Source organism: Anomalospiza imberbis, chromosome 11, assembly GCF_031753505.1.
Source record: "Anomalospiza imberbis isolate Cuckoo-Finch-1a 21T00152 chromosome 11, ASM3175350v1, whole genome shotgun sequence".
In the NCBI taxonomy this organism is placed as follows: Eukaryota; Metazoa; Chordata; class Aves; order Passeriformes; family Viduidae; genus Anomalospiza; species Anomalospiza imberbis.
In genome coordinates, this window is record NC_089691.1 from 8,003,785 (window position 1) to 8,146,995 (window position 143,211).

The window sequence follows — 143,211 nt, forward strand, 5'->3', positions numbered from 1 at the left end:
CTACAAAACCCCAATTCCCCATTCTTTTGTAAGCAAACAACTTAGGAGAGCCAGGGGGTGCTGGAAGCTTTGTCTCCAGGCAGCCGGCGGGGAGGCAGGGGTTGGCATAACGCCACTCGCCTGGGCCTCCTTCCCCGGGAGGAACATCACCTCCCTCCGCTGCCAGATGGGATTTCATCCTTTCCTCTGCGCTCAGCTCTGTTTTGTAAGTCTCTGCCTGCGTCAGATGTTCGCAGAAGTGCAGCTTTCCCATGCCAGTGTGTAGGGTGGCAGCGGCCCAGATTTCCCCTCTCTAAGCACACAGAGACCCTTCCTCCACATCCCAGCCTGAATTTCACCCCAGCTCTCTCCAGCAGACCTTCTAAAGGCAATGTTGGAGCCGCCCCTCCTGCACTACATTGACCCGAAATATATTCTGACACATCCCCGGGGCTGTTTTCAGGGTGACTCAGAGCCATCACTTCCCAGGATGGAGGGACAGGGCCAGGCGTGATTCCTCAGCCCCTGCCCTGGTGCCTGCTAGTGCCCAGAGCTGGCACCTGCCACCCCACTGTCCCTGCAGTGAATCCCAAGGCCAGAGAAGCAGTCGGGGGCTGGGGCTTGCCTCGGGGCAGCAATTCATTGGGAAGGTCTCTCTGGGGTTGCCCAGGAGGTTCTGGGTCGTTGTTTGGTTCTCCCATCCCAGCCTGTGCCCTCACCTAAGGACAGGCTCCAGTGCCCTTTAACAAAACAACTTCCTTCCCTCTGCTGCTTTTTCTGACTTTTGTGTGTTAAAGGCAACCAAAATATTAAATACATTCAACTTAGGAAGACTAACTGCTTCAAAAATCAATTCCTTAAATGTAACAATTTTCCTTTTTATTCCATCTGCTACCCCTATGCTGAGCAGAGGCAGGGCTGGGCTGAAGCCTGGGAAAATCAAGGCCAGCGGGTGCCCACAAGACCACAGTTCCTATCAGGCTCTGCAATTATTTAATCTTTCAGGACTCAAAACCTGGGAGGATGTGATGTGGGGATGGCTTTGTGCTCACCTGCATCTCCACTTTGTGCTGACACCACCTGGCTCTCTGGTTAATGCTGCTATGGCTTGGGCATTCCACAGGGACTGCGGGTTTTTCCATGCAGCATGATTCTTCTTAAAGGTGGATTTGTAGTAAAGATGAAAACTAACAGTTGCATTAATTGTATTTTTATGTTTTCAAACTAATTTTGACTTGAGCCTGCTGGAGGTGAGACCTCGCCACCCTGTGGTGCCAGAGCCATCTGTAGCCCCTCTGGACACAAGAGGGAGTCCTGAATCGTTAAAAAGAGAGGTTTGTTTGCTGTGGATTAAAACACTTTTCACTGCACTGAGAAAACCGCTCATCACTTGGAGGCCTTTGGTGTGTTTTGCTCTCCACCGTGGCAGGGTAAATCCGTGGTAAATTCACAGTAAATCCACGAGTGTGGATTTAAGCTGTTTGCGGTAGGGACAGGTCAGCAAGCTGGCTGGGTAAAGTGAGTCATGATTTCCCAAAGGACTGGCAATTATCCCTGGAATCAAACATTTTGATAGCTGATCCCCACATTTTGCAGCCCTAGCTGAAAACAAGACTGGAGCAAAGCTCCATGCGTCTCCACACTTCTGTCCGTGGCACTGGGACCGCACGTTCCCCCCGTGCTCCCTGCCTGCCCGCACACATTCCCCCCACGCTCCTCCGAGGGCACCGGCCCCAGCTGCAGGTCCCCCATGGATTTGGGGACACGCAGCAGAGGCGACGAGGGGCCCTGACACCCCCTGTTCCCACTGCCCCGGGGGACATTTGCTACTGGACAGGGATATTTTGGGACATGTGCCTTTCCTGTAATGCCCAATCCTATTTGGCACAGTATAATCTTTCTAACGCAGCTCCCAGGGGGAACACTCTGGAGGTGGAGGTGACATGATGGCACGGCTCCAGTCAGGACAGCCAAGAGCCGCAATATATCAGCAATTTCGGCAGGTCTTGCTGAAAAGTGGTGGCTTGATCCCACAACAAAGTCACGAGGAAACCTCCAGCTGCCGCGGAGCGGGGCTGGGGCTGGCGCTGGGGCTGGCCCCGGACGTGCCAGCGCCGGGCTCGGTGGTGTCCCCATCCCAAGGCACGCAGGGCAGGCATTCCTGGGGGGCCGGGCATGCGGGGCTGCCGTGGGCTGGTCCCAGCCCCCTATATCAGCCGTGCCCGCGGGGCAGCGCCGCCAGAGTGACCGTGACAGCCCCCGGCCCCTCGCCCAGCCATGGATGACATTTATAAGGCAGCGGTGAGTGTCTCCCCTTGGGGCTGTGGGCTGGGGAGAGGGGGGGTCTGAAATGGATCTCAGGATTTTTGGTCTAGGTTCCCCAAAGCTGCGCTAGCAATAATTCAGTGGAGAAATGAAAATGAGAAATAATTACAGGACAGCAACTCTTAGTCAACATCCTCATCCAGGACACAGACCCTTCCCTCTCATGGCTCTGGAAGTTTCACACTCCTCTTACAAGTGTGAAAACTCTCAACCTGCTGTTAAATTATTTACAATGACCCCCTGGCTCCCCACAGAAAAGCAGGGAGATGGCTCCTAGGTGAAGCTATAAATCTCAGTAAAACCTGCAGGGCATTAAGAGATGACTCTTGGTTTTAGCCCAGACAAAGCAGAGTAGGATTTCCCAGAAAATAAACATTATTTTTATGGGTTAAAACTCACCTTCTTCTTTCTGGTGCTTTACAACTCTGCCATTGCTATGATCGCCCCCCCCCCCCCCCCCCACCTTAGCTGAATATTTTTCAGGGGGATTTTAAAAAACCCTCGTTTTTTCTCAGTTATTTCCAAACCTCCTCCTCTGCTTTGCTGCTCCTGCTCTGTGCTGTGCAGAATCCAGAATGTGAGCTATGCCCTGGGGAACGTGGAGCATCCTTAGGCTATTTTAACTTCCACAGCTGCACGCTGTGCTCACTGTGTAAACCCAGACTATTTGGTCTGTAATAAGAACACTGCATTATTCTGTAATGTAGACAGACAGAGATGTGCGAGTGGACTAAGGATGAAAATAGATTCTGGATTGTGTGGATTGCTATTGCATCCATAAGTGGATTTACAGTAAGAGCTTTTTGGTGCTTTTTCCCCCTTAAATATGCAGTGACCAAGTTTGATTTTCAGCAAGAGCACAAAAAAAATGCATCATACCAGTCTTATTATTATGGCAAGGTTTTTAGAGGGAAGGAATATAGTCCTTGGTAGGCAACTGAATAAAAAAACCCAATGCTCACCCATCCCCTGTACCTTGGTCAGCTTGAACCTTGGAAATGGAACCCCTGTAGTGATCCTGATAGTGTGAAAATGTTCGGGAAAGGCTGAGTCCCCCAGCCAACACCTTCAAAATGGAGAAAAATGGAACCTGTAAAATCAAAGGAAATCCAGGCCTTTCCAATGTAGTTTTTTAATTAAATAAGTTCTCTGTGACTCAAGGCACAGGCTCTTTCCTCATTGTATAGGGACCATGTGGCCATTAATTAGGTAAATGTAGGGTTTGAGTCCTGGGCATTAACTCCCAACACCTTTACAGAGGCAAAACAAGTCCAAGCCAGGTACAGCTGAGACAAACAGCTCTTTTATGGAGCTGTTTTGTATTTCCCACAATTTAGACTGTAAAGAAAACATTTACCTGTGGAAAAAAAAAAAAAAATTAAGAACTTCAGTTTCCCCTGACTTCAGACAGAACCCTGGGATGGAGAGAAGAGCTTTTAAAAGCAAAATACAGCAGATTTAGCATTACCACAGCTGCTGCAGTGCTGTGAGCTTAGAGCTTGCCTTCCCACACTGCAGTCAGAAAAACCTGTTCCTGGAATGATGTGGAGGGAAAAGAGGAATAAGGCAGCAAACAGCACCCATGTCCAGAGTGAACTATGAACAGCTCAAGAGACATTTCTGTGACAAAAATGTCACTCTATAGCAACAATGCATTTAATTTCTATACACCACATCTATCACTTCAGTACTCAAGGAGGCTTCAAAATGGAATAGTTGTATATTTTCTGCATGTTGATAGCATATATTAATATTACATTTATGCCAAATCCCCTATGTGCAGCCAGAGAACCCAATGGATTTTCATCTTACCCACTCATGCCTAGATAAGGGTGTGCAAACACAAAGCTATTTTGGGAATATTTTTAGGCTCTGTTAAGCGGTGCCTAGAACAGTGCCAGGGACAAGTGTCCAGATAAAGGGCTGCAAGGATAAATACCAAAGCCTGGGAACAATCGGGGAGCTCATCTTTATCTCCAGCACCGCTCTCACCCAGGCTTATAAATAGCGACTGCGCCAGGAGTGTCGCGTTACAGAGCAGGACGTGGCTGTGGCCATCGTGGTGGTGGCTGCCCTTGCTCTGCCCAAAAAATGTCTACAGAGGGCCAGCAGCTGCCTGCTTGCCTTCAGCAGCACCAGAAACACACTGGGCTTGGGTTTCCTCCAGCAGTGAAGAAAAATCTTGCCACCGTCCTTAGTGCTTTCTGCCAAGCCCTCACCTCCTGGAGCATGGGGAGTGGGATAAAATGCTCTGCCTGCTCCCACAGGCTCTCACCTGCTAAGGAAAAGTACTTTCTCTGCTTCTTGCTGCAAGCAGGAAGAACCAGCTGGCTTTTGCAAAACCATTGCCCTTTGGGGCAAAAGAATCAGTTTTCACTCAAAGACACATCCCTGGGTTGTGGGGTCCTGCCCCAAACACAGCATGGCAGGGATGGGTGTTGGGGGCCACTTGCATGGGGGTGGCAGCAAGGAGACTTCAGTGGGGTCAGACAGGGCAGGCATGGGGTCCTTCCTGGCTGGATCTAGAGAGGCTGTTGACCAGCATAGGAAGGAAAAGTTGATGTTTTCATGGATGCTTCCAAAGGGGCAGTTGGACATGGTGGTGAGGGCAGCAAGTTCAGCTAAGCAGTACCTGGAATGAAGCCAAAGAGAGAAAGGCACTTAAACAGGTATGACACAGAGCTGATTGATTTCCCTTTGCTCTCCTTATTGATTACTTTCATTAATTCATGCTAATAAACTCCCACTGATGGTCTGTGGGGATTGAATTAGGGCAGAGTTTGGGAACAATCTGCCATCCCATGTCAGCTAATGCCTGTTGGCTCCACAGGACATTTCTTCAGAGATTCCCAAAACAGACTAAAGGGAATAGCAGCTCCCTTCACAGCCAGACACCTTTGTGATAACCCTGGCTGAGATGGAAGCAGAGCAGTTAAGCTCTGGATAGGGCAGCAATTTCCTGAATCTAGGCCTGAAAAACAACTACCAGGGATAGTCTTGTCTACCTCTCCCTCCCCAGGGAACTCTCAAGCACATCTCATCTCTGATCTGGCATTGGCCCACATGTGAGCAGCCCTCAGCAGTGCAGCCATTCTGCAGTGAAACCTGCCAGCAACAAGAAATCCCCAAATGGATGAAAGAGGCATATTCTTTTCCCAGTGGACTTTCCCTGCTTGTACAAAGGCTATTTCTGCCATGTATTAGCACCTACTACTCTAGAGAAGTTATGTTTGCTTCAAAGGAGATGTGAATAATTTTTTTAAAGGGAAGAATCTCTTTGACTGCAAAAACTTGCTGTGTCAAAACCCCTCTGGCTGTACATTTCCTAGTCCACGAGGCTGCTTCTTGTGAGGTTTCATTGACCCTGGCAAAGGCTGTTGAACAAACAACATGTCCTTTTAGCAATTAGTGATGCTGACAAAATTAAAATGACTTGATGTCCGTGTTTTCCTTACAGGTTGAGCAGCTGACAGAAGAACAAAAAAATGGTAGGTGCATCCTCAATCTGACACCACAGCCTGAAGTGGAGCTCCCCAGCCAGCAGCCCTGCCTGCCTCAGCAATAATACTCTGGAAAATGCTTTGGCCACACTGGCCAAGGCAGGGCACGACCCAGGGATTTTGATCCACCAACATTCCTAGCAAGGCAGTTTCTGTGGTGTGCCTGGTGTCCCACAACACCGTGCCTGGGCACTGCTGGGGTGCAGAGTCAGGGGAGGCTGTGCCTGGGATGAGCCCCCTGCCTGCAGGCTGCAGCTGCGGGGCAGGACCCCTCACATCTCCTCTCTCCTCTCTCTCCAGAGTTCAAGGCTGCCTTTGACATCTTCGTGCTGGGGGCAGAGGATGGCTGCATCAGCACCAAGGAGCTGGGGAAGGTGATGAGGATGCTGGGGCAGAACCCCACCCCCGAGGAGCTGCAGGAGATGATAGATGAGGTGGATGAAGATGGTGAGAAGTTTGGGTTTCTTCCACTCTCCCAAGGACCATCCCCACATCTGGGGGTGTGGGGGCCATCTGTGCAGTGCTGGCAGGATCTATGCTGGGGACAGTCACAGCTGTGGGGTGCAACCTGCTGTGAATTCAAAGGACACTAAACACCCACCAAACCTCTGCATGGTTCCTTTATGGAATTTCCAGGCAAAGAGAAACTATCGAAATTTTTATTCCTACAACAATCAGACTACTTGAACTGATTTTGAGTGGAGGTACTGTGAAATTGTACAGATCCATTTAAAAAACAAAATACAGGCTGAATGTAGGAACTGCCATTTCAGAAATGCCACTTAGAGGATTCTATCATCAGGAAAGTCTCTCACTGCTCAATTGTACACACCCCCACATAACTAACTGTCAATACTGATTAAATCAGTGTACTGATGATCACACATAACAAAATCCACTGTGGGCACTTGGGCAGAAATACCACACTAAGTAACTGGAAAATAAAAAAAGCAGATAAAAATCAGGCAAAAAAGGAAAGCATCTGAGTCATTGAAAACAACACTACTATAGTGCCAGTGCAAAACCACACTGCATGAATCCCTGCCTTCTGGAGCTTTCAATATTAATACCTACATGAGATGGACAGGTATCTCCATAGCAGGAATTTCCATTATTTGGTGCTTCCAGAAGGACTTTTGCCAAGGCAAAATGACTGTGAAAGGTAGAAGTTCATTTACAAGGTCAGAGAAAGGCCTCAGTCACTTATTGCAGCATCCTGAGAGCTGATTCTTGCTGCAGGGGCTGCTCTCTTGAGTTTTAGCCCCTGGTTGCTGAAGGGAAGGGTGATCCCTCATTGGCATTGCCCGTCCACCCCTTGTAGCTCCAACTGATGGCTCCAGCTGGACTCCCCTTTCCTGCATTCCTCAAGCCCAGTATGAGAAGAGACTGAGGCAGCAGACCTTGCATATTCTTCCAGTTTGACTTGTAGAGACACTGTCTGATGGCAGTCTTTGTTTTTAACTTTAACAATAGTGGGTTTAACATCACCACTTAAGGTTTTGGGGTTCTGAATTCATGTGGCTGTGCAGGGAAGCTGGGTGGGCCAGTCTGGTAGAGTTGCTCATGGAGAAGTGTGGAGCTCAGCCAGGGTCCCAGCTGGCCCCAGAAAGTCCGTTCTTCCCTCAGGCAGTGGCACTGTGGACTTCGATGAGTTCCTGGTTATGATGGTCCGGTGTATGAAAGACGACAGCAAAGGAAAAACCGAAGAGGAACTCTCAGATCTTTTCAGGATGTTTGATAAGTAAGAGCCATGAGCACAGCAAGATGGGGGGGTGGGAGGGGTGCAGCCAGCCTGGCCCCCTCCCCAGCAGCTCTGTCTGGTCCTGAGCTCTTCTGTCCTGGCACAGAAACGCTGATGGCTACATCGACCTCGAGGAGCTGAAGATCATGCTGCAGGCGACAGGAGAGACCATCACCGAGGATGACATAGAAGAACTGATGAAAGATGGGGATAAAAACAACGATGGCAGGATTGACTATGATGGTAGGACTCTTTCTTGCATGTGGTTTGGTCACAAGCCCTTGGTCATGCCCCTGGGTAGCTCCCATGGTCTTGGTTGAGCAGGAGCTCATGCAGGCAGTGCAGGGCAATACAGCTGACAGGAGCATGTGTGCACAGGGATGAAGGGGCTCTCACACTTGTGACATGGGAGCAAGGGCCTGGGGCTGCCTTACCTGTCCCTTGCTGCACTGAAACACCGCCACTTTTCACCAGTCCCCTCCTGCCCCCTTAACACAAGCACCATTTCTGAGGGGCTGTATCTTTGATTGTGCTGCTGACAAAATGATGTTCAGACCATGTGGTGGCAGCTGAGGGTGAGGCTGGGCTTCAGTGACATTTCCAGCAGGAGTCACAAGGAGTCCTCACCACAGTCAGAGGAACAGTAGCCATCCCCCCCTTGGCCTCTCGCATATTGTGAGGGTGGAAAAGGAGACAGGGGTGGGAAAAGCTGCCAAGCTTTTGGCAGCTGTAAGGGCACTTGGGTCTCACCCCAAACCTCTTGTCTCCAATGTCTTCCCCTTGGCAGAGTTCCTGGAGTTTATGAAGGGGGTTGAATAAATCTGAGGCCAGATGGACAGCTTGACTCTCCTAAACCCTCCAGCTCTGCATCTCATCTCCTTGACTAAGTCCCCTGGCTACCAGCATGAAGACTGAGTGCTGAGAAGGGTGGCCAGGGGGAAATAAAACCTGTTAATACCCAGTGCCTCAGCTGGTCATTCCTTGGAGATTCAGTGACAACTTCACCCCTGTTGTGTACTCATGATTAATGAAACCACTGCTGAGGACTGCTTCTGGCAAGGTGACATCACAGCTGGAGCTTTAAGCCCCCAAGGAGGTATTCTGCTGCCAGCCCAATGGCAAAGTCCATCCAACAGGGCCATGGGTGCTCGGTGGGGAGCTGCCATGTTCCATCTCCTCACTCTGCCATGAGACTCAGGAGCTGGCACTGGTGCCTGCTGGTTTAACTGGAGCATTGGCAGCATTTTAGCAACGAAATATGAATTAATGATGGCCCTTCAGCCATCGCTGAAATCCACTGTGACAGGGACAGTCCCTCTCCTCCCTATTCTCACCCTGGCTATCCTGAGGGTACACCCCTCCTCCTGCCTGCCAGCCTGATTGGCACCTTGTAATGCCAAAAGAAGACCTCCATTTGCTTTGGAAACATGAATAAAAGCCATTCCTGAGCTGGACTGGATGCTCCTTCCTGCCTCTCTCAGCCTGGTGGGAGGCAGGTACTGGCCCCCCATAGTCCTCCTGCAGCCCTGGGTGGGAGCCTCACTACAAAAAATGAGACACCCAATTTTCCCTGGCAAATCACATCGATTTGGGCCACTGAGAAACACACAACTCCACTCTGGGTCTCAGCCTGCAGGCACAGGGTGACAGCAGGGCCAAGGAGCTGCACTGTCCCCAGCACCGTCTCCTCTCATCCCAAGGAAGCACAGCATTCCTGTGGCATTAGCAGCTCTCCGTGCACATAGCTGCCTCCTCCCATCGAATTACAGCCCCAGCACAACTCACACATTGCAGTCGTGTTGCTAAAGTCAATCGTTTACCCAAGCAAAATAAACATTGGCAGGGCAAGTACGGGGCTGTGCTGGTGCAAGCCCCAGCGATGCTGCCCTCAGCCCTGGGTGGCCACGCTGCTGGGCCAGTGCCTCAGGTCTGCTGGGTTGTCCTTCTGCCTTTCTTGACCAAACTAGATTTTTTTTCCCCACTTCTGTGGAAACAACACCCTAAAACAGCTGTGACACAATCTCATTTATAGCAATAATGAAATATTGCAGTTCAGAGAAAACAGGGATTAGAGAGGTGGTTGATTGTGTGCAAGGACATGGCTGTGTCTTTCCTCTGGACAAGCAGCACTAAATATTTTGCTCAATCAAGGCTTATAACAACAGAAAAACTAAGAAAATGAACCTGTCAACTAGAAACCTAGGGTATTTTGGAAACAGCTCTAACATAAACATCTGTTTGACCCACTCAAAGGGGTCTCCCCAAGGGTTCCAAGCCCTTAATGCCATAGCTACTGCAGATTCAGCAGGACTACAGGTGCACCAGAAGGCAATGGAAATTTGGGTCTAAGAACCCTGGGGCAGGAAATACTCCCAGGTGTTATCAGATTCTGTTTCCAGCTAATCTGCAGCCTAGAGATGAAAAAGAAACATTTTCCGTCTCCGCAGTGTAGCAGCAGCAGTTGTTTCCCACTGAAGCCTGTGAGGACACAGCATGTCCTCCTGTTTTACCCCAGGCCTGGAACCTCCAGAGTGGCCAATAGCTGGGATTCAGACAGGAGCTGAAGTGATGCCAGCTGTCCCCACACCCATGGCCACCCAGCCCACGGGCAACCCACACCTGCACTCACATCACATCAGGCATCACTGACAGACCCCTTATCCTCCTCTGTCCTGGCCAAATCCCAGCATCCAAAAAGGAATTCTCCAAGATATTCTCCACTGCTTACTGATAGGCGTTGGCTCCCTGGAGGGTGAACAAGAGAAAAAATAAGGTTAACCCCTTTCCTTCAGTCAGCTTGGTGGCTTGGACTGTGCTGTGACCCAGGGAAAAGGATGGCTGGGAAGAAGCCACTTGGCCCAGTGTCTTGGCTCTTCCCCCTTGGCTCAATGGCACTGGCAGCAGAAAGCCACAGCCACACCTGCTGCCCACCCTTTTCCAAGAGTAAAGCAGGGAAGGTGGTGGCTGGAGAGAGAAGACAAAGGTCTTGTAGCAGCCAAAACTTGTCACTAGAAGAGCAGATACACTGGGACTATTAGTCCTTAGAACAGGAGTTTGGGAAGCCAGGAAAACTGCTGCCAGGCTGGACTGCCTTAACACACAGCCTGTCCTCCCAGTCAGATGGCAAATGCTGCAGGGTGAGGAGCTGTGGGTGGATTTCACAGTTGGCTAAAACACAGGAACAACTGCACAAGGAATGTAACACGACATGACAGGCCAGCGAGTGGGTGAGCAGGCTGAAAAAACAGTCCCCCCTGGAGGATCAGCCTGGCTCAACCCCCACACAGGGGATGTGCTAACAATGAATGAAAACCACCCCGAGGAATCCATGGATCTGTGCAACTCCAAATCAGTTTGCAGTTTTCAGTGCACGTGTAGTGAACCTCTGGTGCCCAAAAGCATTTGAGTAATGTGACACAAGTCCACATTGTCTGGGAAGAAAAAGCAACTAACTTTTTTTTTTTTTTTAATCAGGCAAAAAGTAATTTCCCAGTCTCTAAAACAGTCCCTAGATCTGTGTGCTCTTAACTCCCCAGCAGAGACAGGAGCTGTGCAGGCAGGTTACAGCAGCCCATGCCACCAGACATTGCCACAGTTCTCAGGCCATTTATCTGCTTGCCTTTACTGTAGATTTAAACTCCTGCCTTGGTTTACAGCTTTATCAGTGTATTTGAGGCCTCTCCTCAGCCCTCAATAAAACTTTGCTGTGTGAACCAAGTGACTGCAGGAAGCTTAGATGAAATTTCGTACTCACTGCCCTAATAAAACCTCTGCCTAAATCTGCCAGCAGGGCAGTGGCAGTGTAACGTCAGCTAAGGTACATCAGATAAACACTTCACCAAGCCTAAGCCCCTGTGGTGTAGAAACACCTGCAACAGCCCTGAAACCTGGGCGAAGCAGAGCTCATGTTCTGTTGCTGCTGCCTCTTTTTGACCACGCTACTGAAAGGCAGTAAAGGGGGACGCAGCAACACCTGTCCAGCCCTACTTTTTATCCTCGCTGTGAACATCCACGTCCCCAGTTAACACCTTGCCCCATCAGAGCATTTTGCAGGGCTTTGATTTCCCACCCCCCACCAGTTCTGTGCTCTTGGCTTTCAGAGCAATGGCTCACCTTTGCCAAATGAGATTATTTGGTATTTGGTTACACGCCCTTTGCCTTTTTTCTTTTTTAAGTCAAAGCAGAGAAAGGAGCCAAACTGGAACTTGATAGTGAGTACTCTTAATTGCAAAGGGGAGAAGTAATCTGCAGCAAGTATGACGTACAGCAGCAGCAAGCATGAGATGGATAAGCTGATGTACAGCAGTTGTTAAGCATTGAGATGCTTTCGAGCTCTTTGTCTTTCTGCAGGATGCCAAACACTTCATCACAAGAGTTTTGAAGTTTTCAAATATCAAAGACGAGAGAGCTCTGCATAATAGGAATAGTTTCAAGTGGGCCACAGGTGCTGGCTCCCCCTCCTGGGCTCTGTATACGTAATGTCCCCAAAAAGGATCTCCAACCTCACTTCACCAATAGAACTTAAATAATTTCACAAGGCCAGAGAAAGAGGATGGAGACCCACCCGGAGGCAGAGTCAGCACAAATTCCCCTCCACAGCTTCCCCTTCAGGGGCTGGGACAGCTGTACAAAGAGGAAAGCTGTGAACACAGGTGTCATAGGGTTAGCAAATGCAATAGGTGGTCACTGATGTCCCAGCAGTGCCCTGCAGAACCACCACGTGTGCAGGGAGCACACAACAACAAACCTGACACCGACCTGCTGTGGAAGCTCACAAAATTCCTGTCTCTTGCTACACAATGATGCCTGGATTAAGGTTACGTTCCTCTGTGCTGCATTTTGTCACGCAGCCGCTATTTTGGTCAGAAAGTCAGCAAGCCCTTATTTGGGAAGCCATCCCACTGAAGGGCAAGCATGAAGGGCAGCGAGATGAAAAGGCTGCTTCTGAAGGCAGGCCTGGGGGAGCTGCCTGGAGCCACAGGAAGCCCACGTCTTGCCCTCTGCTTCTTGTTAACATTCCAACATCCTCTTCTCAGCCTGACCCTTGCCCCTCTCTTCCCTCAGACTGCATCTTGTGGGTGAGCTACTCTCACAACACAGGCACTCTGGGGAAGACATTAAGGGGGTTGAAATGAAAACTCCCTTCTTACCTTTTTCTTATGGAAAAGTTGTAGTGCTAGAGATTTAAAATGCAGAACTTACACTGGGTAGAAAATCTGCAGACACACAGGTAAAGGTGTAAACTGACAAACACCAGTGCTCTGTTCAGAGGTTTTTTCCTTTCGCTCTTTTAACACACATCTACACCAGACTGATCACACTGACCCTCACTGGACCAGCCACTCCCATCTCCTTCAATACCAGCAACAACTCCACTGTGTGCCTTAATCATCTGCAAGCAGTGAACCTTGCCGACGAACTCTGTCATGCTGCTGCTTAATATTAAATCTGGTTTTTACTGATACCTTTGCTGGTGATCCTTTAAGCTCCTCAAACACTTGTTTGTAACAGGCTGACAAACACCAACCTCCACAAAAGCCCAAGAGATGCACACAGCAGGAATCAGACAGCTGAGGGCTACAGACAACCCTGACTTTACAACCCCCTTGACTTGTGAGTTTCAAATTAGTAAATCTCTTTATATTGCTTTGTTTAGGGGTGGGTGGGTTTTCCTAATCAGTCAAAACCAATTAAAAAGTTGGAACTGGGAAAATATTTTTGAATTTAAGCCAGAAATTGTTCAAGCTAACACATAATTTTGGTAATTGGTTAAACTTCAAAAACTAAACTACATGAATTGGATGTTCTAGTTAAAATTGTTTTTCATCCTGCAAGTGTTTTTCTGCTGTATGCAGTCAGGAGGTCCGCGTGTGTTCCAGCCCTCGTGCGCTCCGCCGATTTACCCCACCGGGTGGACGAGCGCAGGAACTGCAGCTCCAGAGCAGCCGGCTGCATTCCAACAGGTGCCTCCAGCGGCAGGCACGGCCTGAGGCAGATTTGAGGGGGCTCTGGAGAGCGAAGCCCTCTCCCGATGTACAAAACAGGAGCAAAACCCAGCTCTTCCCAGGATTTCACACGTTATTCCCCTCATCTACCCAAGCCAGCACGTTTCATCACAGTACTTTTGTTACTGGAGTGAAAGGCACTCCCTAAAATCAGTCACTATTAAAAAACGTGCATTTTGTATATTCCTAAACCTTTACATATTCCCATGGGTAGCTCCATTAATGCTTTAAACTCCACAAATATTTCAGGCTACAACACACACCAACTCCAGCACAAACTCCTGTGGTCTCCAACACCACACCACAGCCAGCACTCCTTCCCCTCCTATTTCCCTGGATTCCAAACCTGTACAGAACCACACAGCAGAGCAGGAGACATGTAACAGCCCCTGGACATTTCACTTTGCTGTAACAACACCAGGAATTATCACTAAAGTCATGGTACATGAGAAAGAAAATGTCACCCCAGTTCTCAAAAACAAGGAGGATCCAGGGAACCACAAGCCAGTCAGGCTCCCCTGGATCACAACTCACAGGCTTGAGGCACAGCTGGCAGCTAAAGTACAACCCAAACAAGGCCTCTGGAGGGCTCTCCTCAAATTCAGGAGGTGAAGGCTTGGTTACATACAATTTTATTTAAAAAAAATGCTGTAACACACATGCCAGTAAGAAAACTGGGTCTTCTGTTAAAGCACATCAGTCCTTTTTCTGCAGAGCAGCCTGCTGAGCTGCCTGCTTGGCATTGTTGGCCTGCATCTTCTTCAGCCCCTTCTTGTTGTGTTTCTTTGCAAATCTCATGTTCCTCAGAAACTTGGGATCAACCTATAAAAATAAAGGAACAATAAGCCATGTTGCAGAAGAGATATCTATAAAAACATTTATAGCTCCATACTGTTCCAATTACTTCCAAATGTAGGCTGTGACTAGTTCAGACTTCTTTTCTGATTTTTCAACAAGATTATTTCAGTCATAACAGCTGTTTTCCTTAACCACCATCAACAATCAAAAAATCCCAAACCCCAGCAATAAACATAAAGAAAGGACAGGCAAAGCTGCAGGAGAGGCAGGACTGAACCCTCACTGAGCTTTGTGGAAGACAAATTTGTACATCACTTCCAAAAAGCTTTGCAGACTGTGAAATATACAAAGCAAATAAAATCACAAGCCTCCCCTAACACAAAATGTACTGTTTTCACTTTCAAGTGTGGAAAAAGATCCTATTGTACCATTTGGATAATCTCAGAAACAGCAATATACTGTCACTTTCGTGTGTTTTGCTCAGAAATGAAACTTCCTCTTATTTTTTTTTTTAATTTCCTGTAAGTGAAATTATCTGGATTATTCTAGACAGTAAAACAATATTGAAGGAGAGAGCAGAGCAAAGGAGGAGGAGACACAGCAGGACCCAAAAGGGAAAGGAACCATTTAAGTGGCAAGTGTTTGTTTTCCTGGAAACAGCACTTGGTGACAGCCACCAGAACAGGACAGGGACAAAACTGGCCACTGACTAAAATGCAGTTTTACAGACATACAAGGGCAGATGTCATGTGGGTGAGAGAGACCCCAGCTGCACGTCAGGTAAGTAAAAGATCTGAACCCCACAGTGGTTCCGAGCCCCTGGAACACAGGCCTCTGTCTGCAAAAAATGTGTCAGTCAAAATAATACAAGTTCTGGCGTTTTTTCACAGTTAAGCCTCAGTGACTCAAGGGCCTGGGAATACCAGCAGAAATACTCACCCCTTTGAGAGATTCGTATCTATGGGTTTTGGGCTTCTTGATGCCATTTCTGTGCCACTTACGGGCTATGTGGAAAACAAGACAATTACTTAAATTACAGTTTCTGCTATTATTTAGCAGCTACATTCGTTTCTAAGTGTACCTGACTATCAAAAGGATGTGGAATAGACAATTTTCAGACCCTTCCTATCCAAACTACATTTGAATTAAGAACACATCTCTATGCTCATGCCTTTGCATGGGCTTCCAATCCAAAGATTTCAGGCAGCTCATTAACCAATGACACCCTGACAGCAGCACCAGCAGAGTAAAAGGCCTCACTCGTTAATAAATGGAAGCCCTTGTGGTCAGTGTCACAGGGCACTGTCACTCACCGTGCAGGACCAAGCAGAACCTATTGGTGACCTCTGCTAAGTCACAGCACTGATGAGAAGACCCCACCCATGAACTATTTCATCACTGTGGCCATCTCTGGATTGCACAGGTCCCCAGGGACGAAGCTTTTCAGGAACATCACAAAATGACAGGATGGTTTGGGCTGGAAATAACTTTAAAGACCATCCTATTCCACCCCCTGCCAAGGGCAAGGACATCTCTCACCAGACCAGCTTTCTCCAAGCCCTGTCCAACATGGCCTTGGACACTTCCAGGGATGGAGCAGCCACAGCTTCTCTGGACAACCTGTGTCATCCTCACAGGGAAGCATTTCTTCCTAATATCCAACCTAAGCCTGCTCTCTGTCAGTGTGAAGCCATTCCCCTGTGTCACTGCCTGCTCTTGTAAAAAATGTCCCGCTGCCTGCTTAGCTGGTGATGACCACCATGGAATCTCTCAGGCTGGAAAAGCCCTCCGAGATCTTCGAGTCCACCACCACCCAGCCAACCAGACCATGGCACATTCAGCCTTTCCTTGAGCACCTCCAGATGGAGCGACACCACCACCTCTCCAGGCAGCCCATTCCAACGTCTGAGCACCCTCCTTGCAAAGAAATTCTTCCTAATGACCAACCCAAACCTCCCCTGGCACAGCTTGAGTCTGCAACCCGCCATCCTATTGCTGGTTACCTGGGAGGAGAGGCCGACCCCCGGTTTTCCAACCTAAAAGCTCCTATTTTTCTACCTACGTATTAACTCTACGTTGAGCCCAAACAGGTCGCGGCTCTTATCACACTCCTTCGACCCTCCCATGCGATCTCTGTGCAGCACCACCTTATCTCGCCACCAACCCCCGGGCAGGCCGTGCTGCCACCACCGCGCCGGCCCCAGCCCGGTTAAAGCCGCCTGGATCCCCGCCCCGCTCACACTGGTTGTGCGTGGTGTGGTTCTTGGACTTGGCCATGGTCGCACCTGCGGGAGAAACACACACGGCTCAGCCGGGCCGGGCTGCCGAGGGGCGCCCGGCTCCCGCACAGAGCCCGCCCGGCCCCGAGCCCCGCCTATGGCCCCGCTCCGACAGCCCCGGCCCGGCCCGGCCCGCGGACGGTGCCGGATGGGCGCGGACGGTGCCGGATGGTGCCGGATGGGCGCGGACGGTGCCGGACGGTGCCGGATGGACGCGGATGGTGCCGGGGCCGCCCTTACCGGAGCCGCGCTCGCCGCCGCCGCCGGACCGGAAGAGAGGGAGCACCACGGGGGCTGCCGGGAATCAGGGCCGGGCCGGAACCCCGTGCCCCGTAGTTCCGCCCGGCAGGGTCCCCGTTGCTTTCCCGAACCGCTGCTCTTTGCCCGCACCGCCCTGGCTCCCGCGGCCGGCGCTCCCGCTCCGTGAGGGACCTGAGGCCGGTCCCGTCCCGGGAAGGCCCCGCCGCGGCAGGACCGCAACACCCAGCGACGTGGCGGACCCAGTCCCTCGGGTGCCCGGTTCCCCCAGCAACGCGGTTGCCAGCAACACGGTCCCCCCACTAACGTGCCCCCGCCATGGCCTCTGCCGGCCGGCGGAGCGAGCCGGGAGCCGAGGCCGCCCTGCGCAGGGCCCTGCCCGCCCCCCGCGGGAGCCTGAGGCCCTCGGCCCCGTCGGAATCCGGGCTCGGTTTGTCTGCGCGTTCCGCCGCAGTATAGTCACGCACGGGCAACGCTGCTCAGGGCGGGTTCATTCAATGCCGTTCATCTCTATTGGTATGAAGCACCAGAGGCTCCGACAGCCCTGTCTGCTTTCAGACAGAAAGCTGTGCCACCTCGGCGACCCCCAAACCCCCCCATGCCCAGCAAAGAGGTGGCACAGTGCAGGGGTTTATGCTGCGAGGTTAAAGTTTCACTCCTGCAAAAGACACGGACTGCGAGTTTGGTATTTCAGTCTGTGAAAGGCACTCAAATGATGCCTGTGATGGGAAAATTTCCTCTTGGAAAGGGTGGACATTGCAATGGTTTGCCCAGCGTGGTGGTGGAGCCACTGTGCCTGGAGGTGTCCAAGGAAAGACTGGACTTGTCATGGATTGAGGCATCTCCCATGGGGAAGTGGCACAGGAATAAGGGGAACCGAAGGCCAAGCTTGCCCGAGCCCCTGGGGTTGTATCTCATGACCAATTGCAGCATTTCTGGCCAAGGCTGCTGTGATTTCAAATGGGAACCTCTGAAAAATGAGCAGAAAAGGCCCAGGCTCTTCTGCATTGTGGGAACACACTGCCACCTTTTCATGGCATTGCCTTTATGTTACAACGAGAGGCACAAGTGAATTGCTTAAAGTAAGCCAGACTGAAAAAACAGCCCAGAGACCAAACGCCCCATGGCCAGTACAGAGACATGGCCACTACTGGACATTTTTTCAGTGGCTGATTGCTTGGAGAGCAATTGCTATTCTGCCTCAAGTTCAGATAGCTATAAAGAATTCTGGTCTTTCTGTTACAAAACCAGGGGAAACTAGGTTGTCCTTGGTAGTTGGGTAACGCTGATGAGAGTGAAATGAAAGTAGGCAGGGAAAAGAAAGCTACTGCAATTCAATTTCAGTATTTCTCTTATTTTGAGCAAGACCTAAGATGCAAAGTGTATTTGGCTTCATTTCCCAGCCCCACCCCCATTCTGGGCAGCTGTTGTGTAAAAATAGATGAAAATAATAATATTCTTTTACTGGCATTTTGCAGCTGGAATATGAAGGTCTGCTCAAAATCCTTGATATGCAAACATCTGACTTTTTAAACTGTTGTTTTTTTTAAATTCCTTCCACTGTAGAGAGCTCCAGTCTTAAAATATTTGTACATCACTGTGGCCAGCTAATTGCAGCCAACGGTAGAGAGAAACCCTGACTTTCCTGATAACACAGAGAGCCAAGCTCAGTGGAAGACAGAACTGAATCCCAGAGGTGTGTTTGCCTCCATTGCATTGCAAAAGGCAGAAAGGCTGCCAGCCCCCTGAGCTTGGCCATTAGATTATGAAAACTAATTTCTCTCTTTTTAACTAATTTCTGAACCTTCCTCCATAGGAAGAAACAGAAGGGTTTACTTTAGGGTTCTATCCACCTTTTCCAAGTTTTTTCAGGGTCTTGCTGCAGTTATTGCTGTTGGACCTCCCTGGGAGTCTTTCCCAGCTGCTGCTGGGGCCACTCAGATGAGCAGTCATACAGGTGGGGATTAGAGAAGCTGTGCTTAATGCCCAGGTGGTTACAAGATCCATAAGCCAAATTAATAAAATGAAACTGTGGAAGAACATTCAGTCCATGGGGCTGAGCGTAACATATTCAGGGCAGTTTATAAATCACTGCAAACCAACGCAGAGAACGAGGTGAAAAGGATGATCCAAGGCAGGACCAGGACCTGTGTACACCACTGGGTGATCAAGCCCCCTTGAATTTCTCCCGTGCCCTGATGAGCTGCTGTGCCTCTAATTATGGTGTTACTGAGAACAACTGGCCAGTTCAAAACCTTTAGTCATGCTTCTAGTGATTACAGACTTAATCAGTGCATGTTAGCCCAAGTGTCCTCTATTAAAGGAGCTGTGCTCGTTAAATAGGACGGTAATTACTCCAGCTGCAAAACAATTATGAAAAAATCATAACATAAAAATCCCACAGTGCCTTTGACAACTGTATCTTGGCCACTGTCCTTGCATCATGCACACTGATGCTGTTTGAGCTCTGTCTGTCCTGTCATGGTGTTCATGCTGACACTGCATTTCAGCAGCCTCCCCTAGCTTGCCTCCTCCCTCCCTGTGAGGTGACCTTGACTTGGGGTGAAGAGTTACTGGGGCTGCCCCCATTCATAATGCCAGGGACTGTGCATGGTCCAGCATGGTGCCAGTGCCAGTGTGACTTTGGGGACCCCAAGTTGGGCAGCTCCCTGGGGGCTCCCCTGGCAGGGGAGACCCTCCTGGAGCAGTTCTGTGTCAGGAACGAGAGACACATTGGACTTTTTCGGTCTTCAGCTTCTGGTTATTGTTATCTTATCAAAACTTCAGCACACTGTCTGCAGCAGACTCTGCGTGCAGGAAAAGGAGCACAAAAATGTCTAACAACCTCGTGTTGCAAGGTCTTTTTAAGTCTAATCAAAAACTAAACTACCCAATTAAGAAGTGGCACCTAGATTATTTCCCTTTCTACCTCAATAACTGACCCCCTAAGATCCGCAATGCGGATTTTTCTACCCAATTACAAGATACCACCCAAACCCAAGAAGAAGGAAGAAGAAGAAAGAAGGAAACTCAAGACAACACCCTATATCCTCCATCTTGAATCCATCTAGAACATACTAAAAATCCTAAAATCTAAATTTCTCACCCATGTGACATACTATACTACTCTCTACAATCTCTACAATCTATTTCACACTCTTGTGGTTTCTAGTTTACCTCGAGGCTTTGGAAGTTTTCTCCATGAATGAGGGTCAAAGCCAGTGTTTTCCTGGGAGTCAGAGGACCCCAGGGCAGATGGGGATATTCCCCTTGCCCTGGGTTCCCACATGCCAGAGCTGAGCCAGGCTGAGTTTTACAGGGGCTTGAACAGAGGTTGGGTCTGGTCATTTCCCAAAACATGAAGCAATTTCCTCCCCATTTCCCCCAGAAGAAGACAAGGAAAGGCCATGTTCAGGTAGGACGCTGGACACAGTGTGACAGCACAGCTCCCCAGCGAACGCAAAACCAGTGGTAAGCACTTCCAGGTGTTGGTCAGGAGTCCAGCTGGCTTTGCTTGGCACAGACCCTACAAACTGCTCCCTCGTGGGGAGGTATTGAGCAGTGGGGAGAGTGCTGGGATGCTTCTGGCTATTCCTGATGGCTCACACGAAGATTCCCACCCTGGGCTGCTCCCAGGGCAGCTCGGGCACTTCACCCATCCCCGCTCCTTCCCAGTCGCTCTGCAGACACCACCAAGTGCAGCTGCAGCGTGCAGGGCTGTGCCTTGTCAGGTGGAGCACCCTGTGGGATCCTTCACACCCTCCTTCACCCCAGCAAGCAGAGCCAGGACTGGGCTGTCTGGCAGCTCCCCAAGAGGTCCCTGCCCTGGCAGGTGCCCGTGGCTTTGGGGCGATTTTAGGGCTGTTCCCAGCCTGGGAACAGGGCAAACAGGGCTTGGCTGTGCTGTGAAGCCGAGCGATGCTGGAGGGGAGTGAGGGCGATGGACAGATGGCCGATACACCTCCAGAGAAGGCAGGAATAACGGGACATGGAGGCACTAGAGGGAGCTTGAGCATAACAGATCCTGCTCTGGCTCCAAGTGGGAGAATTAGTCCCACTCAGGGGAAGGGGCATCACCAGCGAGTAGCAGCAAGTTTCACACAGCAGTTTCTCCCTTGACCTGGCATCCTCCCTGGCTGTGCCTTTTTTTCCCCCTGACAGCTGTTATAATTTCCTTGAAGGCATAAAGAAATGATTTAATTGATGGAAAGTGCCAGTCTACCAGCAGAGAGACAGCTGGCTCTGAGCACTTGGGATAGGAGGTGAGAAAAATCACTGGCAACTGGTAGCAATTGTCAGATGGGAGGGTTCAGGAGAAAAGGAATTCTTGCAAGGCAATGGAGAGCAGAAGTGCTGATCCACAGCTGCAGATATGCCTGTGGGAAGGGGAGGTGTCACAGCACAGCCTTGACAAGTGTTCCTGGACTGATGGCAGGGACAAGGGAACAGTAGCTGAGGTTTGTGTCTCCCACTGGTGCATTCCAGTTAGCTCCAGTTAGCACCAGTTAGGAGAGCTGAGGCACCAGAAGAGGCTGGACACCTGCATTCTTTTAATTTTGGATGTATCTGTTCCCAGTACATCTGAAAAGTGCATCTTCTTTTACAATGTTTGCAAGGGGCCAAAATTTGCTTTTTACAGGGTACTCAGGTTCAGCTCAGTAGAAATCAGAGGAGATGAGTGAGCAGGGACCAGAAACAAATCCTCCATCAACCCTGGCTGCTGTTGGAGGCTTTCATTCTCCCCTCAGATCAGCCCAGACCCTCCATACATACTGCACAAGTGTGTTCCTGTAAGCAGCTTCCTAGCATGAAGGCAGGAGGAAAAATCAGGCAGCAGCCTGCAATGCAGCCCTGACCTTTCTCTCCAGGACTGCCACCTCCTCCCACTCTCCCTGGAGCTGGCACTACTAACAACTGGTTTCCTCTTGTTATTTTTCCACCTCCACTCCTTCCTCCAGAGGGGAGGCCATGCTGGTGGCCCACGTACCGGTGACTCACAGGCTGGGACCTGCGAGGAGCCAGCTAAGCCCAGCCAAACTTAGAAACATCTCATTTTCCATTGCCTACACCCTGGATGCTGCTTCTGGCTGGGTTCATGGCTGGAGACCTTCTCCTGCGGGGTTTGGGAGGACCAGCAGGAGTTGGGCTGAGATGGAGCAGCCCTTGATGTAGATACTTCCATCTTGGTCAGTGTTTATCCAGCTTGCTTATAGCTGAAACCCACAAAATGTTCTGGACATCAAAGAGGGCTTTTCATGCTTGGGAAACACGTAAAGAAGGACATATATACGGGACTGCGTGGTTGTTCCATTTTTCTGGAAGCATTTGAATGATTTGAGGGGAGCTTAGGGGTTTAAAAGCTGATTCTCCATCTGTGTCAATCAGCCTGGTCCATCTGGTTGGATGTCCCCAAATCAACAGATGACAACTGCAATCACATAACCGAGCCTGGGGCACCTGCAAGGTGGGGCACGATGGCCTGCAAAGGTGGAAGTGCTGCCGTGGTTGGGAGCTGGGAATGGGAAATAGCTGGGTGATGACCAGGCTGGCAGCAGCGGAGCAGGCAGTAAGGGAGGCGCAGCTCCTGGGCAGCTGCACGGCGAGGAGCAGGAGCCGCAGCTCCGTGCGGGGCGGCGAGCGGGGACAGCGCCGGGAAGGGAGCAGCCATGTGCGCGCAGCCCACGCCTGGTGCTTTAACGGGATTTTCCAGAACATTTTTTGCCCCAGTAACGGAAAAGGAAGCTCGCCTGCCGCTTCCGAAGGCTGGGGTGAACGTGTGCAGGCGACGTGACACCTGCTCAAGCCGCACTTCCCGAGAGGCCGGCTGTTCCCAGGCAGGGAGCGGACCCGCAGGCACAGCGTGCGCCGAGCAGCTGATCGCTGCGGGGAGGAGGCACACGGAGGCGGCTGGGAGAAACGGAGAGGGCTGACCTAAATAGATGCTCAGCTAATTTATTCATTTCTCTGCTTTATTATTTAACACAACTTCGAAACAGCTCAGGACTTCTGGTTCCTCTCGGCTCTGCTGCTGACGTTAGGGATGGGGTTATTTTTTACCTGATTTTGCTGTCTTGCTCAGCACCCCTCTCTCCCGGCAGGCAGGCCTGGCACACTATGGGAAAGCTCCAAAACAACCACTTTCTAGCCCGGAGGACAGAAAGAACTTATTTTAAGTTATTTTGAGCTTTTGATTCACCTCCTGCTTAAGAAGCTGTTCGAATTTTGGCCTGCTTTATGCATTGCTAATAGGGAGTTTTATCTCCAACTTAGCCGGCCGAGGAGGGGATTGGTGGGTTCATACAGCACGAGGCAGCCTTCAGCCTCCACTGACATCTTCCTCCAGGCAGGCTGCCAAAGGCAGCCCCAGGCTCTGCAGCGCAGGGGCTTTCAAGGATAAACCTGGAGCCTGTCTCACTTCCAGACAGCCTCCTCTCTCCTCAAATCCTAGCAATCCCCTGAAACACTGTCCAGGAGGAATTTATTACTAGAAGGACACAGAGCCCCAGCTGCTGGGAGAGCTGTTCAGATTGCAGTTCACTCCACGGGCTGCACGTGTCCTCTGCGAGCCCATGTCACGTTTTAGCACTGCTGAGCTTGAACAGCCACAAGCTGGGGGAAAAAAAATTGATGCCTGTGCAGGTTGTCTGAACCCCTGCACCATTTCTGCGCAGGCACGAGGGACACGGGCAGAGCTGCTCCATATGAAGCTTCCTGGGATTCAAATCATCCAGCACCCACTTGTGCCAAGCAGGGCCCTTTAATTTTTCATTACAGTTTGTCACTTGATGTATGAATTTAGGCCAGTGTTGTATACAGTTACCCAGCCCCTCTGTTATGATTTTTAAACTGGATTATTTGTCGACTTGCTTGATTCCTTTCAGATTTCTAAGCAGTAAAACGAGCCCTGATGCTGTTTAGCTTGGCAGCAGGGGCATCTCAGCTCACCCGCCTTCACACTGCTGGAGAGTTTGGTGATGTTGCTGGGAGTGGGATAGTGCAAAATAGCAGAAATGAAGCAGTTAAGGAGGCTGCAAGTTAAAGTCTTCCAAACCAGCAGGCACCAAAGGGGAACAGTTGGGCGTGGGGCTGGGAAAGTAGGTGCTACTTCCCTGGCACAGTCAGCTCCTTCTCCTGCCTTCACTGGTTAAACTGGGGCAGTGTGAATGCTGGGCAGGGTCCTGTGCTGGCAACCCACAGGGTGTGCAGCCTGGCCCACGTCAGGCTTTGATCTGGAGGGCTTTGTGGTTGCTGTTTTTAATACAAAGTGAGACTTTGGTCCGAGAGCCTTTCAAGGCCAAAAAGAATGAACGTGGAAAGGATAGAGGCAGCCCAAGTGATTTGAAGTTTCTCTTTCCCTCCCTATACCCTGGACTGGATTTTGTTGGATGATGCCCCAGATTGCCTGATGAGGGCAGAAGGGCCCTACATCCCACACCCTCTAGGGCCTGGGGTTTCGTTCCCTGTCACCTTAATTGCACAGGGCTGAACGAGATGGAGTTAAGGGTAGCTGAGTGTCACTGGGATTTAGGATCCTTCACATGGGCACAGCTTCTGCCCTTCAAGAGGAGGAAAGATCCCTTAATGAACCAGAGTGGGCAGCAGGCTTGAGGTGAGGGCTTGGGTGTGGCTGCCAGCTCGCCTTTATCTGCATGGAGAGGATTATTGGGAAGCCATGTTGACAAATGCTGTGGTTTAAAAGGAAAATGAACTTCCTTACAGAGATGGTTTGCTTGTGCAAAGTGGAGAGAGAATAAAGAAGCTGCCAAAAAAGCTGACATTAAACCCGCTGCTTACCTGCAGCTCATCCGATACCATGACTGAAACCTCTCATTTGCAGCAACGTAATCCAAGATGTTCTTTCTGCAAAGCAAAAAAAGTAGGTTATTGCTCAAGCAGAGCTGGGGAGGGATAAAGAGACAAGCAGGGCCTGATCCTGCCAGGTTCTGTGTGTTCTGCCCTCTGAGCAGGGTTAAACCCCTGGCTAGCAGCCTGATTTGGGGGTTTTGGGAAGAACTTGCACACAATCCCTTTCCAAACCTTTAGGGAAAGGCTTGCTGTGCTGCAGAGGCAGGGCTGGAGGCAGAGCATGGGGCTCCCAGCCCTGCCTTCAGTTCCTGCCTCTATAACCCAGGGACCTGGTGGCAAGAGACACGAACCAGTAATCCTCAGCACTCTTGCAGCACATCTCAAAGTGCTTCGTTGGGAGAGAATTAATGACCCTCCACAAAACTAGGGCTGCCCTTTCCCAGCCCTCCCCGATTTCTTTTGGATGCATTACCTGCTCCAGCCACTGGGTCATCCCACCTTTCCCGAGATGCAGAGATGCTGCACACAAGCTTTGCTCAGCAGCAGTAAAATCCTCCTCTCTGCAGCACTGCGAGGATCTTGTGCTATTTCTTTTCCTGCCTTTAGATGTGCAGGAATCCACTTGGCTTTGTCTGCTGATTGATTTTAGCCGTGGTTCTGTACCAGGATCTTTTCAGAAGGTCTTGCTAATTAAGAAATCCTGTTCCCATTGAAACCACTAATGCAAACACCTGTTGGTGTGCTCCCTGCAACTTTTTGGGTCCCAGTGCAGCCACCCTGTCTCTCCTGGAAGGCTAATTCTCATCCTGGGTGGCAGAAACAGAAGGTTCCACAAACGCTGTCCTTGGATATTAAAGCCATAAATTACTGAGCTGTCCTTCCACAAAATCAATGCAGAGAAGTGACTGACACCATCCTTTTTACATAATTCAAATGAAAACCTAATTGCACCACGGCTGCAGGGGAAGGGACTGGGATTGGCAAACAGGTTTGGTGCAGAGTTCCCAGTTCCCACCAAGGAACAGTGAGGTGCAGGCCACCTCAGGGGCTGTGCTGGGACACCTGACTGCTTTAAACAGTGCTTGTGCCCAACTTGTTCTGGAAATGGTGCTCGGGGGCACTGATTTCAGCCTGATACCAGCTGCATCCCTATGACAAAATGGGCTTTATTAGGAAAATAATATGGGTTGTGGCAACACTTCCATTAGCCCTGCTGCCATCCCACCCCCTGACAGCTGAGTACCAGAATAACTGAGCTGGTCCACACAGGAGTGATGCACTGGGACACAGGACTGTCAGTGAAGGAGAAGCACAGCCCTCCCCTCTCATATCAGCCTCATCTCACTTGTGTTAGGGATGGCCTGAATTATTATTTGGCTTGCATTAAAACACATTTCCTTCCACAGCACTTTTACTCAGGCTTTTCAAACACTTCATGAACCCAAATAAATCCTTAGGAAGTCTCTGGCAGGTGGACACCTTCAAATATCCTTGGCACTCAGCAAATCTGACACATCCAGAGGGGATGGGGAGGTGTGCCCAGCTAAGATCTGGAGGCAGGTGAACTTCAAGTATTTTTCACTAGAGCTCCAAAACCGTAGCCTTGTTCAAGTGTTTTAGGATAAGACATCAAACCACGCTGACATGTAGTCAGGAAGGGGGTGCAGGACAGACCTCAGGAGTCCTTAGTCTCTCCAGACACGTAGAAGATCTCTCTTTTCCCCCCTAGTCTGCGTCATCATGCTGCCACCCCTTCAATTGCTGCAGAATCCTGAAAAATTAAGAGCTAAAGGTTTTTCTTGCCTGCTCTAGCCACCTGAAACAACCTTCTGTTCAGATGGCAGCACTGTTTCTTAAAACAGCTCTTCCTCCTGTCATTAAATATTTAAGAGAGCAGCACCAGGGGAAACCATGAGCTTTTATGAAGGCAGGATGGCACAGTGCTGGGAACCACACAGAGCCCGATTTAAATAGTAATGAGATGGCAGCAGAGCTCGGTTTTATCCTCCCATTGCTCCCCCTCGCTGCCGCGCTCCCCGCAGCATCCCCGGCATCGCATCCCCGTCCCGCTGCATGCGGTGCGTGGGGTGGGCTGGCTGGGCTGAGATCGTGCTCTGCCAGCGCAGAGTCCCGGGCTGCAGATGTGCTGAATGGAATCTCGATGACCTGGAAACCAAGTGCTTGTCAGGACCGATGGGAGCACAGCGGTGTCCGAGCGCCGGCCCTGGCGGGCTGGGAGCAGAGCGCGGAGCAGCCGTGGCTGCCGAGGGTCGTCCCTGACAGTTCCTTTGCCTCCCCACCATCACTTTCCCTGCCCTGCCTTATTTTGGGGGAGTGGAGGGTGGCAGAGGGAGGGTGTCTCCTGGCTCTTCAGTTGCTGTAGCAACTGCGGTGTCTCTGGCGGCAGAGCACACGTTTCTTGCAGCCAGCCCGAGTGTGAGCTGCTGAACTGAAAACAGATTGATTTTTTATCCCTGCTAGAAAAAAGCCTCCCTCTGCCCTCCCCACCCCCAACAGCCAGAGCCCAGGAAGGCTAAAGACAGCACCTGGGCACCAGCCCAGTGCCGACCCGCAGGGATGCTGCTGCGTCTGGCTGCTCCCGGGAAATCTTCTGCACACGAATCAAAGCCTCAGCACCTTCTTGAAACCCTTCTCCGACCCCCCTCGGCTCCTTGGCAAGGACAAGCTGCCTTTCCCTAATCCAGGCTCCAAGGCAGGGTGGGTTGCTGCAGCCATCCAGGCTCATCCCTGGGGCAACTCAGACCTGAATTCATTTCCACATGAAACAGAGAATCTGCTTTGGTAGGGAGGGACCAGTCGTGATCAAAACATTCTCAGAAGAGAAGGATCAGCATAAGCTTTACAAAGTTACTTTCCTGGGTAATGATTTTTAAATAGTAGAGCCTTTATCACGGGCTGGATTCATTTGGTGCCCATTTCCTGCCACCTGATAAGACTTCGCCTCCTAAATCCTGTTACTCCCCCATTTCCATCACCTTTGCACATCACAAGCCCTGACCTGCCCTCCCTTCCTTTTCTGAGAAACCAGAGAAACAGAGTTCCTTGAGCCAGCTCTGAGAATGTGCTGGTGCCTCTTCTCTGAGCCTCAGCTCCTTGGCCATTGCACTGGTTTTTATCCCAAGGCACGTTGCTCTGGTGTCCCACCACTGTGTCAGGACCATCCCGTGGCCACTGCAGGAACCCATTTAGAGCCCATCAGCCTGGTTTGGGCTCCACTCTCTATATGTGACATCTCTTTTTTCCTTCATCACTGACTTTATCTTTGTTTCGAATAAAGCATATCTTGCTGGCCAACGCATCCACCAGTTCCCATCAGCAGGTAGCTACACAGGAGGACAGAGCAAGCAAAGCATGGTGCTAAGGGTTCTGTGTTGCTCATCACCCATGGCCCTGTCTGCATCTCCTTTGGTTTCATTTGCAGAGTTCAGCCCTGGCCTTGCACAGATGCAGAGACCTGCCCTGATTTTCCAGAATGCCATGAGCTCTGATCCAGCCTTTTTACCACCTATCTTTGGGATAGCTGCCAGGGAGGGCAGGAATTTCAAGGAGGGCTGTTCTTCATGAGAGGGGGAAGGAAAAAGGGAGTGAGTTAAGTTTCCCATGATCAGAGTCCACCCTCTAAGTGTTTCCTGGTGGGAACCAAATCTTCCTTCTGCAGGTGATCACCTGCACCACAAGATAAGAGATGAGGAATGCTCAGGCAGGGGCTGTAAAAATAAAAAAACCTAAAATAGGTTTTTTCCACTGTAATCATTACTTAAGGTGCCATTTCTTAGCCAGTGTTTTTGGGGCGGCAGCTGGAGCTTTATGTTCCCTGGGAAGTTTCTTTAAGAACAGGTTGGCCAGTTGGGGAATGTTTCACTGCTATTTTCAGCCTGGGACATTTTCCTTTTCCTTTTTTTTTTTTTTTCAAAGTACAACAAAAAACCTGTCAACAAGTCACAAAAGAGTGATCTCAGTCTAAAATACGAGCCCTGGCACGGGAGGGCATTTGACTCAGAAGCCACTTCCCATCTTTGGAGACGAAGTATGTTCCACTTCGTCATCCTGAAGGTCTTTGGGTACTTACAAAAACAGAGTTTATTTATCCACAGTCAGAACAGCCTATCTATTATCTTGAAGGCTGAATTCAGAAAGTTTCTTCAGAAATTTATTGGTTTCATTCCTACCAGTCTGAAGTTTTCCACAAAGTCTGTCAAAATACAAATGTCTCAATTCCAATTTCCCTCGGTCTTTAGCAGGACATCACATTAATTGTGTTAAAAAGCACTTTTATTAGTTACTGAGAAAGCAGGAGTCTGGCAGCTCTTCTTGACCATGAGCTATTCACTTTTGTGAAGTCTCCTTTAACAGTGCTTTGATCCAAAACAGTGGTTTTCTCCACCAGCAAATTCAGCAGTGCCTGGAGCCAAAGGGACCAGCTCCAGGCAACGATTATTGGCTGCAGGTTTGAAGGGCTCCTACTGCTGCCTGGGAAAAGCCTTTCTGTTCCTCTGGAGGCTTCTCACATCCCCATTGTGAGAGCAAACCGAGTGGGGGAGGCACATGGTCAGCCCGAGGCCAGGGAGACCCAGGAGCACAGGCAGAAATGCAGACAGGATGGGTGAGTTTCATCCCCACCTGTGACACTTTTGGGAGGGCTCAGTGAACCATCAAACAGCTCATAGGAGTTTTGCTTTAGTCTAATTGTGCCAAAACAGCCCAGCCTGGTGACAATGTGGCATCTACTTTGCAAGGGAAAGGTGGCAATGAAAAAACCCAGCAATTCCCAGTCCTCCAAGGGCCAAGGAAATTATATTTCCCATCTGATCTCCATGGGATGCTCTGGGATTGCTCCTGCAAGCATTCAGTCATTCTGGAGCTGTGTGAGCAGCCAGAAACCCAAACTTCCCACCTGCTGCCTTGCATCAGCCCTCCTGACTTCCCTGAGCCCACAGCAGAGCAGGAGGAGTAGGATGGGCACTCAGCACACGAGCCAGCTGCAGGATCCATGCAGTTCCTGGGATATAAGCACCACGGTGAGATACAGATGGGCCATTAGCATTAAAGGAAAAACTCAGCTCTGCTGTATATTTGCTATTGACTCTCCCATTCTAAACAAGGTGACAGACATTAAGGGACATCAAATGAGGTTGGACTTTACCTCACAGCACTTTCCTGAGCACCTCCAATGCCACTCCAAACTGAGTCCCTGCTTACACTTCAGCTCTGAAAATACTTCAAGGAGTTCCAACACACACACATTCAATCCCTGTGTGGAAGAAGGCAGTGCTCTGGCAATTGAGACATTAATGCTGAAAGACTGAGCAGGATTCCCTTGGCTGTCACAGCTTGGCTGCTGGGAGCTTATGAAAGGAAAATAAATAAATTGGGACTCAGTTGAAATAGCCAATGGATTGAAACCTGGAGATTCCTGGAAGCAGCTGTGCTGTAAAGGAGCACGTGTAGAGGGTTGGAGGATCCCTCCCATGGTTGTGTAAATACCTCAGCACTGACATTGCAAGTTGCAAATGTTGTCAGGGCTGGCAGAATTGCACCCACCTGACTGCACCAGGACCTCCATAAATGCTCTCACACTGTCATCTTCCAGCCAGGCATGTGCAGATGCCCCCTGCAGAAGGATGGCCAGGACAGGCACAGGTGAGAGCCCAAGATCTGTTGGGAGCAGAGAAGTCCCTGCAGAAATAGTTTGTTGGATGCTCAGGTATCTGTGGAGGGATCAGTCGGTTAGCAGAAACCCAGAGAGGGAGATTTCAGACAGGAGGAAAAGTTGTGCCACCCAAAAATTGCAGCCCAGCTCTTGTCACAACCCTCTGTGATCCACCACTAGTTTAACACAAAATCACTGGGGAAAATAAATGCTCTTAGGTTCGAGGGTGGGTATCTGATATATAAATCTTACAGCTCCTGCCCCTGTAGAGCAGCTGAAGACATTTTGATCAGAAAAATGCCTTCTCAGCCTCCCTTGCTGTCCCTGGAGGGCCTGGCGGCCTCTTACCTACAAGAGTGCAAAGGATCCAACATCAAGAATGGCCTTCATTCAGCACAGACCCATAATATTTCCTTTTTATTTTAGTTCTCCACCCAGAATTTTAAACCACAGATGTGGCAATTAAGGGCTGAGCACGGTCTGGTCACAGCTTCTGCATGGGACATAGCTCCTGCACCAGAGACCAAGTACCAGTGCAAACATGTGCTGGAGGGACCTCATTGCCTATAATTTAGTCCAGATTTTCTTTCAAGCACTGGCTCAATCATGATTTCTAGAGGCCAGAAATCACGGTGCCAGAAAAAACGGTGTAATTCATTGAGTGTCTGATGTTCTGACACGTGCTGGTTTTACACCTGTATGATCCAACGGCCTCATCAGAACTAGCCCTGACTTGTCCTGGCTCGATGGAGAGGAGAATCTGGCATTTCCATTATTTAGCCCATGGACACCGCCCCATCCAGCCTGACAAACAGCCCTGTCACATGCCCTTTGCACAGCAGGGGAGAGCCTCAATTACACGGGGTGGCCACGCATGGGCCACCAGCTCCACTGTTTACAGGAAGCACCAGCACAGAGCATGGAATTACAAAGACCACAAGGAAGTGAGGGGTTATTTACTGGAGATTAAAGGACATGGAAAAACCACAGGACAAATCAGTGGGGCCTAAGCAATGGTAGCTGCTATTTCAGTCTTCCAGCTGCTGGCATTCATACTGGTCATGCTGTGATGGGAGAACTGGGGAGGAATTAAGGACAGGAGGCTGCTCTGCTTTTGGACCAGTAAAACACACCAAAGAATAGGCCCCCAACTTGCTGAAAGGATAGGAGAGATTTCTTATTCATTCCTCAATCATTCCTGTGTGTCTTCCTCCTCCCCAGGTGTGATTCCTGCTTGTGGACTGCCCCTCCAGGCCAAGCAGCTCTGGCCAGACCTGGCTGTCAGCAAAGCAACTGGGCTGTGCCCATGAGTTAAGTCCAGATGAGTCAAGATAAAATATCTCCTCAGACCTGGAAAGTCCCCCTGCCCATAGGTTCATCTAATTTTTGCTGAGATCTGCTTTTCAGCTATGTCTGGCCACCAGGATTTCAGTGTTGCTAATGGGCTCTGACATTTGGACTGTAACTGGACCCGATCCCATGTCAGTGTGTGCCCACCTCTTCCTGCAGCTGTAGATACACAACTGCTGTCCCTGGGGCTCTCCAGGATGGCCACACACTCAACCACATTTTCCCTGAAAATCCTGCAAGGTTTTCCCAATGCTTGGCTATACTTCCTAAAGCATTTTGCTCCTGGCAGGTAAAGCTGTTTGCAGTGCTGCTGTCCTTGTCCCACAGCCATGCTGGCAATATTGCCATCACTGGTCTTCTGTCACCAGTTTTGGGATAGCATCCAAACTCCTCCACCAAGCCCCCTCTCAGGGAGTCAGGTGAATCTTCGGCTGCCTCTCTTTTCAAAGACACAAATGTCACTTTATCATCTCCTCTCCAGTTTCTGCTGTACCTCAATGCCACACCACAACAGGCCACCACTATGTGCCAAGTGACATCCCCCATCCATCCCCACACTGATACAGACTGAGCTTCCACCACCACCAAAGCAGCATCTCCAGCAGCCCTGGTGCCCCTTGTGCTCAGTGTGGGGCAGTGATTCAGCTCTGACTCAGTGGGAAGGTGGCCACTACTCCCTGCACTGTCCGTGGTGGAAACTACGGAGCTACAGCAAAGGCAGCAGGAAGGGAGGGAGGGAGGCTCCTCTTGGTGAGGAGGAGCCCACAGAAGGCTCCCACTGACATTTCTCTTTCTCTGCATCCATGTGGCTGAGGGAACACAAATGGCATTGCCCTCATGTTTGACCAGAGCAGTGCTTGGCTGCTGGTGCCATGCCACGGACTCCACCACAAAAGCTAAGAGAAGCTCAGTAGATTTTTCTTACAACAGAGAGAGAGGAAAGCATGAATGAGCTTATTTTACAACCTCAGAGGAATACCCGACCATTGTTAGCTTGACATAAGCTGCAAAAAGTGATGGCTAGGAAAATAAAGCCTTATTCTTTCCTGTATGTGTTGGCTGAAAAATAAAACTCTTCCACGGGCCAGCAGCAGCGTTTCCATCAGCTACCTGGCTGATCCACAACGCAGTGACTTCCAGAGCAGGACCTGCCCTGCTGCACATAACAAAAGGAAATTGAAGAACTGGGTTTACATAATTTTTGAAGAGTCTTGAGGCACATTGTGCACTGAGCCTCCCCTATCCCACACAGATGCCCTCAGCACCATGTCCCATCCTGGGCTTGCAGCAGTTGGAGGGAAGGTAGTGCCATTTCTCAGTGAACATTAGCAGAGAAACTCTCCTGAATATTTCCTTCTCCCTGTTCTCTGCATATAGAAAACCTTGCCACAAGGTCAAGCAGTGCCCAGTCCCAGGTGAGGCTCAGGCACCTGCAATGAGCATCTCAGAGCCTCTGGGACACTGAGGGTGACAATCTCTGCCTCTGAGAACCAGCACTGCCAATAAATTGGTTCAATGGCACTTTCTCCCCTCAGAAATGAGGACTAAGAGCTAGGACACACAGAGAAAATAACCATGCTACAGATGCTCAATTAATTAACTCAATTTTTACCAGGGCCTCTTGGGTCATTCATTGTAGCTGTCTGTGCTGGGAGAGCCGGGCGCCGTCGCCTGCTGCAGCCGTGTCTGAAGCAGTATCGTGGCTCTGGAGATGTATTCCTCTCCACTCACCATGTAACTCTTCTGCCACCAATCCACATAATTTTCCCTTATTATTGAAGTGGTAAAATCAACTTCAGGAGCTCAGAGTCTGGTAGTAGGGATTCACAGTTTGGAGTCTGCAACTGTCTTGTGCAGTTCAGTGACATATGAAGGGAAAGAAAAAAAAAAACATTAATAATTCCAATTCCCTCGTCAATAATTTCACCCAAACAAACTTCCCACCCAAACCAGTGCTTTTAGACTGCTTTTTAGTGACTGGTTTAGAAGGCAGGAAGTGCTAGTAAATACACTCCTTCCCTGTCACAGCTGCAATTCCACTTTCAAACACATCTGACTTCAGAGACTGGGTTGGATTTTTGTGGCTCATGCTATGTTTCCTCCTTTATTCAGCGTTCAAAATGGCTGCAAGTAGGAGTTAAACCAGAGCCCAGTGATGCCAAGGCATTGCTCCCCTCCATCCTTCTGCCCTGTGTTCCAGGGTTCCCAGAGCAGCCGTGGGCTGGGATTTGGCTGGGGACTGTTTCCTCCGTATCCTTGTGTGCATCGCTGGGTGTGCCACGTTAGGGAACAAACGGTGGCTTTCTTTTGAGGTCTATAAAATCAGGAGAGCAGCTCCCTCACTGGCACCAGCAGAGAGCAGAACGGGTCCCAGGCAGTGTTATCAGCTGTGGCTGCAGCCCACGGCCTGCTGGAGAAGCGATGCCCGTGGAGAGGGTGGGATCTCATCCTTCGCCGCCGCACAGCCACCCGTGGCTGGGCACTGCCCTTCCCAGCAAAACCACCAGCAGCCTCTTCAGGGGATGAACGGCCCAACAAATTACAGGGAGGGACAAAAAGGGGATTTCGCTTTAACTTGCGACCATATTTTTTAATTTTTTTTTTTCTTGTGGACCTATGAAATGGCCAAAGTTTTTCAGGTGTGTTCCACAACCCAGCAAGAGCCTCTTCCCATGCTGGTCCATCCTTCATCAGCAGGGGAGAGGAGAGGGCCGGTGCAGGAGATGTTTCCTGATCCAGGATTTCGTGGATTCCCCTGCCCCAAGCAGCAGCTGCCGCAGGAGCCTCATTATGTGGAGGCACAGGCAGGGGACTGGCTTGGTGACAGCAAGTCTGCTCAGTCACAGCTCAAATGGCTTAATAGAAACTGGATCCAACGGGTCCAGCCTTGTGGGTTTTGATTTAAACTGCAGTTATAAGGTGTGATTAGAGGCGGGGGACACTGTGCCAAGAGCTAAGACGTGAAGCAAAAAACATATATTAAGAAAAGAAAGTCCTTCATCCTTCCCCTAAACCTGTATGTGTTTTTCCATCATTAACCCTTTGTCTACCACTGCCAGATACCCAAGGAAATCCTGGGCTGTCCGAGGACACCTTTGGCTCTGCTGCTTAAATCTGCAGAGGTCTGTTAGCACTGCAGAGGAGTTTGACCACTGAAGTTCTGACACGGATGGGTTTGCTATTAATAATAACCACAGCAGGGACCGACTGAGTCTTTCCTGCCACTGTGCCCGAGAGCCAAGGAAGTCCGTGCTCTCCCTGCATCCCTCACACTGCCCAGACAGGGCTGGAGCAGGGGCTGTGTTTGGTTGCCTTCTTTTTGGGTAAGTCCTATACAGTGTAAAAGGGAGCAGTGCCTTTCTGGACAGTCTTTTAACTGTCTGGAAACAGTTAAATCACATTTTTTTTTTTTCTGTCTCAAACTAGTTGCCCAAAACCTCAATAGTTAATTTGGCAACTGGAGACCTGTGGAAACGATAACACAGTTCAAACCATCAGCTCATATGGATAAAATCTTAATTCAATACAATTGCTGGTTCTTTATCTTCGTGTGGCATCATCACAAGGTTAATTTCAAGCTTTCCAGTAAGTTGTAATGTATCTTTTAACCTAAGAGCTCTTTTGCATGACACTGAAATAGGTCCTAGTCTATATAGATCTGCTGCCAATACAAATGTATGGTTCAGCAACAGTAAAGAGGATATAAAAGACTCCCACGTTACAAGTGTAGGAGGCAGAGGATATTTTAGCATGGCAGTGGTTACACTTTTGGCAGCTTTGCTATAAGAAACTTTGTTTTCAGAGCCTTAAAATATTCCCTGTGCAGTGCAGACTGACATATTTGCTTTCAGCAGAGCTGTCTCAGGGGCCAGGGCTGGTGAACGGAGCTCAAGGATGTGGGGGAACGCAAAGAAGATGGAATTAATACCAACCTATGTTTAAACAGGGTATTTCCTTACAAAATGCAAATATTTACAAATGCCATCAGATCCTGATAGGATTATTTCCATGAATACAGATGGGCACTCAGGAGGTACCTGCAGGCAGTGTGCCCAGCCCTGGAGCTGCTTCAGGAGCTGGGGGCAAGGCAAGGAAGCTGAGCAGGCAGGCCAGGAGCCAAAAATATGAGGACAAAGAGATGTAAGACAACAACCTTATGTAAAAAAATGTCTCTGGAGACTTCCACTATCTTCCATCTGCTGGAGATCTCAAGTTCACTGCCTAGATGCCACTGCTGGGTGCTGGTCTGGACCTGAGATGTTAGGGCCTCAAAGCAGAGGGAGCCCATCCACAGCTGGCAGGTGGATGCTGGCTTCCATGTGTCTCCCAAGTCATCCTGGAATCTCATGATCCACTGAGGCACCATGTTACCTGCGGAGAAAATCAGTCCTGCCTTGGTGCACTCTGGAATGGTCAGAGTAGCTGTGAAACCTTGATCCAGGCAGTGTTTTGAGCAGAAAAGGGGAACTTGTCTCACATGGCTGATGGGGACAGAGGCAGCAGGGACAGCAGCAGAGCCACAGTCCTGCCTGCTCCCTGCCCCACGAGGCAAGGCTGAGCTATCCTCCAGACCCCAAATGCTGAGGGCCACATACCATGTCCCTTGGCTCTGGGAACTCAGACCAGTAAGGGAGAACACCAGGAAGATTGTTTTGAAACTTCAGGATGGATTTCCAGACCCTTAGAGACTACTGAACCAGAGGCAGAGCAGAGGAGCAGGAGGGAGGTGGCTTTCTCCTGGGTCCTGACTCTCAAATGACATTTGCCAGGGTCCAACCTGTGGCAGGACAGAAGCAGAATCTTTGTGTCCTTTCTGATCACTTTGAGCCATCAATTTCTTGCAGAAGGGATATCTGAGAACTCATATGGGCCAGGATTGAATAGCAAAGCAAGTGTGAAGCCATGTTCTGCTCAAGAAAATACTGGGAAATGGGCAAATGTTGGCCTGGCCCAGAGTGTGAGCTGAGCATCAAACCCGAGAGAGCTCTGGTGAGAGGATCCAGCAGGACTGCTCTGTGTCAGGTGCAGGCCAGACAAGCTTAAGAGTGGAGTAAATAACTGAACAATGTCCTCTCAAAATGTTCTCTGCACACATACAACTCTAGAATTTAACCCTGTTTGTTAGAGTTTCTATGCCAGCAAGAAAAAGTACTTCTTATCATCAAGCCTCCTTTGAAAAGCTCATTGCTGCTTGTGCTGAACCTGGATGGGGTCTTGGCACAGAGGGTTTGGAGACCATGTGATGGCATTATAGTTTCATGCTAATCTGTCCTCATGGTGTGCTATTAAAAATAAATAAAAACCATGGCTTCCTAATCCACAGGTTACCAACTGTGGGAAAAATGTATTTGTCACTGCTTTAGCAAGGGATTAAAAGTGTCACACTTTTGTGTTTATTTATTACAAAGTGAATGTATAAACACATTGTTACTAACCTGAGTGTCTGCATTGTAAAATCCATGCAGCTGCTCCTGCAGGACCAAACCCTCACATCTTCAGCAGAAACCCTGTGCCAAGCCCTGCTGCAGCTGTGGGGGCTGCATGAGGGATGACCCGACCCCTTTGTGCATGGACAGCTCGGGGGATTTGGCAGTGCCTCACCAATAAATGTTCTTGCCAGTGGCAAGTTTGTTGGGATTCCTAGGAAGTAAAAGAGAAAGAAATAAGTTGTTTTGATAATAGATCAGGTATCAAAGAAATGAAAATAACCAGGTACTTTTGCAACCTGCAGGCTGAGCCCTCTGCCATGAATCCAGGTGTTCCTGCCTGGGGTCAAACTCCCCCCAGTTCAAAGAGGCAGCACGACAGCACTGGGGCTCTGATCTACACAGATGCATGAGGCCCAGCACAAGGTCTTCATTGCAGACTTCAGAGAAGCATTTTCATTTCATTTTGCTTCTCCAACCAGCCAGGTGAGGCAGTTCCCAAGGGGGAATCCTGCCCAGACCAAGGAACAGTTTCCTCCTCTTGTCTTTGCTGTACAGGATGAGGAAATAAATGGCCTCGTAGAAAAGCAATGAGCCAGACAGCGAGTGTCTTCCACCAGACTGCAAGTCCTCCCGCAGGGACACTCCTGTGCTCTGCACACACAGAGCAATGGGGTCCCACACCCTTGGAGGGAGGATGCATTGGCCAACATTTTGTCAACCAGCAAATAAAGATGAATTAGTCCTAGGAAAAAACCTAACCCGGTGTCTGCTCCACTGAACAAACTTTCCTTTGAATACTGAGAAGATGTCTGGGCTCAGCCCCTGCTGCTCCTTCTGTCCCAGCATACAGTGAGGCACCAGCCACCCACTCCTAATTAACTTGATGGGTAACTCAGCAGCACGAATCACCTCAAGTTACCTTGGCCGTGGAACACAGCAGATCCTTCCACAATGAAACAGCACGGCAGGAATTATCCCAATCCATAATTGCTCTGAGCAGACAATAAACCAGCTTGTGCTGGTGGAAGTAGCCACTCGGAGGTAATAACCCAGTGAGTAACAATAATGGCAGCAGATACTTGATAAAAAGCAGGGAACAAAAGAGAAAGCTTTCTCTATTATACAGAGAGCGGATGTTTTCTGTTTGCTTCCTTCATTTCAGAAATGCACTTGGCTCTTTGGAGAGCACAGCTCACCCGCACTCACAGCAAGAGGGGGCTGGGGCTGGGGGAGGAAAGGGGTCGTTCTTCACTGCTGAGATCATGAATAGGAAAATTGGTTTTCTTCTTTTAATCTTGGATTTCTACCCAGCTGGTACCCAAGCATTTTCTTTTCTTCAAGAGAACTGTTTGCATATCAGTGGGGGAAAAAATGCAAGCCTGTTTCTGGTTAAAAAAGGGCATTGAGGTACAGACTTGCTTGTTCCCCCCATCCACACTCCGTGAGTGCTCAAGACTGGGCAATAGGAGGGTTGAGCCATGCTTATCTGAGGAAAATTCCTAAAACCAGGAGCTTGCCTGTGCCTGGTGCAGGTGCCTGCTGTTCCTGCTTCTGCTCCTGCACGTGGCTGTGACCTCTTGTTGCCCAAGCTGCTCACACCGGGGGTCTGGCTGCTTGCCCTGTATCTGCTGGCCCACAGCTCTGCTGCCCTGGTCTAAGCCCAGAGCTCACGCAGGGGCTATTACCCTCCTGCCCCTGATGAATTCGTCTCTGAGAGCAGGACACAGGGCAGAGAAAAAAATAAGTCACCCCATGCTCCTCAAGTGCCACAAAGGCATGGCGGGAGCAGGTGGGCAGTGACTCAGCCCCGAGGATGTTTGTGATTGTGGCTCTGGCCCTGCACCAAGTGCTTGGCACCAGCTCTCCAGTGATGCCCATTCCATGCTGGGCTCCCTCCTGCTTCCACAGCCATGCCACCTGCCCCCAAGCCACCCCCTGCCCCCAGGAGGGCTGCCATGGGCACGGGTGTCGGTGCCACAACGGCTCCCATGGAGAGGACAGGAGGTGGGTGACATGGAAACCACACCAAGATGTGAGAGATGGAGCAGCAAAACTCAGGGGGCATTGTGGGGGGTTTAGAGATCCAAGTGCCAGCTGGGTGTGACACAGCCCTGCTCCAGCCACCCCGAGCTGTGCCCTGCAGCATCACTACGCCTGCAGCCAGCCATCTGCAGCACAGAGCACCAGGGGAAGGCTCTGCAGGCTGCAGGGGCTAAGCACTGCTCATTAAAGTGCCGGGGAAATGTGAATGAAGCAGATGAATGGAAGAAGAAATGAATGAAGGAGGGAAGAGGAAGTGAATGAATATTGCATTGACTTGGTGCCTTTCATCCCAGGATGGCAGAGCTGTGCAGCACAGCTGATGGGCAGGCACCGTGTCGGTGCTCCCTGGAGAAACCCCCGGTCAAAACAAATCAGATTATTTCCTGTTGACAGAGCCCTTCAGGGAAAGGCAAACAGGGAGATGTAGCATATGGATTCGTATTACTTGAAGCGCGAGGTTTTCCCCCAACAAAATCCCTCCAACTCCCCCTTAATCGATGTGACAGATCATTACTTTCTGAGTTGCTCTCATTCTTGCTATTCCAGACACCGGGTGATTTCCATGGCAACAGCATCCCAGCCACCCCAGGCCTTGTCCTAACCTCTGTCATCTGCTGTCGAGTCACACCAGTGCATAACCTGCAGAGAGGAGCAGCAGGGCACAAAGGTGCCTTTTGCACTGCGGGGGTTAAGGACCCCTCTCTCCACCCTCTGCAGCCCTCCCCTGTGAGCCCCAGGGAACCTCTTGCAGCCAAGCACCACACAGGGCTTGCAGGCAGCTGTGGAGGAACATGTGGAAATGAAAAAAAATATTTTCTGGAGGTTTTATTGCGATGTTTTAGGACACAATCAGCTGAACCCTCTGGCTGAATCTGGCTGAAACTGGGATCCAGGATGGTTTGAATGGGGATGATGGGAAGGAGCTGCAAGATGCTGTTGCTCCCTTGTTAATGCAAAGCAGGGTAGGGACCAAACCTGGATGCTTTGGGGAGGCAAAAGAATCCAGCTTTACTTCTGGTTTGGTGGAGAAAATGTGCTCTCTTCTTCTCCACCTTCGGAAGGAAGGGATGTGAGCCTGCAGCAACCTGGTGCGACCACCACGAGCAGCACACCCTGCCCAAAGGAGCAGCCCCCCTGGAACGTGGTGCCACTGATTTCCCCTCAAGGCCAGGGTGTCCCCACTTGGCTGCATGGCACTGGGGTGCTGTCACCCCCCAACATCATGTAGGTGCTCCTCTGGCAACTCACAGCTGCTCACAGCTGCGACATTTTACAGGTGTTTAGTGGAGTATTTGAGGCCGGATGCAAAGCTCAGGAATCATCTGTGGGCTTTGAGTAGTTTTTGGAGTGGACCTGAAGAGCACAAAGCCTGCTGTGCGTGGGGCTCTGGGTACACAGCACTGCTGAGCTCTGCTCACACAGGAACCGCCTCCGCTGCTGAGGGAGCTGCAGCAGCTTGTTTGGTTTTGCCTCTTTCACTTACCCTGCTCCCCCCAGCAAACAGCTTCCCCTCTGAAAGGCCAGGGAGGATTGCCGGTGGCTGAGTGCCACTGCAGGGCCTGGGAATGGGCTGTGGTAGAGCACACAGGGGCACTCGGTCCTCACACCTCACCTGAACCAGCAGATAAAGTGCCTTTGTTCAGTCACATCACCTTTGTGATTCAAGGTTTGCCCCAGCACAGGGTGTTTTCCTGCCAAAGGTTTGCTGCCCTGCCTCTGCATCAGCCTGCATCTCATGTAAGCTGTGTCGAATTTCGTGGTAACCCTGCAGAGTTACTGCCCTATAACAAACACAATTGCTGCACTAGACCCAGCTCACCACTTAGCTCATCCAAATATTAACCAAGCACCAAATGCAGAGCCGTGGACCTGCTTCCCTATCTTCCCACAAGAAGTCTGGCCACTGGGCTTGGTAATTGCAGGACTGGACCCAGATGAGAGGATCCATCTGCAGACTGGGCCAGCAGCTTCCTTGAGCAAGGCTGACTGCTCAAAAACTCTGCTGGAGTTTTTACAGTTGTATTCAATCAACCCTTTCTTTACCTTCTCTCCACAGATGGCCAAAGAGATGTTCTGTCCTGCCACAGCCTGAGCTAAGTTGCTTTACCTGACTGTTAATGGCCTGGGCTCGGAGGTCAAAGGCTCTTGGTTGAATTCTGGACCAGTTCCTTGGCCTTGCATGGTGAAGCATCCATGGATTTGGGGCGTCCATGTTCACAGCACAGTAATTTCTCCAAGTACTTCAACACAAACTGCTCCACGGCGGACCCCAGCCAGAGCTGGAACATCTTTGGTGATCGTGGGTCTGAGGAGGGACACAGCTTTAGGGAGGGAAGGGAGCACGTTTCTGTAATGCCATCACCTGCCCTTCAGGAACTGTTCACACTGATGCAGGGTTTAGCACTGAACCTAAATAGATTCAGATAACTTAATAAAAACCAAGGGTCTAAAATACATATCATGGCAAAACCTGGATTAAACAAGCTATCAATATCCTCTTTATAATTAAAATAGGGGAAAGACCTGCAACCCCTCAGCTTTACTGGGAGTATGGTGGTATGGCCCTTGCTGGGAGCAATGGCTATAAATAACCCAGGCCAGGGGATAACTGCTTTGCCAGCTCTGCAAAAGGATGGGTGACCCTGGTGCCACTCAGCCGGGAGAGCTTTCCAGAACAGGGCCAGCTGCAGGAAACACTGGGTGATGTTCTGGGGCTGCGTGGGCAGGACCAGAGCAGAGCTGCTCCTTTTCAGCTTAACCTCCCCAGAGCACTCAGGCAGAGCCAGCCCAGGCTGTGTGGAGCTGGAGCACTGCTCCTCCACCCACACAGACACCGTTTGGGAGAGAGGAAGAGGGAAAAAAAAATCAGAAGGCAAATTGAGAGTTACCTCCGTATTTTCTTTGCCTGCCACCCCCATCACTCCCCTTCAGTCCAATCATTCTCTTCCTCTTCAATCGAGGCCAATTTGCAAGAGGAGCAGCTCCCAGTGCCTGAGTGCAAAAGCCTTTAATTACTGTCATCTGGGAGGCTGTGCCAGGCTCCCCTCCAGGGCCTTTTCATACTTTTCGGAAGACACTGCTCCGGGACTTGACGCCCCCAAGATGCCATTTGTTAGGCTTTATTTAAAAAGAGCACTCCTTGCCTGTTGGGAGGCTGGGGAGAAAGCTCCTGACAATCCACGTGCCCTGCTGCTGCATGAACATGGCAATCACATCTGGGCAGTGGCTGGTTCTGGCTGCCCCATGGGGTAGCAAGCTGGCAGCAGCCCCTGCGTGTGGCAGTCACCACATGCAAACCCTGAGAACTGCACTGCTCTGTCCCTTTGCTGCCTCTCCTCCTGTTTCTTGACTGAGGATGTAGACAAGGCTGTAAATGGGGTCAGACCGGGACAAGGAAAATTCGGGGAGACCTGGCAATTGTTAAATGAAGTGGCCCCAAAGCACTGTCTCCCAGGAGTCCCCAAACCTGCACCTCTGGGAGCACACTCCCAACTGGAAGGCACATTCCCTCCTGCACAGCGTGGGTTTTGGTGTCAGCCAGGGCTTTGTGTTTTATCCTGCACAGGGAAACAAAAAGGCAGAACCTCCATAAACCAGCCTGGCAGACCCAGCAAGTAGGGAGAGGAACCTCCTTTCCCCTGCCTGCCCCAGCAGCTGCAGGCAGGACTCGAGGCTGGATGGCCCTTGGGGTGAGACAGGATGAGTTGCCTTAAACATAAACACAGCCTGAGCTGAGACCTGGGACTCTGCCCACACAGCGACCTTGCAGCTTGGGCTCAGCATACACTGAGATACATGGGAAAGGATGCCAGAAAGTTTCCAGATGTCCAGGACCAGCACTCATGGGACATACTCTGTGAATTACACCCACCAGAGCTATCCTTCTAATATTTCATCTTTGGTGCATCACCTGTGGCAGAGAAAAGCTGCAGAGGAGGATTTCTGGAGAGCCTCTGCCAGTGGGTGGCACTGCAAAACCAGCAGTATGGAAGGAGCAGCAATGCACGGGCCTGGGGGTGGAACAGCAGCAGCGCAGACGTTGCTCTCACAGAGTGCTGCACATCTCCCGTGGATTGGATATGGGCAGCGTGGGGACGCTGCAGCCTGGCTGCTGGGAGCAGGGAAGCTGCTGGGGGGGAGAAGAACAGGCACAGGGGCAGGCAAGAGGGCATCACCAAGGAGTTCGAGGTGCTGCGGTGGTGTGGGGTGAGCCCAGCCAGCAGGAGGACAGGTCCATCCACGTCCACATGGGACAGAGCCAATTCGTGTCCATGTGGATAACCTCCTCAAAGGTAGGAGCAGCTCCTCAGCTTCCCTTGCCCTCCTACTGTAATGTTCTGTCCGCAGCTAAAGGTCATGTAACAGGTCACCCTAAAATGTAAGGTGTAAAATGTAAGGTGTCACCCAAAAATGTGAGGTCTCACCCCTAGGAGGTGGCCAGGCTCCTGTCCCCAGCCTGTAGCCCCAGTGAAGAACACGGTGTGGTAGGTGTGACAGCTTTTGGACCATCTTGCCTGTGGGCACAGGGCCCCTGGAAGCACCATGGCCACCAAAGATCTGCATGACCCAGGGGACTGGGAGCCCCGAGGGAAAGTGTGCTGCATCACCTGCATCCCCTCCTGGCCAAGTGGGAGCTAAGGATCCAGAGGCAGCTGGGTAAACCTTGAGACTGCTAAAACAGGCTCTGCACTGGAGACTGGCCTGGTCTGAGGGTCCATGTTAAAGATCTAGAGTTCTGCTCCAGTTCCAAAGTGGTCCTGCTCCTCACACCCCTCCTGACACAGATTTTACCCCTGATTGCACCTCATCTACACCAGATGTCCCATCTCTGGGGACCAGTTAATTGCCAGTAGATCTCCAGTTAGATTTAATATCCCCATCCAGCTAAAAATGCTCTGAGAGGTGTCCAAGGCAGTAAATGCTCTGTTCTTCTTCCTTTCACTAATAGGCAACAAACAAAGGAGCATTTTCTTCTTCTCCCCCATGATGTCCCAGCAGTAGCTGGGAACCACAAAGCTTTAGAGAAGTGGGCTTATGTCACCCCAGTCTGACTCCAGGACCATGAGGCCTCATGCTGGGAGTGGGACATCTTTGAAGAGGAAGTCAGAAGGATGGGCGGGGAGCCATCACAGAAAAACCTGCGTTGTGCAGAGGGAATTTGGCTCTGAAGGGCTGAACTGTCTGCCTGGAGGGAGCAGCCAGCTCTGCTAATGTGTATTTTCTCTGGCAGGAGCAAAGGCTTCATCCAGCAGGTTGTGGACTAGCAGGAGACATGAGTGCCACCTCTAGAGGAGGATGCTCCCATTAGCAGGGTGTTTAAAGATGTGGCACCAGGGCTCCCTCCAGCCTCTTCCTCCTGCAGGGAACACTGCTGGCTGGCATGGCGGGGGTGGCTGCAGAATCCCATCTCCTGCCTGCCCACATCCATGCTTACAGAAAAGCCTGGGTACAGCCCACTGCAGACTGGGGAAGAGCTTCAATCTGGCCCTTCTGCTGCGAACGGATCTGATTTGCTCCTGGTGCTGAGCGCTCTGTAATTACAGTACATCCCACTTAATCGGGATGTGCTTAATTGGGAAATCCACTTACCGGGATGTCACCTAGGGAACCGATTTAAGCTTGATAACACTTAAGAGCAATGCCTGCTGCTTTATAGGGAAGGTAATTCTCCTACAGGGAGATGCCTTCAGGTGGCTGAATCACACTCCTCCTTCCAGCAGCATCCAATGCTCCTGGCTGCTTGTTCCTGCAACAGATTTCAGCTTTCCCCTTAAGTAGGTTACAGGCAGGAAATACACCAACTGCTACTGCCAGCTCACTGCTGTCCTCTGCTCCAGCTGAACAGGCTGCCACTGCCATGTGGGGCAGCCCCCAGCTGTCCCCCTGCCTGGACCCACACACCTGGCATGCCTGACCCCCTTCCCCCTTTGAAGACAGCTCTCCTTCCCCAGATGGAACAATTTTTGAAGCTGGTAACATGATTAGGCCTGGCCAAGCAGCTCTTTGCAGCAGAAGAGGGAGCAAGATGACCTGGTCATCATCTGGATCAGGGCAGAGCAAGACTTTTGGAGACAACCAGCTACTATTAACTATTACTATTAAGCTCAACACTTGTCCTCCCCCTACTCCCATCCAGCAATCAAACACAGCAAATGTCCTAGTGACAATAAAAAGGGGGCCTGGGAACAGTCCTTAGAGTCAAAGTTGAGTCAAGCACTTGGAAGGGCCAGTTTTCTGTCTGGTTTTCCATGGGATGAGGGTTTATGTGGTCACCCTATCTGTGCATGCACATACAGATCTTATAGATACCACCAGTAACTGCTAAACCTCTTGATCTATCTAGGCAGGGAGAAGCAGCCTTTCCAAAAATGACAAATTCACACAGATTTTGTACTAGCAAGAACCAGAGGAGAGAAAACTTACAAATATCCAACGCCTCACCATCTCTCAGAGATGGGACAACATTTTGCAACCCCAAACCCCCATGAGTCACCTTTCCATGTAAGAGGGATTCCAGCTGCGCCAGGATCATTAGTTCTCCAACTTTTTGGCATCACCTGGCTTGTTTCTGCCCTTTTCAGCCAGACTACCTTTCCTCTCCCAACTGCACCAAACCACACTGCCCCACTTCTAAAGGGGAGCCCTTGGATGGGGGCTGCCTTTGTTACCAAAATATCTGTCCCATGCAGCTACAACTCAACACAACTTTTCAAAAAGCTCTGCTGATCTTTTTGTTCTCACCAGCCACAAGGAGCTGGGGTGACTCAAGGCAAACTCTTTGGATGCATAATTGTGATTGCCTTTCAGACACTTGAAAATGCAATAGCTTGACATCAAACGAGGGATTTTTATGGCTGCACATGTTTTGTATTTCTCTGAACAAGCGAACTTCCAGATTAGCTACATTGGCTTTTTAAAGTGCTATAACATATGCAAAGGCAGTTGTAATGTATAGTGATTTCTGTAAAAACAAGAGCTAAGTGCTGAAATGTCTCCTGATTTATCGTTTTGCTTCTCCTAACCCACGCTGGGAGAAGGGGTAAATGCAATCCTCTACTCCCTTTTTGGCTTCTTCCAGCCCAGAGACAGATGGAAGATAAAACACCACGTACTACAGAACTTGTGCCTTTCAGCCACTCTGGTAACTGGAGAAGAGAAAACCCTCTCAGTTCCCCAGTATCACAAGCAACAGCACACACAGCAAATGGCTTTCCAAGGTGCAACACAACGTGAATGGTGAAGCTTCACCATCACAGCAGCATCTGGCTGGGCACAATGGGCTGGGCAGCACCTCCCAACAAAGATGCTGGAGGGTCCAAATGAGCAAATCACCCTGATGAAGCACATTAGCAGGGTCAGGCCTCTGCTTTCCTGACAGCAGGGTCACCTCCTTGTCTCCACCTCTTGTTCCTGCCTCTCTTTTCCTTCACACTGCTATAATCGAGGCAGAAACCCATGAGGCTGTGCAATGGGATTGCTCTCCACGTCACTTGCTCGTGTTGGCTTAAATATTCATGCTGAACCATTACCAAGGACCACATCCTCGACACAGATGTCTCAGGGGCTGGGCTTACTTTTTGCTGAAACTGAGCTGTGCAGAGGCTTGGCAAAAGAAAATATCCCAGCAACCAAGGTTCCCATTTTCTGAGCTTGGGTGGAAGAAATAAAGTACCAGCTCAAGCTCCATTTTAACTTGAGGAGAACAGCATCATTTATCAGAGCCAAACAGGTTCTTCCCCTCCCCTGCTAGAGAGCCAAGCTGTCCCCTTGCTGTGCTGGGGCTGCTTCCTCAGTGCCAAGGCAGGGCTGCCACCGGCCAGGGCTCTGTGGCCACTGCCATGAACACTGCTGGCAGTCAGTGCCACAGTCAGTGCCAGCTGACACGAGGGTGAGTGTCCCAGCCTTACCTGGCGCAGCTCACTGCAGCCAGGTTCAGACAGAGCCCCTGGAACAGGGATGAGTCCTTATGAGCTGGAGGTTTTTAAGCTCATGCTCTCATGCCAGGCGTGTTCAAACCCATCCTTTCCCACTGAGCAACTGCAGCTCTCTGCTGCCAGCACGAACATGTAAATCCACCTGGCTGCCTCTCACATCCGTTTTTACACATCACAATGGTTGTACAACAATCTGGAGGGTCAGCAGACCTGCAATCTTTAAATTAACCTTGTGCATTTTTATAGAAAACAACACTTACCCTAGCAGAGTTTATATGACATGGATTTCACGTGCTTTGTTACTGCAAATTAAACACAATTATTTAACAGCTGCCAACAGCACTTTTTGCATCACTGCATCTTTTGCCTCACTGCATTCTAAAAGCTGTTTAGCATAACCATGGTTAAAATGCAGATTATTTTTAAGGTTTTTAGTGCATTTGCTGTCACATGAGAAGGGGAAAGTCCAGCACTTGCAATTGTAAGCTGGCTGGATGGGAACCTTCCTGTACCATCAGAATGTCACCTCAGTTTCCTGGCTGTCATTGTGCCACTAAGAGAAATATGAAGGAGGGGAGGAGATGTGGAAAGGAGAGAGTGTCCTCAAATGGAAAAAAAACACACAGCAAAGAGAGGATCAAGTCTCAAATGTTAAGGGATCCTTCACTTGTACTAGCAGTTCCTGCTAAGTGATCCCTACTCAATCCTTGGGGTGCCAGAAACTTCTCCTCCTCTCATTTCTTTTCAGGGCCAGGACACAGCAGAGATGCCAGATGAGCAGCATTGGCTTTCCTGCTGAAGTCCTGGGACCTGAACATCCACCCTTTTGTTTTTGAAAAGACTGGGGATACAAACCATTGTTTTCCAGCTAATTGCAGAGAGCTGGAAAGGCAAAACAGCAATATTTGCTAACAGCAAATATTTGGAGACCTCAGTCCAAACTATATTGATTCACTGAGTGTAAACATGGGCAGAGAGAGAGAGCTTCAGGCACTTCAGCATCTCACGGCTAATTAAAGCTGGGAGAAATTTGTCTCAGCAAGTTGTGAGCCTTGTACTTCTCCAGTGTGACTAAGTCCCCATGCAATATCTAATTTACCAGGAGGGGCAATGAGCTGCCAGCACCATGTTCCTGCAGGCACAGGGGGCTAATTTAAGGCAGTTTGATGCTCCAGGGCAATCCTGCTTGCCAGCTTATCTGCACCATCCCAATCCCAATTGGTCTTGTAAACTGCAAGACAGCTCAGTGGGATTTTTAATTGTAAAGGAGTATTCAAAAAATCCCAACAAAATCTGAGAGCCTGACCAGAACGACGGGTTCTTGTGGTTTCTGCAGGGCTGTTTTTCCAGTGAGGCAAATTTCCAGTGAGGGTTCTCCTCCTGCAACCCAGCAATGCTGAAACATGCTCCTAACATTCACAGGACCTTGAGGCTTTCAACCTCCTCTGAGTCCTGTCCTTACCCATGGTGAGAAAGTCATGGCACCATCTTGCTTGGTATTAGTGATGCAAATCAAGATCAATTTCTCCATAAATAACTCTTTACCAAAGATTCTGTCCTTTGTGTCCAGCTCCAGCTGAAGAGAAGGAAATCAGCATCAACTGCACATCTAACAGCAAAAAGAGATTTCTCTGAGGGTACAACTGAATTATAACAGAGCTGGATTTTGGGAACTGCTCTCTACACCCCAGAGCTCTCCGTGGGGAAAGGTAGAGGTACTCAGAGGTCCCAATTTCCATTTCATTTCCCCATTGTTTCCCTGGGCTGCAAATGCTTCTTTCCTTAACTTTCCAGCCCATCCTGACCCACAGGCCAGGCCTATCCCAGTTGTCAGCTGGCCCCACTTTGCAGCTATGCCAGTTTTGGCTAATTTGCCCAAGAACCAGTGTGGCACAAGGAGCTCTGCCCTGGGCAAGGGTAAGAAACCAGCCACCCTTGATGGTTTTTTGGGGTCCCCATATACTAGCAAGCCTCCAAAGATGCCCTTCCAAGCCCCTGGGAATCCCCACCTGCCCCTGTTTCCCTATGATAACCTGCCCAGGGGGAGGTGACCTTGCTGGCTGGACTGATGCTGTCACCACTCTATTTTGTGGGCTCGGTGGCTCCCTTTTCCAGCCAGCATTAAAGCCAGCCAGCCACTGACTCCACAGCAGAGGATCCCAGAGGACAGGCAGGAACTGTTCATCCGGAGAGAGAGATCATTTTTAAAGGGAAATCCTGCTCACTTCCCAAAATGAGGTAGGTTTTTACCAGCACACAGCCCCAGTCAAACGCACTTGTGGCACCAAATGCCTCACTAAAAGAAAAAGACTTGCTCTGTGGAACAGAGCTGTGGTTTTCAAAGCTAACAGGGAGAAAGGGCACTGTAAATACCTGGAGGAAGCGTGGGCACAGCTTATTAATAGACACTTGCTGTGAGACGTTAGGCTGTATGACAAGGCTTTCAGTGTCCTCCTGATGTCCTCGGATGCCCTGTTCTGCACTGAGCTGGGCTCTGGAAGCAGGCAGCACAGCCTTCAGACCTGCTCACTTAGATGGAGCACAAAAGATGGGTTAATGAAGCTCATACCAGTGCTTTCATTGCTTGAGAATTCACCACCTGTGTTCAGCTGCTTGGGAGAAGCTCCTGTCCCCAGCTCCTGTAAAGGATCCAGCCAAGGATTTTGATGGACACAGATGAGGGCCTGAGGAAGGCAGGCAAGAATGCCAAGAAGGGTCATTTCCCAAAAACCTGAATCGCAGGGGTTTAACATTTCCTGAACTGGCAGAAGGAGCTGATTTTGTTATCTTTATGCTCCAGCTCATCCAGTCACTCCCCAAAAGGCTGCATAAAGTATTTGCTCTCTGGTTTCTCTCTTGTACCACTGTCAAGACAGCTCCTGAGTTTAGAATCAAAAGCCACTTCTGATATTTAGGGCTATTATGAGCTGGGTTTATATATTCCTGCTTGCAAAGCCTTCTCTAACACAGGGTGCCTGTATCCTTTCCCAAAGAAAGCCATAACAGAAAATTACCAGCCCCTGCGGGTGATAGAACAGTGACCCTGCACTGCCACACTACAGGAATCTCAGCAGGGTCACACAGGTTTTATTTCTTGTTTCCAGATACAGACTCTTCTAATCAAGCAGAGTAACAGACAGATAGACTGCTTTTGGAGAGAACTGGCTATTTGCCTAGGGAGAAAGGGAAAAGAGTCCTCAAACAGCCCTGCTGCCCCAGGTGATGGTGGGCACAGCAGGTCCCTGGGCAGTTAGGGACTTTTACCTTCACACTCCTGGACTATTTCAGCTTTTCTTCTCCCAGCTTGTTGATTGCTCAGGCCCAAAGATGCACAGACTCATGTTATTAAATGGCTCTTTCTGTTGACATTTTTATTTTTAGGTAATATCATTGAAGCATTCACCACTGCTGCTTAGAGGTAATGGAAAGAGAGGTGAGCTCCAGGTTCTGGGTGATGGGGACCTGGAGGCAGGCAGCCAGGCTGGGCTGGGATGTGGCCTGGTTTCCCTGCTGTGTTTACAGTCCATGCCCTGAGCAGGGATGTGACTGAGTTGTAGCACTGTCCTCAGCAGCTGCTGGCCACGCTGACCCCTCCCCAAAAGGTTAAAAGCATGTGTGAGCTGAAGACAGGCTGGGATCAGTGGCAGCCAGCTCAAACAGAACTTCACCCAAAGAGACTGCTGAGCACCCAGGGGTGCTGCCTTGCCCAGGATGCTGACCTGAGGGGATATCCATGGACAGCCTCTCCCCTTTGCATTGCTGGGCTGGGGGACAGGAGACAATCTGTGTTTTTTCCTCAAGGTTGCTTTTGTGGCTTCACACTGAATCCCTCCCCTCTTTATGGCAGGCAGGCTGAGGAGAAGAATATCCTGAGAGAGGAGTTACTCCAAACTGAACAAACACTTTGCAAAATACGTTCCTCTGACACCTGCTCAGCAGTGGGGAAGTGCTGGTGGGATGTGAGCTGGATTGTCACCCTCATCCCTTCCTGTCCTTCCCTGGTGTGGGGCTGGGCTGGCTCCCTCACACCCTGACACACTCTGGTGCTGCTGGGAGCACTGGTGAATGTGTTCCTTGCCTGATTTCAGTGACAAGACCTGGTAACCCATGGAGCTGCAGCCCTGCCCTGGGACAGCCACAGCAGCCACCTGGCAGAAGCCATGCAGGACCTGGCAGTAAATGAAACCCTCCCAAGCAGCAGCATCGGGGGCACAGAGGCTCAGCTAAATTTCTTCCTGCCTTCTGTCTGTCCCATATTGCAAGGCAAACATCGGGAGCAGTGCTGGCATGTCACCCTCTGGGTGCTGACTGCAGTGCTGTCACTCCTGGGCTTTGCCCTCACCCTGGGGGCTCCCCTGGGCCATCTGCCCTGCCCACTGTGCCTGGCACAGGCAGCGAGGCGCTGCCCAGCAGCCCAGCAGCCACCGTTCAGGAGGAACCACCAGGTGGCAGAGGGCTGGAGAGGGAAAGCATGTCTTTTGGAGAGGATTTTGCATTTGGTAAGCTTGGGCAAGTTTTAAATAACTCCAGTGTTGTCCTTTGAAGTAATCGGTGGAATATTTCAGAAGTCTCTGTCAGAAAACCAAGTGTGCCACCAAAACACTAGTGTGGGGGGGAAAAAACCCTAGAAAATGTTAGATCAAAGTGATCATATTCTCTCACTGATTTTCACGTGGGTGGCATCACAAGCCTAGACACCATCACAGGCCTGCAGCTGAACACATGCAGGCACACACTGATTGATAACTAATGTGTCCTTTTCCCAAGACTTCGCCAGTATCAAAGCACTCATATCCCTCTGCAAAATCATTTTCCAAAGCACTGGCTCTGGCCTGTGAGGGGCTGCTGAGCAGCCTGTCCCCTGAGCAGAGGGTGCTGGCAGGGTGCTGCCACAATTGCCCCGTTGTGCCAAGCGGGGAGCGCCGGGTGCAGCGGGAGCACTTGACCACAAAGACCGGAGCTGTGCTTAATAGAGCTCTTGTAGTGCTCGCCTGCTAAGAGCCTTAACTTCTTACTGCATCTTGCCAGGGTTTAGGCAAAGCAGGGCTCCCAGCAGGGTGCTGGATTGATTTCCTTTCCCGTGAAAATAGACTTATGACTTTGTATTTGTTCCTTGTCCCCAAATCCCATTTTTTTTCCAGGTAGAGGGGAGAGGAGTTTGATGGATTATAATTAAGAAGGTGTTGTTCTGAACAAGGAAGGGGCAGGAAGGTTAATGCAGCATGTGGCTGAATTGCCTGAGGAAGAGATGTTTTAATGGGAAAAGGCTTGTGAGAGGAGAGCTTTAGGACTCTTCTTCCCTGCATAGCAGGTGGGTATTTACAGGCACTCTCCAGTTGAGTTTATTTTGGCTGTAGGTGGACATTGGACTTCTCACTCTGCAGTGATGCTCAGCAGCAGTAACTGTGACAGGAGAGGGCGATTGGTACTGCTTGTGTTAGGAAGCCCCATTGCAGGGCCATCAGGAAGGAGCTGCTCATGAGACCACAGAACTCAGGTATAAAATAAAATATAAGTAACTGCTAATATATAATATAACCCTTCCCAGGCCTCCAGCACCATTCACCCCAGAGCCCTGTACAAACAGTAATTAAAACTTCCCAGCCCCCAGCTTTGCTAGCAGTGCTGAATTCATTTTCCAGTGTGGGAAAATAAGCCTTTTATGATTAAGAGAGACAACACAATTTTAACAGCAGGAGAGGTTACTGATGGCACACAAGCTGGGGTGTGAGCCTTGGTCCTTGCCTGGCAACAGGAGGCTTTTCAAGGCAAGAACGAGGGGCTGATCTCTTCTCCATCATGGACATTATGGATATCTATCACTGCAGTGGGCAGCACAAGACTGCCAGCTCCATGCATTCAGTCCCAGTGGCTACAGTCCAGCTTGCTTTGCAGAGGTAAAGGCTGAAGGGAAGCCAAGGCCACAGGGGAATATGGCTGGAGATGCCTGTGACAAGCCTTTTGTCCAGTTATTCCCCCTGGAGTATCCATCTGCCTTATCAAGCACTGTCAGTGTCAGTGTGCCCCCCTCCTGACCACGTGTCTGATCTCCATGAGAAATGCGATACCAGAAACATCCTGCAAGAAGGAAAGGAATGCCCGAACATGCAAGAGCATGGCTTAGTTCAGAGCTTGTATTGCAGACCAGAAACACTGGCCCTTTGCTTTTGAGTTAACACAGTAACCAGTCCAACATCAAAGAGCCTGTCCCTCTCCTGGCCCCTGCCTGCTCCAGGCTCTCAGGGCGCCCTTGGAGAAAAATCTTGCACCGTTGGGTGTGGACACAGCTCTTGGGTTCAGTATGAGCCCATAGGAGCTATTCAACAACGTGTGCTGCATTCAGGGCTTCCTGGAGCCCTTGGCCAGCATTCCCTTCCCATGGTTTATGTGCTGTCTCCAGTGCCCACCCAGGCAGTGCCTGCTCCCTTCCCCTCCAACCCAACACTGCCTTGCAGACTGGCCAGCCAAATCCCCCTCTGCTCTTAACAGCTTTGTGAATCCTGAAGGACCATTTGGGAGGAAAAAAGCAATTTTAACTCAAGAAGCAGATTATCTCCCTGCTCTGCCTCTGGCCCACCAGGGGCTGACACTGGGCTGCCTGGAAACCCCAGGCCTTGGTGAGAGGTCCCATGGCAGAGAGGAAGGGCCCAAACAAGCAGAAATTTCAGCCTCCTGTCACTGTTGGGCTGTTTCCAGACACATGCCAGCACCACCTGTGTCTGTGTCACTCCAGGGAGTGCTGCTGCAGTCTCCAGCAGCTGGAGAAGTGCTTGTGGAGCCATCAGTGCTGCGCTGAGGGTTATTCAGCTCTTGGCAATGGATTCTCCGTACCTGCCGTTATTTCCAGCCCTGAGTCAAGAGAAAGGGAATGATCTGGCTTGAAGGGCTTTGGTGAATCCTGTGGTTCTGCAGCTGAGCTCTGCAGAGCTGGGCACTCACTGTGTTTCTCTCGTCATCCCTGCAGGTTGATCCCCATGGAGAATGGGGATCCGGTTTAGGCTCGCCGTGTTTCGTGTGTGAAAGGGACAGTCTTCTGTAAAGGAAAAAGAGAGGCCTGGAAATTTGCTGTTTCCATTCCTCAGGGCTAGCTTAGTTGTTGGAAATCAGTGCAACCATGAAGAAAGCAGCCCATGGGACTCTGCTCAGAGTGACTAATTCCTATTAAATACATAGGAAGAGAAGCAGCAGCACTGCAACAGGGAGTGTTCCCTGTGGACAATGTGATTTCAAATTAATTTCTCCATGGAGGGGTTCTCCCACTTGCCCAGCAGGCCTTGTGGAGGCCAGGAAGGCTCAGAGAGGGGACTGCCCTGCACCAGCAGTTCCACAGTCCCCACTCCATCACCTTTCTAGGACTCAAAATTTCTGCTTTTCTCTCTGAGCCAGAAGGATGCCAAGCTACAACTACTGAAATCCTTCAGACCCTGCTCTTTCTCTATCCCTGCTCTGGCCTGAAAGGTGATTTCTCAGCTCAAGATGCACCATCAGAGCAATTACTGTGCTCACAGCAAGCTCCACTGCCTGGCACAGCTGTGCCTGCACAGCCCCACCACCCACTGCAGCAGAGCTGGTGGTAAAGGCTGGGCTGAGCTGGAGCTGGCAGGGCACGAAGTTTCTGCTTTGATGGCACCCTCTGTTTCTGACCTGGATAGGCTCTAGAATTGTAACAAAGCCACAGGTAAACAGGAATGTCATTTCAATAAAGCTGGATTAATCAGAAATGATTTCCCAGATGGCAGCAGCAGATGGAGGAGAGCCCACCCTCACCGAGGGTCACTTCTGCCAGGCCAGAAGGTAGCACAGGGCTGAACAAGAGCATTTGTCTGAACTAATGAGCCACAGAGACATTTGAAAGGAAGTTTCCTTTGGAGCAAAAAGGGCAGGTCTCTGCTTTCACTCACCATCCGCCTGTGGCAGCTCTTTCCTCCTCTTGGCACACAGTTCTCATCCCCCAGCTGACATCCCACGGCAGCAAACACTAATCACATCCTCCTCCTAAGAGGAGATAACAGGGAAAGAGGCTTGGCAGGACAAGAGACCTCCCAGCAGCCCCTGCAAAGCCAGTCTCTTGGCCTGGGGTCCCCCCGGTGCAAATCCCTGTGGTTCTTGTTTCCTGAGCTGGGACAAAGTGGGCACCACAGCTTTAGCCGATGTTGGTTAGAAAATAACCGTGAGAAAGGAATAAACCAATTAATTGCTGACCCACTGACAGCCAACACCTCTCCCCCACCTCCCCCTGCACAATAAAGCCTGTCTCCTCAGCTCAAGCAGATTTAGGGTTGCTGCAAAGAGCCTAGAGAAGGAAAAAAAAAAACCTTTCCCACTCCAGCTAATAATATTTCCAGATAATCTGTTTGAGGCAGCACCCTCTGCGAACCAGGAAAGCCTTTAAGAGCCGTTAACACCTTTATTCAGACTTCCTCATCCTCCCCCAGACAAGCTGTGATTAATTATCCAATCCAGCCCGATCCCCCTGGGAAACAGCTCTGGGCCTGGGCATTCATCCGAGGATTTGCAGGGTCCCTCTGTGAGAGCAGCTCCTGCTCCTGCCGCTGGCTCCCGATGAGCAGGAAGGGGCTGGTGGGGAACAAACTGCTTCCAGCCCTGCTCTTACCTCAGCAAGGGCAGTGGACGAGGGGAGGGCAGGTTAATGCAGGGTCTTGGCAGCTCTCGTGGCTTTTTCTTTGGCTGGTGTCCACAGACATCACCAGCTGCACTGTCCCTGGAAGCCCTTCCCTGAGAAGTTGCCCCTGGAATCACAGCCCCTTTGGTTCACACCCGGATTTCACAGCCCTCTTTCCACCTTCACAGCTCTCTGACTCGCCCCGCTTTGAGGATCCTTTCCTACCATTTTGCAGTCCTGCCAAAGGAATTGGGGATGGAGAAGGCAGGGAGGAGAGGGCAATTTTTGCCTCTCAGATTGCTGCTGGGATGCTGTGCCCAAGAGGTGCCCCGTGTAGGCTGCTGCAGACCAATGCAGCTCCTAACACTCATCTTGTACATGCATTGTCCCACCTGTGCAACCTTTACCCACCAAATCCGGGCCCTTTTTCTCTCCCATCCCTATGGCTGCACACAGCCTCCTCAAAGGGAGGATCAGAGCTGCTCCAAGATCACGGTATTGCCAAGCAATTTACTGAACCCAAGAGGGGCACATTCCCCTTGTACCAAATGCCAATCTCCACCCCACTGGGATGACACCAAGTCCATGTTTGTTCACCACAGCCCTTAATCCGTGGTAGCTGTAGTCCTTAGGCTGTTTAAGGACTGACATGTTAATGGCCACCCTGCCCCAGCACCCTCTGCTCTGGCAGGGTGCAGACATGGATCCTCTGGGGGTCTGTGGTAGTGTCATGCACATGTTTTAAGACTTTTCTCACTGTACAAAGTCCCTGTAAATCCCCCATTTCCAGGGGAGACTCCCCATCACACCCCAAGACCTGCCCACATGCTTGCTGGGAGGGTGTGGGTGAGGGGGCACTGTGGGGCTGGCATGCCCATGTTGTGCAGCCCTGGAAAACCTGTAATTAAGGAGACACAGCAGCCTTCCTTACAGGCTCTAAGATGAAGTTCCATGGTTTTATGACACTTAAAGGAGTTCCTTTCCATTGGACTCTGTCCAAGAACTCACCCCTGTGCACTGCATGTTGTCTGCTGGTCTATTTATACCTGCCAGGGGCAAAACCTCAGAAATATCCTCATCCACCACCTCAAAGCAGTATCTGCCACCACTGTTTTCTGCCATCCACCTCTAGAAACCTTCAGCCAGGAAATAAAACCAGAGAGCACAGCAGTAGCTCAGGGGTCCCAGATAGTTTTGCAAATGAAAACTGTTGTCCTCTCCTTGTTCTCTTCTCCTCATAAACAGAATAACGCGTTTAGGTAATTTTCAAACAGGAGTACTTAAGGTTCAGCATCTTGTGTGCTCTTTGACAAGGAGCCAGAGAAAGAGTGAGGAGAAAGAGAGAACATTTCTGCCAGATGGGTGCCAGCTCCCCCAGGATGCTTCACAGCCCCAGGTGCTGGTTTGCATCACACCTACACACTCTGCCTCTGGGCTGGGCTTGGTTTCAACACTCCCTTTATTTTTAGCCACACTTTCAAGAAAGGGGAAAAGAAAAATCTCAGAACCTCTGCAGCTTCCTGAAGCCCTTGAGAAAGAGAAAGCTGAGAAGTAAGCAGGCAGCTGGAAGGGTCATAGTCCAAGTGCTGGAGAAGTGCAGTCCAGTATGGCCATGCTCTGGTTCTGCCCATGGTGAGGGCACAGGGGTTACTCCTGTGTGTTACTGCTCCTGCATCCATCCCAATGGCAACCTGTGCTGCAGCTCCAGCCCTTTGCACATGGGTCTAGCCACCACTGGGGCAGGAGATGGGAGTTAAAAACAGGTGCTGCAGGAAGTGCTTTGGGTGATTTAGTAAGTAGCACCTTCCCTCTAGGTTTGCAGCATGATGAAACTGCTCAGGGGGGAATTCTGGGCTCTCTGCTGCTGCAGGAGTTGCATTTTAATGACATCCCAAGCTCGCCACTTGCGGTCACCCAAGATCCCACTTCTTGCAAGGGTGGAGGTGTTAGCTCCAGTGTCCTGAGCAGGCTCCAGTCTCCCATAATTCTGCACTGCTGAGCCAAGAGCTGCAGGAATTTCCACTGGACACACTATTCCTTACTCTTTTTTCCTGCTGTGACTACTGAGCAGTTTTCCCAGGTGCCAGAAAACAGCAATTACCAAGGCATTTCAAATTCAAACACTCCCCATTGCCTTGAAAGGGACAGTCCTGTTTTGTCCCATGATTTCTCTCTAGGATCCACCAAGCCCAGGGTCTGCTTCACTTGGCTGGTGTAATTCTCTGCTCAGCTGTTGGCTTTGCTCTCCTCCAACTCACCCTGGGCTGTGAAGGTCACGGACATCTCCAGCTTTGGCTGAGCTGGTGCATCACAGCAGCCTCCATCTGCCCTGCTCTCCATCACCACCCAGGAAGGTATCAACTGCACCTTGGACCTTGACAGGAGATGCCAGCTGCTACCAGAAAAGGAATAATCGATTATGAGACTGACATTAACGAAATATGAGATTGTGACTTGGGACAGACTAAAGCCATAGAAAGAATTTTAAATAATTCACCATCCTGAAAGTAAAGCATATTACTGGGAACGACATTCAGGTCCTTTCCCAGTGGCATTAAGTTCTATGTAACCAGAGCTGATACCGTGAGATGAGAGCAAAATGAGACTACTGCTGGGTAGGGAATCTTGGCATTTCAAAACAGATTTGAAAATCACGGTTTTCCCCCCGCCCCTCCCACCAAAATTATTTACAAACATTAAGATATTCTGTTTTGGTAGTATTGCCTACAAGACAACTAAATCCAAAATAAAATAAAAACACAAAATGCTGAAACAAATTGCAAGTCCCTGAGATGTGTGCTGGCAAAATATTCATCCAAATCACTGCCTTCTGCAAAAATGCTTCTATTTTAGCAAACCCACAGTTTTCCGGGGGTAGACTGATCCACCAGAGACTTCTGAACCCGCAGCAAGTGGCAACGGAGGCTGAAGAGAGACACTGTGTGGGAGGCAACATTTAAAATGTCGCCGTTTTGCTTTTCACTTGAAACCAATCCAAGGGCCGTGGGGGAGCGTTCCAGAGCAGGATTTGGGCTTTGGCTGTCTGGAAAAGTTGCTGCCAGTGCCTGGGCAGAGTGTGGGCTCACCCAGAAAAGCCCTGCTCATCCACAAACAACCCTGGAAGGGGGAATGTTACCCGGGCAATTATTTTAAATTTATTTTGGCAATTAAATGCAATTGTGCTCACACAGCAGATGTATCTGTGTTGGGTAAGCCAAGCTTAGCACACGAGGCTGTTGGGAATGTTGGGCTGGTGGCACCCACCTGAGCTGCTGTGCTACTGGGGGACAGCAGGAAGGGACTGCCACAGACAGGCAAGGGGCATTTCATTATCTTCATAATTCATATTTTGACAGAGGCAGCTCTTCATAGGGGAAAAGTGTTTCCCTTGGGTTGTGGGGTAGGAGGGCATGAAGGATGCACAAATGGCAGGGGTTTGGCAGCTCTGACCCTGCACACACACTGTGGGGCTGGGTTGCAGTCACGGGTCAGGCCCAGCCATGCCTCCTCTGGGATGGCAGAACCTTTCCAGGCTTCTTGGGAGACCATGTGGGCTTCTGAGTGCCTGTGGACACCTTGCAACAACAGCCCCAAGCAAAATTCAGACTCAGTTCCTTTCCTCGATGTTGAAATTGCTGCACAAATCCCAGTGGGATTCCTGAGGTGTGAGAACACTTGAGGGACAGCAATCCCTCCTGCTCCTGCCAGGCCAGGAGATCCTGCTGCTCCCAGGGATGCTCTAAACAAGCCTGGTGAGGAAAGACCTGTGAGAGAAACACCTTCTTGTGGTTTCACCTTAAAAGGTCAGTTCTGTTTCTTGTCATGCAAAGTGCTCAGAACCTGCCACAGGTGATTAAACGTCCGGGAGTTATCAGATCACACACGGATAATCCTGCCTGTACCTGGCAACGTGATTCATTGTGATTCATAAATTCCTGTGGTGTTATGGTTCCCAAATGGACTCAGCATGCTGCAAACTCCTCCACAGTTAGCAACAGAAAACCACCAGGGGCTGACACAGGCAGCACAGGAGACCCCGAGGCTGATGCCCATGTACTCATTAAGGGGCCTCCTTAATTTTAAGGACAAAACAGGGTTCCTTGCACCTTTTCCACCAGGGTGCTGTGAGATGCATGAGCACATGCAGGAGGTGGCAGGGGACAGAGCAGTGACATGTGGGGGGTGAGGGGAGGCAGCCTAGAAGGGGGCACATAGGAAGGAGATGTTATTGGCTGTTTGGGAAGGGAGAAAGGGCAGAGAGAACTGAGGTTTGTCTCCTCTATCTCCACAGCAGTTGCCTCTGGGCTAGGGGTGAATCACAACAGAGAGTTTGATTAGAGAGAGCTTGATTTGAGAAGTGGATGCAATTAAAACCTTGGATCCTCAGGGTCAGATTTAGTAGCTTCATTAAACTGAATCAACTCCTGCCTCACTGTGGGCCATGGAGGGGCTGTTTCTGCTCCTCTACTTTCTTTGAACTGCTCTTGCTGCAGCTCCTCAGGTCGAGGCAAAATCCAGCTGAGCTGCTGGGGATGAACAGGAACAGGGTCTGTCTCCCTGAGCATCAAAATGGGAGCACAGAACAGGCCTGAGAAAAGATGAGCTAATCCAGGGATGGAAAATCCTTCAAAGACTATTAAATAGAAAGGCAAAAATGATGCCTCAGGAAGATCCTGAGTGCAAACTTGTGTGTGGGCAGCACATATGCAGGAGACTTGAGGAGTTCCTGTGTCACCTTTTTCCAGAGACATCTGCTCTGGCTACTTTGCAAGAGAAGAAAAGGAGCTGGTTGGACTCTGGATCTGATTCCAAGTGGTTCTTAGCTGAGATGAGGTGAATAACTGCCTGTGCATGTGGCTGGATCTCTGGAGAGAGTTGCAGTCATCCTGTGTGCTCTGATAAGTGACAAACATCAGCTTTGCCCCAGGCAGCAGTTTTGGGTCCTCAGTGGGAAGAACTGGAAGCTCTGGGCTCAGGAGCAGCCACTGCTTCCCAAAACTCACCTGCCACTGACTCACAGACCCCTCAGGCCGGACCCAGGACTGACCCCAATAGAGAAGCTGGGGAGATGAAAGCCTCATGGCCATCCATCCTGAGGTCATGAAAATTTTGCTGCTGAGATGCACTGGTGTCACCAAGTTCACAGGTATAAAACCCCATTAAATATTTCATTCTCATCAATTGCTTGCTCTAAGTACCTTCTGAGGAATTCATGGCAACATTTTCTATTTGACACAGAGATACTTTCAATTATGAAAGATGGCTAAAAATAAAAGGAAATTATACTGTTCAGACATCTCTGGAGGTGGAGACAGGAGAGGAAACAGTCAAGGAGAGCCAGGGAAGAAATTTTTGTTAGAAGTAGAGAAAGGCTACTTATTTTTACAGACAGAAATGTCAGGAGGCAGCCTGACTTGAGAATCTGGAATCTGTCACTCACCTTCTCTGTTAATAATTTGACCTCAAATACTTAGGTTCTGAGCCAGAGAACTGGAGTTAAGAGTCATGTCAGTCTCTTTCTCTGGTTGCAGGGGGTTTGATCACTCTCTGAAAATTCCCAGCTGTAGACTTTTTTTTTTTTTTAATGCAGGACTCTAGCCTGTGACACTGAGACTCTTTTTGTGCTTTCCTTTTAATGTGAGAAGCTTGGGCTGATAACCTGAGGCATCTTGTAGGCTAACTAAGTCCATAGGATTTTCTGGTGCTGATAAAACATTTACATTTTGTAGCAAAAATGACCTGTCTGAGAGCAGGGCTTGAATCATCAATCCTTTATGAATCAGCCCTTTGAGATAAGAGATTTATTCCTCTGACACCCATAACAAGTTGTTTAGCTTTTCCTACAGACCACTGTCAGAGGGACATGGCTGAGCTGCAGTCACCATCTCTCTGTACATTTTTAAAGTTAAGTTACTAACTGAACAAATATAAAACATACTGAGAGTTTTTGGTCTGCTCTGGCATTGAGTAGAATGTGTCTTGCACTCCATACATGTGACCAGGGAAAGGGGAGGCAGCTGGAAAATACAATGCTGAAGCTGTAAACGATTTGGTGTTTGTTATCTCTTGTTTCTCTACATAGCAAATCAAAATCACTAGAAATAATATTAAAATTACGACAAAAGGGCACAGTTTTGTTCTGTGGATGGGAGCTGAAAAGTCTCTAGACCTTTCTTTACTCCACAGCACCAGTTTTTAGTGATGCCTTTAGCAAAGTGCTGTGCTCTCATTGATTTGGGCTGTGTTCTCTGAGCCACCTGCTCTAATTTTAAGTGATCAGGGGCTTAATTACCTACACTCTTCCTTGTATTTTGAGCAACCATTTTAAGTTAAAAATACCAGGCGTGTTCCGTGGTTTAGGAGAGCATTCCTGTGCTATTCCAAATAGAAAATCATCTTCAGTACAGTGCATTTTCTGCAAAATCACCACTGAAGAGTGAAATGGTCCAGTCAGTCCCCGGTACAACTTATTCTAATGGCAGATGTGTTGAGCCCTGGGAGTTCAAGGTGCTCCTGCACACACCTAGGCCCACAGACCTGGTGTGAAATGTAGATAATCGGTGCTTTATTTCTAAACAGCTGCACTCAACCGTTTTTTAGGGGTAAAAAACTGTTCTCTGTTAGCCAGCAGGATTGACCTGCCTGCTGCCACACTTCAATGGATCACAGGGGAAGATTGCAGAGTGATTTTGAGGTAGACATCTTCCCACTGCACACAAAGGCTTTCCACCAGGACTCTCCCATGCCCAAGAGGGCTCCCTGCTTGTGGGGCTCCCTGCCCTCGTGAGCAGCCCAGGGCAGAACAATTGTCCTGGAGGGGAAGAGATAACAGGAACCACAATGAAGCTGGATACCAAGGGAGAGGTGTTCTGCTGGAGCTGTGGTGCAGCTGAGCTTCAGAGGACAGGCAAGGATCCAGACCTCCCATGAAGAGATTATTTCCCAGTACTTTTTCTGGTTTCTCCCTCCCCCCTAAATGTGTCACTTTTCTGCCAAATCTAAGGAATAACTTATCAAATGAAAATGCTTCATCCATAGTCATAAAATGACAGGTACAAAGTACAATTACCCAGTAATCATGGAAAAAACCTCTGCCAGAGGAAATGACCCAGCATGGCACACAGTCTCCTGGGGAGTTCTGCACATTCCCATCCTCTCTCTGCTTTCCCCTCTCTCTTTCCATTGACCTTATTGCCAATGAGACGAGGCAACTGTAACGCCACCAAAGGCACTTTTACTAACTCTGCAAAGCTCCTAAGCACCTAAAAGGATCAGAGATGTCTCTGGATGCACTTTGGGATGGAGAGCATGAGGGAGCAGGCCCCCCATCAGGAGTCTTGCCAGTGTCAGGACAGCCTGGCAAGGGAATGGTGCAAAAATCACCTGGTGCAAGCAAGTCCTTGGAAGGGTTTGTGTTGTATGAGTAGGAGAAGATTTGCTGAACCTTCTGGAGAGGCAGCCCAGTGGTGATGTAGCTCTTGCAGAGCTGTATCTGTACCCTGGGACAGACACAGGAGCTCAGAGGACCCACCACACAGAGAACAAGGGCTGATGCTAACAGGTGAGCAAAGGCTGCAGGTAAAACCTTGGCCTGAGAGGGAAAAAAGGCCTTTGTGTCACGAGCAGTCCCCAAAGAGCATCCCTTAGGAGAATGCAGCCAGCAAGAAGAAATCGCCATTCATGCTTTTTAGAGATGTTCAATGTATTAGGAATTCAATTAAGAAAATGTTCCACTGCAGGAAGCTCAAAAATTAAGATTATCATTATTGTAGAGGAAGGAAACATTTTTAATGCATTAATTTTTTTTTAAATTGCATCCCTACTGACAATGAACTTTTCCTTGCAGCACCCAGGCCAGTAAAGGAGAGAAGTTTTCTTTAGCAATGGGGAGCAGCAGCAAGAAGGTTACAAAAAGGGTTTTCTGTGGGATGCAGAGCATTGGAGAATGCCAGACTGGAAAATGGGCCCTGAGCTGTTGTGTAGAGGAGATAACTGGAGTGGATCCTTGATTTTACCTGTAACTTCCTCTACATCTTTCCACTTCAGGAGCCTGACCTACATGGAGGCAACATATGTGGCCACCATTGACTCAAAAAAGGCTGTAAACCCAAAGAAAAAGGTGTTTCTGTGAACTTCCCTCATATCCCCAGACCAGGGATTTACTGCCTACATGTCTTTTTGTGTTATAGTTGCATAGTGCCAATACCCCTGATCCAAGGAACGGGTGGGTGGGTCCCTGCTGCTGCCTTCATACCCAGGAAATAAAGCAACGATTCAGTTCAAAGCAAAAGGTGTTCCCAAGCACCTCCTCAAAGTAAGTCTGGATGGGGGAGGTGGGTTGGGTTTTTTATTTGCAGGACAAGATATCACATGGAAATCCAAGAATAGAATAAGTTGCAGGGGAGGGAGAGGAGGAGGAGGAAATCTCTGCTTTTGCATTTCTTGTTCCCTTTCCAAACCTTGTGCATGCCACAGTTTTAATTAATAACACTGTCACCCATTCTAGAGTTCAAACACAGGAGTATAAGGAGGATGTATTCCAGGCACTCAGGTACCTGGGGAAAATGAAGCGATGGCTTTATATTTCGAAGCCTCATTGTGGGGCTCCAGCTTTTAATCAAAAGTTGTTCTCTGCCAGGAATTATCTGAACCATTATCTCAGGAGGTCACTTTGAAGCTGGGCTCAAAAATTATTTAAAATGAAAAAAAAAATCAAATACATTGTTTGAAGGCTAAATAAAATAAACAGACACACAAACACAGCCACCAGTAATAACATTTCTCTGTAAGGCTCATTGTCACTTATGTCTCCCACCTGACACATGGCTCTGTGCAGGCACTGTGTTGTCTCCTGGTGATGGCTGCCTGCTTGGTGCATTCCCCTTTGACTTTGTTTTGGAGCAAGGAGCACCTCAGCTGTGTCCTGCCCTCTCCAGGGGTGGCAGCTCTGCTCAATCTCTGCCCCATGTGGTTTGGGTTCCCTGCAGAGCACTGGGCCTCTTTACCTTTCTCTCTGCCACGCTTATGCTGCACATCTCAACACACTTCCCACCTCCATCAGGTAAGAACATCCTCCTTTTTACAGGCTGGGAAAGCAGGAAGAGCACATAGAAATAAGAGCACACAGAAATAAGAGGCAATCTCTGCAGGCCCCACTGACCCCATTAATTTTTGAACAACTCTTTCCCCTTTGGGCAAGTCAAAGAGTAACTAAAACTATCTGCAAATAACTTCTGTGGAGGTAGCGAGTGCCTCATAGGAGGTGCTGATGTGACACATTCAGGCTGTCACTGCTCATCACTTTCCTGCACAGACAGTTTGATGATACTGCTTTCCTTAACTGCACTGAAAATTTAAGTCAGCAGATCAACAGTGCCGTGAAGAATTCACGGGGAAAAGAGACAATATCCACCCACCTAGGAAGGTTGTTCCAGAGACAGATCCTGCAACCAGAGCTCAGATGGTTTGCGAATGAAATGATGGAGAGAAAAAATTCTCTGAAGCTGCTGTTTCCATTTCTATGGGGTTTTAACAGCAGGAAAAACTTGATAGCCCTGCATATCCAGTGGCAGAGGCTGTGGATACTGTTGATTTCCTTCTGGCCATTCACTGAGTGCCAGCTCGGCCTCTAGAGTACCTGGTGAGGACCCAGCTTGTGATGGGAGGGCCACCCCCATCACAGCCCCACCGGCTCCTTCTCCTCCACTGTGTGAAAAATGCATGTGAAAAACTGGTTTTGTTGACCTCACAAAAAATGAGCTTTTTGAAAGCACTGAAGGAAAGAGGAGATATCACCATATCCAAAACACCAGCAGCAGAGAATGGTGTCTGAGCATCAGACTCGGCCTTTCTCCAGACACTCTCAGCTGAACCTGCCTTCCAGCATGTGAAGGTAAAGGCCTCTTTGGTTCAGCAAATTCAGGACTCTTCCTCGGCATCCAGACAAGACACAAACTCATGTCCCAGTCTCCACTATCTCCTTTCCAGAAGCTTCAGAGAGGCTTGGGTGAAGGCATCAGCACAGCTCACGCCGGGGTGAGTTCCTCATCCCAGCCTACAGTGTGCTTTTGGAGAGGGCAGTTTAAAGGATCAGAGGGATGAGTCAGGGGAAGGATCTCACGACACACCAGCACATTTGGTGGCTGAGGAGAAACCTGCTGGTGTAGGAGAGCAGGCCAGCCATAGGGAACTGCTAACAAACAAATCTCCAAATGGATCCAAACATTACAGTGTAGAAATCCAGGGCCACAATCCTCCAAAATCAGTGTATAAGTACGTGCCAAGGACTACATGGAAAGGACTTGGAGAAACCCAAGCTAAAAGCCAGAGGCATGGAAAAAAACATGCACCAGAAGCTACCTCCAGGACAGGCACAGATGGGTCCAGGAGGGTCTCTGATAGCACAGAGCAGAGAAAGAACAGGCAATGAGAGCCCCATGGGCAGGACATGGCATGTCAGGCTGCCCCAGAACGCTGCAGAGTGGGTCACCAGCATCTCCCTGAGAACAGATGAAATGAGCTTCAAACCAGGCACAGCTGCTGTCCTAATGGAGCTCTAGAAACCCCCTGGGGGGTGTGAGAGCATGAATGCCTCCAAACCAAAACCAAAACCACCCAGGAAATTGTAAAAGGCAAAGCCTGGCTGTGGGAGCAGAGGGTGCCTGAGAAGGTCTGTTTTGTGAATCACTGTACACTGCTTCAATTGCCTTCCCCTCAAAATCACATTCTCACTGCAGTTATGTGGACAAAGCCAGTCCACAAGGACCCAGAATTTAAAATCCTGATGAAAGCCCTCGTTTGCTTCCAAGGAGCAGAGAAACCAGAAAAAGCACAGTGCAGTCAAATGCAAAAGCATTTGCTCTTTCAACACCTACGAGCACATTTTTCTTTTTATGATCCATTTGGAAAACAGTGTCTTCTGCAAAGAACAAAAATAATCCTCCCGTCAGGCACCCCGAGGCATGGCAGTGGTCCCAGAAGCAAATCACCAGCTCCAGATCTGCGTGACGCTGGGGAGCTTAATGAGGGTGGCATGTTCTGCCACGCACAGGACACACCTTTGGAGAGCGCGCTGAGGCAACAGCCCCGCTCAGCGCTGGCAGCTGCAGCTCAGCTCTGCCTGATCCCACTTGCTTCAACCCTGACAGCGCTGCCAGCCCCCCATGCCCACTGTGCTGGGGAGCGCTTGAGAAACCCTCCTAAAACACAGCTTTTCCTTTTTTTGGCACTGCCAGATGAGTCTCCAGTACACCCCGGTCCCTGCCTTGAGGCTGTTGTTCTGAACAGCCTCCAGTATTTCCTCCAGTGCCTGCAAACTGGTAGAAACTGAGGGTGTATTTTGGGGTGCCCTTGAAGGGTTTCAAAGTCTAGAGATCATGTAAACATGAAATAAGTGTGATTCGTTTGGGGCTGGGGGGGGCATTGCTGCCAAGGCAGCCAGGCAGAAGTGTGGCTTCACATATGAATTGGGATCCCATTTGCATTAGATTAAAGCAAGAAAAAATTGCCAGCAAAGTGGGATTAAGAATATTTATGGATCCTATTGGCTTGATGTATGTGTCTCCCAAGTGATGGAAACTGAGTACAAAATTGAGAAACTTCAGCAATCTGTGGGGGAAAGGAGACAGACAGCAGTGACTTTTTAATGCTTCATACAGTTTTTTTTTCCGTGAATTTGGTGCTCACAGAGAGCAATTATAATAAAAGGTTTGAAAAAGAAGGTGAATATAGCAATGTTTTGTCTTTCTAGAAAGACCAATCCATCTTAAGATCTCAAAGCACTTTTCAAACTCAAGGTGATCTTAACTGCATTAGGGCAAGAGCTATGAGTAAAATTCTGTCAATACCAAACCCTTCACAGATGCAATGACATCGGTGACTTCTACCTGCCCTTCAGGTGCTCTGGACATTGAGAACACTCTGCTTCTCTTCTCAGTTCAAAAACCTGTAGGCACAGAGCTTGAATTTCTAACCCCCAGTACTTCCCAAGCCCTCTCGAGCAGAGAGTGCACCGTGGTACGGAGCTGAGAGGAGTGAGCATGGAGAAGGATTTGAGCACAAGCTGTAGGGGGTAGGGGCTAAATGATTTTTACACAGAATGGCCACAGGAAAAAATCCAAACCATTAAAGAACAGGTGTCTTTAATGACTTCACAGTTGCAGAGGAAACAATAAAGAGAGTCTGCAATGCAAAAGAAAAACCTAACAGAAAACTGGACAGGCAGAGATGCAACCTGGGTGTTCTTGATCCAGCTAATTACCTACTTGATTAATTTGTATTGCTCTCTTTCTTTGAGAGTGGTTTACTGTGGTTCAACACCAGCCTTTTCTTGATCAACTTTAAATAATTCAAGATGAGCCTGATTAAAAATTTACTGGATGTCTGTACATCATTATTATAACCAATGTAACCCCTCCTCCTTTTCTACTGGTGGAGCTACGTGCATTGGCAGTCCTGTAAAAACTGAGTTAATACTGCAGCATGAAGCACTTTCAAAGGAGACCTGCACACCTTCCTATTTCCAGGAGTGCCCAAAGCTGTATCAGATTTGGCTTTAAAAGCCTCAGTGCTGCTGGTTGGGTTCCTGCATACCAGGGCACATGAGTATTGCTAATTGACTTAGGCAAGCTCCCTCCACAAGCCTCAAAGTGCCTGATTGAATCACACACCCTTTTCATTCACAGCCTGTTTCCCAACACTTTTGGTTTTCCACTGTCCTTAAATGGGGTTCCAAGGGCAGGCATTCTCCCATCACACACCTCAGGGATCAGAGCAGCTGTCTTTCCCTGCATTTCTGAAGCTCAGATGTAGCTCCACCAAACTCCTGTTCCTCCAGACTTTTATCTCCCTATCATACTCCTCTGTAAGCTAAAGCTGGTTCTCAAGGGATGGGTGATCCTTACAACCCACAACCACAAGACCCTTTTAAGCATATTTGGTCCAAACCCACACTTCTAGGTAGGACATCTGCTCTTTCTTGGTTCTGTTTTTGTTTTCTTGTTGCACAGACAATTCCCTGAGCTGCTCCAGCCTTGGGAACAGTGGCAGCTCCTTGTAAACATCTCCAGCACAAGCAGGGGCTGAAGCTGGAGCTGAATCTGCTTGGCCTGAGACCAGATCACAGGAAACAGCAGCCTGCCCTGCAGAGATCATTTCCACCTTTGTTAGTTTTTGGCTCCAGCATCTATTTTGATAGATGCCGAGGTCTGAAGCTGTTAGTAAGGAAATGGAAAAGGGGAATGGCTGTGCTTTAACTCTTGCTTGGCAGCAGCATTAGTTAGCCCATGGTGTAGTTTCCATGCTCTAATGTTGATACATTTAACTAATACAAAAGAAGAAAAAAGGAAAAAAATTCACAACAGCAAAAAAACCCAAAATAACAACAACAAAAAACAAACAATCCCCTCCAAAGAAATGAACAAAAAAAAAAAAAAAACCAGGAACCACTTGCTTAGAAAAAGCCATCACTGAGCCATGTTCCAGGGCTGATCCATGAACATGGAGGGAGGAGACTCACCAAGGCTGGTTGCTCACGGTGCAACTCATTTTTGGGGATTGGGGTAGTTCTGTACCAACACCCCATCCCAGGAACCTTGGCTAATGCATAAGTGCTGAATTTTCAGCCTGGATACCCCTCAGTAAGGGCAGCATGAGCTCCTCTTGCTCCTCTGCAACCCCCACCAAAGGAAAACACAGCCCAAAACACCAGCAAACACAGAGCAGGGAGAGAAGGGCCACAGACCCACATGCTGCACCCCATCAGCTCTGCCAGCTCCCTTCACACCACCCTGGCCCTGCAAAAACACCCTCAGAGCTCTGTGCCCACAGTCAGGCAAAGACACACACATCCTGAATTCCCTCACATCTGCCAGAGAAGTGCAAGGAAGTTCTACAGTCCACAGAACATGATCCTGAGGTACAAGAGGACTCCAAGGGTTAAAGCTGGGCTTTGCTTTTCTGCTGGCATTCCATCAAAAAGCATTCCACCCCCAGCATTTCAAATTACTACAGATAAAGCAGCAACAAAGATGCAAAACTGCTTTAGAAAGTACCTGATAATTTCCTTTTAAACTTCCACTTCAGAGTGAAAAAACCTTCTGCTTTGAAATAAATGGCTCTGGACAGGCAGAGGTGGGGACATACAATGTGTCCTCCTCATAAATTCATGTTTGAACTGAAAAAAGGAAACAAACTTCTGAGGATTTGCAGCCTCAGTAGCTGGGCATATTCCTCCCTCAAGGATCTTTATCTGCTCCTCCTTCATCACAGACATATTGCACAAAAAAACTAAAGAGAAAACAAACTTCCTGATTCAGATAATCATACTGGTGGACCGACATAGTTGCAATTTATTTTGCTCTAAAATTAATCCAGAAAACACTGAAACAAGAGAATGACACCTAGGACCACAAAGTTAAAGAGAAAAACCAGGAAAACATGACTGGAAAGGTACATACAGCAAATTTAATCTAAATTAACTAGAGGTGGGCAGCAAAGTTAAATTAGTTACCACACACTAAATATCTTTGTTGGAGCCTTCTCCAGAATGAATACATGGGTTTGATGCACAGGATGATGTGAGGACTTTCAGCATCAGGACTGAGCCACTGAACTGCCCCTAGTTCCTCTGCAGTTTGTGGGAACTCAGAACCCTTGGTGCTTCAGCTTAAAGGAGCCACAATGTAGAGAAAAAAGCACAGAAAATGTATAGAAAGCCTCAGAGAGGTTGTTCATCTTTGTACCTCAGTGGCTGCTCAGCACAAACACTGAAAAAATAATGGGAAATGATGGCATGGCAATAACAAAGGCAGGAAACCACCTGTTTAGCATCCAGCTTCTGCCCAAGCTAACATGGATGAGAGAGCTAGTGCCTCCTGAAGCAGGTGACCTCACAAAATTGCTGGCCCTGCAGAAAAGTTGTGGCAGGGTCTTGACACCTGTCCCCTGGCCAGCACTTGCCCCACACGTGCCGAGCACAAGGAGGACCCTCTTGCTGCTTGTGGCCTTTGTGGAGACCCAGCAGTGGGGATGAACACTGGCCACTGAGCACTGGAAATGGAGAAGAGCATCTGTCACCCCCAGGAACTTCTGCATCGCTGTCGCCTCCTCAGCATTGCCCTTTCCATCTGCCTCCTAAGCTGCAGCAACACATTCACAAGATGAGAGGTTAGCTGAGCCAAGGCTGGTTGCTCCTGGGGTGTCAGAGACCACCAGGGTGTGGGCAAAACAACCTCCTGTGGGCTTTGTGGTGAGCAGAACCCCAGAGAGGAGTCATCTGCTCAAAACAGCTCGTGTCACATCACCTGTCAGCTGGTGTGGGGCACGGCAGCGCCACGGCCGCTCCACTGAAATAACAGCAATGAAACAATGCAAACAAGAACAGGGCTTAGTCACTTGTTCGAGTCTCATCCCCTTTTGTTTTTACAGATGTGCAGTTCACGGAAATGAGATGATTAGCTCATCAAAGCATCTGTCATCTGAGAGACAAACCAGCTTTTCACAAATGCATCCAAGTGACAAGACCTGTCGGATATGGGCTGCGGGGAATCTCTCTGAGTCTTATTTTTGGATCTATTATAATCAGCCTTACCAGCTTATTAGTTATCTCCAACATATCAATGAGGAAGGAAAAGATAAATACATAAAAACTTATCATGGCAATATGAAAATGGTGGGGTTTTTTCCCTGAAGGAAAAAAATTCTTGCACTTTTACAGCTCTTTCTTTTAACACAAGCTGTACAGCTTGGCCTTTACTCCTGGAAGATTTAAATGAATTGCCAAATTATTTAAATGGAATAATTTTTATTTTTATCTTAAAATTGGGACACCTTAAAATGAATGCATCTGGTGTTCACAGGCTTTGGCAATCAAAGCACAACTACTTGTGTGTTTAACTCTGGACAGGTTGCTTTGCTGCTTTTCCAGATCAGGTGAGAAAGAGTGGCCAGATACTTAAAAGCTCTCGACTGGGGCTGAGGGGATTTGAACAGAGCATCAATCTCCCCCTTGGGCTTTCTGTGCCTGATGACACCCCAGGACATCCCTGTTGTCTGTGCACAACACTTGTGAGCACAGGGGGGTGTTTAGATTCACACTGATGATAGGATTATATTGAATCCTAGAATGGTTTGGGTTGGAAGGGACCTTAAAGGTTATCTAGTTCAGCAAAGAGACATTTAGTGGCCTTCAGGATGCAGCAATGGAGCACAAAGGGATTTTAATTTTTTTTTTTAATTATGAAAGACATAATTGCTGGGGCTGAAAGGGAGATAACTCATTTGTTCTTAGACGTTTGCTGTTAATCATACCACACCTACTATGGCAGCAGTGGCAAGCTGTTGGCTTTGCCTCCTGCCTGGCCCGGTGCCACCCAACCCAGGCTGTGCCATCCCTTCCCCTGTGCCCGCCTGGCGAGAAGCGAGCTCGGAATCACAGCACTGCAAGTCTGCACAGCTCGGGGCACAGCCCAAACCTCACGTGGGCTCTGCAGGCTGGGAGGAAGAGAGCCCAGCCAAAGAGAGATGTAAGAAGTGGAAACAAAGGGAAATGACACAGCCTGGGCATGAAGAGACACGTACAGTTGGCGTGGGGGGGTAAAATGGGTTATAATGTAAAATCAAGCAGTATCTGTCAGTTCTAACTAGCTCCTGACAGCGTGACAGCTCCTTGCAAGCTCAGATATACTGTTTGGCCTCAAACAGCCCCAAGCACAAGACAGTGGAGTGGGAGAGGACTGGGAACTTCAAAGGACTAATCCTTAGCCTTGCTGCCTCACCTGCTAATCACAACACAATATAACATTTTCTGGGAAGTGCAGGCTGGCCTTCCTTTCACCCACTGACATCATAGGGGACATGGCCACTCCAGGCTGCCACAGTTTCATTTTGGCTCATTCTTTGACCAGGTGCAACATTAGCTGCCTCCTGGCGATGGCCATGGCCCTCTAAAACGCCCGTGGTGTGTACCCTGCCCAGACCCTTGCTTACTGCCACACACCCATCCCCTCTGCTCCCCAGAATGCCCCCAGAGCACGGGCTGAGGCTCAGCACTGCTCTCCCCACACTGGGCACTATCTTCTGAAGCAGAGAATACTTGTGTTGGGCACTGCTCATCAGTGTTTAACAAAGCTTTCCAACTCTGCTTTCTGCACTGTGCACCTTTCATCAGTTTTCGGGTGAGCAGTGAAGTCTCTTTTGTGTGACAAGGGATGATGGGAAGAGACTTTGGTAAAGGCAGCTGTACAGCCCACCAGGCCCGAATGGCTTTCCTCCTTCCACCCCTGTTCTCATTCTTTTCTCCTGTTTTCTCTTCACTCCTTTCTCTCCCTAAATCTGAATGTCCTGTGTGCTCCCAGGCAGATCAGGATCAGCAGCGTGGTGGCGAGGAGAAAGCCTCCCTTGTTTGGTGGCTCTTCCCAGCCCTGTGTTCCTGGCAGCTCCTGAGTCACAGGGATTTTCTGTCAGGACCTGCCTGGGGGATGACTCAGTCCAAGCTCAGGGGTATGGGACAGACGTAAGAGCTGTGTGGAGGCCTTGGCAAGTCCCTCCTGATGCCTTCCCCAGGCAGGATGTGGAGCAGGGCACTGCAGGTAGAGGAGCAATACTGCATGGTCACTTTGAGTAGAAGAAACCACTTGTTTGGGTCCCCTCATCCTCCTCCAGCCACAACCAGTGCCAGCCCTGGGCCCAAAGGGACAACTGAGCCTTCCCTGCAAATTAGAGATGCTTAGAGCTTGTGCACAGCAGCACAGCCTGTCCATTCACAACCAAAGGAAGGAAGAAGAAGATATTCATCAGCTCCTACCCAGTTCAGCCCCACCACAGGCTGAGCTGTTTGTAAGAATTTATTACTTGCCTCTTCCCCTTGAAGTCCTAGCTTGGCTGTTCCCTCATGCTTCAACATCTCCTCCCAAGTATATCCTCAGCTTATTCCAGACAAGATGTCAACAAATGCCATCTCCAGGTGGGGACAATGCCCTGAGCTAACAGCTCAACAGATACATCAGACAGATGTGGTGGTAAGCAGAGGAAGAAGGAGAGGCCCACAGGTGGGGGTGATGACCTGAAGATTGTGTGCTAATCACAATAAATGGCAGTCAGGAAAAATCCCATTTTCCTCTCTTTAAACACCTATATGTGATACCAGGAGTTACTTAATAAAGTAACTGAGTGGACTGAAAAATCTACAGTGTTCCACAACTTACTGGACTCCAAGGAGAAGCAAATCAGTAAGAGACTTTACATTTCCAGCATTTTCTAATTTTCCTTTCTGTTCTACCATGAAAAAAAGAACGGAAATATGATGGCAATTGTTGAACATCATGATCCTTCTGTAGAAAACACGACACCGGGCCTGCAGTGACACAAAACCCGAGAATCAGATTATATAATTTTTCATAAATTTGGGAGAGCTGGTCTCCAAGGGTAAATACCAAGTCACTTAGCAGCTCTCCTGCCATAATAGCTTTCAGCTTTCCAATAGAATTTTTCCTGGGTTTCCTCCAAAAACTAATAAGACTAAAGCTTCCTGGAACAAGCTCACTCTGTAGAATTTCCCCCACTCACCACTGGACAGCAGATGTGTGTCTGCAGGGCTAAATGCACTGGGGGATTTTTTCCTTAGCTTAGGTGGTCTGGCCAGAAGTTCCTCCTGGCACTTCCCTTCCTGGGCCTGCCTGCAGCGGGGCTCTTTCCTCAGGCAGCAGTGGTACCCCCAGTCCTGCCTGACCATTCCACTGATCATCAGTGCACCCTGGCCACCCCTCCATGTCACACAACCCACAGCCACCCCTCCGTAAGGCTGCAGTAGAAGTGCAGCCAGCAGTGCCAGAGGTGACAGCTTGGGTTCCAGAAGCCCTCAGTAAATATGGCACTGCCTGCTACCAGAGTTGGTGGGATCTGGGCACCTCATTCCCCTAACTCTGGGCAGGAATTGCAACCCAGGCACTCCTATCTTAACGCAACCAATCCTGTAGGTAGCTGCTCAACTCATCACTGTGATCTGGGGATGAGAAACCAACCATCCACACACAGAATTTGTGCCTGTTGCCCAGAAGAGAAGCAGTACATCAGGGGGTCAAATCCCAAAAGGAAATGCCTTTAGCTTTTCATGTTTCAGTCTCAGTGGCTGCTCAAAGACTTATTGTATCATTAATATCTGCATGGAGCTTATTCTGAGTGGTTTACTGGAAAATTATGACTTGTCAGCAATTAGCATAAAGTGAGTAGGAGCTGAAGGCATAACAGCCCATTATAAAGGACTTTTTAGACAGAGCTCTGACGCTGGTGCTCAAAAGAATATTTAAAGAATGATTCCTAAACAGCTACAGGTCAAGCAGATATTTTATATAATGGATGCAAGAAAGTCTGATTTACAATTGGAGTACAAAGAGTTCCTTGCTTTTGAAAACACAGCTTTTCTCCTCATCTTATAATTTCTATTTGGAAAAACAAATCCCCCTGCAATGCACACCTGGCTTTTCATTTGACCTCTCCAGAAGGTTCTAGGGAGAGACCACTGAATACAGCTCAGTGTCTGAATACTTCAGGCCCCTCCTGTGTACCTCCTTCTTTAGAAGCCAACTGAAATAGGAGGGATAATTTTACTTTACACTTCAGGCGTCTGCATAAGCTTTCAGAAAAGGTGTGAAGGTAAATATAATCCTTCAGTCACATTCTCCCTGCTCTGCTTTGGACAGCTGGTGCGTTTGTTTGTTTGTCACACTGGAAAAATCAAGAGAAGATGTCAGCACTCTCCGGCAGTTCCCTTTGGGCCATCAGGTGATTCTGCTCCATGGCTGGCAGTGAAGCTGGGATCCCATCCTCTCCCATGGTAGGGCTTTTCATGCCCTGTGATCAGGGAAGGAGGTGGTTCAGCAGCATGACAGCTTGCTCTCTTCCATGTGAAAACTCAGAATAATTGATCTTGCTGCTATTATATGGGTAAGGATATGAAAACAGACACAACAGCCCAGGGACAGCCAAGAGACCACAGGTGTCCTTCACCCCATTTGCCATTGCTGAAATCTACTGGCTAAACCTGCTCCTGTTCCACTTCAAAATCCTGCCAAATCTCCAGTGCCAAGAAATCACTGCCTAATTCTTCTGGGATTATGAAGCATTCCTTCCTCAGACTTACAAGTCCATTTCCTTCTCCGAGGCAGAGGATTAAATTTCTTTCAGAATCAGCGGAAACACTCTGTGCTCTTACATATAATGTATTAGTATTAGAGCAAATCCATCTCTGATCTCATTCATCATTTGCTTCAGTCCTCTTGGCAGAAAATATATCAGTCTTTTAACTGCACAGGCTTCTTACTGTCTCAGAGAAAAAACTTTGGCATCTGGTTCAGCCACTGAACTCCAGCATGACCCGAGTCCTGGATGGACAACAGCACAGGTCCTGCAGAATGACTCAGTTCCATATGGCTTCCTATTAGTGACCTTCATCAGGCTTAGTGACCACCTCAGGCTTCCACACTGAAGGTTCATCTGTACCAACCTGCTTGCGCCAGGGCTCCACATGCTCTTCTGAATGACTTTCCTTCCCACATTTCTCATTGTCTGTGAAGTGGTGCAGAAGTGGATTAAATAAGCTATCATCTCAGTTAGTGATAATGAGAAAATTGAAACAAGCTGTTCCATAAATGTGATCATTATCTAGTAAATTAAATGAGATATTCAAAGTGTCCACCCAGCAGTGGCTAAGGAACTTCTCTTACTCTGCATTTCTTTTATCTGGGAGAAAGAGGAAATGATCACAACCTCCTGCAAACCAGAGACTCCAATGGACACCCTGTCATTAAAATCATCTGGCTTTCCACACTTGCTGCACTGGACACTGTACAGTAACTGCTGCCTGCTCAAAGACCAAGACATCCATCTCGGGATGTTGCTGGTGCTAATGGTCTATTAACAGGGACCCCATTCCTGTGTTTTGTCTCCTGGAGAGTGGGGCTGGGGACATCACAGGACACCAGGGAGAGAATGGCTGTCATGCACATACTGCCTAGAAATCCACTGCAGATAGCCTGGGCTGCAGGGATGACTGGGGTTTGGGAATCTACTGAAGATGATAAGGAAGAGAAACACAACAAATTCAGAGGGCAAATTAGAAGTTGTTTGACAGATGGATGGAGGAAAGAAGCGTCAGTGGTTGTTTACTGGAAGCATACCTGGTTGTTTACTAGGGTGTCACTGAAGATGGTGAGCAGGAGGCAGGAATCAGCCTATCTACTGCTGTCTATCTTCTGCCTAAATGCCTGAAAGTCTGAATCTCAGGAAATGCAATTAAAAAAAAAGTGCAGAAATTGGGAGTATGCATTTGATCTCTTGTTTTCCTATGCAAAACCTTGATGAAAAGCAAAATAGTTTCCTGTTTTCACCCCATTTTGCTCAGTGACTCTGTTGATCCCATCCATGCCAGGCCAACCTGCTCTCTCACCCCTACTGCAGGCACACCCTGCAGTGGGGTTGCTCAAACATAAGAGATGTGTGAGGGATCCAGCCCCAGAGTGGAGGAATGACCTCACAATGGGATCCATGAACCACAGAATCATAAAGGTTGGAAAAGACCTCCAATATCTTCAAGCCCAACCCTTGACCCAACACTGCCAAACCTCTAAACCAAAGGGTCATCACAAAGGGCCATGTCTGCTCCTTTTTTGAACTCCTCCAGGGATGGTGACTCCACACTGCCATGGGTGGCCTGTTCCAATGATTAACTGCCCTTTCAGTGAAAACATTCTATCTGATGTCCAACCTGAACCTCCCCTGGCACAACTTGAGACCAATCTCCCTTGTCTTGTGAATACAGAAGAAGTGTCCAGAGAGCTCGTACCCAACAGTGCTCCAGCCTGCAATCACTGTCAGGTGCTCCCACTGAGGTGCAGCAGCTCTGGGTATTTTGGAGCTTACACAAGAGCCTCAACAAACCACAAACAAGTGACCAGACCACAAAATGCAGCACAGGCTCGTGGTATCCCCAAGAAGTCAGAACTGCCTGCAAGCAAGCAGGTCCTGCTGGAGAAGGCGGTGCTGGGCACTCTCCGTGAGAGCACTTTGCTCCAGCAAACCCCTACTTTCCCTTTCAGGCAGATTATCCTGGGGTTGGAGTAAAGGCACATGCAAGGAGCACAATGCTAATCCAGAGTCTGAATCCATCTGAGCCAAAGGAAACCTCTGTGGCAGCATCACAGAGCAGAAGCTGCAAGCTCCAACTCGCCATGGGAGGGCAAACTGCTCCAAGCATTGCTGTACAGTTCAACACCAGCACTGCTAACTTTGCTTGCAGTCAGCCTCCCTTCCTGAAAGGCCTGCCTTCCAAGGAGTTTTAATTTAATTGCTTGGAAATTTTGGAAGGGCTCTTATTTCAACCAGACAGAAGCTTTGGAAAAGGCAATGAGCAAAGCAGGACACTCTGGGAATGTCCTGCCGCTCCTGGGCCAGCACAGGAATTCCTCTTTTCCCCAATGGCACTAACATTAAAGCAGGCCTTCAGCATAACCCAGTCAAAGCAGGCTGCTAGGAAACTGCTGGAGACAGTTAAAAATAGGGGTTGTGCTGATCCAGTGTTAACTCTTAATGGAGAAGGCAGAGAATCCTCGCTGGGGGCACATCACTGCCACTGCTTTTATTCAGCAGTCTCTCCCCTGTGCTGCCTTTGATTGTCCCAGCTCTCTCTTGTATTTTCCTTTATAGACTGTTTTTCTCCTAACACAGCAGCAATCAACTCAGAAGAGCCGTTTTTGTGGCTGGCCTGTTTTCAGTGCATTTTCTGCCCTGCAGCCCTGACGGCAATAAGCATCAATCAACAAGAAGTGGGTACTGCAGCCCATCACCATGGAGAGGAGCAGTGTGTCAGCACAGGACCTGGAGATCACTCTGACCAGCAGCATCCTCATGTGCCTGCACACACATCTCCTCTCCTTATTTCATAGCCTTTCAGCATGGAAAAGCAACAAGGTGGTGTCCTTGCAAATATCTTTACCTCCTTTTATTTATTGTTGAATTTCAAGATGAAGATCAGTTGAGTTTTGTGTGCATGGGACAATTCCCAAATGCTCCATCTCCTTTTAGTGCTCTCTATGGCACACAATATACAGCACTATCCTAGCTGGAAAATGGTGAGGATCATTAACATCAAGAATGTTGATGTGCCAGAGTGCCAGGTCATCCAGTGAGCTGCTCACTACCCATCTGTAGACAGTGCCTCTGGCAAGCACTTCTCATGGCTGCATAATGCCTAGGATGGAGAAAAGCCTCTTTCTCATCCTGAAAAATGAGGAATGTCCCCAATACACATCCATCTGCTTAGGAGGAGACAGGTCATGATCAATGAACAGTGAAATAGTTGGAGTTTAGTAAAAAATTAGGAAGCAAGTAGTCTTGTATCTACTCTCTCAAGCCAGCTGTCACTGTGGCACCTGAAAACCCTTGGAGGAAACAAAGGGACTTGCTCTATTTCTCTGTTCCTTGAAGTATCACGGAGCAACTGATGGGCAAAGCTCAAACACCATTGCTCAAATGGATCAGTGTGGAAATGCAGAGGGTTGAAGGCAAAAGGCACAGATTGCAGCCAGGTTTGGACAAGAAACTTTCCAAGACCAGAGATAAGTAAAGCCAAGCTGTGTCTGCCTGACCTGCTATCTGAACAAAACCTGAGCCACAAAAACTTTGAAAACTGCCAAAATGAGCTCCTTATCTAGCACCCCCTTATCTACAACCCATGCACTAGGAAGGACCAAATAGTCTGGGTTGCAATTTCTCAGTGACCATGTGAATGTGGAGGTGCAGACCTGGTGCCATTTCTCACAGACCTGGCAGCCTTCCCAGGGCCATAAAGAGTTTTGCTCGAGTAAGCACCCAGGAGGGTCCAGCAAGCTCCAGTAAGCACCAGCTCTGCTTGGTGAGTGGAGACCTTGCCAGAGCTGGGAAGAGAGGCACTCGTGCAGAGAGGCAGCCAGTGAGAAGTGAAACACACTGGCATTCAGAGCAGGAGGGCCAGGAGAAACCAAGCACCGACCACAAAGGCAGCTGCCTTGTGCTTGAGCTGCTCAGCTCAAATCCATCCTTAAATCCTGACAGCAAGGAGCTCAGGGCCCTGCTAATCCTGTGCTCTCACATCTGCACAGCTCCATCAGGCAGGGGGCAGCTGCTGGCACTGCTGTGTATTCAGTGCTGACACCTTCAAGTGGCTTTTGGTCCTTTTTTTGGGCTGCCCAGTGCTTGGCTGTGCCTGAGGGCTAAAGCCACCCAGCAGCAACACTCCTGTTTGGTGATGGAGCCTTGGAGGCCATATAAAGCATCATCCCCAGCACAGGTGATGAGGAAAAGCTTTCTGGGACTGAGCTCCCATCTTTCACACCAAACAACAAATGCTGTGAGCACAGCAGGGTCTGGGCATTGCACACAAGCAGATCTCTGCTGTGCTGTGGTTTCCAGGCCCTGGCACTTGGCTGCTGCCAGAGCTGGGCAGGTAAGGAAGAGCATCATCCTCACAGTGACCAGCACAGGTGGGGGCTGGCAGCAGGGCCCAGGGGAGCTGTCCCCCTTCACAAGAAGCTTTGCCACAGTTCCTGCAATGTGAGGGACCAAGCCAGGCAGGATCTTCCCATTTCACTGCTGCTCAAGCAGGAACAGAAGGCTGGGTTGACAGCACCTGATCCCACCACAGATGAAGAGAATGCTTCCAGATCATTGCACAAATAATAATAGTATTAATGGAATTACAGGAAATCCTTGCTTTTCTAACTCCAATTCCAGGTTGAAAAGCAGTGTTACTAGCAGGCACACATGAGCTCAGCTGCTTTGATTAAAGAGCAACTCTCTAATCTCTGCCTGGACTCTGCCCTGGGTTTTAATGCCTGATTAACTCCCCCCTGCCAGGATTATTTTGCATCTTTGCATATTTTGGAGCTCTTCATTTTAGTTTATTGCTACAGACAAGGAGCTGTTTGAAACAACTTTCATTTGCACTGGCAATATAAAGCACTGTGTCTGAGTTTGTGGCTGAGTGGTGGCTGGAGCACAGTTCAATGGACTTTTAGGGCAATTTGCTTCTTCTCAGGGAACAAACCCAGGACAGCACACTCTCAACACGAAGGAGGGTATCACTGTGTGTCTTAGCCCTCTGGGATTCACCAAATGTCACTTCCAGAAAATCAGCAAGTTACCATCAGTTTCGGAAGTGGCTGGAAGACTGACTCCCTATCCTGAGAATATTGAGGCCTTTCATAAAAATATAATGAAATTGATTCAAAAGTGCTGCAGAAAACACAAAACTTATCACAGCAATTATTTAGGCATCAAATTCTAAAATCCCTTCTAAGAAAAAAAAAAGAAAACTGGCTAGAAAGGGTTTGAGCCAAGAGGGTTTGCTGTGAGGAGTACCTAATGCTTTAGGTGTCCATTGCTTCCACAGCCTTCTCCAGTTCTCCTGTCTTCTGTGTATTGCCAAATGCGACCCCTGAGGATGTAATTCACTGTGCAGCAAAGGCATTTCAACACAGAATAACAGGATTTACAGATGGGCAGGGTGGGATGGGGAAGGGGGGAAGGAGAGTGGGGTTCAGTCACTGCCTCAAGACCAAAGAAGCAAAGACAATATTGTCACAACAGCACCCTTAGAGGAGGAAAAAACTGTCCCTGTTAAATCAGGTAACTGGGTCACACCAGCGAGCTGATGGAACGCCAAGTCCAGAAGAATAACCATGCTTTGGGGTGGCAGGGTTGAAAACTTCCTGCAACAGCTCAATGAGTAACAGCACAATGAAACAAAGAGCATATCAGGTGATTCATGCACAGCTCTGCAGGTGCCCACCATGCTGCAGCCACCAGAAAAGGCTCACTCATGTGTTAAGGCAATTCTGCCCACAGGCTGTCCCAAGCCTTCAGCATTTTTTCCTTCCTTCCTTTGTTTTTCCACACATCCAATTATTGAGGATGTTCATAGAGAAATGGAATTTCTGGTCTCTGGAAGCCCATCTGCTCCCCTGTTTATTTCCTGAAGTTGTCACAGTCATCTCATAATGAATTCCAGTGTCACAACAACACTGATGGCTCTTCCCATGGGGAACACACAGGAAAACCACCCTGATGGAAAAAACCAGGTCCACAGTACCCAAAGGGTACTCCTGAAGACATGGGAGAGAGCAGAAGGTAGCCCCATGTTTCATGAGGCTCCCACTCTGCTCTGCAAAGTGCTGCTGGGACACTGCACACTTCCAGTCCAGAGCTGCCCTCCCACTGGGGTCACTGGTTGGGCCAAGAAGTCACTCTGACTTGGTGGGGATGTAGCCAGTCCTGAGTGGCCAAAGAAGGCCACAGAAAGTGGCTGAAGGGATAAATGCATGGGCTTTTGGAAGCTCAAGACCTTTGAGGTGGATCTACCCAAGCCCTCCCTTGCTGTGAGAACATCGTGACTGCCTCCTACTCCTGAGCAATGAACTCCTGGAATAAAGAACTACCCGCACAAAAAGGATTAAAACAAACTCCCCTCCCACTCATGACTGGAAGATAAATCCTTCCTTTTAGGCTTGGTTTTAGTGAGCCTTCTACACTGCTGTGAGAAGTCTTCTCCAGGTGTCTTCCCATCAGCTCTGTGGCCTGGCTCTGCACCCATGTTCTGCTCCTCTGAGGAGCCTCGAGCTAGTTTCTCAGGCAGTTGGGCTCCTTGCTGGGCTGTCCCTGCCTCCCTTCCCCATTAGGCTCAGTGCCCGCAGCCAACTCAGATGTTTGTCCCAAAGAGCAGGCTCTGGGAAGGCAGATCTTTCTGCCTTTCAGGGCCAGACTTAGAGCAGGAGCACATCCCTCCAGGACAGAATCCCAACTGGACACAGAGCAGACTACACACACCACCTGATGGTCAGAGGAGCCAAATTTCTCAGGGGAATTAACTCTGCCACTGGTGCACATGCTGTGGAGTGGCTCGAGGGGCAGACTCAAAAGAGCAGACAAAGCAATACTGCCCAGGTCTGTGCACAAACCTTCAAATGAGCCAGCTCACATCAGGCTTCCACCCTTTCTGCACTCCCCTTTCCTGCCTGCTGCACGCCTTGAATGTCTGTGCAGATTTTGCAAGGGTACCAGCAAGTAAAACAGGGCTTTGCTCTCAAGCTCAACACTTGGCTACACCAGCTCCGGGGAGGAGCAGGGGTTTGCCCTCAGCTCGAGTGGATCTGCCTATTCTGGCCCACCTGCACTTGCAGCAGTAACATCTTTGTGGTAGACGAGCTCTCCCTTTTTGAATGCTCCCAGAGGGATTGTAGCCAGTCAAGGAGCACAGGCAGACTGGGGGCATTCAAACCACCATGGAAAGCACACAGGCTGTGCCATCTTGTCCTGAGGATTCACACAGCAGGGATAACAACTTACATTTCAGTTTTGCTTTCTACAAGCAGGGTGAATCAATAGGACTTACTGAAATAACCCTGGAAGAGATACAGTAAAGGTTACAGGCTGCATGTGTTGCTCAACTGAGCTGTCTTTGGAGGGGTCCACATGATGGAAGAAGCACAGTAGGCTGTCCTAAGTGAAGTGCAGCTTTGGGGATGATTTCCTGTCCAAAATACCAGCTGAAGACACGATGCTACGCAGGAGAAAGAACATAATCAGGGCTCCTCGTGATCCCGACTGGCAGGATGAGCATGTGCAGCGTGGGAGAGCAAACAGACAGTGGGAGAGTGAAGTGGAGAAAATAAGGCAAATGTATGAGAGGCAGATGAGTATCATCAGTTTAACCAGCATCGTTAAAACACCCTCAGCTCTGATGGGCTTTGGGTCATTTAAGAGGTGGTAAAACAAAACAACAAATGAGTTTGTTGTCTTTCTTTGCTGTCTTTCTAGGCAGCATTGGTAAATTCAACCCAGCTCGTGCAGGAATACACGTGGCTTCCTTTTCACTTGTGAGTTTCCTTAGTTCGAGATTATACATCTTATTTCTCCACTTTTCCAGAACAAAGACAGCACTGTTTTGTTACTGTACAGCTTCTTAGTCACTGCTGAACCAAGCCAGAAAACCTGGTATGTCAGAAAACGCATGAATAAAGGATTTGATTAGGGCAAAGGGAAGAGGGAAAGGGGAATGGATATGAGATTTGTCTTGTTGCTGCACTCAGTTATTAGAAGCAGTGGGGACACTGGTGTTGCATTAAAAAGTTTACAATAAAGCCTTTAATAAACAAATTCTTGGCTGATATACTTCATACAAATGTAGGGACTTTGATGGTAGGAAGGAGTTTTATGCTTACTAAGTGCAGCTCCTAAGAGGGACTGTTTCCTAATTTCTTATAAAATACCATTCACAAAGCTAATATCCACCACAAAAATGGTCCTGTTCAGCTGCTGAGGACTCACTGCCTGTGAATCTCAGCAGGGCTCCAAGGCAGAAAACACAGGATTTTTGGCCTTTTATTCCTACAGGCTGTATCACTACTCACTTCAAGTAGAGAGCTTTCCAAATAGGAGCTGACCCATTTCTGCCTGGGGCATTGAGGGCACCTCTTCCACTAATCTCGTGTGTCAGCATGGTGCAGTTGGTAATATTTGTCTCTGGGACAGCAGGTTAGGGATTTACTGAGTCCCACACATCATGTCCTTTAATTCAGTGTCAACCAAGGATAAGCCAAGGACCTAGGGCAAGGTGTGATCCATTACAATTTCATGCTGGGTGGGTGCTGTATTGTTAGAAACACAGCTCCAGCTTCCAGATGAGAAGCCAAGCCTGAACTGCCACCTGGCTGTACGTGCCCCAGGTTTGGGGAGAACAGCATATTCACATTTTCTCCCTTCTGCTGCTCAACACAACAATGTGACTGAAACTAATGGGGATTTTAAAATTAATGAAACAAATACGTGGCTATAAAATCAGAAACAGCACAATGCAAAAGGGAAAGCAGGCAGAAGGAAATGCATTTCCCTTGATGAAGTGGAGAGGTTTCTGTCACGGGGCCGTGGAGGGCTGGGCAGAGGAGGATGGGCAGTGACATTTACACTGCGCAGACCGCTCCGTGCTCTGCCCCTGGCGCTGCCTCCCTCCCTGCTCAGGGACACCTCCACCACGGACATCTTTCCGGTTGGCTCCCGCTGCAAATGGCAGCGTGGGGGCTGACCTTTCATCGGGTGGCAGCTGCTGAGCACACGTGTGGCACTGGCCATCCCCTCCCCGACACCAGCGCCCAGCACGCTTTGAGCGAGAGCAGCCCTTGGCCGCAGCTTTGGACCTGGATCCCTTCACATCCTGCGGGCTCTGGGTGCAGAAAGGAAAGCAGGAGCAGATCTGCCAACACTCTGAAAAACTCCAGTGCCATTTCTACGCCAGCAACATCCTCCAGCTTCTGTGAAAGCGGTCTGGAAGGGTATCTGGTGTTAATAAACCCACCTCTTTTCACAGTAAAACACAGCGAGCCTCTGGGGCTCAGTTAGGACTACAAAGCTTGTTTGTATACTGGAAGGCCACAAAGAATTATCCCATCTGACTTCCCGTACATCCCAGCCTATTCATTCTCATGCAGTTGCCCTGTATTAAGCTTAATTACCCCAACATTAAGATTAATGGCTTCTGTTGATTAAGCCTATCTCAAAAGAGGGACTATTTGAGTGTTTGATACAAAGCAGCCTCTGCTGTGGGCGATTTGTCCCCAAGGCTTGCTGTCCCTGCTGCCAAAAACACAAGCCCTGTTGAACTTTCTTTGCTTCTTTTCACCAGCCAAGGATGCATGCCCTGATCTACTTCCCAAGATTAAGGAGCCCTTCCATATCTGGTACTTTCTCTCTGTGCAGGCACTTGGGCACGAAGTCAAATTGCTTCTCACTTCTCTCTGCCTTGCTAAGCAGGTCTCTCACCCTTGACGTCTATTTTCTCTAGCTCTCCTCTCTTTTTGTGGCTCTGTGCTGTGCCTTCCCCATTTTTTCAGACAAGCTGGTAAAAACGCAGGAGCAGGGCTGCATCTGTGGCTCACTGAACCTTGGGATGTTGCATCCTTTAACATCAGCACCAGTAGCAGCATGTTTGCCAAATGAATCCACCTCACACCAAGGTGGGTTAAAATGAAATTGAGACTGATAAAAAGAAAAAAACCCTAACAAACCAAAATCAACTGGATTCTCCTTTGCTTTTGTTATCCAGGAACTTGGGAAGCCTTTCTATAAATCAACATAAGCACTTTGCTTTAGCTGTAGCCACTTTGGGCTTGTATTAGCCAGGAAAGGTCTTAACACAGTTCAGAAACTGCTTCCAGCATCACTCCTGAACCTGAATCACTACTTTGCAGCTCATCAGATAAGTGCAGATGCTAAATTCCTATGGGTTTCTTTTTTTTAAATTATTTCTGAAATTGTTTTAATCCACTTACATTTTTAGTGATCATTAATGGGTACAATTTGGTACAGCCTTTAGTGTGCAGCAAGGCAGCGCTGGGATGGACCATGAACATTGTCCTGTACTCAGCTGCTGCAGTGGAAATCACTCCCTCCCCTCCTTGCTTCTGGAAACAGAAGAGGAACTAAGTCTCCATGGGGTTATTTTGGCTTTCAGTCCAAAACCAACTAAATCTTCAATGGGTGAAAAACGCTTCACCTAGGAGATGTGATCTTCCTCCCTAGAGACTGCCAGCACAGATAATTTGTCCTTGGGAGCTATCAGAGAGGAGCTAACTGAGCATAGGTCAGAGAGAAAAAATGCATCTTGAGCCTTGCTTTGTCCCTTCTCTTTCTTGCTGCCTTGTGCCAAGACTAAAAAGTCAGTTTTAGATGGGATGAAGAGAAAAACATCACTGGTCTCTTTTTTCTGCCACAATCCTTCCTTTCCCTGAGCTCACCCTGGTGCCAACGGTCACGCAGGCCACAGTACAGTTGGAAAGATTCCCTACACATCATTCCCTACACATCAGGTGTGTTTGAACTGAAGAAATTTAGGAAATGCAAATGACCATACAAGGACAGATGTGCCCCAAAAGCAGCCTTGGGTTTTGAGCATTTGTGTGTGCATCCAAGCAGACAGATCCTATGTGTTTTTCCACTTGTACTGAACCCCCTAATGTTTCTTTGCTCAGATCTCATCCCTTTTCTATCATTAATATTGCTGTTCAGCAGGACTTTATTCCCTGAAAGACTCAGACAAGTCTTCTTCTTACTCTAGTTTTCAGGTGCTGCTATCTGCTTCCCTCTTCAGACCAAGCTGAGCACCAAGTCAGTCAAGGCCACTGTAATGGCAAAAGAAACACATTTCAGTTTGGTGAGCTTGCAAACATCTTGAAAGCACATAGAAAGGAAGACAGGGAGTCTTCCTCCAGGCTTTCCTACAGTTGTGGCACTTCAGCCTGCCCAGCAAAACCTCCTCAAGTTCACTCCAACCATGAACTAATTGGGTCCAGGTTTAATACAATCTCTATTAGAAAGACTGTGGAAGCAAACTAGCCTCAAACCTCAATAAAGTCCTTGTTTAACTATTAATTTGTTTAATTCTACCTGAAGGATGAGATTGCCTGCACCAGACAATCTCCTTCCCTTATCACTTAAGAGTATTGCATTTTAGTGTCAAAGTAATATGACAGTGGTGCTATGCTCCCTTCAAGACATGGGTCACAGCACATAAAAGGGCCAGTGCTCACTGGTGGCTATCACCACTACTCTTCTGGGCTGTTTATACTGAAAGTTGCTGGAAAAAAAATTCAAGATGAGGAAGCAGCCTCCCTGATTTTGTTTCTATCCAACAAAAATGGTGCTGTGCATATAAAAATCAGGGAGCAAAAGCAGCATCCCTGGATGTTTATAAAAGTGCAGATTGCCCACAGCTGTGGCCCAAAAGGTTCACTGGGGGCAGAGGCTGTGATCTGATTCTTGCTCTCCTGCAATGTCCCAACTCTTTTCCACTCAGTCTCTCAAAATCATCTGTAAGGCTCCAGAAATTACCATTTGTGAAACCTTTTGAGATCTTGACATAGGAGTGGCTATAAAATCCCCCAGAACTATTGATGTGTTTTATTATTTATTAATGCTGCTGTTGTCCACTTAGTCTGGAGCTCTTGGAGTATTTTGAACAACAAAGAGAACCACTATGCCTGGGAAGGGGCTTGAGTTCTGCAGCAAAGTGACCTCCGTGGGCTTCAGGAGGCCATTTTCACGAGCAGTTTTGAGGGGGACAAAGCCAGCGGGGGAAAGCAAAGCAGAGAGAAAACACCTCCTGAGATGCCAGGCCTCCTGGAGCAATGTGGGGGTTTTTGGAAGTGTCTGGTGGATGAGGCAGGGTGTCACTCAGAGGTGATAGGCTCTGCTCTATGGCTGTGTCACAAGGTGCAGCCTCACATCCAGGCTCAGATCAGCAGGGAGAGGCTTGTCCCAGCTGGGAGAGGTCGGTGGGTCAGGAGGGCAGAGCAGCACCCACGACCCCTCTGGCCACAGGCTGGACCTTCCCCAGCGGGGGACCCTGCATCCAACGGGGGCTGGTTTTCTCTGCATTGTGTCTGTAATCGAAGCACAAAAGCTGTTCGTTTAAGTAGGTTTAAATGGTTAAAGGCACTTGTTCCTCTGAAAAGAGAATGAAATTGCTATTGACACCTCTATAAAAGAGAGGCTTTTCAGGCTCACTAGGAAAGCAGTAGACGAGGAGTCTTCCTCACTTTGTTGCCAGCAATTAGATCTGCAGCCTCCTCCTTTGCTCTTGTATTAGGAATAGGTACCGGTATCTTCAAAGGATGGGAAACTTAATGGCCTCATTGGCAGTTTGATGAATAATTCATGATTCTGCATTAATCGAGAAGTTAACTAAGGTCTGGAGAGGCACAGTCTTTAATGCAGAAAAGCATCTTTGGGCAGTCACACTGGGTGCTGGGTGAGGGACGCAGGATGATCTACACACCCTGCATCCCTCAGAGAGCACAGATGGACGGGCGCTGCAACGCTGCCTTCGCTCAGTGCCATACACTGCGGGCTTTTCAAATGAAGGTGGAGACCTCCAGGTATGTCAGGCTTCCTTCATTCACCCAACTGCATGCTCTAGACAGGAGCCCATGTGTGTGTGTGTGTGACCCCCCAGGGCACCCAGCAGAGCTCAGAGCAGTGGCTGGGCTCTGGCTCCACTGCAAGTGGTCACTGAGCAGCACCGGCTTGTCCTTCAGCTCAGAGAAGCTCTGCTCTCTCTTTGGCATGGCCAACAAGGCCATGGTGTCCCACAGGGAGTCACATCAGCTCCGTGCAGTGGCACATGCCATGGGAGGGCGGCCACCTCCATCCCTGCTGCATGGATGGGGTTGGCAATTTCAGCCAGCACTTTGGGTGTTTTGCTGGGTTCCTCTTTAAAAGCAAAGCCATTCCCTCGCTGGGCTTTCTGCAGTGCCTCCCACAAGAGCCCGTCACTGCTGTGCTGGAATACAAATAAATAATATTGCACATGACTCACTGGTTGTACTTGTGAAACATGAGGAAAGAAGGTAACCGCCAAACCTGTTTAAACACATTGGCCTGACTGACGTTTTTAAGAAAACAATGGCAGCGCTGTGCCCATTGGAGCCTTCTCAGAGCAATGCTAAACGTGCCATTGAAAATATCATCTGTTCAAATTCAGTTCAGATTTAATCATCCTCCATTCAGCCTTCCCCAAAATAAAATGAAAAAAAAAAAAAAAAGAAGGAAAAAAGAAATCTTCCTGGCTGAAACATTTGGTTCTTGCTCAAGAATCTGGTCTGAATTTTATAAAGGTTTCCTGGAAGCAGAGATCAAGGGGCTGGTTTGGGGCTCAGAAAAAGCCCTCTGGCAGGATGAAGAAGAGAAAACTGCCAGAGACTGAGACTGATACTTTGTCATTAACTTATTGGGAACACTGCACAGGACTGTTCCTGCTAATTAAAACCAGTGGTGACCAAAGCTCATTTGCAGAGATTGGGCTTGGGCCAAGCATTTGTGTGTGGATGAGGAAATGAGATCATAAAAGTCACGACTGGGCTCCAAGCTCGGGGTGTGTAATTGCCTCTCACACCTTGCTTCCCAGCCCCTCCAAATACCCCCTTTTCTAATAAAAGTGGTAGTGGAGCTACTCACATCTATTTTGAGCTATTGGACCACAGAAAGGGACCAAGAAAATCCCTGCACTGGGGCTGTCCCCTGTATGAGTGGATTAAAACTGCTCTGAGGTTGGCTCCCCTCCAGCTGAATGTGGCTTCTCTACTTATGACTTCTACATGCAGGATTTCTCCTCAGGTAAAAATCATTGCCACTGTGAGTTTAGCCAGAAGCATACTGAGATCCATAGGATCTGCCAGAGCTAGGACTTGGTTTACAGTTCAGAGAAGAGCAGCCCTTCCCTGCTGAGCCACGGATCCATGAGGATGGCTTAAATCCTCGTGTCTGACACCCATCTTGGAGATGGGCTCCCCATGACCACCCCCAACCCCACGGGTGGACAACGGGCAGGGACCCTGACGGCGTATCCCCCAAAACCTGAACTTGTCACACTCTTTTATCCATGAGGTAGGTAGGGCTGGTGGGCTGATGTGAGCAACGCTGCAGAACTGCTGCCTACTTAAATATATATATACACAGGGGAGGAAAATACGCACTGCCTTTAGCAGATACTGTGATCTAAGTCACAATACGCCCACTGGCACGTCCACCTCCGTAAATGTTCCGTCACAAGTGTCCCCTCACAACCATACCATAGGGTTAGAGCAGTAAAATCACGTAGCATCTCTCCTACCCCACAGTAAGCAATGCATCCACACACTGAGGCTGCCCCAAATACTGGGGTTTCGTTACACCAGCATAGTTTTCCTGGGAAGTTTCTGAGCCATGAGCTCACATGCCATGACTTTTCCTCTAGGACTAATGCAGTGCCTGTTTGGCACCCTCAGCCAGACCCAAAACTCTGCTGATAAAAGATGTCCAACAGAAAGAACAGGAATGTCAAACCAGTGATTAAGACAACTCATCTCCTCTAATAGCATGTCTTCTCATTTGTTTTCTTCTGAGAAGACAGAATCAAAACCTGAATTAACTAATTTCCTCCAGCCGTACATCAACTAATTGCACTGGTTGTGTATCCCCAGCTCACTCCATCCATCTGACAGCCATTACTCCTCATGTGCCTGAAAAGATGGTTTGTACATGGGGAGTCCTGTCTCTTTTCCCAAGGAAGCTAGCATTCGTTGGAAAGAATCCCACTGTGAAAGTGGTGTGTAGAGGAATGGGGCTGAAAATGATGGTGCTGAGATCTCCCACAGTGGGAAAGGAAGGGCAAGATTGAAGGGAGGGATGGGAGAGGACAGGCAAAGGTTTCAACATCAACCCACCAAATAACGTCTCCTGGACCTGCTCTGTCCTGACGTGTCCAACCTTTGGTGTTGGGACTCTTTGCCCAAAGGAAAAGGGAGAAAGGTGTTCAGGGCAGGCACTTCTAGGCAGGCACCTGCCTTGCCTTACTTGCAGCAGAGCCAGGGAGCAGTCCCTGCTCCTCCCCCTCCAAAACACAGTGATGAAGAGAAAGCACCCATTGCAAGAGACACTGGGAGACACAATAAGGAAAAAGTGTGAAGGCAGAGACAAAACAGTCCTTGTGTTTTATCTCCCAACTTCAGACTGCCCTGCCAGAAGAAACACAGATATCTCCTCCTCTTCTGCTACCTCCCCCAGTTCTTGTGATTCAGGGGAAAAGTCTCCAGCACTTCTGAAGCCCTCAATCTGAGCACTTCTTCTGAGAAGCCTTGTATAGCCTCCTCTGGCTCTCCACATAGCTCTGTCACCATCCTGGCCAGGTCCCACACATCTCCTCTATGTGCTCCATGCTTGCTGGTGTCTAGCTCATGCTTTACTGGTTTATTTTCATCTGCTGACTTCTTGGGCTGACTAGGCACAGTTTTATTTTGTTATTGTTGTTCCTGGATTTTATTAAATACAAACAAGCCCTCCCCAAGTGTTTCTTGCAAACTCAGACAGGATTGAGAATCTCAGAACCCTGGCTCCTGCTAATGAGAAGTGCAATCAGCAGGAGTGGGCAGTGCTCCTCCAGATTCACACTTCTCCCCCTCCTTGCCTTCATCAGGCACATCACAGAGGTGAGGAAGGGCTCCCTCCTTGCCTTCATCAGGCACATCACAGAGGTGAGGAAGACTTCTTGCTTAACACTCAGGGACTCCAGTGTACTCAAGTCTACAGCTGAAACACAGCAGTTTCTTCCATCCTTACATTAAATGGCTCTCCCTCACCTTGTCACAGCCTGAGCTGGAGGAGACCCCTGAGATGAAATGGGGCTGCAGGAAGCACTGCTGCTTTGCAGGGAGGTGTGAAAACTACTCAGCTTCCAACACCTCTGAAAAGCTGAGAGTGTTTTACAGAGCTTTTGCTTTAACTAGAGACTAGACAGACTTCAGTTGTTTTATCTGAGTGCCTCTGTGCACCAGTACCTGGGAATGAGCAATGGTAGGACAATGGAAACAAACCACTTGTATAGATTGTTCCTATGTTTAGTGCCCACAAAGGAGACAAGAGTGTGAAATTCTGCTTCTGCTGACTTGCTAAATAACCACGGGTCATATTGCGAAAGAAGACGTTTCATTAAATGAAGACAACTTTTCCACATGTTTTACAAGATGACTGACCCTGGGGGCCTTCAACATCCTTTGTTTCATCTGCATCTCCTGTAATACACTTCAAAGTTTCAGGTACTTCAAATGACTGCCTTTTACTGCCATGGTCACTGTGTGCATCCTGGCCAGCAGGCACTTTACCAGGTGATTGTGGTAGAAAATGACACTGTCTGTAGGGAAGGCCCTGGACATCCATTTGCTCACAACATTCAGCAGCTGACAAGGAAAATGGCTGTGGAAAGCCTGAGGCTCTCAAACAAGCATGGTGGAGCACCTGAGGTTTCCACAAAACCTTGTGCAAGTTTCACTACATTTTTTTTTAAGATTTGGGCTTTCTTAATACCACTCAAAGCCCATTGGCAGGCAGTGGAGGTGGGACAGCCCTGATGACACAGGGTTCCTGGCAAGCAGCTGTTCTTTGCATAGCAGTGTCCATCCCCTGTGCTAATCTCAGGATACCAGACACAAGTGTAGATCCAAGGTATGAAGTCTGAGAGTTCTCCCCAGGAACAGTGAGGCAGGTAACACAGCTCACTGCAGAGTCAAGCCAAGGCTTAAGAAATTCCCATTACTGCAATTTCCAGTCACATTTTTCAGTGTGACTCATTCAGGGTCACACGGTAAATACAGGAAAGACCTAAAACAGGTCGAGGTGCCCTGACCCTCAGGGCCAGGTGTGAACTACTCAACCGTGCCTGTCAGACTGTGAGAGGAAAGTGCAGAGCTCTGGAATTATGACAAGGTTTCACAACCTTCCATCTCAGAGCTTGGAGAAAGAAAGTGACATTAAAAATGATTTAAAAGAAGAAAAGAACCCCTCCCAGCACGAGTGAGGAGATTACCTGCTGCCAAAAATAAAGGTACTGAGAAATAGTCTACAGAGGTGGCTCTAAAAATTAAGAGACAGGGGAAGGAAAGAGGAAATGTAATTGAAAGAACAGCCTCTCTCACACTAATGCCATTCTTGACAGTTGAACAAGTGATTTTAAAGATGACTAAAATAACATTTACATTCTTACAAAATCACTGGATTTTGAATACAACTCTGTTAGGTCATCTCCAGGGAACAGAAGAATAATGGGCTAATTAGCTGTGTTTGCCAAAAATGCTTTTCTTCTTTTTGTTATTATTTGCTACACATTTATTGCCTGGATTGGGACCTCTCTGTGCGAGATACTGCACACACGGACCGAGCAACAGCTCTGGCCTCCAGATGTTTAGTCCTGGCGAGTGTTTGCACTGTGGTGGTTCTCTGAGGCCACATCCAAGCACAATAAAATCCCACAGCGAAGGTGAGCTCACCCTCAGCAGCTGCCAGCTCTGCTCTGCTCCAGAGCTCTCTGTTCACTGGTATTACCCAGCAAACACAGGTTGTGCTTTACCCAAAACTCGTTTGCTCAGTTGATTAGAGAAGAAACAGAGCTGACCCGAAACTGCAAATCAGGCCTTGGTTCCAAACTTAGACAGGTCATGCCATTATCTGCACTTCCTGGAATACACTTTAAAGTTTCAGGTACTTCAAATGACTGCCTTTTACTGCCATGGTCACTGTGTGCATCCTGGCCCAGCAGGCATTTCACCAGGTGACTGTGGCAGAAAATGAAGTTGTCTGTAGGGAAGGCCCTGGACATCCATTTGCTCATCCCCTCTTTTCACACACTGGTTGGTTTCCTGCTTCTGCTCAGAAATGAAAATTAACACACATGAAGGGCAGTTTAGGGTATGGGGATTGTGGTGAACACAGGTCTGAACACAGCTGGGGAAAACACATCAGGGGGCTGGCGAGGGCCACACCTGCTCACTCCAAACTCCCTGCACCCAACAGTGGCCATCACCCAAGAAACCAGCAATTCTTCCTCAAAACAAGCCCATGGATGACATCACTGATTTCACGACCACCGCTGTCTTTATCTCAGCACCAGTTTTCTCCCTTTCACCTTTCTGGTTCTGATCCCCACCCCACCAGAGGGGACCAAGCAAACAGCTTGTGTGGGGCTTGGTTGCTGGCTGAAGTTAAACCATGACAGAAGGGAAAGGGGAGAGTGAGGGAAACAAGCAAGAGAGGGAAGTGTTGCACCAGGAAAGGACAAATAAAGATTTCCTGTATGCTAGACGAGTCTCACAGTTCTCCAGATTCCCATCATTTCCAAGTGATCATTTAACCTTCATCATCAAACCTCATTTCAGGATCAAATCTTCCCAAAGCCAGATGCCTGTAACACTGCAACCCTCACCATATGATTTGTTCTGGGTAATCTGCCTTTGCAGCATGCTATGTGCCTCCTTTGGCACTATGGAAATCCATAAATGACATAGATAAAGGAGCAGCGAGCTTTACGCTTGCTCAAAGACAGCACAGGAGAAATGACCAAGTAAAACCTTATTTTTAATACAGCCTAATTCTCAAATCCACTGGAGAGTTGCTGCCAGATATTTTTCTGGTAAAGAAATATCACTAGCCTGAAGCCAAATGTTGATTTAAGGCTGTATCTGTGTGGAGAGGTTATAAAGCTAGAGACGTGATTCTGAGGGAGAAAATCAATGGGTGATTTAAAACAAAAGACTGTGTTCAAAGCACTAATTACAAAGGAACCAATTCTTGCACTAATGCCAGTAGAAAAAATATACACAAAGAGCATCACTGAAGTGCTGAGGTAGGTTCTGTCTCCTCACAGCCTGAGATGATGATTAATAAACATTCAGGTACTTGTGAAAATGTTTCACAAGACCTCCTTAATTTTGACCAAACACTTAGTTCTCCAAAGATCTTTCCTAGAAGCCTGTTACTTATTAATTTCTTTTTCTTGGACCTTCAACTCTGAGCTTTAAGGCTTTGATTCATGGAGCAGAAACAACGGCATGTGATCTCATCAGCCACCCACCCTCCCAACTGCAGAGACCAAACCTTTGGTGCAAATCCTCTCAACTGCTGAGAAAATGTTAACCAGGAACACACTTGCAAAAACCAGAACCAGTTTGTGGACAAATGAACATCTCTCACTGTAAGAACTTTGGGGGAAAAAGGAAATCTTATAGCATGGAATAGAAAGTAACATTTTTTTAAATGACTCTGAGACCTTTTATGAGGTATGAGCTGCTATTCCTAAACATGCTGAATTTTAGTGATGTTTTTCACAACGGGAAGAACATTCTAGTGAGTGTTAAACTGAACTAATGCTCTCACATAACATGTGCAGACCAGAGGGTCCATAGAAGTACATCATGTACATTAGCTTTAGCTGCAATTGCTGATAGAGGCAAAATTTGACTCCAAACACAAATGAGAAACTTGAAGTTGGGATGATCCAACATAATCTTAAAGTATGCCACCACCATCAAGGCATAATTTCTTCTCCATCACTAGGTAGATGCACTTTCTGCTGGAAGAAGACAGGACAGGGAGAAGTTGAGTGCCGAGAACTGATCTGAATACTCGGGATAATAAGGGACAAAAGAGTAGCCCCTAAACCAACCAATCTGAGTTGGATTTTCCTAAAATCTCAAGGGCATAAAAATGCTCAGTTTCCAACAGGACTGCTTGGCACCTCTACCTCCAGGTTCTGTTGGCTCCCTTAAAAGCCCTGGTCTTTATCAGATGATGCAGTTTTTAACCTTAATCCACAAAGTCTCCCTGAGTCCAGCCACATTCAGGAATGGGTTCATTCAGGCCAAGAGGAAGGGTCTGTCTCTCATACACATCCCAGACACTTCCCACCTTTCCGCCGTCCACATCACACTGCAGAAAGCTTTCCCAGGGAATTGTGTGCCCAAGGAAAGGAAAACCCAAGCAAACAAAAGACCCTTTGATCATTATATTAGGGAACAACCTACAGTACTTCCTTATGCCAAAACTGGGACAGGAAATACAGACGTGACTTCTGGGAGTCCTCTCCCTTCGTTATCACTGGAAAGGATGGGAACTTTGTGTCATATTTAGCCAGAGATGCACGCGGCTTGGGACGCTCTCTTCTGCAAGATGTAAACAAACTGGCAGCCAAGAAGATTCTCTCTCTGGGCTGTTTATATGCTTTTCCTCTGACCTGGTCACTTCTTTCCTGCCCAACTGCTTGGCGTGGGAATGTATTCCCAAGTGCTCATGTCCCAGCCTTTTTTACTCCTGCCTGAAAAACTGGTTTCTGCTCTGATGCTGCTTTGAGGGAACACACTGAGGCTGTGCCTCTCCCCAGGCCCTGGTTTGGGCAAAACCCACCAAAGCCACTGGGAGTCACTTTAGCTTTGGTGAGAGGAAGTCAAAGCCTTTATAGTTTCAGGTTTGGGCTCTAATTGCCTGCGTAGACAGGGACATGGTCCTATGGATAAGCCTCCTAGCTAATGCAAGGACAGCCCTGGTGACAAACAGGAAGCGGCATTTGTGTCTGTGGTGCCAGACCAAATGCAGTATGGAGAGGGTTTGTGGCTCTGCTGCCCAGGGTGCTTCTCCTCCTGCCTACCTTTCTCCCATCCTCTGGACCCTCAGTGCCATGATGAAGAACAGATCTCCATAGGGGATGTCCCTTTTGCACCTCAAGATCTGATAAATGGAAGCCTGTGCTGCAGCCAGTCCTGTCCTCCAACTCCAGCCCGGGCAGCCATGTAGGCCCTTGCAAATCCAGACCCCAGGTTTCAAATCCCCTAACAGTCAGGCAAGCCAGTACCAAGGGGTTGGAAACTTCCCATTCTGAGAGCCTGTTTGATCCCACCATCACTGTGATAGCAGAAGAAGGGCCCAACCTCCCCATTGGCCCGGGCTGCCCTGTGGATTCCCTTGAACAGGAACACCAGGACAAAGCCTATGGACTTTTTTATTTCACAAGTAATTAACTGGGCAGCCTCCCCTGAGCCTCTTCTGTCGCACATCTCTGAAATTAACCTCAGAGCTAATGAAGCCAATTATCAACAGCAGACATGGTCTCCCTCTAATTATTTTCCCTGGAAAGGTCACCCAAAGTGGCACATTGCAAAACCCAGCTAATTGCATTGTCTGCTCACAGCACGGAGCTGGCTCCTGTAGGGCTCCGCTGGGCTCGGGGGAGCCTCGTGTGCCATGGCCCAACAATTGGAGCCTCCAGCGGGGGAAAGAGGCGGCTGTGAGGGAGGAACCCACTGCCAAGGCTTCCTTGCCACCAACGTTGCTCATGGATCCAGGCCCTGACTGCTGGCTGATCCTCCTTCTTTCAGATGTGGCCAGCCAGCCCAGCAGTCAAGGCAGAAGATTAGATGAACATGCCAAGCTATCTGGGTATCAGAAGGAAGCGTCTGGATGCTTCTCTTTGGAAACTGTTTTGTTTTCATTTGTCTTTTTAAAAAAAATATTATTTATTTTCTTCTTTAGAAAAGAAAGGGAAGAAGAATTTTACTTGGAAAAATCCAAGCCAATGCCCTAGCTCTGGGACATGGAGAGGGATGTGGTTGCTAATATCAGCTGTAGAAGAGCTCAGTGAGGGTGCTGCCCCATTTCTAAATTAACAATGGGGGGAGGAGGAAATCCTGGTATTTTTGAAAATTATCTAGATAAAATATGGTCAGACTGAACCAAATAAATGGCACAGAGCAGGACAAGAACAGAACACCTTGCACCGTTTTCTTCAGGCAAAACATTTCTGATAGAACAACCAGCAATGTTCTTGAAGAGACCATGAAGCTACAGATTCACCACTCTTTGAGTTTTATACCGCTCCTGACCTGTTTTATCTCTATGATTATCAAAGCTTTCCTGAGAAGCCACCAAGCCTTGCTCTCACCAGCCCACAGAGCAGCTCAGGGGAGGGGAAAGGATATATTTTCATACAATAAAAGTAGAATGCAATATACTGTGCCCTGTCTTCATCACCCGCATCCAGCAGCAAATACAGTGCAAGACCCCATTGTGTTTGATCCTATGGATCACAGCTCACCACACCCCACCTTTCCCTATGATGTTTTAGGAAGAAAGCTAAAATTTTGAAGCACTTCTCAAATCCTCCTGTCTTTGACATTTGGGATTAAAGAGGACAGAGTATTCATGCCTACAAATGGATGCTATTTGGGAATTTGAGTGGGAAGTAGTGCTGTGACTGCTCGTTAAGTAACCAAGCTGAACCTGGAGGTTTTCTACCCCAATTCCCAAAGTACAGCAGCATCTCTGCTATTTCTGATGGGCTTCCCTGAGCCCGCCAGCACCACCGTAATCAGGTTGCTGTGAGGCTCCAGTTTGTTTTCAAACACACAAACAAAACTTATCTGGGGAGTAATGCAACATCCATCCCTGTGGCAGGACAATCCAGGATGGACTATCCAGCTGCTAGCCTGGACCCAGCAGCTCGCATTTATCAGAGGTTGCTTTGGAAAGAGAACATGCTAAATCAAAAGTAGTTAACAAAGGATATGTGATCCATCAAAAGCAAGCTACAGATGCTGCATTTCTGGCATCAGCAGCAGCAGGATCCAAACATCTGGATGTAAGACCAGCTGTGTGGACTCTTTCCCTCTTCTCCTCCTCTCTCCCCTCCGTGGCTCGGGGCACAGTGTGCCTGTGCCCCAATGTGACACAGCCCTAATCACATTCACATGTCAGGTCACACCAGGCGGGAGATGATGTGTGTGACCACATTAAAGAAGGGAATTTTTCCCTTTGAGATTTCTTTGTTGACTTTAATAAAGGCTCCCTCTGGGCTTTCATGCTTCAAAGGAAAAGGGGAGAGGGACCATCTTCACACATCCTAATTAACAACGTTTAATAATTGTTCTTGCATGCTGCTTTGGTTCTGCATCTTTGGCACTGCATCTTCTTTTCTCAAAGGAAGGAAGACATTTCTGAAAGGGCTTAGAGAACATCAGTGTCCTCCAGCCTCAATAAACCTCGGAAACCCATGGTGTAGAGATGAATATGCCAAAAGATTTGCATGTAATTCTGTACAGCATAGCACTGGCAGAGGCACACGTGGGGACATGGGTGACCAGATACATCTTCTGCAGAGTTTCTTTCTTAGGCTGGAGAATGAAACTACTTTGATGGCCTCTCCTCTGCCCTATGAGAGGACAGAGTGGAGCTGCTGCTCTGACATTTCTGTTTGGGAGGTTTGGAAGGGAGCACAAAGCCAGCATGCCAGCAACACATCCCCATGACCTCTGAGGTACCTGGCACTGTAAAAACGGAGTCTCAGCACCTCCCTGAAATCAGATTGTGGATCCCATAGTGAACTCCAGGAGGGACAAGGGAATTTCAGGATCTTTTGGGAAGCCAATAGAAAGTAGATCAGTCATCCTCTTGGTATTTTCAAGTGACACTGAGCTTTCAGTAAGAAAAATAATTTCTCCCAACCTCGTGGGCACTGAAAAAAGAGGTCCCATGTGTATCTGTAAAGAAAGTGTGACTTTCTGGCACTAAGCCCTGTTTTTGGGGCTCCTGATAAAAACTTGCCATCAGTGCAGCCTTCCTGCACACCAGAGCTCCTGCCAGCTCACACCACTTCTCACTGAAGGGCAAGATACAGCCTTAATGCCCTGAGGGAGCACAGCAGTGATTGCAATGTCAGTATTTCTGACCCAGACAGCTCTGGAGCCTTGCACCTGAAACAGGCACCACAGGATTCCCCTAAATTACCCACTCCAACTCCAGATAATTCTTAGAGCTCTGTTCAGAGAAGGGACTTTTGGAAACCCACCAGGGATTTTTTAAAGTTATTTTCCAGACTTTAGGACTCTCCGCTTCCTTGCCAAACTATGGTGTTCACATAGGCACACATCTTCACACCAATTCCTTCTTTCTCATAGCAACACAAAACCCTCATCCTTGTAGTAAGATCCTCTCGAGAGTCTGAACGGTCAGGAACTCTCACATCCATTTTGTGTAAGGGAAAAACCAAGTACATGTGATTCCCATACCACAGGAGTGGGATTACCTGGGCAGTGTGTCACTATGTCTGTAAGTCATGTCCCAATACCTAAACCACAAAGCTATGCCTCTTATGGAGAGCTCCTGGGCTAAATACAGACATCTTACCCCTTCTAACATGTGCAGCTGGAAGATCCAGGGCTTTGTAGTGCATCAAGAGTCACAAGTGGTTTTCCTGCTCTTCCCTGCAATGATCCACATGAGTGGTTCCCATCACCACTCAGTGGTGGGAAGGTTCCCACCTGGCATTTAGTTTAACAAGGCAGCCTGGGCAGGGCAGCTCAGAGCCCATCCTGAGTGGTCCTCTCCAAAACCCTGCTATAAGCCCCAAGTTTTTGTTTGCCTGGAAATGCTACAATGAGTATTTGAGCTACAGCCATGAACACGAGAGGTCCCAATGCCATTCACAAAATATTTAGGCAGAGGAGAATTGCAGTCCATTAAATTTTTAAGGGCAGCTTAGGCACTACTGCTGTCTGGCCTATGAAGAAGGTAAATGAGAGAGTCCTCAAGCTGATAACATGAGTAAAAACAGGAGGACTGGAAAGGCTCCAGGCCTGAAGACTGAAGGTTTGGGGGAGATACAAAGAACCTGCCAGGAATACACTGGGTTTAGGCTCAGGCCTGTTATGGCCTTGGGTAAACGAATGCTACGTTTGTTAACCAACATGAAACGCAGGAGTCTACAGAAACCACATGTTTTCCATCCATTCCATGTGCTCCATCAGCTTGATGGAGTTAGATGATGCAGACAGACAGTCTGAGATCTGGGTTAAATAAGTTGAACTGCTTTATTTTTCTCTTGGCATTGCAGTGGGCGCAAGAAATTCTCACAGGGTGGAACATCTGGAACACATTATTCACTAAGAGTGAAAGATGCTGTTGTGTTTGTGGAGGAACCAAGCATGCTTCTTGCAAGCATCTGACACAAACCAGAGTGACAATTAATGGCATGGCAGCTTTCTTTAAAGGGTATTAGTTCTGCCTCATGTTAAATAAAACCTTTGTCAGCTTAGCTGACAGTGCAGGTTTCCAAGAAGGCATTTCCCTAGCCCAGGAAGAGACATGAAAGAAATGGCAGCCTGGCATTTGCACAGGCAGCAGGGGGAATTCCTACATACAGTAGCAAGATAGAACTCCTGTCAGATTTAGAGCACAGTAGGAAGCAATGCTATGACTTCTATCGACACATAGATGATATTTTTCACCCAACAGCTTCCTCGTAAAACTAATACAGAAATACAGTGTAAGTCAGCCAGAAATCTGTGGATTTCAGTCAAAATCAGATGAGCCAAAGCAGCAAACAAAAGGATTTTCTTTCTTTAGTGGCTGGTGGCTCAGGCTCTTGCACAGAATGTGGGAGCCTTGGATTGGGTCCCGTCTTTCCTTGAAGGACCTTTAGTTCAGACCTTAGTCTGGTTTTTCAGCTACTTTTTTCCATAACTAAGACACTACATCTTCTAACAACCAGTGGTCTGTACCCTGTGTGTGAGGTGTTGCTTTCCTGCAAAAACTTGCCAAGGAAACCTAGGTGAAAACGTGAACACAGAACTGGAGAGATAATCAAGATGACTTCCATGGAGGACAGATGGCAACAACCCGAGTCAGGAGAAGCTGCACCTCATGAGTGCTGCAAGGGGATGGAGGGTGATCCAAGAGAAGTGTTAAGGGGATGAGACTGAGGATGTCATCACACAACTGAGCAAGCTGGGTCAATTGGAAGAAGAGAAGAAACACAGAGCACCTGAATCAGTGGAAAAAAGGACTGAGAAAGACAGGGAGAAGATCCTTCTTGTGCTTTTGGCTGATGATACCAGCGTGTCTTCCACCTCCCAGATGGAAATCCTGAACAACAACCTTTCTGAACTACATGTTTTTGTTAAAGCAAATATGTACATGTGTACCTCGGGATACACTTGCCACATGATGCCAATGCCAAAACCACTATGTCAGCAATACATTTTAACTCTTCAGGAAACTACCTTTGTTTTCCTTTTCTGAGTATGAACAATTCAAGTAATTTGCTTTTACCCACTCTTCCAAAAATTAGAAAATAACTTCTAATAAGACCCAGAACAATCTTACGTAAAAATGCCTACTCATTTTACCATGCTAACAGAAGAGCTACTTCACATTTAGACAGAATGAACAAATAAATATGTTTTCAGACCATAATGGCAGAAAAGTGCTTCCACTCTATGTGTATATCAATTATTTCCTTCTGTTTAAACCCATGACTAATTACCCTTGGAAGCAAATAGCTAACATCCAGTCGAGTACAGGCATCCCTTTTAATTTAATCAAGAACTCATCTAGCTTGAAAATCATGGCAATTATCAATGAAGTGGAGGGTTGTATGGACCTAAGCCCTCTAGCAGAAAGTGCAGTGCATCATAGGAGGCTGACTTCCAGAAAGGATGAAGGAAAATGTCCAGATTATGGACAAAAAAAATGCACAATTTGTGAGGTAACTTCAGCGAGGCACTCATGATTACTCAGAAAGATGCAGAGATTAGTGGTTTTCCCAGCCTCAAAAGTCCATGGCCCAATTTTCAGTAAAAATTAAATATTTGCTGTGAAAATGGGGGTTTTGTGGAAACCCCCAGATTTTTCCTCCAGAAGGTAAACTAGGTATAAAACTCAAAGCCACCATCATTAAAAATCCTTTGGGATTACTTTTGCCTCCCCTCCAGCCATATTCTGAACCCATTCCTCCTGCAGCTCAACACAGACTGGGTCATCACAAGACCTTTAAGCTGAGCCTGGAGATCAAACTGATTTTTTGTACACCCATACTACACATGAGAAAGGCACATTGAGGAGACCACACACTGCACCAGCTTTCTCAAGGGCTTCCCCCATCTACAACAATTACAGCTGTCACATCACCTCACAACAGATCTTCGCCTGCTCTTGAATTCAGCTGACACACTGTGTGCCCAGCAAAGCAGCCAGGGTAATGCTGTGGGCAATATTTTGAGATTTTTGGCCATGGTTTCTAACATACAAACACAGTTACAGTTTTTGCCTTGTTACCATCACACAGGCTTACTCCAGTTCTGGCCTCCCTTGTTTCACTGGTTAGAAACAGGCTGGCTTTCAGAGAGAGGAGTTTGAGCAAAAGAGAAGGGCCTGACCCACACCTTCCACCCCTCCAGAGACCAACCACTGCAAAAATCACAAGATTCATAATCACAGAATCGCAGAATGGTTTGAGTTGGAGGAGACCAAGATCATCTTGTTCTAACCTCTGGTATGGACAGGGAACCTTCCACTAGACCAGGTTTCTAAAAGCTATTCCCCTTGCCCTGTCACTACATTCCCTTGTGAAAAGTTGTAATGATGTTCATAAGGCAGCACTGGGGGTAATTTCTTGGTTTTTAACATCCATATGTTGGGAATACACCACATGTGTTTAACGGAACACACAGCTAAAGCAAAAATGATATGTGAAAAAGAAGGCCCTTTACCTCATCAAGTCCCTGCAAGAGCTGAAGAGCATTAGTGGTTTCTTCCACTGACATTTTGCATTAGTCCTTTTGAAGGTGGCTCAATGTAATGTGAATTAGATATGTTGCTAAAAAAACCCTCCAAAACCAACAAGAGATGTCCATGGATGTTTTTAATGCCTCTGTACACCACGCATCTCAGTGCAAGGCTTCTGAGACAGAAAAAGACAACATTAAGCAGCATATGTATTCGTGTGTTTATATATATACATATATATATATATATATATAATGCATAAAAATATATACTCTCATCTCCAAAGATCAAGCCAGATCACTGGGAGATTCTTATACTTAACAAGAAACTTTACGAAGCCAAAAACCAAGAGGCATTTGATTAAAACAACCAATTAAGGTTTGGCATGGGTACTATGAAAACCTTAAAAGCTGTTGGCTATCAAAACTTTTCTTCTGAAAAAGAAATCTTCATTGCCTGCCAGAGACAGTAGCAGCTCTGCAGACTCACAGGCTGCTCTGCTCCATGTTTTCTGATCCTTGAGCAGCCACTGGCCAAAAGTGGTACAGTATTTGCCTTTTGACAGTCAAAAGGGTTCCAGATTCTAAAAAATTTCCATTTCTTAGATAAATATTTCAGTTTACAATCAGAACTAATTTTTCATAAGTTTATAGAAGCCATGACTCATCCATACTTGAAGAAGAATTGTAGGGTTGCTTTCTGACCAAATACCCCACTAGATTGTGTATTGTCTTGTTTTGCAACTTCTTACAAACCACACGTGCACAGAGCAAAAGCTTTGATACCTGAATATCTCTGAAAAATCCAAGTTTAATCCCAAGTTCAGTAGTGTAACTACAGAGCTGGATCACACCTCAACTTCTAATTTTCCAAGGTCAAAAGCTATTTAGCAGGACACAGAAGAGCTTCTGCTCTTTATAAATAAAATAATTAAGAGACATGCATTTCTAAAGTTAGGTTCTAAGTTTGCACTCAAACTCTTTCAAAAGTGAGGAATAACTCTAAGACATAGGAAGCCTTTGGTCTTCTCAGCAAGATGGAGTATGTTTTCCTTGCCAGTTTGTACATGTTTCAACAGCCTTCTGCCACAGTTTTGCCCTTCTGGAACTTCAGGTTTAAACAAATCCAGGATGCCACTGGGAAAACTAAAGTTGACGTAGAAGCAGCAAAGCCTGTTCATCTCCAAAAATCACTCCTGAGATGGTCTGTGAGCAGATGCAAAGATATCTTTGGAAACACTAAGTAGGGAGGTGAGGATTCAGGAAAATGGCAGAGAAGATGGGTTTATGTTCATTCCTTCATGCACACACATGGGATTCTTCTGAGCAAGTCCTAACCATGCAGACACAGACCTCGGGCAGAAATGCATGCTTCCAGTCCCCCCTGGGTTTGCTGGGCAGGACACTGCAGGTGGATCACAGCCCAACAGAGTAGCTCTCAGGAAAAAAAAGGGGCAGCTCAGCAGATCATCAGCTCCAACTCTACGGACCCCAAGAAGGCAGGAGTGGATGCCAAAATTCCCCCTGAAGCCACAGCAGCCCCTGGGCTCAGCAGCTTTGCTCTCTGGTGTCACTGTGCCGAGCAGCCATCCCAATCCCCAAATAGGCAGCAATGCAACCAGGCCAGCTCTGTGGGAAATCCCAGGATATCCAGCACTGATTGGGAAATTAAAACTCAAAGGAAAGATGAGCTTGAATTTTGTTTTCTGAACAGGTCTTTGAGTTTTTTCGCTGTGCTCTGATCACAGAAGTTTGTTTCTGTCTCATGGCTCGCTTCCCTCCTGCAGACGCCGGGAATGCCCCTGGGAGGTTCCAAGGGAGCCAAGGGAAGGCTGCTCTTGCCACAAGCCTGGGCGAACACAGGTGGTGAACAAATGTACAGGCAAGAAAAAAGAAGTACAGAGTAAAGGAGAGACCAAAGGGGAGAGAAGAAAAGGAGCAGAAATCAGCAGCAAGGCAGACTATGGGGCGAGGGGAAAGCCCACAGACTGAGGAAGAAAGAAAAGGAGCAAGATAAATACAGGGTTGTGGCAGCTGTGTGATGACAGGCACTGGGACAAGCAGACAGATACAAGACCCAGAAACAGTTGTGAACTAAAGGTTTACAAAGGCTGATTTCTTTCCCGGACTCCCACTTTATGGGGCTTGAACTCAGGAAGAGAGAAAACCACAGACTCTGTGTCTACTCAGCCTGCCCGGGACATCCTTTAAGAACCAGCCAAAACCCAAAAGCACTGTGATGTGTGACTGGAGGCCATGAAGAGCTCATGCAAGAGAGCAAATCTCAGGGGAGCCACCCATTTCCCAGCGGTGGCTGGCTCAGAAAGAGGCTGCCTGGCCTCTGGGATGTTGGCTGTGGGCACTGCAGAGCTCGTGCAGAATTAGCCCCTGAACAGGGCATTAAATCCATCAACTGGACAAGCGCTCTTTTATGGCTGGAGACCCAAGTGGCATTTATTATACTCCATTCAGGTTTGTAGGAGAGCCTTTCTGGAGCAAATTAAGTACTTTCTTCTCTTCCTCTTCTTCTTTTCTTCACTTTTTTTTTTTTTTAATTTAAAAAATAAAGCCAAAGCATGGTCTGCTGTTACATGCAAAAGCCAAAGCAAGGACACGAGCATTGCCTCAGGATCCAGAAGTGAATTTTAAGCCATTTCACTGCAGCAGATAAACTGATAAAAGTGGCTCACAGCCAGCAGGATTTATACCTGCACAAGCAACACCCAGTGGACTTCCAGTCCATCACCATAATTGCTGCAAGCAGTATATGCCTATTCATAGGAAATAGGGAACACAGACCTGAAATGCTGGATTTGCTTTTCTTCTTCTTCATTAGTGCTTATTTTAACTTTCTCCTGCAAGTAAATGGGCAAGTTCCACTACTGGCAGCTAAAGACACTTTTTATTGCCAAGACGAAAAACTAATGTTCCCTTGCTATAGGCTTTATATTCAAAGCAGAAGGAAGAACATGGTTCAAGACTGCTAATACAGCTGGCTGCTATTAAAGAAAAAAAAGTCTCCTCTAAGCTGGCTTTGATGCCAAACAAAAGAAACAGCTAAAGGTTTTCCCCCAGATAAAGTATCTTTTCATAAAACAGAGTCCTCAATGGGAAAATATGTAGGTAAAAATCTTGGTGTGGGCAACTTTCTGAAAAGTTGTCTTTAGGTTTTCCTTCAGTATGAACTACAAATCTATCTCCATGATGCTGTCCTATGGGGGGAGCACGGAAGCCATAAAGGTGCAGCTCCTACAGGTGGGACTCCCTGCCTAAGTTGTGCATCATGGCACAGAGATGGGAAATGCAAAACAAACACATTTAGATCATAGAATATCCTGAGCTGGAAAGGACCCACGGGGATCCTTGATTCCAACTCCTGGCCCAGCACAGGACAAGCCAAGAATCCCACCATGTCCCTGAAAGCATTCTCCAAACATTCCTTGAACTCTGTCAGGCTTGGTACTGTGGCCATTCTGTGGAGAGCCTGTTCCAGTGCCCAAACACCCTCTGGGGAAGAACCTTCTCCTGATACTCAACCTAAACCTCCTCTGACCCAGCTTCATGCCATTCCCTCAGGTCCTACCAGTGGGCACCAGAGAGTTTGTACCAAGCCCTTCTTTGTGGCCAGGTTTGCTTACACGAAGGGAGGTGGTTGCCTTTTTCCAAGGAGCTCTGCTCCCCTCCCATGCTACCATGCAGCCACTCCTCTCAGCAACAGGGAATACCAACTTCAAAATTGGTTTCCCTGCTCCTAAGCCAACACACAATATTGTACTTTTACATTTAATGGGTTTAAAACATTCAGATTCCCTTCTGGTCCCAAATGCATATGCATTTCTTCATGTATCCAAGCCTAAACTAACTCAGCTCCAATTCCTGAAAATATTGAAGGATGCACTTAATTGAAAACATATGAGCAGCCTGAGTGAGGTCAGTGGGATTATGCTTGAATATAGCTGCTTTCTAACAGACCCCAGCCATGCCTCTCCCTGCTACACGCCAAGATGAGGGCCAGGAAAACTCAGTAACAGCCAATTTTGCCATAGAAGACCTTTGCCCAGGAGGGAAAAAAAAAAGTAAACAGGAAATGGAGAAGTGAAGCCATTTGCCCCAACATCAGAAAGCAAGTCACTAATAAAGCCAAGTACCAATGATCCAGGGAACAACACCTCCAGTGTTCACTGGGAACCACACATGGGGCTTTCACATCACAGCATGCACAAGGGCTTCAACCACAGCAGTGTTTTAACTGCCCATCTTCCCAAAACAGTCTTAAGGGGAATTAAAGGCAAGTCAGGCCTGATGAGATTATTGTACCAGTCTTCTCCAAATAAATACAAGCTAAAAATAGCAGCAGAGGGCAGATATTGCATCTCACCAAGAGGCAGATAAGCTGCCCTTGCTGTAGGCACATGAAAGCAGGCCAGACAGATGTTTACGCTAGGTGATTTAGTGCATCTGAATTTGTCAAGTTGTTTGATAACTTCATACTCAAGAATGTTTCTTTTCTCATTACAGAAACATCCTGGTTTCCAGCAAAAAGTGCTGCTGGCACCAGAATTCCCCACATGCTGTTTTCTGCAGAGCAGAAATCAGAGGAGTTTATCGCTTGCAAAGAAAAGCTGTAGATGGGTGGCAGTTTTCAGTGAGCTTTTGGTGGGTCTTCCCTTCCCACCCTTTAAAAGGTGGACAAGCTGGATCCTTTCTTTCCCCTGGCTCCTGGCTGCAAAACAAACATGCAGTGCCAGCCCAGTGCTATTCTTCCATTGCTGGTGCTCTGCAGGGAGATGGATCTGATTTACCCCAGAAGCTCTGCTGCTGTGTTTCAGCTCTACAAGGACACTCCTTAATCTGCATGAGGAATCCAAAGGACTTGAAAGAATAAGAGAGAAGGAAACCTTTGTTTTAAGACACGTACTGAAGTATCATTGCGTGGATGTACTTAACGGATGGGGAATGTAATGGCCAAGTTCAGGCTCCCCTGGGTGCATTTCTCAGAACCAGGCTGCCCCATCCTTTCTCCGGGTAGAAAAACAGAAGGGGTATGATGTGTGAAAGCTTCCTCGACCACATGGAGAAGTGATGGTAGCTGGGATCCAGGGCATTGAAGACCCTGTGCCAGAGTGATGCAGTGAGGCATTTTGCAGGGCTTGGACATCTCACTGTCTCCCAACAGCCCCGGGGCCAGTGTATCCCCCTGACACACACAGGGGATCAATTGGGGTGCCCAGGCAGCAGGACCCACAGTCAGCTGCAGATATTTGGATTCCCCTCTGAGAGATGCTGCACAGCCAGGACTGGCAGAGAGATTTCAGGTAAGAGCTCCCATTAGTCCCACTGGGAGCTGGAGACCTAAAATTCTGCTGTAGGGAGCTCTGAAAACATCAGCCCAAGTTCGTTTCAGGAGCAGGGCTGGGATTCCCTCCTCCTCCCTCTCTCCTTCACATCAGCAGCACAATGTCGCCCTTTCTCCATTTCCGAAAGGGGTCTTGTAGGGCTCTGCATCAGAGATCAGGGGCCGTTTTGAAAGGAGGAACCCGCAGTTTGACCCCTGCTCTATTGAGAGACCTTTTGTGCCTCTGCAAAGCTCTGCACTCTGCATTGGCCTCGCGGCCAGCGGAGGGAAACGCTGCAGGAAGCAGGGATTTATTCTGCTGCTGACAATCAGGAGCAGCAGTGTCCTCTGGTGCCTTCATTGTCCAAAGGTGTTTGAGTGTAAAGCTCACACATAATAGCGACTTTCCAGTGATGCTTGTTGAAAAAGCCCTTTGGAGCTTGCCAGCTCTGCTGGGAATGCAAGACCTCAGGTGTCCGGGCTTATCTTCCAACCAAACTCATTTATTTAACAGCCAACTCTGATTACTCCTTGTAGTTAAAAGAAAACCCCAAAACAAAGGCTCAGCAGCCGTGTGCTCCTCAGCCATTCAGCGCTGCCGGTGCGGGAAGCAGGTGTTCCGAGCTCTGCATTCCCACTCCAGTCTGGAGAGGCTGGAATAAGACACCACCTTTTGAAATGTCTGCTCAAAAAGAAAGAAAGAGAAGCACAGCCTCACTCTGCAGGCTGGGAGCAGGCGAAGGGCTCAGCTAATTCATAGCATGAGCTGCAAAAAGCATTCCCACAGAAAATTCTGCAAATATGGAAATGAATCCAGCGAAGTGGTTTTTTACACCTCTTCTTTTTTTCTTTAATGGGGTTTTCTAAGTGCTTGGGGAGTGTGCATTTTCCACTTTTCTACATACCTCCTTGGCTGATAAACAGGCATTTGCAATGGAAACAGGTTGGATATTTCTTCATGTTAACACTGCAATGAGTGCCCAGGAGGTGGTGGAGTCACCATCCCTGGAGGTGTTCAAAGTGGCACTCAGCGCCATGGTCTGGTTGACAAGATGGTGTTTGGTGAAAGGTTGGACTCCATGAATCTCAAAGGTTTTTTCCAACCTCTCTGATTCTGATTCTAGGAAAAAACCATCTCCATCACAGTGAAATGACAATCCAAGCTTGGTTGGCAGAGCTCTCATCACTCAGCTTTGAACATCTTCATCTAAATTTAGAAAAGCATTCTTCAAAGTGCAAACTTAGTTGGGGTGGAGAGGGGGGAAAAGGAAGTTTTTAGTAGGAGCAAAAGATAATGTTTGTCACGTAAGTCACAAACTGCAGCTTGAAATCATCACAGATCAGGGTGCCAGTGTCATCTCTCTTTTGCCCTCATAAAATAATATTAATTTGTATTTGTTATGCAGAGGTATTAAAAGCAAGGATGATGAGGAGGTGCTTGTGCTGATACAGCCCCAAAGGTTCTGCTTTCCCAGGGCTTGGTATGCTCTGGGATACTGCACCAGGAGGACCAGGGGCAGCTGCTCTGAAATTCTGCTTGAAGATGGAAAAATACCCTGGCCAAGGGGCAAACATGAGTGGGATTTCCTGGACCTTTGTGTTTATCTTTTAAAAATCTATTCCACAGAAAAATTTGCTCTTTCCTCTCCCTTTTTTCACTGGTCAGCCAAGCAGCAAAAGCGGGCCTAAGGCACTGGTTGAGCTCAACTGGTTTCTGTGCTGTAGCCTCCTCCAGGACTTGGACAAAGGCTCCTTGTCCTGCTCTTACTGCACACAGTGTGGCCAGGCAGTGCCCATGTCAGCACTGGATGAGCCCAGCCCCACCACCCAGATCAGAGAACAGCAGCACCTTCAGCTCAAAAAGGCCCAGACAAATCTCAGCATCTCTGGCATTTGGCTGTGCCTCCAGCTCTCAAGTCCACAAGCCTCACAGTGCACTGAGGCCCTTCTGAAATGCACACTCTCTCCTAACCCAGCTATGTTAAGATAATAGCATCCCCCACACCTCCCTTTTTAATAAAGCTGCCAGTTTTAAAGATGCATCACAGTAATTTCTTAAAAGCTACAGGCCATCAGTGCTGCCTAAGTGCTCTTCACTGGGAGTACAGCACTGGGGGACTGCAGAGAACTCACTTGCAAGCTAAAAATATTCCCACCTCATTATATGCTCCAGTGGATTACTCAATAATTACACTTGTTAGATCCAAAGGTAGTTACCATTTTGCTAATCAGGTGCCCCTTTTGTTAATACACAGAGTGAGCCACGCCACCATTATTCTTGGTCATGACCCACACATGCAGAAGCAGAGCCACTGCACTCACAGCACCCTGCAAGGAGGATGCTCATCCCCTAGCCATCAACTCCAAACATGTCCTCCTCCTCCTGCAGGGGTAAGGCTTCTGTATCCATGTCATGGTGAAGCTCAGACAGAACCAATGTGACTGTCCGGAGACAGAGGCTCTGCCCAAGCCTTCTGGCTCCAGAGCAGGGACACTTGCCACAGATTCACTCTGCCTGCACTGAGCACTTCATACCACAGGTGAGGCCTCCAATGTGACACAGACACAGCACAGCGGTGGCTCTGTGTGGGTGTGACAACCACTGTCCAAGCTGGAACGAAACGGAGACACTGCAATCCCATCCTCATCGCGAGTTCCCATTGCAAACACATCACCAAAACCTCTCCAGAAGCCTGAACACCTTCAGGAGCTACATGCAGCAGCAAGCTGATGACCTGCAGCTGGATTTAGGCTGTGCATTTCACTTACAAACACTGGCCAAGCAAAGCCATTCTAACTTCCTATGTGTTTAGTACCATTGCCATGCCAGAGCAGCCCTAGCAGGAGAGGAAACAGCCAGTTTGGGGTCGTGGCAACCCCTCTTCCATGAGGGCTGCAGACATTACTCCTGGTGAGTGGCAGCAATGTTTTCAGCTGGCCCAGCCAGATCAGGAGCCTTAAGGGGCCTTGGACCATTTTCCCCCCCAGGAGCACCAGCTCAGAGTTTCAACCACCCTCCCATGCAGAGCCATCAGTTCAGTGTGTGCTTTTACTTTGGTCCTCCTGTTGCTATTTCACGGGATGGGTTTATAAGAGCAGAAAGAGGGAAAAAGCTGCCATGCTGCCAGTAGAAAATATGCAGGAATGAGAGGTCAGCAGTACAGTCCCCTCAAAATCCCAAAGACAAGTTAAAGGCTTTATTGTTTGGCATCTAATACTGGGTCTTGCTTTGTCTGTTCTCTCTGCGTTTAAAGCTACACTCACTTTTGGGGTTTTGTCCAAGTCTGACCAGTTACCAAAAGGCATTTTTATTCTCTCCACAGTAATTTCTGGGAAGAGTAATTAATTTATGCTAATTTGGAGAGAAAAGGAATAGTAATGAACTTTTCCAGTCCAGCGATAAATGGTAATATATCAAAATCCTACTGGTGATAAAAAGATAAGACACATAAGTTATTATCTTTCCACCATGAAGTGCTGCTTATTGAAAGAAGCAAATTATTTTGAGTAGTTTCAACCCTTTCAAATAGTCTAACTTAAAACAATAGTCCATTTTTTTATCTGTGCTAAAATGCATTAGGCTTGTTCCTCCCAAACCAGACCATCTTCTGTTCACTGTTAACTGGTGATCCAGTAGCAGGAAATTCCCTTAACCACTCCAGACTGGCTGTGCTAGGTATGGGAGATATTGAAGGACTGGGCTGGATACAGATGAGAAAAAAAAAAATTCAGTAGGATTTTACTTTCCACTGAGTATTTTACACTCCTGTTTTCCATGTGAGATACTTTTTGTGTTTTTCTTTCAAAACAAAAATCTGTTTTCAGCAAATGAACCAGAACACATGAAACAGAATACAAAGTTGGTGAAACACAGGTAAAAACCTCAAATGTCTAGGGACTCATAATTCTCCCACTCTGAGCCTGGACCAGGAGCTGGCTACAGTCTCACCCTTAGTTCAAAACCACCCTAGGAGATGCTAATTGGACAATTTAGATAGTGTTGCAGTCCCAAATTTCAAAAAGGCACAAAGGAAGGACAAGTGCTCAATTACCAAAGCAAAATAACTTTGTGCAGTGGCTGGGTGGATATAGAGAATGGTGGAGAGGATGGTCAGAGCTACAGCTCTTTTCCTGCAGAGAGAGCAAGACAAGAAAAGCATTGGGAATAAGGGTATTGCACAGCAGGAAAAACTCAGTTTTACAATCACCCTACCTTTCCTTCCCTGCTAACACCAAGACTGCACGAAATCTCACTTTTCTAGAGTAAATGCTAAATTACTGATAGCATATTGGGATAGGAGACAGAACAAGCTGAAGAGCCACTGAATCAGCTGCACTGGGAAGGAATGGCACTGGTTGTCCACCAAAAACATCCCACTCCAGGGACGGAGCAAAGCCCTCATTGATCACCAGGTGCCGATGTCACTTAGTAAAAATTAGCAATTAGTGCTATTTTACAGCATTTAAGGATGATTATAGGCTTGAGCCACACAGTTAACTCAATCCATCAGAATACACATCCCAGATCCAGGCTTCATTTTCCCTAAACAAGGTGCCTTTGGGATTGCACAGACACACACTTCAGCCCAGAACCTGAAGCTGACAGGCTGTTTACAGAACAAGAGAAGCTCTGAAGGAATTGCTGGAAAATTATCATGAGGAACACTATTAAGCAACAAGGCAAATCCCCTTCAAGAGGGGAAGATGTGCTGCTTGCACTGGTGTCTCCTCAGGGATATGGCTTAAACCCCACTGCTGGCTGCATGGAGAGCAAGGGCTTAGGGCTGGAATTTCAAGGCTCCCTTCACACTGTGTTATTTGCCAGGAGGGAACAATTAATAGCCTTTTATCAGTCCGTTCTGTGCTCTCTCTCCACAATCAAATTACTTCGTGCAAATGGAAAATTACCTGAGAAATCAGGCAGGTGTTTTAAGAAGGGATTGGGAACCTCAGAGGAGGAGTTAGATGTACACAGCCAACATCTCCACAGAGGAAACCCCAGCAAAGCATAGCCAGGTTGAGGTCAGGTTCATAAATGCTCTCTGTGATGTCTGCGTGATCCTTCTAGACTTGTCAGCCTCAGCAGTCCCGGAAGCAGGTCCCCAGGAAACCAGCAGCTTTGCTGTCAGCAGGAATTATTCACATCCTTCCCATCCTGTACCTAAAGACCAAGTACAGCTCTTGTCCCCTCTCCCAGATGGGTTTCTTCTGCTTCCCCAGCTACCTTTCCCTAAGCTTTAGAGATGCTCAACACCTTCCCCAGCTCTTCACCCTGGCAAACACCATGGACATTCCTCAAGACACTCAAAAGCTCATAGCAATCATCCCACCAAGCAAGTTTGGCTCCTCCAACCAAAACAAAACACCACAAGAAGCCAGCTGAGACTGGGCCGCCAACATTGACCCTCTGAGTCAGCTCATCCTCTCTACCCATGTATAACTCTGTTTCTACCAAATTTTAGCAGAGGTTTTTCAAAGTGTCCTGAAGGATCCTATTGACTGTCAACATCTTTGTTGCTGTTGGTTCACTGTCTGTTCCCACTTCATTTTCCACAGGTTTACAAGGACCTGTCACATTTCAGGGCTGTTTGCAAGGGAGGCAAACAGCTTATTTATCATTTCTCTTCAGTTATTTCTATTTATTCCAGATAATATATTTATAATATTAAATAATATACTAATACATGAAATCTTTATCAATTTGGGTTTATTCTGCTGCAACAGAGGGACAACCCACAGCTTCAAGATGTCAGACATTTTCCCAGAACCAAGGCAGAGACAGCAGCACCACAAGGCTTAGAAAACAGGCTCCCAGGGTTTCATGTTCAATCCACCAAACCACAGGGCTTCTGCACACTTTGCTACTGCTGGCAAAGGGCAAGGGAACAGGAATTACTCCCCCAAATGACTCTGGGTTGTTGCAGCCTGGGTCTCTTGGTGGAGGAGCTGCAGAGTCATTTAGGTGAAGCACTCATCAATGATTTAGGGTTTCTTCTGCTGGGGAAAAGGAAAAGCTGCCAACAAGCAGGAACTTCTCCATGTAGGGAGCCAAGTGGCAGGGCCAGCACTCAGATCACCCTGTAGCAGCAGGCAGGTGCCAGCGAGTTCTGATCAGAACCAGAACACACAATGTGGCATACCGACCACAGCCAAATTTCAGACCCCTGTGAGTGCCAGCCCCAACACATTCCCTAATGCTTTAAGCTTTACAAGCAAGGAAAGCATTACTGCTGACAGGCACAGGACACAACTCCCTGCACCACAATGGCCAAATTGCTCAGCTAAAGAACACGCAACACAAATGTTTCTTAATGGTACAACAATGGCTGCAGAGCCCAAGCAGGCACATGTAAGGTTCCCTACAAGGCCAACCAAAGCTTCTGTTTGCTTCTGGGAGCCTTCTGGAGGTTCAAAGATCTTAAATAAACAAGGCAGCAATGAAAGGCTATCACTGGCTTCCCTGGCAGCCGGTCTGCAGGAAGCAGAAGCTTGTAAAGAAGGTACTGAGCTCCAGCTGGCAGACACCAGCCAAACTCCAGAACATTTGTAGAGAAAGTTTAGGGCAACATGGCTGGCTTCTCTGCTTGGGAAAAAAGAATAGCTTTCCCTTCCTCTTGGATAAACTAGCAGTGGGATTTAAGGTCTCCAGTCCATGGCCTGAAAATGAATGGGGCTCTCCTGCCCCCAGAGACCCAGGACCAGTGTGAAGGCAGGATGCCCATGGGGAGGGATATTTATCTGGGTTCCCTTAGGAGTGTTGCAGTGGCAATAATGATGACCCAGCGATTTAAATTAGGACATACAAAAGCTTTTCTTAGAATAAAAGTTTTTAGAGCATGTAGGACATCCACTGCAAACAGCAAAATTTCTCCACAACCATAAAACCTCACAAAACCCCCAAAACCACAGGCAGGAAATGAAAGAGAATTCAGAGGAAAAACAACACTGAACGATTACATCTCTGTAGGGATTATACTGGGAAAAGCTAAAAAAGAACAAAGACCTTGATCTTTCAAACACAGGGCCTGTGCTCAGTTTTGCCAGCAGGAGCTGCAAAGGCACAGATGGAGCACCAGGGACCACGAGAGAGGAGACAACAGGGCCCAGGAGACCCCCTTTATTTCTGGCTTGCTCTTTATTGATTCCAAAACTGGAATCAAGTCCAGAATAGCTGAAGCCACAGGCTTATTACACTTGCTTGCATTTTCCCCCCTTAACTTTCTTTTTCTCCACTGCAGCTCTGTAGTACAGTTTTTATTTTAGCTAATGAATCCCTGCCCACACATGCGAGAGACTCCAAAACACCCACAGACCAGAGGCAGGGGAAGGAAATGCCGGAATTGTTTGCTGAAATCTGGCAGAGGCTATTTTTCGCGAGAGGCCAGAGGAACACAGTGTTCTCCAGAGATCCTGAGAAGGGTGAGGTCAGAGACTGGCTTCTGCCGCAAGGCCTCAGCACTGGGAGGCTTTTTTGTCTTTTGCAATTACATAATGTCTTTTCCATGCCTTAAGTTGGTTGCTTCCAGATTGCTGGAGAGAGCTCTGCAATGACACACTCCACAGCTTTAAAAAAAAAAAAAAAAAACCACACAACACACTTCTGCTCATATAAAACTGCAAAACCTCGTTTCCTGCCACAGTCCCGTATTGTAACAGATGGAGGAAAGGCGGGGGAAAGGGCTTTTTTTTTTTCCTCTTTCATTTTCCATATTATCCATGTGTTGGCAACACACTGCTGTCACAGAGTGGTGGAAAGTTCATTTACGGGAAACCTTCCGAAACTGGAGCAGCTCATAAAACTTTTAATGCAGACCTGGTTAAAAAATAATGACATGAGAGCTGAACGTTTTTCAGTGCAGTTGGGGAATGCATTTTTGGTCTATTTCTACACCTTGAGCAAATAATGATATTACAAACTATTTTAACCATATAAAAACTCATCTAAAAGCACAGAATAGGGATGAAATGAGAGTTCAAGGAGTGAAATTTCTTGGGTCTTGTGATCCAGGCAGGTGATGAGGCACCTGAACTATGCTGCCTAAACCCTTTGCCCACCCTTACCTGTGGGGGAGCTTCTTAGCAAGGCCTTTAGCTAACACTGACCAAAAATAAAGCAGCTACAAGGCAGCCTGGAAGCTTTCGGGAATGAAAATGTCACTTTCTAATTTTTGACTACAGGCAGAAAATGAAGATGGTTTGGGTGCTGGGGCAGAACCACAGGCATCCATGGACTGAGGAGCCCTGCACTAAATTGCAAGCTATGCCTTCAGTTGGTCACAGCCTGGGGAAAACCACTCATATCCGGATCCACAAAATTACTTTGGCACCAGAGCACTACTGCTTTGAAGGCTTCAAGCAACTTTTTCACCTCCCAGAAAAATGACTCTGTTCCCTAAATTAAAGTGGTGGCCCCATTCCATAGGAGAGGTGTGAGGACCTGTGGATCTGAAGGGTCATGAGGAAGCATTTGCCCAAGACATTTTTTTCTCTGAACAGCTCTGATCCACCAGGGCTTTCCTGTGCCCATCCTGTAGCCTTTCTGTCCTGCTTTTTGTCCAGATACCACAGAGCATGGGGTCAGTAATGAGAGTGTATTTGCCTAACTGGAGTATTGGGATATATGGAGCAACTTGGAGGCTCTTGGACAAAGCCCCAGGGGGTTCTGTAATAGCCACAATGCAGGTTACATGCTTCAGCTGCCCTAAATGCATATGGTCCATGATTTGGTTGAATTTCCTGGCTCAACCCCTCAGGTGAGGAACAAAATCAAACAACAACCTGGAAGGGGCAGAGGAAAAAGAATAGGAAAAAACCCAGAGAAAGCTGGTCACAAACAGCCCATTCTGTGCTCTGGTGATGGAGCAAAGGCATTTTCTATGTAACTTGGCCTGTTGGAAATCTGTACTGGTGTATTCCCACACCATGCACACGAGGAGTCTGTGTGCTGCTGGAGAGCCTGCAATGAATCATTCATTGTCCTTCCTCAGCCCTTCCAGTAGGAAGAAGCTACACATTTGACCTTATAAAAAGCAGTCATTTTGCCTGGTAGGATGAGGCCAGCAGTAATCCAGGCCTTGCTGGCAGCCTCAAACACACGGAAGGAGATACGGGTAGCTGCTGCTACGCCAAGTGCTGCTTCAGCATTTCCATATGAAGCCACTGTTTTCAAGACTGCAACAAATGAGCCAAGAAAAGAAACAAAAGGAATCTGCCCCCAAAATACCTTTCCTTTAAAAATATATAAATTATCCTGCAGGTTTTCATCTCCAATAGAAAAACTTAGAAGTGGACATTCTTGTTTTACAGCATCTTATTTTCCCGTGAAGAGGACTGCTGTTCTTGTGATTTTTAAGGGAAGCTTGCTCACTTTCTCAAAAGAAGGAATGAAACAGGTAATTTTTGTGTAAGAATATTGCTAATATGATTGATCCAAGGCTCATAGAAGCCAGTAGGGCCAAATGGGGAAGATTGAATTAAGATGTCTGTTAGGATGTCTTACAACTTGTCTCTTCTAAAATCCTTGCTCTGCCAGTCACTGCTGTTGTGTCTATGAGTTCTTAACAAAGATGATAATTAGAATTGTTAGGAGGAATTAGTCATCCTGTGTAAGTTGATTTTCATTGTCTTCCAGGCAAAGGAGTAAGGAAGGGTTAGTGGTTGAGAACACCTATCTGACATCTCTGCTCCCTTCCAGATTTCCTGTGCAACCCTGAGGACCCTTGGAGGATGTTTTTGGCAAGGTGGCACAGAACCTGGTGACACAGCCAGCTTCTGTACTCTGTGCCACTGGATACTGCCAGAGCCTGTGCTGTGACTGGCCTCATGTTCCTGCTGGTGAACTGGAGACAGGAAAGTCTCCCATCCAGCACAGCAGAGAGACACCACCTGGGAATCCTACACCAGCAGAGGCAATGCAAGTGCGTCAGATAGACAAAACTGGACAACACACCAAAAACTTGCCCCCTCTCTGATGATCCTATGTTGGACCTGAGGCAGGAAGAGGGATGTGCCTGCAGACCTCACCCATCCTTGCTGAAAGCAGCTGGGAATTCACACTCCAAACCTGAACATCTTGTGTTTCGTATAATCTCATTGAAAATATTTTGATTTATGATCTCAATTACCCGTTAACTGAAATCCCACATCTCAGATATCATGAAATTAAGCAATAATGAATAAGAAGCTGTGCTGCTGAGGCGCTTTACAGAGTGATTCATATTAAATAAGAGACTTTGTAGCCAATATAATAGTTTGCCAGATTAACACATACCTCGCTGAATAGTAAATACTTTTATTTTTAGCAGCTTTGGAAACACCATTGCATTCAGTAATTAGCAAAGAGTAAAACTAATAAAAGATATGAAAAAGAGTCAGAAGAAAAACTTTGGTTATAAGTGCAGCTTGTGCCTTATCCAAGCCTGAAGGAGAATTTAAAGATTTAATTACAGCCAATGGGCACATATTTCAAAAGCAAAAGCTGCAAAGCTTTTTGCAGCTTAATAATGCATAGAAGGAAACAGTGAAGCACGATGCTTCCATGGGGCTGGGGAGGAAAGTGTGTTTCTCTGGGAGCACATTTAAAACCCAAAGGGAGCTCAGAGTGACCCAAAAGCCAAAGAGGAAAAGCAAATCTTGCCGTGAGATGGTCAGTTCTCTTCCAGCTTTTGCACACTAAAATTCCTCCCAAGCTCTTTTGAGAATTACTACATTAGGCAAAACTTAGGTTAAGCAAAGGACCTGAAAAATTGTCCACCAAGGAGCCATCAGGACTTGCAGAACCATCTCTGCCAATTCTGTTTGCTTATGAAATATTAATGTGGTGCTGATGACAGCTGTTGTCTTTGGCAAACATGGGGTACACAAACACTTTTCCTTCTGAGGGTGCACTTGAAGAAACCTTGAGGTCATGGATAAAGTTGGGAGAGAAAGCACCAGGTGAGGATACCCAAGGATACCTTGACCTTGAGACACTACTGATGATGCCAGGCAGATCAGATGCTTTCTATGATCACTAACTTTTCACTGTAAATCTGAACCCAACCACGCACATGCACCTCCTAGGAGGAAAGGAAAACAATCCACAATCAGTATCTGTAATGTTCCTAGAGGTCCTTATTAAAAAGGCACACAGGCCTGTTTATCTCAAAGTGGTCTAAAATGATGCTCTGTATACACTACTAGGGGACTAAAATTGGTATGAAATATTCCTGTACAAAGGAGTGAGACACCACAATAACTAAAACATGAATGACTTTCTATAAGGAAACAACCAGATGAGTCGTGTTCCTTCCTCTGAGCACTCAAATGCATCACAGCAAATCTTTAAATGAATTTATTCCTTGAAACGTCACTGCCTTGTACAAGCCTATTTCAAGGAATGCCTTACAAATAGTGAATTTCAGACAGGCTCATGATCAAATTTAGAAATTTGTTCCATATTGAACAATTTTTAAAGCCCCAATACTGCTGGTGTTCCCTATTTTGGTGGCTCTGCACTCGCAGCTTGCATAGTAGGGAACACGAGACATGGAGCTGATGTTCAGAGAAAATTTGCACAAACACATTTCATTCGCTGTGAGAAAATCATGTAGCAGAAGCATTGCTGCTGGAATGATCACAGAAAGATAAAAAAGCCTACAAAAAAAGGTTAAAAAAAATACAAAAACCCCAAGAACCCAACCCAGAGCACATTCAAACAGAATATTCATACAAAAAGCAAAAATAGTCCCAAGCTAGTTTGCCAATTGGTTTCCAGCCCCAGTTTACTGAGTGATGGGTGTTGAGTGAACTGAGGAAATTAGTTACATTTTTGAGGGTTTCACACAGCTTAAAGAATAATTTTCAAGACATCAACAAATAGTTTGATTTGGAATCTGAGTGCTTAATTCAACTCGCTAGCAAGTTCTTGCCGGGGGGAAAAATAATCCTGAAGGGGCACAGAACTTAAAAATCAAACCCTTCCCACTCTTAAATATGAAGAGTAAAAGTTATTTAAATCTTCCCCTTTTATTCAATAACACAAACCTTTGAGGCACACCGCGGATTCCTGTATGCACAGTTGGTCGTTGCACATGCCCAGGTGTCCTACAGGTGCCAGGTGTATGACTAAAAAGAGGGGGAAAGGATAAAATAATGCTTTAAGCTCCATTCACCAAACCAACCACCTAGGGAGCCTGCTTCTCTAGCCACAATATGCCTAAGAACTGCAGATTACAGATTTCTAGGGACAGATTTCTGCTGCTGACACAGATACCCACTTCAGCTGTGAGACTCTTGCCCTGGAAGCGGAGCCTACACCACTGGTTTCCAGGTTGGTGCTGAAGTGCCAGCAGGAGCTCGGAGCAGAAGTGCACCCACCCATCCGTGTGGATACACAGGCACCAGACGGTCCCTGGCACTGCAGGGAGGAATTCAGCCCCTGCTGAAGGTGCCACCTCTGTCCTGCTGCTGTTTTTCCAGCAGTGCTGAGAATACCCTGGGGCTGTGACCACATCAACCAAGAAAAGCGTCAGTCAACAGCTGCAGAGCACAAGCAGTGCAAGCCCCAGGTTTAGGACCAGGAAATCCATGCTGCCAACCATGTGCAGCTCCTTACTTCAGCCCTTGAAGCAGAAGGGATTTCGAAGTGATGATGTGTTCAGTGTGCTGCAGTGCCAGGTTTCTGTGGCCTGACTGGCTCCTGACACCATAGGCAAGAGCCGGCTGCCCCCAGAGAGCCGTGGAATCCGGGGTGTGGCTGCAGGGTACAGCTGCTCTACGGCACTGGTGTACTGCACTGAGGGTAGGGACAAGTCACAGGGAGAGGTCTCCTGTACATTTTCCAAAGGCGTTTATTCCTAGGAGGCTCAGGGACAGAAAGACACCGAGCAAAGGCAGACATCAACTTCTATACAGCAAAGGTCCTAGGAGACAATGCAATCTTTAACCAATTGGGAGAGACTGGGAGTGGAACACAAGGCAGGGAATACAATGTTTAAACCAATAGGGGGTGACATGGGAGGAGAACAACTTAAACAAACCAATGGGGCCTCAAAGGATACAAAATTGACAGGGAAGTTTCTAGAGAAAGGGGCAGACATGGAGCAGGATTGACATTCAATGGGAGGAGGAACAGGGAACAAAAGGGCAGGTCTTTGGGGAGATGGACACCTAGGGCAAAACCAACAACACGGGGGAAAGGACAATCCATTGGTAATAAAACATGCCGTAGCAATACAAAATACGGGGGGAGTGTTACGAAACTGACTATTAGGACCAAATTGCAATCAAAAACACACACCACAACAGCAGCATATGTCACAGCGGAAACGGCCGCAATACACAAAGTATCACCATACAATTTCAGAAAGCTTTGAGCAGTCACCCAAACAGAGTAACACCATACCTGATCAGAAGGCTTCAGGCATCTGCCCATACAGAGCAACACCTCACCACTTCAGAAGGCTGCAAGCATCTGCTCTCCTTGTTCTGCAGCCCAGCCTTTTATCCCCTCATGTTCATGCCCTGCACCGTGTGCCCTCTGCTCCCTTTGGTGGTTGCTCAGAGCACCTGGGCACTCCATGGCTCATTGCTGTCAGTGCTGCTCACCTGCTTCTCACAGCTGGGCCCACTGGGGATGAGGCTGGGCCAGCCCCACTCCCAATCACCACAAACTGTGTGCCTACAATGATGGCCCTGCCACTGTGCCTGAGAAGCTGCAGAGCAAAGTCATGCCCCAGCACACCCTGGGGTAGGGGCAGTTTGTTCTTGGCTATATGTGGATCTACTGAGTGATTCTTTTGGAAAATCCCATCTCTGTGGCGCCTCAAGAGACACCTCTGGTTATGTGGGAACCCTCAGAGGGTGAAAACACTGCAACAGTTCCTAGCAATACAATAACCTGTACTGGAGACAGTGATTCAGAGCAGCCAGGATCCCATGCCCAGCTTTTGGGCCACCCTGTCAGGACATGGTGCCAAGAAACTGGAGTCAAGTCAATGAAAAAAACCCAGGTTCACCAAAACCCAAGAGCTTTGCTTGAGAAACACCTTGAGTTCTCTTAAAACCACAGATGATGACTGGCTGGATTTTTGTTCACTTGCTTGGTTCTTCTTAGGACAAATATATTTTAAAACAGTTTTCTCTTGCCCACATGCTGCTATTAAGATCCACAGGCAAAGCCTGGCAATTTATTGGTAGTCTAACACTATTTGCAAAAACATAATAAAAAAGCCAAAATTCGATTACAAACATAATAAATTGCCTCCCCAAAGGCGCCCTGTGCATCCTGCAGCCACCACAATTCCAGTGGCACTGGCAGTCCCTGGCCAATGCTGTTCAGCCAAACCCAGCAATGGCTCATGTGCACAGTGGCCATCTAGAAAGCACAGCTGGCCATCCGTGAGCCATCCTCGCTGCTGGGATGTTTGGCACACCCAGTGCCACCTTTCCCCAAAACGGTCAGTGGGACACTGCATATAGAGCCTCCACACTATGGCTGAGCAGAGCTGTGTGCTGGAGAGTTGGGTGTTTAAATACTGAGCAGCTTAGCAACAAATGCTCAGTACACAGAGCAGGTAAATAATGTAACAACTTCTCTGTGTTTATTAGCCAAATCAAATATTCACAGTGTGAGGTGCTAACAGCAAAAATTGTGTTTTTCTCTTTGGGCCAGGTGAGGATTCCTCTGCTTAGCTGCAGCCTTAACTTTATTTTCTTTACCAATTGTGGAGAAAACAAAAATGATACTGCACACAACTGGTGCCCAAAATCCATCTGTCCCTGAAGGCAGAAGCTTCCAAAGTGAAGAACCCACTTTGATTTGCTAATGTTTTCCTGTTTCCCTCTGGTTTTCATTTCAAGTAGGTGTCAGTCTCTGGAAAGCTCAGAAATACTCTCTACCTCTTGGAGCTCAGCTTCTCTCAGTAACACACTGGAACACCTACTGCTGCAGGAGCTTCTTAGTTTGAGCAGGACTTGTCCCTGTCAGTCTGCTGCCCAAGTGTGAGAATTATTATTCCTTTGGCACTTTATGCAGTTCTGTTGTGCTCCTTATAATAGGGATTGGAGCTCATTAGTACAAAATATGGTGTCTGAGAACTATTAACACAAATTAAAATATCCATGTAAAACATGGAGAAAGAGATGGAAATCTGTGTGCAAAATTCCATTTCCCAAGGTTTCAGTGGGCACTAAAGCCACGTAGATCTAAAAACTTTGGGGAAAATCCTTCTGGTTTTGGTGTCCATAAAAATCCACCCAAGGAATACAAGGGACTCCACCAACCTTTCACTTCCATGAGTGGCAAAGCTGGGCCAGGTCACACGATAAAATACAGGACCACGCCTCATAACCACACCTTGAAAATGTTTTCTATCAGCTGCAGAGCATTTTATTCTCTCCATCAGCCTATGGAAAGGGCAGCAGCACTCACTCTGCCCCACCAAGCTTCCAGTGTGTGGTGCAAGGTGCCAACCTAAACCCTACTGGCTCCTTGGCATTGAGAGCTGCCCCTTCCTTGCTGGGCTGTCCTGTTGCCGCTAATCAGTCACCCAGTAACGAGGAGAGGAGCTGGCCTACGTGCTTGGAGCTTGGTGCACACGTAATGAGCTCAGCAATCTCGTGAAGGTTAAACACGAGAGCGGATGTGAACTTTGGACCATCATCAAAGGTACACTTGGTGACAGAGGGAATGTTTAGAGAGAAGATAAACAGCACTGTGAGGAAGGTCAGAGAGGGGTGTTCTAAAGTGACTGCTCACATAGAGCCCCCCACCTGAAGGAGACGGGCAACACCACAGGGCTTCAGTGCTGCCCTTCACTGGCTTTGCCTCTAGAGTAATCCATTCTCTATTCCAGAGCTGCTTTTCCACTGCAGCTACCCCGGAGCAGGCAGCATTTACACTGCAAGATTTGCATGATTGTCATATTCCTGCACATTCTTTACTGCTGCTGAGTACACCTTACTTTTGTCCCCTTGTTACAGCTTTCCTCTTGCTGCTTCATGCCACATGGGGCATGTGGTGAGTGTGGTCTCAAATTAACGAGAGCTGAGTGGTGTGCAATGTCACAATTGCTGTTAATTATGAGCAAGGGCAGCAGCCATCAGCCTGTGTAGGCAGGGCAACATCCTGGAGAGCTGGTCCCTGTTTGGAGGTGCTGGACAAGAGTCAAAATGTCAAAAATTAGAAGGAAAAAATAGGGGGGCCTATGTGAAATCTGTCCTTTCTTTCTGAGCTCAAATTAATTACCTTTTTTTTAAGTAAAATGAATGAAACGGAATTAACAAAAAAAAAAAAAAAAAAGGTTGAACTTAGACCAAAAAAAAAAAAAGATAATTAGGAAAAACTTAGCTTCTTTACGAATCATTGCATTGAAACAAATGTTGCCTTACACTAAGAAACTCTCAGGCAAAGTAGTGGGATTGCAGAAGGTTCTTAACTTTCAATCCTCTCTTGCTAACCACAAACAGGAAAATGGTGTGAGCAACATGTGCATGAACTCTCCCAGTAATTCCAGTAATGGGACTCAAACAAAGTAAGGCTGTCCTGAATTGCTGTGGAATAGGAAAGAGGACAAGTGTTTCAATCTGATATATTTCAATGACTTTGCCAGCCTTCCTCTAGCAGAGGTCTGGCACAATGTCTTTATCTGCTGCTTTATCTGTCCAGAGGAAAGAGTGCCAGGCCCATTGCTTCCTATGAGGATACGTCAGCCTGGTTAATCTACAACATCCCTCCTTATGTCTGCACACACAACGAGGGGTTTACGTGATGCTCTACGTGTTCTTCTCCTCTAACATCAACTCTGAAGGCTTCCACCAGGACCAGCCACACCCTGGACTGATGCCACCGCCAGGGCTCTGTGAAAAATGGGAGCCTTGGCTTGTGGCAGCTCCCACTTCAGTCACAATCTAAATAGTGGCTAAAATAAACAGGTTATGGCTTCTATTGTCACTGCATCGTCCTGTCCTGACTCAGTTCTCAGCCTGGGAAACTCGCACTGAGTCACAGAGGCTTTGCCTAGAGTGAGGGATTCGTGCTAGGAGGAAAGGTTTCACCACCAGCATCACTTGGGGGTATGCAAGACAGGGAACTCCAAGGAAGAGATGAAAAGATTGTTTTGGTTTGTGTGGATTTTTGAATGAGCTTAGCCCTACAGGGAAGGTACAAAATCTAGGGACCTTACAGATAACCAATAAAATCAGTCGCAAAAGAGCAAGCTGGCCAGCCTTATCCAGAACTGAAATGGATCAGTAGGGAAATAATGTCAGCTTGTGTGGTCCTTGGTCTCCTGGTTACCTCTCCTGGGTGAGGATGTGTTGAAAGATGAGAGCCCCCAGCCAGAAAATCCTCTGGCAGCTCCCTGCCTAAGCATACAGTTTTATCTTCCTCTCCAGAGGCCCCATTTCAGCTTCGCAGAACAAAATCTGCTCTGGCCTGTTCAGATAAAAGCTCTCCCAGCCAGCTAACCATGCCATCTCCTGAAACAAAGGCTTTAACTTGCCCTGGAGGAACTGAATGCACACTGGGTTTTCCCTTCTGCCCTTATGGATTGAACCATGCAACCTTGGATTTCCAATGCAGGAATTACCTGTAAAATACCTAGACATGAAAGTACAGGAAAAAAAGGCTGTCCCCCATTTCCCTGCTAGCTAAGCTGCCTGGACAGAAAAGCAGATTTTGGCTTGTGCTGGAAAAACAGAGCTCTGATGAGGAAAACCATCCCAAGCAGTGCTTTCAAACCCAAATGCAGGCCCTGGGGGGTATTGATTTCTTTATTATTGACTGTTCTTGCTCACTCTGTACAGAATTTCCATTGCAGGATGCTTTCCTGAAGGCCCAAGGGACTGCAGAGCTGCAGTGCTTGTGTCACTGGTGGCCAGCTGTGAACAGCAACTCATACTTGTGAGTCTCAGAGGGTTCAACAGGATTTTAACTGAAGGGTACTACAAGCTCACATCTCAATTACACCAAGTGGAAAATCAGATCTGAATTTCAGCTCTGATGACACTCTCAATAGAGATCTTCCTGCCTTTGTTATCTTAAAAGTGCTACAGCTGGCTACCACCCTGACATCCTTTAGGAAAAGCATCTGGAATTGGAGAAAAAATAACTACAATAATTTTTACCTTTCCAGGCCATGGCTGAAGTCCTTTATGGCAGGCAGACCAGTGGTTTTCACAAGGTGATGTTATCTATTTTATTTGCAGGGGATTTTACAATGGAGATACAATAATGAATCTGAACCAAAGGGATACAGAGTCACCATTATGACCAGAACAGTTTAACCTTATCACCTCATACCTTGCTCCATAAGGTATTCCCTTACTTTAGCTGTTTGTCAATCACTTTTTGTCCTTGACTAAATATTCCTAATTAATATTTTCAGCCTTCTGCCGTTCTACTGAATTCAGGTTTTAAATGCCTTTGTCAATAAGAGTGGTTTGGAAGCACATCTCTGTTGGCTGAGGAGTCCTGTTCACTCACACCAGAAAGTTGTGCAGGAAAATTGCATCCTTGCCCTCAGCTTCCCAAATCCTCTCCTCTCCACTTGGTCTTACAGTTTGGGATCCTGCACATTGGTAGATCATCAGCAGCTCTCAAGTTATGGAATGACTGGCTGGCCTTCACAGCCAAAGAAAAACTGTGGCTTTCCAAGGCTGTGCCTGGATGAGATGCTGAGTTTTGTACAGTGCAGCTGTTCCATTGTGCAGTTTAGACAAATTTCCCATGAATCTAAAAAATACGAAAACATTTTGCTGGGCCACCTACAGCAACTTCCATTGTGTGCCAGAAATGGGAATGGCACAAGATGTTAATCAAACAATCCTGATGAGTTTAATACACGGGGTGAGCTCTGCCTTGCAATTCTTTTATTCCTGTAACTGCTGAATGACCCAGTTATAGGTTGTTGATGATGATTTTTTTCACTGTAGTAATTAATTCTGTGAATTTTTAAAGTCTACTGCATTGCTTTTAAGATGGTGAAATGTCCCACTTCTCTACTTGATCCTTTAAATATCAGGCCAGAGGGGTTAAAACCAAACAATGGTATTCCCCTTGAATGTATGGTTGGTACCTCGAAGACATCCCTTTTGTAATGTGGAAAAGGCAGGCTGTCATTTTCAGATCTTAAAGATGCTCAAATTGTCAGTAGAGTTGCACCAGAACTGTTCTCTTGAAAAAATTTCCTTTTAGCTGTAATACTTTGCTCAAGCCACTCTAAACAGTGTGAAATAAAGATCAAGTACATTTTGAGCTGTAATGCTGCCTCAAATGAAAAGTACCCAATGCTTTCTTTTGCAAGACCTGATACACAAAGAAAAAGGGATGACAGGTGAAAGTGACCTTTTCAGGGACAAGGTGCAGGCAAACCCATCATCCCCAGCTCCTGTTACCTGCTGCAGCCTGGACTGAATTCCCCTGGATTAGTGTCAGATGCTGATCTCCTTAATTACCGTGAGGGCTGTTCCCCCATGTAGCTGCTTTGTCTGATTCTAGCAGGACTAACTACGACAAAATACAGGATTCAGGAGGAACTGGCATTTTCCAGAACCTCAGCCTACAGGAGCATGGTATCATGGAATGGTTTGGGTTGGAAGGGACCTCAAAGACCATCTTGTTCCAACGCCCTATTTTCTCCAAGGACTCTGAACAAAGCCAACTACTTTATTGTCCCAGCCCTGCTTACTGCTTAACCCAGGACATGGCGAAGGTGCTTTTGCCTCTTGGAATCTTTACCTTCAACTTTTGTTCTTTCTCCAACACCACCATCCTTTGCCTGGCTTCACTGCTAGAGCTCTGCAAAGCCAGAGGGATCTCCCATCATGGCAGCAGCACCTGCTGAGCTCCAGTCATGGCCATTTCTAAAATGGATGCCACCATAATGTCATTAATCACCACAGTCAAACACGAAGAAGCATTTCTGAATTTCTCTGCATTGCTAAATCTTGATGCCTCCCCCAGGGATGTTCAAACAGCCACTGATATAGCACAGAGACCAACTTGGAAAGCATGAGGAATTTTGGTGAAGCAAGGGTAGACCAAAGCTGCAACTGAGCTCTTTCTCCTCCTGTCCCACAACAGACAACACAGAGATTTATTCATTTCCTAGGATTTATACTCAGTAGCCTCTGCATCGTTGCATGGTGCACTATTATGCAGAGATAATGGTGAATGCAAGCACAGGCAATGAGCAAACAGCCATTTGGAGATAAGTCAGGCAGCTAAATAGGCCCTTGTGAGGCCAGTGCCACTGAACCCAGGACTCAGATGCCTAATTAGCTCCATCACAGGCCAGGGAGCTGGCCCAGAGCCTGTGAAGGAGGGACACAGATATTTCTTTAGTGTACAGAGGCAGCTCTGATCTTCTCGGTGCATCTGACGCCCTTGTACAGATCCATTCAGGCTGACAAAGTGGTGATTTCAGCAGCAACACTAGCGAAGCTTGATTTACCACTCTCATTTGCAGACCACGTTTCTACACTGTCAACACCACTGCTTGAGTTCCTCCCTTCTTGCCATGAGCATCTTTCACTTCCCTCTCCAAGAACACACAGCTTTTCCCCATGTCCTGTCACCCAGCCCTGGGTAACCTCAGCTTTCTACACATCCCCAGCCCTTTCCCTGAGCAGGTGGTGGCACGTGCCAGGGCTGGTGCAGAGCCACTGCCCTGCTGGCAGGGGAGCTGCTGTGGCCACAGAATATGATGCTAATTGATGTTTCTTCCAATGAGTACATGCTGAAAGCAAGGAAGAGAGGAGAAAAGAAGGGACAGATAGCACAGGAAATACAAGGTAGGACCAGCATAGCATTACCTTCAATCTCCTTTTCTCTGCTTAGCAATAAGCTAGAGTTTTCTGCTGGTCTCAGAGTAACCCCATGGCCAAGGGCCACCCAGATCTGGATGCAGCAGCAGTGGCAGAGGCGTGTGCAGCGTCTTCATCCCTGCCCTGGAATCCCACCCAGCTGTCCAGGGTAGTGATGTCTCCTATCACACAAACAGCCCTTTCCACACAGAAGTCACAGCTTGATTCATAGGCTTTTGTGAAGGCCAATTCAGCTGGGGCTCATTCATGCCTTTCTCAGGCACAGGAACTAGCACTGTGCTCCTTCCACAGTGCTGTGGCCATGGGGACCACGGCTGCTCCTTGGGAGCACAAAACAGAGCCCTGGCTCAGTCCCATGCCTTGGGCCCAGCAGGGCTGCCCCAAGAGAGAGCAGAGACTCGAGTAGCCTCGTTCAAGCCACCAGGGCCTGGGGAGAGTCTCACATGTGGGAGTGGGCACATGCAGGATGTAGCTACCAGACCCTTCCAGTGGCCCCACAGCAGCACGAAAACCCAAACAATCACGGACCCTAAACTTGTCACACTGCTCGCTTTTTCTCTCCTCTCCTCCTGATGTCAATTCCTGGTGCAATCCCAGAAATAACATGGACAAATTCTTGGCTTGCTATTTTTGGCAGCTCCTCCCACCAAGGAAAGAGGGAAATTACACTGTGGGCTATTCAGGCAAGCTGGCATGCCGGCCACAAACACGCTTTCTAGCCCTTACGGCTGTAATGATAAATCCTGGCCACGCTGAACACTTGGTTTTGGCTTCAGAGTGCGTTTGGAAGGGCCAGTGCTGTGCTAGACAAGCCGCCTACACGTTTAGAAGGTGCTATTTATTTATTAAGTCTATTTAATGAGTAGAAATAGAGCTGTGTGGTGGGCACGGTGACCCAGGGTGACTGGTGTGGGATGAAAGGCTCCTGGCTTCCTGGCATGTCAAACACACCCCGCCTGGCACCACTCCCTGGGCTGCAAAGATAAGTAGCTGGGTGATCACCTTTTAATCTCGCCTAATTAGCAAGAAGCAGATGTCAACCCGCATCCAGGCCAAAGCAAATGAGGCCATTTACGGACACCAAGCCACAAAGACACCTCCTGTGTGCAACCCAGCGTGTCCTAAAGATGCCAGGTTGGGAATAACAAGGTGCAGCGTTCCATCAGCCTGCCACAGAAACTGCACGCTGTGTAGGGTACCCGACTGCCTTCACACCTGAAAGTGCAGGTTTGTGTTGTGGTAGGTGGTGGATGAAAGAACATTTTGTTACTCTGGGTTTACATGGCATTTACTACACTTCTAGGAATTCATCTTCAGTGATAACAATAATATCCTTGGATTCTTATTTTTTTTCTCTAAACACAGTGCCCACACACAACTCAAAGCAGTACAAAACCGAGTAACTCACCAAAGAAGGCTGGTTGAAAGAAAATCAGCAGATTGTTTTTAATTTGCAAATGCTTCAATGGCCAAAAGCCTGAAACAGTCCCAAGTGGAAGAAGATTTTTATGGAAAGTACACAGGATCTTTCATGCTCATGCATAATAGATGGGTTGCACCCAAACAAATCCTGCCAGACCTAAAGATGAAATGTTGAATCATCCCTTTCAGGGCCTTGAACCTACAATTTGGTCCCAGAAGGTCTACCTCTTTTCCAGCTGAAGCTTTGTTTAAACACAAAGGTAAGTTGCAACCAGGCCATTCTAGTTTCTACTCTAGTTCTACATCTGTACAAAATCCTGCACTGTTCAGACCTAGGGATTTAATTTGCCTGATCACTAAATTTCAAGCCAGACATAGTATTTGGAACTAGTAATAGGCAAGGATGTCCCTGAAGAGGAAAATGGCCTACTTGTGGCTTTGATTCAGAGCCACATCTCATTGTAGTTGGCATTAGAGCCAGGATTAACTGCTCAGCACCTCAAATCCTTGTGCATGAAAATGAATCCATAACTCTGGATTCACAAGCCCTAAGAACACTAAAGAATATAATTTGAGAAGTTCGACACCTCCAGAGTCAATCAAACAAGGGATATGCAGGAGCATCATATCTGTGAGGTGCTGGGTTCTGCTATGGAGCCAAGTTGTCACCCTGGCCCTGGCATTACAGATTACAGTCAAAACCCTTCCTGTTACATAATGAGCAAGCAGATGTTGTATATCCTAGTCCAAAACTGGCTTCCTAGTCCTGTCTTACAAATGTCATACTTTCATCCACGTAGTGAATGGTGTGGTGGCTGAAAGACCAACTTTTTGCTGGAGACCAGCAAAATCTACAAAAGATGTGCACAGTTGGAAACCCAGGTATATCATTATTCATAAAACAGCTGCTGGGGGGCTTCAGAGGACAGGGCAAGAGGGGAGGAGAATCTGCAGCAGATGGTAGTGTCTGTCTCATGGGATATTGAAGAGGAAAAGCTTCACTTTCTGACAAAAATCAAAGTCTAGCTTGATGCTTTGACCAGCAGCCACACCAGGTCACCAAAACCTAAGGCCATGCCATGACTAAAACAAAGACATAAGAAAAGCTATCCTATGTCTAGACATATTTTAAGAGTAGTCCTCTTGAAACAGATTTAAATTGAGACTACCAGTCTCTAGACAACCTAGACCCAGGCTAAATGACCCCAGTTTTCTCCAGGGGGACAGTCAGTAAATAAACCCCATGGTGTCAGGGAGCTGTGGAAGATTCTGCCAGGCCAGATGGAGTTGTCCAAAAGGCTTCTGATTTGATGATGTTAGCACAAAGAAAGCCCAGATGTTTGTAAATGTTCATGGGCCAGAAACTCACAGCACAGCCCTCCCAGACAGATCTTCAAACATATAAATGCTCAGCCATCACAGTACTTTTAAAGATGCTGGATCACAACAACTGGCTGGACTGCCAGCAAGTAATTCTCATCACTTTATAAAGCACATTAGGCTGCCCAAACAGGAGTACTGCTCTGTGCTACAGCAGCTTTAATCCTATTGAATATCACACATGACTCCTGTTAAGACAGGCTGCAAGGACTTCCATTTTCATCCTCCCCTGCAAATGCCCATAATGTTCTTGAATTTTCTGAGCTGTAACTTTTCACACTGCTTTCTCTGCCAGCATTGGCTTTCATTATTTCTTTTAAATATAAACTTGGAGCAAAACCTCTTCAGATGTTTCAAGTTACAAATGGGTGGAAAAAATATAATTTTCTACATTAAAAAGAAAGTTTTGTGTGCAATGCAAGGGAGACACACAGAAGGAAAGAAGCAGGGAATAGCTCAAAAATGGCAATACTTTGAAACCTGAAACTTGGCATGGGGACAGTTCCTGACAAAGTGTATGCTCTGCTAAGTTTAGAAAAAATTGTGGCTGTAAAATAAAGCGACGAGCACTTGAGTACACCCTGGTGCACAGACAACAGAGGACACTGTTTGGATTTAGCCATTAACCCTGAGGACCATTCTCTGCATCACAAGCAGCAATCACAAAAAAAGGACCCTACAGGTCTAAAACAACGTCTCTGAGCTTAAAAATATATATATATAAAAGAAAGTAATATAAAATAACATGCCAATGGCCTACCCTTCCAGTGCATACTAAAATATTTGTGCAATTTGGAGTGAACTAAACCAGACAGCAAAGCCTTGAGTTTGGGCCACTGAGCCATTAATTGGTAATTAATGACTCCTGAGCAAAGAAGCTAGTGCCTCTGTCTCTTAAAAGATGAAAACTAGATCCAGTCCCACCACTGTGACCCACCACTCCACAGCCATATTCCTCCTACATTTACATGTTCCCTATTTTGTTCAGTCACGAGGGGATGCAAGGGGAGAGCGAGTGCCAAGGCGGGCAGAGCACCATGGCAAGGGTAACATCCCCTGGATTAAACGGAGCCAGTGCCACCAGATGTGAGTCCCAGTACACCCAGGACAGGTTAATCCCAACAGCAGGAGCAGCCAGTAGATCAGACACCCTCCCTTGCATCGGGCCAGAGCAGGGATATTTTCAAACTTGAGGAACAGGTACTGGAGAGAAGCCCTGAGCACAGAACAAGTCGTTCTCACCTGGAAATGACTGAATGGTTCAGACATTGTCCCCAGTGCCTACTGCTCCCCTGCATGACAGAAACAGGCTGCTCAGCCAAGGCCAGGCTGGACCCGGGCTCGGGGCTGGGAGAGGAATCCTGGAAAGGATGGCAGTGACAAGGACAGATGCTCCTCCTCTGGCTGGGCAAGGGACGGCTGACAAAACTTTTAAACTGGAAGAATAATCTGTCACTTTAGGCTGGGACATGGACAATCTGGACAGGTAGGGGTATTCCTCTGTACACAGGCCTCCACCTGCAATTTGTGGGTGTCTGCACAATACAGCAATGTGCAGATGTATTAATCCAGAGCCAAGAGAGGCTCTGGTGGCAGCTGGTGGGGGCAGCCAGCCAGTGCAACAAGAGCAGAGTGTCTCACCCACTGATGGTGAAAGCTGTGCTCACACTTGGGACTCACCTCTCAGGCTGCATAGAGGGTGAGCAAGAGGTTCTCAGTTCCTGTGACTGTCCAGCAGCTTACAGCACCCCAGCACATCAGCCTGGTATTTACACAAAGTGCTGATTCCTGGCAGACCTCACAGCACTGTCCCAAGGAAAGCAGGTAGGGAAAAAAAGTGGATTTATCCCTGATTTTAGGTAAGATAAAGTGCATAGCAGCTCTGAGGTTCCTGCTGAGCACTGCTCATTGCTACTGGTACCTGTGATCCAGCCTCAAACTGTCCCAAACTGCAGAGGAATCTTGCATGCCAGATGAAAATTAGAATAACAGCAGCCCCATTTCATTTTTATATTCAAAATTTGCACACTGTGGTTGAAAACTTGGCTGTAGCAGCACCTCACAGGGTTCTGACAGAGGCCCCCTCCAAACTAACATAGGAGACTCCATTGGAGGAGTGAGCCTGTCTGGAACGAGCCTCCCAGCCCCTGCCCTGCTTACTGACATTTCCAACAAAAGGTTCAATTTGTGTAATTTGGGAGAAGAGCTCTCTATTTGCCCACCTTTAAAAGCTGGACTAGAGCAATCAAAGCCATTTCACTTGGGAAATTCTGTCTGGACACACAGACACACAGAGGCAAACAGAGGAGCTGAAGCCCAGCGTGCCCCTGTAAACACCACATTTCCTTCCTCACACACACATGCAAAAAGGTGGGATGGTTTTGAACACCCTCTGTTCAGAGAGACCTTTCATTTTAGCTATCCTGGGTCAAAGCAAACAACATCACATGGCACCTCAAGGTGGTTTCTTTTGGCTTTTTATACTTGGAAAACACTGAGCACATTTTTACTGATCCAAGTATTGTCCAAACAGGCACTGGCATCACTTCATATTAGTTCCATCATCCTCTGTGCTGTAACCATGGAAAATAAAAAACCTCAGGCACTGGGGAATGACCTGAACTTTGATCTGAAGCAAACCTCTGCAGAAGGTTGGAAAAAAAATTACACATGCAAATTATTTTAGCATTTGTAATTTTTCAGCATATTTGCACTCTTTTTTTATTCTGTTCTGAGGAAAGTCAAGAATAGAAAATCAAAAAACCCCAAGAGAGTTACTATAAAGTGTTTTGAAGACAGCTTATTTGGAAGTCAGGGACAGAACATAAAAGCCTGGTCTAATGAGATTTACAGTCCAATTTTGCCAAATATAGGACATTTGCATATTGGGAATTTTGCAGGCATCCAAATTGTGGTTAATTGAATACAAAACTTGTGCAATGAAACATATGATACAACTTGAATAAACTGAGCTTACACAGCATTTGACCAGACCTTAAGTGCAAGAATAGGAGGTTTTGGTGAAAGTTTTGGCACGTCAAAGAAGCCGAGCAAAATGACTTTGCACAGGGTGCATTGACTAGCCACAAAAACAGCTGCAGAAAAACTTCTCTGGCATCAGGATGCTGTCAGGATCAAAGAAAAGGTTTATATATTGGTGTGGATAATGAGGAGACACACTTGGGAACAAATGGCTTCAGAATCCTGGTGCTCAGGGGCCGAACCTGGGAGATGCCAGCAGGAAAATGTCTCCTTTGAAGACAGCATGGACAGCACCTCCCAGCCCATGCACTGTAAAGAAAACAGCCCTGTCAGAGGTAGGAGGTGAGGGAGGGCAAGAGGAACTTCACTGTGGTGAAGACATTTGGAAAACAGAACTATTTTGCTGATAGTTTCAATTCTACATCAACGATTCACTGAGCCTCGCTCCCGACTCTGAGCTGCCCAGGCAGGAGTGGGTCTTATCCTACACATGGTCTAGGATTATCTCAGCAAGACCATAAATACATTAAAAGGATACATTTGAAATTAATGCATACCCAAAACAAACTTGAGCCTAGGTGCCTTTTCAACAGGAAACTGTCACTGGGTGATTTTGCAGGTGATTCCTTTGATTCTTCTCATTTCAAAAAAGCCAGGTGACCACCAGCAAGCCTGAAACAGCCAATGCAGCCCTGAAGCAAGGATGAATTTCAGGACTGACCCAGAGAGCTGGGACCACACAACATCTCTGTTCTCCCAGGGAGGACCAAACATGCATGGCTGTGCTCCAGCTTTAGGGAGACTCATGTAACTAAGACAATACCAGAGATGCAAGAGCAGCCTGGATTCACACCATTGCAGCCAATGTGGATTTTTGTCAGGGGACCATAATCTCAAACTCACACCCCATTTGTTAGTCTCTGCTCTCCCACGGGAGCTGTTCTGTGGGTGAAGCGAAGGAATTTGCAGCAGGTCTATCGCTTTCCATTTCCCATCAGCAGGGTCTTTTTAAAGAGAAAAATCAGGCAACAACTGGTGATGTACATCAGTGCATTTCTGCCAGGAGAGCTCTGTGAGGCAGGGACATGGAGAGCTGTGATCCTTCACTGATGGAGTTGTGCTGGAAACAATCCTATGTGTGGATATGGCCACACCCGTACAATACCACCCCCTTTCCTTTTGTTTTAACAAAAATGGCTTGTGTTGTGCTTTATGTCTGTCTGCACAAAGGTATATTTTTTTTCTTTATGTTCTGGCAGTACAAAGCACATCTATGTCCAGATGAGGCAGCATTTGGTGGGTGTAACAGCCTTCGGTGTCCTATTTTGGGCAGGTGTTCATAGTATAGCCAAGAGCTCACATTTTCTGGAACAGATGAACACAACTCAGGATTATCCCTTGACACATCTCAAAACAGCTTAGTGGGAAGACATGAGGAAGGGGTGTGAAAACAGTGAAGACTTTCAGACGTCTGCTCACATGCATGAAATGAAAAGCAACTGCATTTTCAGACCGTGTTAGTCTGAAGAAAAAGCGAGTAATAGGTCTTAGTGGAGGGTTGGTGGACGGATGGAGACAGTGCAGATGAAGAGAGAAATAAACACAGCTGAAATAAATTTGATTTCTGATCTAGGGAATATATTCATGGAATATGGCAATGTGGTATTAGTCCAGCTGAACACATAGCAGCAGCAGGCACTGCGACCCAATACCGCAAAGTGAGCGAAAGCTGCTGGCAGCAGCCGTCCATAAAAAGGACATAAATAATTAGAGTTCTTCTAAACAAGGTCAGGTTTTAGCTGCTGTTTCTTTTCCTCTACTGAACAGTCAAGGGAGGTGGCTCAAAATTATTCAGGGCAAGTTTTTTTCCTGGTAAGTCTCAGAACAAGGTAGAAGATTTGAAAAGATTCAGAGCCTACAGTGTTGACCACAAACTTTGCTGTTCATTAAATGTGAGCTGAGCCATGAACTCTGCAAGTTCTGGGAGATGAGTTTGCTGCATTCTCAAAACAGCTTTCCTGAGAGGAACCTAGTTCCTGACACCTTGAATTAAGATGCTGCTGTGATTTTCACATTCTGTCCCATAAGACAGTTCTCCTGGACCACTGAACCACAGCATTTCTCTAACTGTGCTGCCCCTTCCACTTCTCACAAAAAGGGAAAAATATACAGAATTAGCTGCAGGTAGGGACTGAAAAGGGGTTTGTTTCTTAATGATTCAATGCAACTTAAATATCCCTCCATTTGCTGCTGCTGCTGCATGAGTGGCTAATTTGAGGTGTAGAGTGGGGTGGCTGCAGTATAATCATCAGTTCTTCAATACAAAGGACACACTTGGACATTTGACTCTGCATCATCTCTATCACAGACAGCCTTGCCTTGTACAACTCAATGGAAATACAACACAAAAAAGAAGTCAGAAAACACCATGTAAAGAAAGCAGCCAAGATTATTATTGTAGGAGTTCTACTTTGTATTTTAATGCAAAAATCCTGGAAGCATCTGACTGATCACAGACTCTCCCAAAGGAAAAGATTCTTGCTCTCGTACTTCTACTTCAGGTACAGAAACATCCAGGAAAAATAAATGCAGTGCTCAGTGGCTGGATCTTCATCATCTACCTTCAAACCTCTGTACTCCTCTAGAAGACAGCACAGACAGGGTCGTTGTTCCTGCTGGTGGCCATTTCATACTGAAATCCCCACAATTCCCCTCCAGCATGAAGACATCCATCAAAAGGAGAGTTACTTCAGCTCTGACAGGCAGTCACAGGCAGAGGAGGATTGTTACATATAGCATCAGTGGGAGTAAACAGGAATATTACTTATGGCACAGTAATGCTTCCATCTCGGGGGACCCTCACTGAACCACACAGGCTCTGGGACTCCTCAGGGTGATTAAATACATAGATCAGCTTTCTGGCAGCTACTCAAGGCTTCATACCACATACCTGCCTTTTCTCTTGTGTTTTTTGTTTGTGTGCACTTCTGCTGATGCTGTCTCCTTCCATGGAATTTGCACTTAGCACGAGGTCTCTTCTGTCAGCAGCCAAAGGATGGAGCAGCAGACACACCTTGGCTTCTAAGGAGCCCTTACAATGTCTGGATGAAGATTTCTCCACTTAAGCACGTTGCATTGTTACACAACTATCACTGCTATGTACTGGTCTGGAAGCATTTTGTACCCATTTGGCATTTTTCTAACAAAACTGTGCAAGAATAAACTACCATTAGCACCCAATTCTGACAATTTCTGAGATGAGAGACACCCCTAGCAGTCAGCACTAACTCACAGACTGATGGTTGTGGCACAGAGTAGACACAGAAGAAACTTTCTGACCTTTGGCCAAATAAATTTCCAAACTTTCTCATCATTCAGAGTATGACCTCTCCTAACAGCCCCACATGAAGAAGCCCCATCCCCGCATTGCTTGGCTGTCCAATGTTCCCACATATTGTGCCCTTGCATTCATCATCCAGACAAACTCAAGCTAAAAAGGGACAGCATGGTCCTAAACATGGTCACAAACAGCCTCTTGAACTGACATTTCCTCAGTCAACCCTCCCAGATGAAAACTGGGCTCCATAGGAAATAACCCACTGGCAGTTTCCTGAACACCACCAGGTTACCTTCCCTTACAGTGTTGCTCTCTGTCTGGGCACAGGAGCAGTGCAAAGAGAGCTGAATGCTACTGCCATGGCCCAGACAGACTCCATCCTCTTGGGAAATAATGTATTCCTTTTCTGTCTCCTGTTTTATGCCACATATCATCGAGTGACTACCACCAAACCAAATCCCTGCTGCAACTGCTAAAACTGGCTCTATTTCCAGGACTGCAGCTAATGGTGGCTTCTTCCTGCCCTTTTGGGAAGCCTTGTGTAGCCTCTTGATTCTTCTCCCAGCTCCTGATGGCGACAAAAGACACAAGCCTGACAAAGTCCTCTCCCTTCCAATCCCCAGTGCACAGGATACGGCTGGGATTGAGCTGATTTTCAGCCCAGCAGCCCGAATGGTGCTGGGTTTTAGATCTGTGGCTTTATCAGTGTTCATAACACACCAGAGTTCTGGCTCCTGCAGGGCATAAAGACCTTCCCTGCTTCTCACTCCACCATGCAGGGAGTGGAGGGGAGATGGGAGGGGATGCAGGAGGGACCAAAGGAAGGGTCAGTCTTTCCAAGGTAGCTGCTGCTCAGAGACTGTCTGGGCATCAATCATGGATGGTGGTGGATGACCATCGCTGCAACACTTCCCGCCTGCCGTTGTGCTCCTTTAGTTATTAAAGTGTCTTTATCTTCACCCATAAAACTCAGGAGATTTTATGACTTTCATTCCTCCAATGCTCCCCCAACTCTCCCTAGGGGAAGGACTGAGCAAGTGGCCAGGTCAGCTGCTGTATGGGGTCAACCCAATATTCCCATAACCCCTCAAAAGTACATTTTCAGGCTAATCTTTACTGGATTTTTTTTTTTTTTTGCCATCACACCATCACAGCTAAAACCATCCTGTATCAATCAAAACCTCCCTTTAGTTGTCTCAAAATGTTCTGCATTCTGACTTTTCAGATGCCACATTCACTTCAGATTTTAGGTCGTGTTCATTTAAACAGACACTTATTAAAACCATGTAGGGACTTGGGACACACTATAGGTATCACAATACTTCTCAGAAGCTTTCTGAACCTCAACCCTTGAGCTTTAGAAAGTAAACCCATGAATCTGGGGCAATGGCATTTGGGCAGGATTTAAATTCCCAAATCCTTCTCTTGTAGAAGTCAAGTCTGTCTGAGAGCCTGAGGAAGCAGAGAGAGGAGAAGGCAATCTCGGTTTGTCAGATTTGTGTGCGGCTCTCAGCCATGCCCATCTCTGGATTTTGTTCTCAAGTGCTGAAACGTTTCAGGCTTCTCAGACAGGGAGAGCTGCCCTTTTGGAGTCTGTCCAAACCATCCATTAGGCTTCTCTTAGTGAATAAATTGTTCTGCTTGATTCATGGGCATCGCTCTTGTCTCTGAAGGGAGTTAACCAAATGTAACCGGGGCTAGAGCACAGTGCTGTGCAAACAACTAGGACCAATTTGATCAATACTGAAACAAACAGCAAGAATTTTATCCCATCTGACATAGAAGCTAATTGAGTCCTGAAAAGTAGCTTTGTAGAGGCAGGGAGAACATTTCCACGGGTATGTGACGATCCCCAAATTCCTCATTTCATACACAGTCTTCCCTATCATTCTTTGCACCACTTCTTACCCTAATTTTCTCCATAAGCTTGTCAGAGCCACTGGGTGATTGTTGCACATGCTTTTCCACCTTTCTCTGCACTCATCAGGGTCTGGAAAAACCTCAGTGCTTGGACCAACTGCACGAGTTTCTGCACTTCCTGCAGTATCTTTCCGTTGCAACTCCATTGCTGCTTTCCTCTGAGCCAGCTCTGGGACAGCAGCACTTCACAGAGCTACATCCCAGCTCTGTGGCTCTGAGTTAAAAGGTGAAACCCACTTAGGCTTCCCAGCAGCTGCTGTCTGGCCAGCTTGTTGCAAAGAGATCATCACCAACAGCTTCAATGACCGTAAATTTAACTTTCATAGTCATTCTCCCTCACTGGAGGTACTAAATTGCACCAAGCTCCCCAGCAAGGTCCCCATCGGGCTCTCCTGTTCTTTCTCCTGTCTTGGCCTTGCACAAGACCCCTTCCTGCCTCATGGAAGAGTCCACGACTCAGGATAGCAGTGCTCCATTAGCAGTTTTCTCAAAGCTTACAGTGATTGCCAACATGACCACAGCAGATGCAGAACAGGTGCCAGCTCTTTGTGTCTCCCTGGGCCCCAACAGCCCAAGGTGCACCCATGAGCCCTCACAGGAGGAGCTAATTGTGGAAGTGGAGCAGGAGAGATTTAGTCCCAGCATAAGAACCAGCCAGCCTTGCCAAAGAATTTATGAGCAGCTACTGAACCCTCAAATGGCAGCCTCAAAAGCCAACCTCACTTCACTCAGGTGGAGGCAAATGCTGAGGACTTCTATTAAGGTTATTCAAGGTACAGCCTTTTGCCTCCAGAGTGACCAAATGCATCTCTGGCCTATCATCTGCAGTGCAAACACTTCCCAAACACTTCCAGTGCTGACAAATATATTCTTCCACCATTGCTCAATTGCTGTTTGCCCAGTTTAGCTCTGTGTATATTATAATAGCATTTAAAGCCAGAGCCAGCTTTCAAAAGTAGATGAATCTGAAATCAACAACAGAGGCATTTTCACTCTGAGGTCTGGATGAGAGCATAAAATAACTGAACTTTGTTCCTGTGGCTTATTACATCATGCAGCCCCTCTTTGACTGAAAATATTTCTATTCCTCATTCCAGCCCATCTGTTCTTCAGAAAACTCCTTCTCTGTATTTACTTGAAAAACAACTAACTGGAGGCACTCCCCCACCCCCAGAGGAAAGTATGTTTGTAATTAGGCAAAGAGCACTCTATGTTTATTCCTGCTGGTGCATGTGCATGCAGGCACATGTGTGTACATGCCTATTTTTAGCCACGCTGTCAAAATCAGCCTAATATTTCACAGCAAAGGAGGTCTTCTTGACCCAAAAAACACATCATTACTTCTAATTAGGAAAAAAAAAGAAACTGAATTGTCAGAAATATCTCTCTGCAGGGAAGACGTGCTGTGAGATGATGGGACTTTTCCCTGCTGTTGTGTTTTCTTTAGCTTTAATCTGCTTTGGTGTAAAAACTGAGCCCAGTGAAATCCATCAGCCAGCAGGAAAGGAAGGAGAGTTTAGGACACCTTTCTGTGTGGGTTGAGAAAGACATTTTGTGTCTTCCTTTCAGATGAAAAAGTGCACTTGTCCAATAGAGGTCCACCTCATTCAGCACAGCCTCCCCTGCCTATGCTGTGTTCAGGCTGTCCCTGCTGCTGGGCCTTTCTTGCCCTGGAAGGAGACCAAGCTGAAGTGGTACAAACACTGGTACAACCCACACCATCAGTATAAAAATTATTTCCACTAAGACAGATGAGCACATCTGTAACAAGAGAGGCATTCTCCTCCTTTTGCCATCTATAATGGGAAAATGACACATCACCTCTGTCTTATTCCTTCCTTATTATAATCACTTCTGGGAAAAAACACACTAATTTACCACTTGCTGGTACAGTGCCTGCAATGAGGTGGGTCTCCAGTGAGTTTGTGGCCTCAGGACACAACTTTATACACACAACAGCAGGAACATGGAAAGACATTCATTGCACCATCCCTGGGAACAGCACCTGCATGCCTGCCAGGTCACTGGGACACAAACACTCTGAAGAAATCCTACATGAGTCAGGGCTGAGCTCCTTTCAAACAATGACTGCAAAACCACACAGAAAGGGGTGGAATCCCCTCTAACAACCTCACCAGTGAATTCTCAGAAATGGTTGGTTGGTGAGGGGAAATGTATTGGTAGTGTCTGACAGACGGAAATCCCTCGGACAAGGCAGCAATTCCCTCCCCCAGCCAAGCAGGGAGGCTGAGCAGACCTCCAGGATGTGCCTCCAAGGTGGTAGGGCCCAACAGGATGCACAGGCTCAGGCTCAGCCATTCCTTAGAGCCTGATTTATTCCTCCCAGGACAGAGGA

The 143,211-nt window shown here is 47.8% G+C and overlaps 2 protein-coding genes and 2 long non-coding RNA genes across 5 annotated transcripts; 1 reads left to right on the forward strand and 3 right to left on the reverse strand.

Annotated features, from left to right (window-relative positions):
- The first annotated feature begins 2,241 nt into the window (after positions 1-2,241).
- TNNC1 (troponin C1, slow skeletal and cardiac type) lies at positions 2,242-8,509 on the forward strand. Its single transcript, XM_068201691.1, has 6 exons — positions 2,242-2,280; positions 5,762-5,792; positions 6,105-6,251; positions 7,431-7,545; positions 7,652-7,788; positions 8,333-8,509. Exons 1-6 carry the CDS (start codon positions 2,257-2,259, stop codon positions 8,362-8,364), a joined length of 486 nt encoding a protein of 161 aa, XP_068057792.1. The 5' UTR covers positions 2,242-2,256; the 3' UTR covers positions 8,365-8,509.
- Positions 8,510-14,166: 5,657 nt separating this feature from the next.
- Positions 14,167-16,980, reverse strand: RPL29 (ribosomal protein L29). The gene is made up of 4 exons (XM_068201692.1): positions 16,868-16,980; positions 16,589-16,633; positions 15,288-15,352; positions 14,167-14,372 (listed from the first exon to the last, which is right to left on the reverse strand). Exons 2-4 carry the CDS (start codon positions 16,623-16,625, stop codon positions 14,247-14,249), a joined length of 228 nt encoding a protein of 75 aa, XP_068057793.1. The 5' UTR covers positions 16,626-16,633; positions 16,868-16,980; the 3' UTR covers positions 14,167-14,246.
- Positions 16,981-22,750: 5,770 nt separating this feature from the next.
- On the reverse strand, positions 22,751-86,960 carry LOC137480577 (uncharacterized). 2 transcript variants are annotated; one of them, XR_011002978.1, is made up of 5 exons: positions 86,872-86,960; positions 58,000-58,133; positions 55,020-55,113; positions 37,148-37,352; positions 22,751-24,745 (listed from the first exon to the last, which is right to left on the reverse strand). It is a non-coding gene; the product is annotated as an uncharacterized lncRNA (long non-coding RNA). The 2 variants fall into 2 exon arrangements; XR_011002979.1 differs by lacking the exons at positions 55,020-55,113; positions 58,000-58,133; positions 86,872-86,960 and adding an exon at positions 53,950-54,122.
- LOC137480384 (uncharacterized) lies at positions 75,947-77,477 on the reverse strand. The gene is made up of 2 exons (XR_011002864.1): positions 76,915-77,477; positions 75,947-76,303 (listed from the first exon to the last, which is right to left on the reverse strand). It is a non-coding gene; the product is annotated as an uncharacterized lncRNA (long non-coding RNA).
- Positions 86,961-143,211: the final 56,251 nt, after the last annotated feature.

Bases quoted from the DNA above. Each gene is read 5' to 3' on its own strand.
- TNNC1 (XM_068201691.1), top strand. From the start codon at position 2,257: ATGGATGACATTTATAAGGCAGCG. The intron at 6,252-7,430 runs GTGAGAAGTTTG...TTCTTCCCTCAG, and splicing joins AGATGAGGTGGATGAAGATG to GCAGTGGCACTGTGGACTTC. The intron at 7,546-7,651 runs GTAAGAGCCATG...GTCCTGGCACAG, and splicing joins CTTTTCAGGATGTTTGATAA to AAACGCTGATGGCTACATCG.
- RPL29 (XM_068201692.1), bottom strand. From the start codon at position 16,625: ATGGCCAAGTCCAAGAACCACACCACGCACAACCAGT. The intron at 15,353-16,588 runs GTGAGCGGGGCG...TTTTCCACATAG, and splicing joins CCACACCACGCACAACCAGT to CCCGTAAGTGGCACAGAAAT. The intron at 14,373-15,287 runs GTGAGTATTTCT...TTATTTTTATAG, and splicing joins GATACGAATCTCTCAAAGGG to GTTGATCCCAAGTTTCTGAG.